Here is a 144,179-nt window from a genome sequence, read left to right on the forward strand (position 1 = left end):
TGCTTTTCAAATAATCGTGGGTTTGAGATATGGAATGAACCAACAGAACGTGGTTACTTTTTAAAATATAACTGTCAAAACAATTGTCAAAATTTGTTGAATCACTTAAATATCGGAAATCAATTCAATCTAAATATGCTGATGAAGAATTTGAATTTTGCCGGGAATTTGTAGCCGTTAAAACTCCTTCTTTATATATAATATAGATTTCCTGCAAATAGAAGTGCGGATAATTTAATTTAGATCAAAATATTTTCACCATATAAAATGGTAGTTTACAAAATAAAATTCTCTTAAATCATTTACGTTTTATTAATAAAATGTGTTACTGTGCTGGTTAGTTTAATTGCGGATCATTTAATATAGATCAGAATATTTTCACTCTGGAAGGGCTGACTCTGGGAACGCTGGACTCTGGCAGGGCTAACGGCAAGGTTGGCTTTGGCAGCCTTGGTCATCTCTGGCGAGTGATTGTCAGCTCTGGAGACATAGGCAACTCTGGAATGATTATCAGCTCTGACGAGTGATGCTTCAGTGGGAATGACATCAGTTGCGCTGTCTTTGTTCATCAGTCAGCAAGTCAGAACCTTATTCTAAACACTTTGAACTATAACACTTGAGTTCAATGAAAAAGACTAAGGCTATAGAAAGGATCTAAGGGGTTTTGGTATCATCAAAACAAGGGTAAAGATATTTCATTCATTTCCCTACAAAATGTGTATCAGCTTTTTACATCCATAAATAGCGTAATACCATAAATATGTATCACTAAATGTAAAAACTAAAATTACAAAGAATAAAGAAAGAAAATAATAGAAGAACACTGTAATTTACAGTGCAATTTTAGCACTGGATTGGAGTCAACCAACTCAGCAGAAAAGCGTTCAACGCTAATATGACATGTGATTTTAAGATAACTGTGCCTTTTTTTACATTATTGTATGTATGCCTAGAACCAAATCTGACAATATATTTGAAATGTTTGAAAACTTGAGAATAAAATTAATGTTTTTGAAATATGTTGTTGTTGAGCAAGTGATCAACGCTCACGCAATAAACCAAACAAAACCAGCGATTAATCGAATAAAACAAGAATAAAGGAAATAAACGGAGAAGAATAACGCAAGATTTTTACGTGGTTCGGCAATGTGCCTACATCCACGGAGAGGATCTCTGGATCCTTTCACTATCGGAATATTGAGATTACAGATACAATCGAGAGCTTCAAGCTCACAACAATGGTGTTGCCACTCTCTCTCTCTCTCTCTCAATATTCTATAATTCAACCCCTTTTATTGAGATAATTAAACGGAGAACTTGAGATAATTATCTCAATAAAAGGAATTACAGACCCAACTCGACTTCAAAACTAGCGCTTAACATATTTTTCATGATGGACCAAAAATATTATTGCTCATCCTAGCCCAAAATCCAACTGTTGTAAGAGCATCTCCAAGGGTTCCTCTATTGTATTTGTAGAGCAAGAATTGAACCTCCATGAATTCTTGTAGCATTTTGATATTCAACCAGTTGAGCTACAATAACATTGTTATTCAAAACACAAAATCTTGGGTACACCTGAGTGTACCGTACAACCGGATTGATCCATACCCAAAATAGTACTCCCTTCGTCCACGAAATGAGTACCCATTTGTGGACGGCACGGGTTTTAAGAAATGTATGGAGTGTAGTGTGAATAGTTTAAATATCCCACTTTTTGAGAGTACACTTGCCAAAAAGGGAAATGAGTACTCATTTCGTGGACGGACGAAAAAGGAAATATGGGTACTCATTTCGTGGACGGAGGTAGTATTATTTATATGGATTGTGTCAGGATATGGATTCAAATAAGGGTGCGGGTCAAAGTTTAAGTAAATGTAAAATTCGGTTGTACAGTACACTCAGGTGTACCCAAGACCACCTTTATTCAAAATATGTTGACCCATCAATTGATGAGCTTGAACTTGAATGAGAAGTTTGTCCGGTGAAGAACCAAGGGGTTTAGGGTATCATCGAAATAGACTACGACAAAACGACCAATGAAAGTACGTAAGACATGGTTCATGAGACGCATAAACGTACTCGGAGCATTAGTCAAGCCAAAAGGCATAACTAACCACTCGTACAAACCAAGTTTTGTTTTGAACGCAGTCTTCCATTCGTCACCTTCCTTAATTCGGATTTGATGATATCCGCTACGCAAATCAATTTTGGAAAACACACAAGCACCATGTAACTCATCAAGCATGTCATCTAAGCGCGGAATGGGATGACGATACTTTACCGTGATATTATTGATGGCACGGCAATCGCAGCACATCCTCATGGTTGAATCCTTCTTTGGTACGAGAAGAACAGGTACCGCACAAGGACTCAAGCTCTCCCTTACGTGCCCCTGAGCTAGAAGCTCGCCGATTTGTCGTTCCAACTCCTTTGTCTCATCCGGGTTGGTGCGATAGGCTGGTCGGTTCGGGAGCGTCGCGCCGGGCATGAAGTCAATCTGATGCTCAATCCCCCTGAGTGGTGGCAGACCATGCTGTGTCTCATCTGGAAAAACATCTGCATAGTCCTGCAAAACCGAGTGAATAGAAGGGGGTAGGGAGGAGAGATCGTTAGCAGTAAACAAGGTTTCTCGAAACTGCAACAACACCATCGGTCGTTCCTCCTTCACACACAGCTTGATATCACATGGTCTCGCAAGGAAAGATCTATGTGTCACAGCCATCGGCTTGGCCTCCACTTGCTGTGCTCTATTTTGGGTCGTGGTAGCTTCCTTGAGTAATTGCACTTGGTCCTCGTACACTTGTTGGGGACTGAGATGAACAAGGGACATTCTCTTGTGCTGAAACTCGAAGGAGTATTTGTTGGTGAAGCCGTCATGGGTACGCCGATCGAACTGCCAAGGGCGACCCAACAAGATGTGGCACGCTTGCATTGGAATCACATCACACAAAACTTCGTCCTCATACCTGCCAAGTCGAAGCGGCACACGGACTTGGCTTGTGACTCTCACATTACCGGCGTCACTCAACCATTGCAAGTGATATGGTTTCGGATGTTTCACCGCGGTCAACCCTAGTTTCTCCACCATATGCTTACTTGCCACGTTCGTGCAACTCCCGCCGTCAATAATCACACTGCAGAGCTTGTCACGGACCAAACACCGCGTGTGAAAAAGGTTTTCCCGCTGCTCCAGTTCATCCGTTTGCGGTTGCATGGTCAAAGCTCGCCGGGCTACTAGGAAGTGTCCCTTGAGTGCATCCAGCTCTACCTCTTCCTCGGGTTCTTCCAATTCAGGCATCTCAGGGTCTGTCTCTTCCCCATCGGTGACAACATCTCCATCGTCTCGGAGGATCATAATGCGCCGATTCGGACACTCGCTCATGATGTGGCCGAATCCCTGATAACAGAAACATTTTTTGTCACGGTATCTTCCCTCGGACGCGGTGGCGGAGCTGGAATTTGTGGTCCTCGGACCTCCGCCAATCTGATGCTGTCGGGGTTGTGTGGCAGAGCTGGAAGAGCGCTGACCGTGGCTTTGACTTCCGCCAGAGCTGAAAGTGCTCTGTCGCGGGCTCTGCTCTGCTCGTTCGCCCGCTCTGCTCTGCGCTGCCGCCAGCGCTGGAAGTGTTACGCTGGTTGTTGTCAGCGCTACCACTGCTGCTATGCCCTCCGCCAGGGCTGAAGACACCCCGCTGCTGCTTGCCAGTGCTGAAGGTACTCCGCTGACTACCTCCATAACTACTACGCCTCTGGAGTTGACTCTCAATCTTGATCGCCATATGAACCATGTCTTCCAACTCAACGTAGTGTTGGAGTTCCACTTTGTCGCGAATATCCCACTGTAATCCAGCCAAGAAGCGAGCCATGGTAGCCTCTCTGTCTTCCACAACATTAGCTCGTATCATAGCCATCTCCATCTCCTTGAAGTACTCATCAACACTCCTACTTCCTTGCTTCAATGTTTGCAACTTATTGAAGAGCTCCCGGGAATAATGGTTTGGCACAAACCGCTTCCTCATCACCGCTTTCATCTCGGTCCAAGTTTAGATAGGCGGCTCGCCATTCCATCTCCGACTAGTCACCATTTGGTCCCACCAAACGAGTGCGTACTCTGAGAATTCAATAGCTGCCAGTTTCACCTTTTTTAGCTCTGAATATGTGTGACAATCGAACAAGAGCTCCACCTTCTTCTCCCATTCAAGGTACAGCTCGGGATCATTCTTCCCTTGGAACGAGGGAATATTCATCTTAATATTGTTGAGGTTATCATCCTGGGATTTCGGACCGTTCACTCGACGCCAACGCCCCTCTCCATCTTCCTCATACTCAGACTCCTCATCCTGCTCGGCACGACGGTGCACATTGCGAACTGGCATGCGCCAACCTCCAGGACCACGGCCACCCCCTCGACCTTTACGACCCCCAAAATCATCTCGAGTCGAAGTGGTATGGTATTGTTCAAACAAATCCATTCGCTGATCCATCGATTCTTTCACCCTCTCTGTCATGCTTTCGAGTTTGGACTCGAGTGTGGACTCCAGGAGTTTCGCCATCATCGATTGGAGAGCCTCCATTGTAAAATCCAGTGTTGAAGGTATGGCAGATGTCTCCTCCCTATGCAAACCCTGTTCAACATTTTTTGACATTATTACTGAAACAAAGAAAAGGTTAGTAGCAATAAAATAAAAGAAGACCTCACCACCTCACAACACTCGTGTATGTCACTCAAGGAAGAATCACTCAACACTCGCGTATCACACACAGTATGGCTTTTTCCCTCTATTGATCTCACCACTCTTGCCTTTTTCCGCTCTATTTCTCGCCTCAAGAAAATCGAACTCCCTCGATCTACCACGTGAAGTCAACGTACCAACTGCACAACGAGATCAACAAGCGCACTCGACGAGAGCACTCGATGTCACGTCTCACGAAGAACCACAGCAAACACACAGAAAAGATAGGACTCGACAAAAGAAAAGAAAGACTCCTAAACGCAGACTGGAACCCCAAAGTCAGTGCTGCGCAGAAAACAAATGCCGCAACTGTCTATGTTACCCAAAGACTTAAAGAACACACGAAGGGTTAAGAGACAAAGTTTCGAGATTTGCAAACACAACTTGGATGCTTTCTGCGTCCAAGTTGGGGTTAAGTTATTTAGGTCAGACTCATGGGCTCCAAGTTATTTAATTGGGCCTCAAGTCATTAGGTCTATATATAGTTCTTTACGACTTAGGGTTAATTATCTTGGGATCATTATTTAGGGACAGCAATAGCTGTAGGGCAGAGATATCTTTCTCTGAGGGCCTCGCAGGAGGAGTTTATATATCGTATTTTTATTTCCTTTCTTATTTCTTCATCTTCATACGCCTTTACTCTATCAAATTGGTGCGGTGAGCGATGGTTACTACGCGAAGTACCGAATCTCGTTTGGAGGATGTAGAGAAGGCGATTGGGGAATTGTCTGGCGTCGTTCGGGAGTTGCGGACTTTCCAAGGGCAAATAGCACCAAAATCCCTATAGTTTCCCCGAATTCGCATTTTTCCCGTGACTTTTAAAATTCTTGTTAAAATCCTTGAACTTAATTCCGTTTCTCGTTTTTCCCATAAAATTGATCGGCAATATAACTAATGCTGACATGGATGTCGGAAAGCCACGTAGGATTAAGTTTCCGGCGAAGCAAACGACATAGTTTAAGCTAAACCCTAAACGACGTAGTTTTATGTCTATTTAGGGAATTAAATGCAATCCAATCGAAAAATTGAGGTAAAAATAAAAAAATTGAGGGCAAAATCAAATTAGGGTTCTTGAGAAAAATACACCCAATCCATGTCTTCGTCATCATCCCGCCGGAACTTCGCCTCCGCCACCGCCATCTGTTACCACTGCTCTCTCCGACCTCAAATCTCTTCTCCATCTCTCTGACACCGCCCTCTGATCCCTCCCAATACCAATCCACGCAGAAACCTCCACCGCCGCTGCTACCTTCGTCCCCTGCCCTTTCAACACTAACCACCGAGTGCGCCAATTTCAATGAAGAACTTTGGCCAGAAGCTGTCGCGCTGGATTTTATTCGATTTCTTTCGTCGGAGATTTGGGCAATTCGTGGTGAAATTGAATCATGGGGCGATGGTTTCCCCATTGCTTACTCTTCGAGAATTTTGGTTGCGACTCTGACGGCAATGACAGAGAAGGAGTAAGAAGGGACTGTTCAATCGTGTATGAACATCGTGTATAAAACGACTACAATTTGGTCCTAATTTAATGACTCAGCACAAGCTTTCCACATAGGTGACACGTCAGTGCAATTAGTTGTCGAAAAACGTCATTAAGGGAAAAACGAGAATCAGAATTAAGTTCTAAGCTTTTAACGAGAAATTTAAAGGTCAAGGGAAAAATGCGAATTTGGGGAAACTGTAGGGATTTTGGCGCTATTTACCCAAATTAATATGATGAAAATAAAAAATCATAATTAAATTATTTTGATAAAATGAGTGTTGCGTATAAGATAATGAGAAAATAAGTTGGGATAGATGAATTTATTTTTTGTGGAATTTATAAAGCTCTTAAAATTTATTTTGCCAAATACTTGAAAGAGCTTATAAACTGAACTAAATACCCTCTTCCTCCATCCGCAAATAAAGTGGCATATTCTAAATAAAACGTGGCCCCTAATAAGTGTCATATTTCACAATTCTATAAAAAAATAATGTGAAATTTTCCATTTTACTCTTGTCCTCGATAGGTAGAGTAGAGTTATCCAATTTCTTCGTATGCGAATTTTTACTGTAGGAAATACTTATTCGGAGATAGAAGGAGTATATGGCTAATTTGCTATGCAGTCAATGATATATTTTAACATATTAAAAATCTCATACTATATAGGTAGAACTGTAGAGGTTTCTTCTTCCGCAGTATGTAAAATCCAATCGGGCTGCACCTTAATTCATATTGTATGAGATATACGATTATCATCAAAAGACGCATTATTACAATGTGTAAATACAAAAATTTGGGTACAATCGGATTGCACCTTAATTCATATTCTGACCCACATTCTGACTCAAATTATGTAAATGATATTATTCTGTTATACAAATGACACTGCTTATAATTGAAATTATTCGGTTATATAAATAACATTGTCTATAATTGACATTATTCGGTCCTACGTATAAATAACACTATAACATTGTAAATGACATTATTCGATTACAGTGTCAATTATAGGAAGTGTCATTTGTATAACTGAATAATTAATGTCATTTGCATTGTTAGTGTCATTTGTATAACCGAGTAATGTCAATTACAGACAGTATTATCTGTATAACCAAATAGTGTCATTTATACGGTTCAGATCAGGATGCCGGTCATGGTGCAATCTGATTGTACGGTACAATCGGTTGTACCCAAGACCAGCTCATATGTGAAAGGGGTTATGGCAAAAAAATACACGAACACTGAAAAAAGTTGTAATTTTCATTTGAACTTTCAACTAAACCAAAAAAATACGTGAATTTATATTTTTGCTGCAATTTTCACCTAACTAGCATTTGCACTCGTGCAACGCACGAAAAATATTTTTATATTTTATTATTTATAAAATTAATATTAATTTGATTATTATATGAAAAAATCTAAATATAATTAAAAATACTATAATTTAAGATAAATGTATTTTAGTTTAATATAAAAATAATAAAGAATAATTCATATTAATAAAAATTGATATTGTAAAAAAGAAAACAATATAAGTTAAAAGATAATTGAAAAAAAAATAGATTTATTCAAAAAAAAGAGGAGAGATGTGAGAGAATTTTCTTAAGTTTTAATCTTTAAATAAATATAATTTTTATATTTTAAATCCAATATTTACATAGTATATATCAAATTAGAGCTCTTGTCATGATCTTTAATTTGATATGCATATCAAATATTTTTATAATTAGTCGAATTTCACAATTTAAAAAAAGAAATAAAATAGACAAACAAGAAGTTAAAGAAGAAAAAAAAGATGCATAGCTTATAAATAAACTTTCAATTTTATTCTAACTACAAAATTGTCACTCAATTTTGAAATTGATTTGAAATCAATTTGAAATTGAAAACTTCTTTTTTAATATAGTATAGATTTTGACTTTCGGCGAAATTAGAGCTTAATTGACAGTTGGAAATTTACCTGATGTTGGTCTAACTTCCAATGATGAGAAATATTTAAAAGTTCGGAGGTCTAAGAAGGCAAAAAATAATACATTTGACTTAATTTCAACTGTCATTTAGGTGAAAATTGTAACAAAAATATAAATTCATATATTTTTTTGGCTTGATTGAAAGTTCAAGTGAAAATTGTAAATTTAAAATGCATTTTTCGACAATTGGAGGTCTAATAATATGCATTTTTCGACAATTGGAGATCTAATAATGATCAATGGTCAAGATTGAGTTTTGCATAATGGAAGAGAAGGTTTCGACCTGATTTCGCCTCTCTCTCTCTCTCTCTCTCTCTCTCTCTCTCTATATATATATATATATATATATATATATATATATATATATATAGGGGCCGCTCCAGTGAGATCCCCTAATTTTAGTGAGATCTAGGGCACGATCTGGTGCGTTTATTTTATCAATCCTATGGCTGATATTGTATCTGGAGGGAGAATTTTTTTCGCAGGATTCGAATCCTGGAGGGAGCATAATATTTTAAATTTTGTTATTCATTGTATATACTGCATTGTTCATCAGTATATATTGTCTTGTTCATCAGTATATATGTCTTATTCATTAACAATTTTTAAAATTTTGTTTTTCATCAGTATATACATTTTGTTAGTTAGGAATACGTTTTGTTCATTAGTATTATGTGTCTTATTCATTGTCCTAGTGTTTCACAAAAAATAGGTATTTGAAAACCACGGCCACGGGTAGATTGAGATATATTATTGCCCAATCAATAGTTTTAATCTGTTACTCCCTTATCCTGAGACAAAGCCTGATTAAACACAAGATCCTAAATTCTTATCATGTCTCCCACCAGTATGTGCTTGGCATAGAAGGTGATGATATAAACTGACATGCACTGATAAAAGAAAACACAAGATTAAGATTACAAAAGATAAAAAGAAAGATTCAATTCACTGAGCTTAAAGGGTAAATTTATTGCTTAACTGGGAAACCTAGAGAAAATTTATGCAAGTGATGTAAAAGCAGCAGTATCCCATTGCGAGAGTGAGAGAATCTATGAGTTATCCATTGCAGATTCGAGAAATGATTGCCGAAACAGAACCAAATTGATTAGGGATTGAAGTGAAGCAATCATCCATTGATATAACTTTTCGGCTCTATTATGATCGTGGCCTGCATAGTCCCACTTGCAATCCAAGGAATGGCCAATAGTATGAGAGATAATAATAATAATAACAATAATAATAATAATGAGGTTCATCAGCATCAAAATATATATAGAGTTGGTTATTATAAAGACTATTTTTTTTTTTGTGAGATTGTGAGACTATTGCATTAAACTTATAAAATCATTTTATTGTGAAATTAATTGCATTCGAAAAAGAAAATAGAATTTCCACCTCTCATGGAATTTGTACATGGGTGGGTGCTACGTTTATCCAGCAACGCAATGTATTTAAGGTAGATCTTGGCAATCGAAGGCTGAAAATGTTTTACGCTCTTAACTTAAGGAAAAATTGCAATTTAATATTTGAACTATTGATAATTTAATGAAAATGTCTCAAACTACAAAATCGTCAAAGGACAATAGTTGTGGTACACATTACAGAATACTTGAAGCGTGGAATTTAGTATCGATATACGCATACCCAATTATAATGTGCATATTCAAGACAAATATTGAATTAACCTTATTATGTGGTGCAATTTCAGAAATAAAAAATGAGTTCCAGCAGTATTAAGAAGAATAAAAAGATGAAAATATAGTTTAATAGAAATATATGAATTGAAGAAGGGTAGGGAGAAATGGAATAAGATCAAGATTAAGATTGTGATGAAGTAATGATGAAAGGCAGCTGTGTCTGATGATCTGAGGGAAAATGGAAAAGGGAGACAATTTATTGTCTTAGTGTGGAGACATGTCATTATCATCCATAGTTAAGGGCCCATAGTCTCTAGAAGCTTGTTAAGTCATTTTCAAGCTTAGTTAAACAACATGCATTTTTATAATGTTGATATGTGGATGAGAGGTTTGAAAATGTTGTCTCAGCACAACATTCCTTTTGTCCCACAAACCGCCCCAAAAGACACCCACTTGCTTGCTTTACACTGTAACCTTTTTAACACACCACCACTTCTTAATTTGTTTTTTCTTATGTAGGACTAGGACTATATATAAGTACGTCTTAATTACTTCATTGCTATAAATTATCACTAAATTATCATATATGTTTCTCCGTGCCAAAATTAAATTTTCTGTAGAATTCGAGATTTTTAAAATAAACGAAAGTTTGAGATGACTTTTCAATAAGTAACCAAAAACTATACTTAATTAACCCTAATTTATTGGAGACTCGACTAAAACTCATTCTTGAAAAACGTGTGTTGAGGTTGGTTCAATGAGAATTCAAAAGGAATTGAGTGATGGCAGCCATGGTAGGGTTGTGAAGTATGCGAAACATTTTACACCAGAAATGATAGATTGTGTTTTGCGTTGGCGGCTGCGTTCACATTACAGCTATGAATATTGTTTTTAGTCACACTCGAATTTCGTCACGCTTTGTTCAGAAAATATCTTTACCTATTCAATTCCCAACACAAATGATTTTCTCAAGGCCCGGATTCAGAACTCGTCGAATACCAGATACTTGTGCGAGACTTCGGGGGTTATTCAAAACAATAAATCTATGCAGCCACATTGTGGTCACCCACACACTAATATAATAAGGATAATTTTGATTTATTTAATTTATTTTTTTAAATAAAAATAGGATTTAGTTATTTTATTCTATTCTCTACATTGTACTTATTTTTTTTAATTTTTTTTGCATTTTTTATTTTTTATTTATTTTTTAATAAAAATAAAAAAGTTACCAAAAAATTGCAAAAAAATAACTATAATGTAGAGAATATGATAAAATAACTAAATCTTATTTTTATTTTAAAAAATAAGTTAAATAAATTAAATTATTTTCTACTTAAGTAAATTGTGGGTAGCCACAATGTGGCTGTTTAACATTACTCTATTCAAAATATTTTGAGCATTTTCTACCATTGTTTTTGCGTCTAAATGTATTTACTTTGATGGATAAATTTGCCATTGAAAAATAAGGGATAATAAAAGTTTATGTCTTTAAATATCTTATTTTTTTCCCAACGTTTGACACAAAAGAGAAGTTTATCATTTTCCTCCTTATTCTCACTATTCTCACTTTAAGGATGAATAATATTCTTTTATTAAAGTCATAAATTTTTGTTATCCCTCTTTTTCCAATGATAAATTTATCCATCAAAGTAAACGCACGCTAAATGAAATTTTTATGAACCTAAAATTAAAATTTAGTTACTTATTATAATAAATAATTGTTCTTTTTTCACCACTTCCAATATTAATTATATTCCCTCCGTTCTCATAAAATACATTCAATTTGTCATTTTCATCCTTCCACATAAAATATATTTAATCTATTTTTTATAAGCTTTTCACTCACAATAAAGTGGGACTGGTCTTACTCCATTCACATTCAACTACTTTATTCAAATTCATGTCATTTAAATTATCAAAAAAAAAAACTCATGTCATTTAAAAGGGGATACTTTTTATAAGGACGGGAGAGTAATATTTTTCACCATTTTCAATACAGTTAACAACTTCGTCTTAAAAGACGTGCATCTCCCTTCTATGAAGTTATTTGAGGACCAGACGGAGTATTTTTTTTAATCTTACTTTAATTAGAGGATTGACTCAAACTTAACATTGAAAATTAACTAAGAAAGCGAAAAAATTAAAAACATAAATTTAACAAACTATAATATTACACAGTAAAATATTAAGTAATTAACGTGGTTTTACAATTATTAAAATAATGTATTATATTCTTTCTCTAATAGTATTTCTTATATATGTACAGTTTTAAAATTAAATTAAATAGAAAAACTCAAAAATTGGGTTCCCCCAACTGGTTGGATGGAAGAGCTTGATGCGAAGATGGACGTGAGAATAGGTCGGACGGTGGTCGACAGCTACGATTTGACGACGGAAAAAAGTCATTTCTTTTATTAAGAATGTGTTTATTTTATGGTAAAATTTTCATTGGTAAAAAGATAAATAAAAATATATTACTATCTTTTTCTTATTTTTATTATCATATGTTTGTTAAAGATGAAATTATGAGAAAATGTTGGAAATCATTTTTACACCACTACCAAAAGATAATACTATTATCTAATATTGGAGACAAAATGAGTTAAAACGAACTACCCGATAAAATATTTTATTCTGCACGAAAAAGAAATTTCTATCACATATAGTAAACATATGAAAATGGTGGAAAAAAGCTAAATATATCTATTTTCTCTTCTTTTACATCAAAATAAACGAATCTTAAAAGTTCTAGCTTCTCTATTTTGCAAAAGGAGGCATAAATAAAAAATAAAAATAGTTTTTTAATTTGTATATATACTAGTAATTTTTTTACGGGTACCCCTTTCCCCCAACACTGCATCCACCACAGCGTCAAGGGCGTAAACAGGGGTAAAATAATTGGTGAGTTGGGCAAGATGTTCTGAATTTCGAATTCGAGGTTTTAATAAGCTAACGCATCATGTCTCAATGTGTGGGTGTGACATATGTGAGCTAGTTTAGACTATAATTTTATTGAAAATCTTGAGGTTTAAGATCCATATTTTCTGTGAAAGATTGAAATTTTAATATTAGTTAAGCAAGGTTTTGCGTTGTTTGAGAGAGCCTTTGGAAATGGGAAGGGGCAAAAGATGCTAACTTGTACAATATGTAGATTGCTGAACAGAAAACAATTAGGCCCACAGAGTTGTTTTTTTTTTTATATATATTCAATTTATTTTTGTGGGTCAGATCACAATTCTAGGTAGCAGGTTTTAAGGTTATTCATGGTGGGGGTGAATTCTTTACAAAGGTTGGTGATCCTTAATTTATGTTCAAAACATGTTATATCAGGGAAAATATCATTTTATACTTCAACACATTCCTATTATGCAAAATTAATAAATTAATAGATATAGGGTGTACTCACCCGTGAAGCATGGCCTAGTACTTTTTGACACGTAAATTAAGAAATTGATATTTTGTGTGTTAAATGTGGTAGGTGAAAAAGTGAAAATGTGAATAAAGGGTAAATTTTTTGTCATTTTTTGAAATAGGTCAAGCTTCGTGGGACAACCCAAAAAGAAAATTGGGCCATGCTTCGTGGGACGGAGGGAGTATTTGATTTAAAGTATACTCCCTCCGTCCGCCAAAAGTGGGGCACTTTAGTTGGACAAGGGATTTAATAAAATTATTGATGATTTTGATGTAGTGGAGAAAAGGTCCCACCACTTTATGAGATATGTGGTTGAGATTGAATTTGGAGTGAATTTTTTTGTAAATAAAGAGTGTTTGTAAGGTTAAAAGATTAAAGTGGATGGTGGGACCATTTCCTTAAAAGGAAAGTGGTACACTCTTTGAAGACGCCCGCTATAGTAATTGTGCCCCACTTTTGACGGAGGGAGTATTAAAAAAAGATAAGTCTCATGTACCACATTATAACTCGCTTACTTTGACGTAATAAAAAATTCGGACAGATCGTATAAAATTTCGATCAACCCTTTTCCCTTGAGTAATGTATAACTTTATACATAAGGAAGAGTTTTATAATTTTATCAGTGATGAAATTATTGGCCCAAAACTCTGGCCCGTTTCCTGACGGCCCATTACCCTCCTCCAGCCCACTTGTGGCAATCCATCTCTTGGCATAAATAGCAACCCCAGCTCCTGCATTCCTCGAGATAGATTTGGGAACCCTAATCGCCTCATTCTTTCTTGTTTTTTTCTCCATTTTCTCTGCGCTTCTAAGTGAAAGACAGAAGCTATGCCTCTATTTACATCACCTTTCAACTTCTTTGTGACTTTGGTCGAAATATGAACAAGCTTTGTGTTTGTGTCTCTTCTTCGTCTAAGCTTTGCTATCTCTGTGGGTTAGTCGGAGTGAGGTAGAGGGTGAATTTGGCAGTGGAGTTGCCAGAACGTGATGTTGCTGGAGAAGGACTATCCTTGGGTTTGAGAAAGACCGAGATCTGAGCCGAGAATTTGTTGCGGCTCCATTGTCACTGAACCATCGTTTCTGCGGTCGTACTGTCACGCTATTGCTGCTGTCGCGTCATCTCCGAGCAGCAGTAGTTCGGGCAGCTGCTGCTGCTCCGTTTCCAGACAGGCACCTTGCTACCCTTTTTTTCTATCTCTCTTTTAGTTTTGCTATATTCAACATCTGCACACACTAACATATTTTTAGATGTATTGTCGTCTAACTTATTCATCTTGGTGTTTTCTTTGTGTAAGAGTTTAAAGAGCATGTCTAGCTTTGACTATCAGATAACTATCATGTGTGTGCTCTAGACAAGAGCTCTATTTGTCGTTGAACATAGAGAATGTGACTAAATATGTTTCAGGCGCGAGAGAACGGTGAAGCGATGGCAAAACGAAACTACAACAATCACATTATAAAGAGTAAGATAAATATATTATCATTCAAAACAAATAAGATATAAAAAATGTGGCCTTCATTTCAAATACTCCCTTCGTCTCATTACAAATGTCTCACTTTTTATAATGGGATCACTTTTTATAATGGGATGTCCTATTATAAATGTCACATTTTTTTTTGGCAATTAATTAAATGAATTTAATGGGTCCACTCACCATATTCTCTCTCTATACCTACTTTTAAAATAATATTTAAATAATTTTCATCAATCCACTTTACCTACTAATTATACATTCCTAAATCTCCGTGTCGAAAAGTAATACTCTCTCTCTCCCAATAAAAGTGGCAATCTTTCCATTTTAGTTTGTTCCACTAAAAGTGGTCACTTTCTCAAATTTAAAATGTTTATCATTTAATTAAGTTCAATTAGTTAATTTAATTAAAATTCTAATTAAACATAAACCCTCTTTAAACATACACAAACACACGCACAGCAGCGCCGGCTGCCCAACACAGTCCATTCCCCTTCTCTCTTCTTCTCCGGCGAATAACAGCAGCGCCGACCACCGCCCAGCCCCCTGACCTCCCTCTCCCTCGCCTCTGCTCTCTCCATCTGTCTTTCTCGTTGTGCAGACACACATACCGAAAATGTCACACACACCGGAAACCACCATGGCAGATCTGGCTCTTCGCCGTCAACCTTTGTCCGGAACCGTACCCGCACTGAGATAGACAACGGAACAGAAGTGACTTCACCATGGCTGCAAACCATGTCGTACGTGCCTCTGGATCTGACGGGAAAAGGGCCGCCAAGGACGCCGCTGCCGTCGATAGCAGGAGCGACGGTGATGATTTGTTGATGTCGCCAGAAATCATGGAGGGTGAAGGATAATTTTGGTGCTAGGGTTCAGGCGGTGGTGGTGGCGGTGGCTCCATCTACAGGACAATTTCATTAATATGGGTTTTGTTTTTTGGGTGAGAACAATTATTGGAAAATTAATAGAAATATCCTACCCTTGTTTTGATGATTCCAAAACACTTAGTTAATCTTCACTAGACTAGAGTAATTAATAGAGTCCATGTTTTTAGCTAGACTGAAGACTGAAGAACTGAAGTTTGAAGACTGAAGAGCCGAAGACTGAAGATTGAAGTTCCAGTCAAACTGAAGACCAAGAGACTCAAGACTGCTGACTCATACTAAAGGACACGTTTACTAAAGTATCAGTGTTAGGAAAACACCGATACATGCCACGTCAGATAAAGCAGAGACTGATACTGAAGTAAAGTATCAATTGTAACCTCGGACTCATTCTTTGTCCCAAACTGATTCCCAGTTTAAGGTTGTCTCATTCGCTTTAAAAGAAGCCACGTGGAAAGCACGCCAGTACAACTACAGTTAATACGAAGATCTGTAGAATCGTCCTTCGAAGTACGGAGTTTCCCCTTTCGTGCTGCTTTATTATGCGACACCCTCACCTACTGAAGAAATTACTGTACCTTCTTTCAGTTTAGAAAGGACGAAGACTGAGGACCTTAGCCCAAATTTGAATCTGAGTCACAATGGCAGAAAATTAAAGATAGACCTCCTCCAACGGATCTTTCTCAGGACGTTGCCTATGAATAGAGTTCAAGGATCAACCTCATTCTTCATCGATTCAACGCACAAGCTAAAACTTTGTCGAACTCGAGACTCAGCAAATTCACTGCAATCAATTTGAATCGAATAAGAGAATACTCAACGTTGTAACTATCAGTCAAACTGATAACTTATATTCTCTTAGTTTTCTTAGGCATATACATTCAAATCATTAGCCTAGAAACTGATTATTGAGAGCTTGTGATCACTATTTTTATAGCAACAAAAATTGCAACTAAACAGTGTAATCGTAGCACAGAAACATCAAGTCGAGTATCGTATCCACATGGACTATTATAACGAATCACTCTAAGTAATCCCTAGTAAACTCTAGTAGTATTCAAGCAAACTCCCATAAGAACGAAGAACAAAAATAAAATCCAAACAAAATAAAACAGGATAAAAACTCAAATAATAAAACAAACTCTGACCCTAGGGATGTACTATCATTACTCAAACACATGCATTCAATCTATTAATTCAATTACCAATTTAATCCAACCCTGATGAAAGATCACTATATTATTCACAAGCTTCTCTAACGAACACCTATGAACGTAGATTAATTTGCCCCTTTTCACATTCAAGACTCCAAGGAATAACTTAACTCCAAAAAGCACACAAAGAATAGCTTCCTATAGCTTCACCTGTCGCATTCAAGACTCAAGGCTAACACTATATCATGCATTCCTGAATCGGCTGAACAATTATCGCATTCAAGACTCAAACTGAACAGCTAGACATGTAAATTATTGATCAGGTAATTCACAAGAAAATAGGTACCAGGAATCATGAATCACAAGTTGGAGGGCAAATTGATATCAACAAACCAAACACACATATTAAAACAACTTTGTACAAACCCTAGGTTCAGATAAAAGAACTTAGCCGGACATCGCAAAAGAAAACATAAACATAATAAATAAGAAAGCAATTGGAAGAACTGAATTATATAAAAACTGAATAAGAACGATTGTAGCAACTTGAATCTTCAATCTTGATCTAAGCCTTGAAAACTGGAAAATAAATAGATAGGTCAAAAGAGGACCTATTTAAAGTGTCAGGATAAAATACAGTATTTGGAACCCAGAAGAACTCTAAAAATACTGATAAAATCCGAAAATCCCGAAAATTCCCGAAAATTCGGAAATTCGCGTCGGACACTATTCACTGCTGCCCGCGACTTTATTGTTTCGGCCATATCTTTCTCGTCCGAACTCGGATTTGTGAACCGTTTGTGCCTACGAACTCGTATCGAGACGATCTACAACTTTCATTTCTGACAACTTTTCCAAAATCGAACTCAATAAACCTGCAATTTCCTTCAAAGTTCGAGTAAGAATCATGTTTCACAAGATAAAGCAATTTAAACACAAAACAATCATCCAACACTCAATTTCCTATAAAATTAACATCAAAAGAACATTAAAAACTATGAAAACATGAGTGTTATCATCTTGTTCTCAGTAATTTTAGTTGGAATTCGAACCCCTTTTCAAGAGTGAGAAAAGAGCGTTTGAGAGAGTGTTCGAGACAGTTGTCTGAACACTAGGTTGTTTAGCACCCGCAAACTAAACGTGAGGCTTACTTAACACCAGTAAACTAAGGAAGAGAAGTCCAACCCAGTTGGCACGAAAAAGAGTTTTTCAGTTGTAAGGTTTGTTGTGCACCAGTAAGCACGAGCCTAATCGATTGTCAGTGTGATCTACTGACCGTGGATGTAGGAATCAGTATTCCAAACCACATAAAGATCCTTGTGTTCTTTATTGCTTTCAGTTTTTCAGTTCTTACATGTGCACTTACTCTGACTTATACTGAATATTGATAATCTAAAGGATAAACCCTACAACTAATACTCTGTGTCACTAAAGGCTATGTCAAATCACTTCCGCCTAAGTGTTATCAGTTTAACTGACAAGTTTGAAGACTGTCAGTAAGATTTCTAACACTACTCTGATTTCAAAACTGAAAAGGCTGAACCCTTGACTGAACTTCAGTTTGACGACTTGTTCCTCACATTGGAGTTAACTGACTGACTCATTATCAGTCTCAACCTTAAACCATTTCTTAAATTGATCTTTCACTCACTATTCACATCAGTTTCAGTCTGAGTTTTTGATGAAAAATAGCTCATTGGTGTATTTCTCCCTCTCCCCCACACACCAGTTCAGTACCCCACAGGGATCCAACAACAATTTCTAAATTTGGGAGATGAAGCGCAGCAAATTCTCAAAATCAATACAACTGATATTTGGGTTTTGATTTTTGGGTGCATGAGAACAACAAGAAAAAGCGCCCAGAGGTTAAAAAAGGTCTTAATTAATTCAACCACCCTTAATTAAAACATAACAATCTCCTTCTTAATCTCTGTGCCCAAAAGAAAATGGTCGTTTTTAATGGGTCGGAGGGAGTAGGACATTTGTAATGAGACGAAATGAGTAATAAATTTACACCTCATTATATTATTATTTTTATTTAAAAAGATAAAAAAGTAAACAAAAATACACCCACAATATCATTATTATTAACAATTCTATCATTTAATTTTTGGTGTGTGCTAAGTTCTTACGGCTGAGCATTTATTCAAGACACCGAAAATACAGCGTCCAAATAAAAAGAAAAAAAATGTTGTTAGAACTGTCATCATTTTTTAGTGTTGATTGGAAATGCCAATCGTCGAATGATATTGTAGAATTGTTAACAATATTAATAATATTTCCCTTCAAAAAAAAAGCAAGATTAATACCATTATATAGGTATTAATGTGTAATTTTAAATACATCAAGATACAATTACAAAAATTTCAAAAGTAATAATATACTCTGTTCGTTACAAAAAATAAGACACAATTTATTTTTTGCGTACACAACAAATAGAATACTTTCCTTTTTACTATATGGATCCATATTTTTTTTCTTATCTTTTATATTTACAAATACTTTTTATTTACAAAAAAATCATTTTTAATTCAATCTCAACGATTTATTTTGTATTATGGTGGCACACTTTTTCCACTACATCAAAATCATCATCTATTTTATTAAAACCTATGCCTAAAAATATGCCCCAATTTTAATGAACGGGCACAATAATAGATAATATTTTACCTTAATTTATATTCCCTCCGTCCCATTAAAGTTGGCCACATTTCATTTTTGGATTGTCCCACTATTGTTGGCTACTTTCTAAAAATGACAAAGTTTATTTTAATTAAGTCCAATTAATTAATTTAATTAAAATTTCTAACTAAACCTAAACATTCTTAAACAAACACACAAACACTCAGCCCCCCTCCCCCCTACTACCACCGCCTCTCCCCAGTACAACCGCATCACCGTCCTCATTTCCCTGCCTTGCCGCCTCTTCCTGATCATTCTCCGGTGACCACAGCACCGCCATGGCCGTCGCCGTCCCAGACCCTAACCACCTGTCCCAGCCCCCAAGGTTTCCCCCGATTTGCAGCCGACGCTCACAGCAGTAGCCCCGCAACTCAACCCCCAAGCCGAGTCCAAGATCAAAAGCAAAGTTCAAGATCAAGACTCTACTTTTCTTTTCCTCGAATCGGAGGGCCGCGCCGCCTCCGCGTCTCTGTAATTTCGGCAAGAGAGCAAGCTCTAGCCCTGAGAGTGGTCGTGATTTGGGGGTGGCGAGCCCTAGATCTGAGGGTGGCGTCCTGCTGCACTCATCCCTCTGCCGTCGATTCGCCTTCTCTTCTCTGAAATTCCGCTGTTGTGTGTGTTCTGGTTTGGCGGCAGCCCTAGATCTAAGGGTGGCACGATTTAGGGGTGATTCACTTGGTGAAGAGGCGAGGCTGAGGATGAACGAGAGTTTGATGGCTTAGTTGCGTGGATTTGGGCACGGCGGTGGCGGATCTGCCATCGCCGCCGCCCCACCGTTATTCCCTTTCCCCAGCCACGGGGGTTTGAATTGTTTTTTTGGTGGAAATTGGATTGAGGAAATTGAGTAAAATTGAATTGATTTTTTGATTTTTGAGGAAAATTGAAAATTAATTTTTAGGACGACCGCCGGCGACGCGCTAGAAGATGCAGTGAGAAGTAGATAGTGGACTACATTTAATTAACTCTTTAATTTTGTTGGACCATACTTAAGTACATAATTAATAATTTTCTTCTTAATCTCCGTGCCGAAAAAAATGTGACCAACTTTTATGGGACGGAGGGAGTAGTTAGAAAAATGAAACGATGGAGTTTAAATTTTAAACTTTATTATTAACATAAGAGGTTATTATTGTTTGAATGTTACCAAAGGAAATAGGAGTAATATTTTACATTTTATAAATTGTTTTTGGTGTTCTTTTTATAAATTAAATAAGTAAATAAAGAAATTTAAAGACTGTATGACGGTGGACTCGAACTCAAATTCTCATGCTTAAGACATTAATCATTTATCGCTAGATCAACACATATAATGCTTTTGGTATATTTTTTTTTATAAATTTATAATGCTAAATAAAGAAATTAAACAGTCGCACTATAAAGGACTCGAACCCAAAACCTTTAGTATTATGCTTTATCCTCTTATCACTTGACCAACACACACGTCGCTTTTGGTGTTTTTGATATTAGAGCTCGTGATTCAAAGAGCATACGTGGACGCCATGCGCAATTGACCCCATAGTGTCACTTTACGTTTTGCAACTCTTTAACCTTTTGAATCTCGAGAGCCGAGGTGAGGTGAAATTGAAATTCGAAACAAAACTTTTTTAAAGCTGATCTGAAAAAGTATAAATACTTTTGAGTCAAAGCAGATTGAAATTTGTTTCTAAACTTTTTAAGCTTGTTCTTATTTGGTAATTGTTGTGCTTAAAATCTTGGATGATTAAGCCTAAGGTGATGGAGTGAGTTCCTGTTTGCTCCTGCACGGGAGTGATGGATTTGGTTTTTGGTGTCTGTTGTTTTGATTTTTGTTTGCTGAACTTGTTGTTGGTGTTCTGGTTTTTTGGATTGTGGACTTTGGTACTACTAGTACCACCCATTTTATTTTAATGAAATTCTATTTTCTCTGATAAAAAAAAAAAATTGGTAATTGTTGTGCTTAAAATTTATAAGTTGGGGGAAACTTGGGTGTTGGACGAGATCCCGCATCAACAATATAGCTTCTTATGATAAATTCGACTGGCAAAGATGGTGAATAAAGCTAATTTGGTTCCGGTTTACCCTCATTTCACCTTCTGCCATTGTTCAATTCAAATTTTAGAGTATTCAGGAGAACTCTCGTAATTCTATAGCCATTTTCATGATTTTTAAGGAATAAACTTGAAAATTTAATATTTTCATATATTTCTTTATGGTGATCGATCAAAACATATTATTATTATTATTATTATTATTATTATTATTATTATTATTATTATTATTATTATTATTATTATTATTAAATAAATACTACAAGTATATCTAGATAATGAAAATTTCATTTGTCAATATTTGTTTTTTTATATGAATATGTGATGTTATCGATTGATAAACTCTTACGTGTGAGGTGAACAATTTATACATAGTAGGTTATTACATAAAAACAGAATATATCTAAAAGTATTTGGATAATAGTTACATATTATCCTTGTCACAAGAAACTAAAAAAAATGAAAAATAGAATTAGGTTGTCCTTAGCTTTTAAGGTTTAAGTACTAATAATTAATAAAGCTTAATTAGATTAGTTTCAAAACAAAGGGTTAATTAGATTCATTAATTGCATTGAAAAACTGTGCGGCCTTTATTGATTCAAACAATTTGGAAGAAAGTAAACTTAAGGAATATATAATTTTTTGGGGTTATTGCCATAAAATACATGAAGTTTGTAAATTTTCTGGTTTATATCATCACTTTTTTTTTTGGCCAAAAAATACATGAATTTATACTTTATTTGTAATTATCCCATTATTTATAATTTTGTCCAAATTAAATCTGAGGTGGAAGTTAAATTGCCAATGTGGCAGCCAAAATTGCCAAATCACACATACACCCCCCTCTCTCTCTCTCTCACACTCAGACACACACAAACACACGCACACTTCCCCAACCCCCCTTCCCCCACAGACCATCCCCCTCCCCCCACCCCCCAAGACCGTCCCCCTCCCCCCACTCACTAGCACACCTCCTCCCCCCCCCCCCCCCCGCTCTCCGGCCAACAAAACGATGTCGTCCAGCGCCGACTCCCCGTCCCCCGCCGCCGTAGATACAACGCCGTTACTCGCCGACCAGATCTTCCGCGCCCGCCGCCGCCCCCGCTTCCTCCGCCGACCACCCAGCCTCCGCGGCGCCGCTAACTTCCTCCGTCGCGCCAGCAGCCGGAGCCGCGCCATGCGCGAGCCCTCTGTCCGCGTCCGAGAAGCAGCCACCGATCAAATCGAGGAGCGGCAGAGTGATTGGGAACATCGCCTTCGTAATCGTCTCGATTTCGGTGCTGATTATGAGCCGGAACGAGACGCCCTCGATGCCGTTAAGGCTCTGGACTGTGGGTTTGTGTGTGTGTCTGATAGAGAGAGAGAGAGACAGGGGGTTAAGGGCGGCGGCGGCGATGATGCTGCGGTCGCCGGAGAAGGAAGAAGGGGTGGGGGTTTGTGTGTGTCTGAGTGAGAGAGAGAGAGACAGGGGGTTAAGGGCGGCGGCGGCGATGATGCTGCGGTCGCCGGAGAAGGAAGAAGGGGTGGGTGTTTGTGTGTGTCTGAGTGAGAGAGAGAGAGAGAGGGGGGGTGTATGTGTGATTTGGCAATTTTGGCTGCCACATTGGCAATTTAACTGCCACCTCAGATTTAATTTGGGCAAAATTATAAATGATTGGATAATTACAAATAAAGTATAAATTCATGTATTTTTTGGCTAAAAAAAAAAGTGATGATATAAACCAGAAAATTTACAAACTTCATGTATTTTATGGCAATAACCCCTAATTTTTTTAACATGAACTTCAAAATGTCACACCGATAAACCTCACACATTTTATAATTTTCACGCAGTTTTCATTTTTTGGTCAAATTATTGCAAACGTGATGTTAACGTGGCAATAAATAAATACAACCATGTACATTGACAGCAATTTAATTAATTTGATCAAAATAAAAATCGTATGAAAATTGCAAAATAATGTTTATTTTAATCGTACATGTTTTTAAGCTTATGAACAAAATGAAAAACAACCCATAATTTATATTAATAATATGTTTTATGAAAATTACTTCTAACTAAACGTAATTGGTATTCCAATATTTGGGTTTGAATTGGAACTCTTTCATCTTTCTTTTCTGGGTTCATGCCTTGGTAGTTTAATTACACAGGATCCGATGAATCTTCCATCGACACGCATGAATATGTGTTTGTGTCTGTGTGAGGTAATTTATTATTTTTAATTGTTTTGTCTCGCAAAAGCAATAATTGCATGTATTCAGAATGGTTTCTTTTATAGTTAAAATGTCCTTTTCCAGATGGAATGATTAATATATCTAATCCATCTTAATTAATTTAACTAATCAAATCTAGTGACATGAAAAGGAGAGGACGGTAGGTCACTCAAGATTTGTTATCATTTTCTCAGATTGGGAAAGCATTCATCTGTTGGACTCATGGGTAGGCCCACAACGAAATGTATTTCTAGTGACAATTAGTGAATTATCAAATTGTAATTAATTTTAAGTCGATTCCAAAAAAATAAAATAAAATAAGTAATTTTAAGTAAACATGTTTTCGTAATCCATTAGCTGTGCGATCATTTGTAAATATTGATTATGGATCTAAGAAAGTTAATTAATCCCTAAACTACAAAAGAATAAAAAAATAAATTGTATGTATGTATATATTAATTTAATCATAAAGTGGTTAATGACGGTCTCCTGTTCAAAAATCCACCGTAACATGAATCTTTATATCAGGTGATCTCCTGTGAAATCGATTTTATGGTGAAACCGGCTTCACGATTACACTACTTCAACATACAAATGACACTTTAAAATATTAAAATGTCATTTATATGTTGAAATAGTGTCATTGTGAAGCCGATTTAACCATAAAATCGGTTTCACATGAGTTTTTGTATCTTTATTATATTATGAGTTTATCGGAAGAAAAAAATTGAAAACAAACAATTTCCACAAATATTTTGAATAACTTTCCCTTCAAATAGAAAAAGGAGATATCCGTACAGTTTACTACTAGAATTTATTGAACTAGTTAGTATAGTAGCTAAAATTTTCCCACATAACTAGAGATATAATTAAAGAAAAAGCAACTTTCCGACCAGACCAAAACTCTCCATCAACGAACTTCAGCACAAAGAAGAAGAAGAAGAAGAAATCCACATTGTCATTTTGTCAATTAGTGTGACATAATTAACATTGAGGAATTGGCCCCAATTTGTAATAATTATATGAAAAAATATCTGGGTAATGTCATTAAAACCCATGGACCATATTACCATTATTTCCTCATCCTTTTCTTATCCCCCGCCCCCCTCTTTCTATATCAATTAATATATAGCACGAATCATTTCAATCATCTAATCTTTTCGTATTTTATTATATATATTACAACACATGATTATAAATGATTTTTCAGATATACTTGGTGAGATTTAGTAAGATACAAATCAACTTAATTATAAATGTCAATATGTTTGAAAATTAAATTTACACTATGATTTAATCTTAGCTAATACACATATATAGTTGTGCGTGATTTTATAGGGGTGGGTTTTTGTAAGGACCATGGTTATTTTGTTAATTATTTAATTTATATGACAATTAATGGTTATTTTGTGATACTGCTCGATGATTTATATATACAACAATACTAATTTAATTTATAATGCCGTTTATATATATTACTCCCTCCGTTTTAAGATGATCAAGATTTAAGAAATTAATGTTTTAAGTGTGTTTGATAATAAAGGGTCGGTTCATGCTAGTTGTCTTAGACAACAAGTGAAAAAACCGGTTCATGCTAAAGTGAGAGAATATATATTAATTTGACCGGTTTTAAGCTATTTAGTGATTTCTCTAAAATATCCTTTCCAAAATTTAGAGATCCGATTTTAAGCTATTTTTGGAAGTTATATTTCCAATTTTAAAGCTATTTATTTTATTTTATTTTATTTGTTTCCAAAATTATATTATTGATTTGTTTCCACTAATTTAGAGATTCTCCTAAAAATAATCCTAAATTTATTTCCACTAAATCAATAATAATTTTGGGGAAAAAATAGCTTAAAAATTGGATCTCTAATTTTGGAAAGGATATTTTAGAGAAATCACTAAATATCTTAAAACCGGTCAAATTAATATTTTCTCTCACTTTAGCATGAACCGGTTTTTTCACTAGTTGTCTAAGACAACTAGTGTCTAAAAATCACTACCTATAAAGGGAATAAGTGATTAGATGTTTCATTGCTTATATTTATTCTATATAAGAAAATTGATCAATTTAATTGAAACGGTAAAAAAAAATTGATCAAATTAGTTGGGAGAGAGTGAGTATAACATTTATTTTTATAATAACCATAATTTAGATTGATTTCTAGCTCAATTCCTTCATAAATAAATGGATCTCTCCTTTATTTGGGTGGTTCAAAAAAAAAATCTTAGTCTGACATGTAAAATCAACATGTAACATTGATTTTTACATGATTATATTAAAAACGAACATTATTATAATGTACAAATCATTATCATATAAAATACGCATTATCATACGTATAAAGAAGATTATTACGCATGTAAACCAATCTTGATCGTCCATTTTGTCAAGATATATGGATCCAATTGATTTCTTAATTGTTCCTATATATACTGAAATGGTTTCCACCTAAAGATGGAGTATGTTATTCTACATGTAAGTATACTTTTATCTGTCAGCCAATATATAAGTGTAAATTATTATTATTAAGAAATAGAACATACTTTGTTATGAAAATTTATGTCAAACTTCTCATTTTACCCTTATCATCAACATAGATTTTGTCTAATTTCTTGATGTGGGTATTGAATTACTAATATACCCCTAATCAATATATGAGAGCCCTCATTGGATTTTATGTCTGAAATCCGTCAACCGTGTTATAGAAGGAGCCGCAAAGTGCTTCTCCATGCGTGACCTTTTCCTTTATCTTAGGGGTCTGTTTTTTTTTTTTTTTAAGAGATCTTAGGGGTCTGTTTTGGAAACAATAAATCTATGTCGCCACATTGGCCACCCACACACTAATATAATAAGAAAAATTTTGATTTATTTAATTTATTTTTTAAAATAAAAATAGGATTTAGTTGTTTTATTATATTCTCTATATTGTACTTTTTTTTATTTTGTTTTGCATTTTTTATTTTTAATTTATTTTTTAATAAAAATAAAAATTTACCAAAAAATTGCAAAAAAATAACTACAATGTAGAGAATATGATAAAAATAACTAAATCTTATTTTTATTTTAAAAAATAAGTTAAATAAATTAAATTATTTTTTAGTTAGGTAAATTGTGGGTGACCACAATGTGGCTGTTGGCTGTTTAGCATTACTCATTTTGGAAATTTGGGGCAGGGCGGGGTTAATTATGACAATAAATAATATAATAATTATGCAATTTTAAGCATATGAAAATAATGAAATCACTTTTAATTAAAACATGACATACTCGTAATCGTATCTGACGAACATTAAGTATAACTTAAGTTCAATATTTGAGAAGGTCCAAAATTCAAGTAAGAATTTGTCTAGTTATACACCCAAGTTACTCAACTAGTATATATATCAACTTGTAAAAAAATAACCAAATTAATATGAAATAACTACTGATAAGAGTCTTTAACTAATTAATTAGTATCTTCTCAAAAAAAAAAACTAATTAATTAGTATAAACAAATAGGACACTCGATATAATTAATTTATTGGCTGATTGTAAAAAAGTTGCATTACTTTTTATGGAGGGGGTGGAATAATTAGTGTGGGTTAATCCCATGGGGGAGGTGGAATAATTAGTGTGGGTTAATCCCACAAAATAAGCTAGGGTCTTGGGATAAACCTGGAGTTGACCATATTAGTAACATATAATATCAAACACTACATAAATCCATATTAATTTAACTTATCCTGCTTTTAAACCCATATTTAACAGGCCCTCAAAGTACTCTTTACAACAATTTATTGGCTGATTGTAAAAAAGTTGCATTACTTTTTATATTTTTGTTTTAATCTAAAACTTTTATTTTAGCAAATTTGCAGAGATAGTTCTTTTTATCTTTCAAAAGAAACCAGATATTCATACAAATTGAGTTAGCGTGTATGATGACTAATTAGTAATTAATGTGGACATGTTGATCAAATTGATTCAATACTAAAAAATCACTACGAAATTGCTAAAATTATAAGTTTCTGATTAAATTATGAAACTACCTTGAATTTCCATATTTTCCGTTTATAATTTATATGCGTTGTAACTTGTAATTGATGAGATTCACCATTCACATAACAATACTCTTCGACGACTTGAATAAAAAATTTCTTCGATGTATTGGTGATTATTCTTGCATACATATACAATTCACATTATCATAGAGATAACAGTACCGTTGCATCTCACTTGAAATTTGATATCATCAATCCAATCTTTTGACGTTCCATTTCAAATTTTGTAGAATGCTTTTTACTTCAATATTAATTTCTTGTAGTTTAGTTTTAATCTTAAAATTATTAGTTGGGATTGATTATACCCAATTATGCTAAGTATGATCGAGTTTTTATATTTATGATAATTTTCTTAAAATAATAAATTTATTAATGAGACGTAAGGGCATAAAAGTATCCGATTTTAAAAACATCTACACACTCTCTATATTCGATTAATTAGGTGTTGTAAGATGTACAAGATAAGGCTGCTAAAAATATTAGTATTTCCCTAAGAAAAAAAAAGGTTTTGTGGCTGAGTTGTAGCGAAGATAATATTTTAATTGATGCTCTTTTTGTCTTCAGTCTTCCGTGTATGGTCCCAATATTTCAATTAATTTCAACTGTCATACATAGGAAGGATTTAAATATTATTCTTTTTAACTCTTCTCTTGCAAAATACTCAAAGTTCATTTAAACAATTCGGATAATTCAATTTTATAATCGAAAAGTATTCCCTTACGCAAAAAGTGCAAATTTTATATTTGCTGCGATCTGATATGAAGGTTCTTGACGTTTGGGACCAAAAGTCCTGCCTGATGAAAAAACACAGAATGTATAAATGCTGAAACGCAAAATGGTTTTTTGGCTTTATATTGTCTGGTTGGACTTAGAATGTAAGTACAACACTTTTTTTCTCTTTTGTTTTTTTCTTAAAACAAATTTAAGAATGTTTTGGGATCTTTCTTTTTCTAACCACATAGAATATATTCGATCTAGAACAGGCTGGATTACCACTATAGCAGACCAAATAGACAGTTCACATAATAAAATAGATATACTTTTTATATATTGTGGTAAAACAAATTGACTTTACATACCCATCCCCATAATATGTCTATGAAAAATACCCACCCCCTTATTAGGGGTGGGTATTTTTCATAGACATATTATGGGGGTGGGTATTTTTATATATATACACTATTTTTATATTGAAAATTTACCAATAATAAGTAGACGATTTGATTAATTGTAGCTTTTATAATCGCTTCTTTTGGTGTGCATGGGCTAAATTCACATTCATGTGCAATAGTTTACAATAATACAGAATTGTTAAATTCAATGACGGACCCAATTTATTAGTCAGTAAAGTCCAATTAATCATAGTTTTATAAATTCATAAGAATTTTTTAAATTAGAAAATAAATTACGATATAATATAGTCATTAAAATCACATCCCAATTTTATTTTTAAAAAATAGTTAAACATGACCGCCTCATAGTATTTCTTTTATTATTATTTGAGGTTAGACAATGCTACGTTCATTAATGGTGAAAAGAAACATCCACAATACGAGATACTTTTGTATAAATCGTTCTATTTATCTAAAAAATAATAACAAAATTCAAAATATATATGTACCCTGATATTTTATAATTTATCTTCTAAATTTAGAATTTATAGAGGAATGAACTGTGAATAAAGTTTTGCTGAATTTGAAATTTAATTAGTTTCCCATTGTGCAATAATATAGAACTAATTAAATATCCTTTTAATTCATAATAAACAACGATAAATAATGATATATCAAATGCAATAATAACATAATAGTACATAAAGCTCGAATGATGATCCAATCTCATTCATATTACCTTAAGATATCGAGTTTCTCATATTTAGAGAATAAAAAATTACATTTTTTTTTTGCATTTAAGTGTATTCCTATTCTCTAAAAAAAGAAGAGAAAGTTGTATCCTCATGCTTGGTATATGATATATAAAAAAATAGCTCTAAATACATTTTTTTTGTTCTCGCTCTAAATAGTACATTTTTATTGGCGTACTAGATCATTTTACAAGGAAATTAATTTTCTTTTGAAGCATTTAACTAGAAAATTTAATACCAATAATAACAATAGGAAAACCAACTTATAAACCCTCTATAAGACAAAAAAAACTACCCTATTATTAGAAGATCAATATGATATGATTTTTAACTAGACTATTAAATATGAAAGACATATATCTCTAGTTTTTTTTTTTTAATGTAAATTTCAGTGGGACCCAATCCCCCCGACCACCGGGTTCAATCCTGGGTAAACTAGCTATATTTGGAAAATCAAGTGTGACAAATTCAAACCAATAAAAATGTTAACAAGTTTCAAATATATCTGGGACCTGTTAAAACATAGTATTATCATTTTAGGATTGAACCGAGAACATAGAAGGATATAGAAGGATGGAAGAAGATTGTATCTCTTTTTTTTTCTTGTTATTTCCTGCTGATACAATCATCCCTTTTATAGTATTTAGAAGGGAGCTGATATTCAATATTACTTCTACAACATCATGAGGATCCCTATAATTAAGGGATCCTTTGTTATCTTTTGACTAACTTTATCTTTTGACTAACTTTATTTGTCTGCTGCTTTTACTGACTTTTTTTATTCTTCAACACTCCCCCTCAAGTTGAGTGACGGGATTTCCGATACTCAACTTGGAAAGAACTTCTGAAAAACTTTTGAAGTCTACAGCTTTGGTTAGGATATCAGCGAGCTGATCTTCGGACCTCACAAACGGGAGCTCCACAATCTTTTCCTCAATCTTTTCCTTGATGAAGTGCCTATCCACTTCGACATGTTTAGTTCTATCATGTTGAACTGGGTTCTCAGATATGCTGATGGCGGCCTTGTTGTCGCAGTACATTTGACACGTCTTTGTTGAGTGAAGTCCTAATTCCATCAACAATCTTCTTAGCCAAAGGACTTCGGTTAACCCACTCTTGATCCCTCTGAATTCTGATTCTGCACTTGAGAGAGCAACCACCTTTTGTTTCTTGCTTCTCCATGAGACAAGATTTCCTCCCACAGATGCAAAGTATCCAGCTGTTCACTTTCTGTCATTCGGGTTTCCTGCCCAGTCAGTATCGGTGTAAGCTTGTATCTCAAGATGTCCAGTCTTTTTGAACAGCACTCCATAGTCAAAGGTCTTCTTCAAATATCTCACAATTCTGAGCGCAGCTTCCATGTGGTCAGCCTGTGGTTGGTGCATGAATTGACTAACAACACCAACAGCATAAGCAATGTCAGGTCGAGTATGAGATAGGTAGATAAGTTTCCCTACCAGACGCTGATATTGTCCTCGATCGGCTAACTGAGCTCCTTCCACAATTTGTAGCCCATGATTTATGATAATAGGAGTTTCTGCTGGCTTGCAATCTAGCATCCCAGTTTCAGCTAGGAGATCTAGAGTATACTTTTTCTGGTTGATGAAGATCCCCTTCTTTGATCTGAGAACTTCAATTCCGAGGAAGTATTTTAGTTTTCCTAAGTCCTTCATTTCGAACTCTTTGAACAAGCTTTCTTTCAACTTCTGAATCTCCTCTGTGTCATCCCCTGTTATGATCATGTCATCAACATAAATGACCAAACAAGAGATCGAATCACCTCGTTTCTTTAAGAATAAGGTGTGATCTGAGTTGCTTTGCTGGTACCCAAACTTCTTCATGGCTGCGGTGAATCTTCCAAACCAAGCTCTGGGAGACTGCTTGAGCCCATATAAGGTTTTCTTCAACTTGCAAACTTCACCTTCTCCAAAATCTCCTGAAAAACCTTGAGGCACCTCCATGTAGACTTCCCTCTCTTCTTCAAGCTCTCCATGAAGGAAAGCATTTGTAACATCGAACTGATGAAGATCCCAGTCTTTATTAGCAGCAATTGAGAGGAGTACTCTGACATTGTTCATTTTTGCAACAGGTGAGAAGGTCTCCTCATAGTCGATCCCATACATCTGTGTGTATCCTTTTGCGACCAATCGAGCTTTGTAACGCTCAATAGATCCATCCGGTCTCCTTTTGATTGTGAAGACCCATTTGCATCCTACAGTTTTCTTCCCCTTTGGTAGTCTACACTTCTCCCATGTATGGTTTCGATTTAGTGCACCTATTTCGTTCTTCATGGCATCTCTCCAATGTGGAATCTTTAAGGCCTGTTCCGCATTCTTCGGGATCTCTTCGTCATACAAAGCTACTTCATAGGCAGCTGCAGTTTTGGAAAGGTTCCCTTTGGCGATACCCCCAATAGAATACCGAGAATTTCTCCCAGTTTTTTCGGGGGTGTATCGTTTCGGAGGAACACCTCGTGTACTCCTTGGCGGTAGCACATATCTCCCCCTATCTTCCTCTGCTGTACACATATTTTCCTGTTCCACTTCTTCATCTTGAAAGATAGGATTAGTAAGCTCGGAAGGTAAGATGGTGGGTTCAGACATTCTTACCCCAGATATCAGAGTAGGAGAAGATCTAGGCGACTCATGTAGTGGATTGGATTGTTCATATGTAGATGAAGTATGCTCGGTGGCCAGGTTAACTTCCTCTGTTGGATCTGCTTCCGGATCCGGCTTTGGCAACCAGCTTAACAGGTCAATTATACTCTCTTTCTCTCTCTCCCCCTGACTGGTAAGATGGTTGTTGTAAAAGTATTCTGTTTCTAAAAAATTGCAGTTCATGGTGGTTAGGATTTGACGGGTTTGAGGATTGTAACACCGATACCCTTTTTGATTGACCCCATAACCAACAAAGACACACTTAAGAGCACAAGGAGAGAGCTTTGTTCGTTCATGTTTAGGAATATGAACGAATACAGAACTCCCAAAGATACGCGGTTGAAGAGTAAGGGTTTCAGGTATCTCAGCAAGGGTAGATAATTTTTGCAAAGGGGTTTTAAGCTGGAGGGTTCTGGTGGGGAGACGGTTTATAAGGTAAACAGAGGTTGCAACTGCTTCTGGCCAAAATGAGGTGGGTACTTTTGACTCAATCATCATGGCTCGAGTCATTTCAAGTAAAATTCGATTTTTCCTTTCAGCAACACCATTTTGTTCAAGAGTATGGGGGCATGTAGTTTGATGGATTAAACCTTTTTGGTGACAAAAATGTTTCATGGAATGATTAATAAACTCCCCCCCATTATCTGTTCTAAGGGTTTGAATATTTTTCTGAAATTGAGTTTGCACCATGGTATAGAAATGAGTAAACTTTTCAAAAACTTCAGATTTGTGTTTTAGAAAATATATCCACGTCATCCTAGTGCAATCATCAATAAAGAGCAAAAAATATCTAAAACTTTGACCCCCCATGATAGGTGACGGACCCCAAACATCAGAATGAACAAGTGAAAAAATCGAGTTTACTTGAGTATTATTAGGCTTAAAAGATTGTCTGTGACTTTTGGCCAAAATACAAGTCTCACAAGATAAACCCTCAGTTTTCATAAGTTTAGGAAATAAAAGCTTAAGATAACCCGTGGAAGGATGCCCTAAACGTCGGTGCCAAAGCCAGGCTTCCCGGTCTGCAGTTCCGTGAGCCAGCATCACCTTGCCTTGTTGAGCTATCTCATCCACATAGTACAGTCCATCCCGCTCAGTGCCACGCCCAATAATCTCTCCCGTTCTGATATCCTGAAGAAGACAGAAATGGGGATGCATGAGCATGGTACAGTTTAGTTCCTTTGTAACATGACTGATAGACAGTAATTTGTGTGAAAGAGATGGAACATATAGGCAATTAGATAATTTTAAAGTGGGAGTAATTTCTATACTTCCGGCTCCTTCAACTTTAGTCAATTCACCACTAGCAGTTTGGACATGGATTCTAAAGGATTGTGATGACTCAACGATATCGGTTTTATCAAATGTAATTGTATCTGTGGCACCACAATCAAAAATCCATCCTCGATCCCTAACTCCTGTTTTATTTGACACTTGATAGGCACGAGAGGTATTTATGGAATTTATGTATAAATATGGGTCATTTTCAGATTTGTTGAAAACTTGGGGTTCTCTATGTAATTCATCTGAATTTAGGGGCTCAAAATAATTTGAATGGGGTGCATTTTATGATTTATTCGAACTTGTGGACCGAAAGGGAATAAAATGGGGTTTATTTTGGAATTTTCGAAAAGTTGGAGGGTTTAGTGGATATCCACCAAACCCTATACCTGAATCACCTTCTCCTTCCCCCATTTGCGCCGCCTCCCTCACAGCCGCTGCTCCCCTTTTCTCTTCCATCGGATGATGGCTGCCGCCCACCGCTACTGTCGAGCCGGCGATTTCTTGGCTGTCCACGGTCACCGCTACCTTCCCCTTAGCTGTCCCTCGGTTTTTGTCCCGCCATTCGGGATACCCCACGATCTGAAAACACATCTCTTTTGTGTGTCTCTGCATCCCACAATGGCTGCAATATAATTTCGACTTGTCCTCCTTCTTTCGCTGCGACGGGGCGCCGGAGCGATTTTGTTGGGGAGGTCGAGCGGTGTTGATTGGTGGCGGTCCTTCTGATCGTGAGAACAGGGGTCGAGCAGCAGCAAGACCCGCGCCGATTCCTCCCTGTGATGCGATCTCCAAGTCGGCGTGGTTGGTTGCCGGTTGCAAAATTAGTAGCCGGGCGGCCTCCCGTCTCACTTTTGAAAATGCCGACTCAGCTGAGGGAGAGGGAGATTCCTTGAGGATATCTCGCCGGATGTTATCGTATCTCGCATCTAATCCCGATAGGAATTGGAATAGTCGCCGGTTTTCAATCAATGTCCGGTACTTTGTGATTCCCTTTTCGCAACAATCGATGGGATTGGGTTCTCTTCTGTCGATATTGAGCCAAATCGCCTGTAAGTTGTTCCAATAATCCTCCAATGTTAGTTGCCCTTGATTTACTTTGTTTGCTCTTACTTCCAGATCATAAATCTGGAGTGGATCAGTAGTTCCACTTCCATATGTAACGGCCAAGCTATCCCATACGGCTTTAGCAGTTTGGTGTTGGGCGAAATTGAGTACTAACTTCCCCTCCATGTTCTGTAGCAGCCATGAAAACACGGACAAATCTGCTTCTTCCCATTTGTAGTAGTCGGGATCCGTTGTTTTTGGTGGTGATGGTTGGCCGGTTATGTGACTGGATTTGCCTCTGCTCCCTATGGCCACCTTCATAAGACGGGCCCATACGGCATAGTTGTTGCCGTCCAGCTTGAATCCCAGCGAGACGTTGTTTGAGTTTTGTACCAGATTTGCAATCTGTAACGTTAACTCATTTGGATTTGTTGTTGTAGTTTCACTCTCACTCTCTGACATGTTGTGGGTGTTCTGTTTTTTTTTTTTTTTTTTCTGGGAAGGGGGGGCTGTTCAGCCTTGATTCGAGACAAAGGTTTGTAGAAAGGTATAGGAACAATGATGAAAATAACTGAGTTCCATGGTTAATCCTGCTCTGATACCATGTTAAAACATAGTATTATCATTTTAGGATTGAACCGAGAACATAGAAGGATATAGAAGGATGGAAGAAGATTGTATCTCTCTTTTTTTTTCTTGTTATTTCCTGCTGATACAATCATCCCTTTTATAGTATTTAGAAGGGAGCTGATATTCAATATTACTTCTACAACATCATGAGGATCCCTATAATTAAGGGATCCTTTGTTATCTTTTGACTAACTTTATTTGTCTGCTGCTTTTACTGACTTTTTTTATTCTTCAACAGGACCTTTAATTTTTAAAATATATATGTACTCCTACATATATATTTACTTACTTTACCGCTAGATCGTTCAAGGTATTGAGCTTTGTAGTTTAATAACATCACTAGTTTTCCATTACAATAATATGTTAATGGTCCAATCGTGAACTTCTTGCATATTTAAAAAAGAAAAAGAGACAAGATAAGACAATAAATTTAAAATAGGGACATATCTCATGTCTAATTTAGAAGATGTAATACTACAACAAAATAGAGCTAGCTTTGTAGTGAATATCGTCTGTATTCATATTCCATGCGCTGTTATGGTGAATAAAGTTGAAAGAAAACGAAAAATAAAGCAAAGAAAATATATATATATATATCCGATCCGCAGATAAAAATAGAATTGTGCAGATATCTTTCCTCAGACTCATCCCCTATAAGAACACACTCTTGAACCACAAAAAATGATTAGCTTCCTAAAGTAGACAGCTCTGCCCCATCCACGTGTCGGGCATCCACTGGTGCCAAATGTCCAAGGGCGGCGCACCAAACCAGACATGACATCCTGGACCAAAAATTGCTTGTAAATAAATTTGCATAATTTAATTTTACAAGATTCATTTTTAGTGCTTAATGTAATTGTCTGTGAGTCTGTGATAGTTGACAGCTTCTGTTAATCTTGAAAATAAACCATGGGATGGTGGGGCCCGGGTGGGGTGGGGGGGTGGTGGCGTGAATGCTTGTTGTCACGCCGTCCAAACAAACCTTTGAGCCAATATCAGCCACCCCACGCGTAATCAATAACAATTTTTACACAATATATAAGCTCTGTATCTATAGGTGTGTGTGTGTGTGTGTGTTGGAAGTTAATAGTATTAATTAGTGGTAGTGCGGTTTTGCTTCTGCTCATCTCATGCTCATATAAATATTCATTAATTACATCTCTCTCTCGCCACCAAATTTAACCAACATTTGATAACTTGTTATCCGCTATTTGCTTCATTAACATTGCATATTCATCACCCTCTCTCTCTATTTCTATATCTCTCTCTCTCTATATATATATACGCACACACACATATATCGACAGACCATTCTCTCTATAAGTTTCTCTCTCTATCTCTCAAGAACCGGACGATCGCGCGAGCTTCGGTTAGTACATTATTCTATTAGATGCTTGTAATTTTTGCATGAGCTTCATGTTATGCTCCGACCTCTCGAAACGAGCAATTGCTTGTTTCGATAGGTGAAAATGAAAAAGGAAAAACACTACATGACCAATGAGACAATTTCATCTAAGTTTCCATGCATGTGTGAGCTTGCATTACACATAATATTCTGCACAGGTGAGGGGGAGGGTGGGCTTCAGCCCCCACCAAGCAATCTCTTTTTTGAATTTAATTCTTATAAATCATCAAATTATCATATTTTTGTGTGATTTTTTTATACAAAAGCCACTATCATCTCACCGAATCATAGAAAAATTATACATACAAGTATACAACCCTATCAATTTTTTTTTTTTTCTGCATCCGCCCTATATGAATATCTAAGTTTGAGAGGGAGAGAAGTATATATATTATTATAAAATTAGATAAGTTAGCTTACTAATTACATGTATAAGCTTAAGCTGATAAATTATTCAACAAGAGTATAAGGGGGTGGGTACTGAAAACCCCTTGTGCACCAGGAAGCATGGAGTAGAATGTACTCAAAGAAATGAACATGCTGATCATGTCCCTCTCTCTCTCTCTTTCTAAAGTCAATGTTTTCGGCCAATACCATCTACTACTTTTGTGTTCAATATACTTTCTCTTAATCACTATACATGCAACTATGTGATTGGCCTATGTTTCTAGATGCCCCCAATTTTTCCCTCATAAACCACTGTTTCAAAACACATGTTATCAAACCTCGCTGGGACCATCATTCCATTTTGCTCACGAATGGATATGCAATGAATCATTGCATTTCTCGGATCAAAGAGTTGTGTGAATTTCACTAAAGTGCCTTTTCACACAGTGACAAACATCTCCCCACACCATTTTAGTGCTTTTCATGATCTCTAAATCAATGGAATATGTTACCTAGCTAGTCTCTCTCTAAAGGCCTCTCCCTCTCTCTCTAGATTCGAGAAGAAGATGGACATGGAGTCGTGCGTCCCCCCCGGCTTCCGATTCCACCCCACCGAGGAAGAGCTCGTAGGCTACTACCTCAAGAGGAAGATCGATGATCTGAAAATCGACCTCGACGTCATCATCGAGGTCGATCTCTACAAAATTGAGCCATGGGACATTCAAGGTAAGTCGGAACTAAATTTCCCGGCCCAAGGCCTCAAATTTGAGTTCTCGATTACACAGTTTTTAAAAATATTTGTTTCTTCTGAAAAAAGAAATAAATTTCCTAGAACAATGATGATTGGCTTATTAGATGATGATGGTATGTGATGAACAACAGATAGGTGCAAATTGGGATATGAAGAGCAGAATGAGTGGTACTTCTTCAGCCACAAGGATAGGAAGTATCCGACGGGGACGCGGACCAATAGGGCGACGACAGCTGGATTCTGGAAGGCGACCGGAAGGGACAAGGCGGTGCTGTCCAAGGACAAGATCATAGGCATGAGGAAGACGTTGGTCTTCTACAAAGGCCGCGCCCCCAATGGCCGCAAAACGGATTGGATCATGCATGAGTATCGCCTTCAGACTTTCGAGCACGGACCTCCTCAGGTAATTATTCTAATTCTCTGCAAACCTTCAACTGTTTTTTTTTTTTTTAATAAATAAAACAAAATTTAAGGTTGTTTTCTCTATAAAGTTTGAGCCATAAAATGTACGTACTTGACCCTATCTATGATCGATTTCCAAAAATTAATACTAGTGTGTAATGCAATTTTGTGGCTTTAATTAGGTTGATCTCCATTGAAATGTTCCTTTTGAATTTAGTGGCATGCTATGTTACTTAAATTTCATGTGAAGAGCCACTTTTTTTGTGTGTGTAATGATTTCAAAACATGTCTCCCATTCTTTCTTTCATAGAGCACTTTCTAAGGTTGAAAGTTAATGACCTTAAAAGAAAATAAAAAAAAACTCGGTCTCTCTTTATTATTTCCCACATTCGAAATTTTGTTTCATTCTCGTGTTACATCTCGCGTGTCTCACAACGCTAATGGAAAAAAAATAAAACAGAAAAAAAAACCCTCCATCTCGTTATTGTTTTTTCTACATTCTCTTGCTGCTCACAACGCTGCACGCGAGAGAAATTCTCACATATTTTCGTATTACATCTCGTGTCTCGCAATGCTAATGTAAAAAATTAACTCCATCGCTACATTCTCTTGCTGCTCACAACACTACAAGAGAAAGTTTGTTACATTTTCGTATTACATATCATATATGAAAAAAAAAAAAAGACTTCATCTCTCTTTATTGTTTTTTCTATATATGATCTCTTGCCGCTTTCAATGCAGCAAGAGAATATTTGCATTACATTTTCATGTTACATCTTGTGCCTCGTCCCACAGGAAGAAGGGTGGGTTGTCTGCCGCGCGTTCAAGAAACCGAACCCGAGCCACAAGCAAGGCTACGAGGCTTGGAACTACATGAGATCTTCTAACATGAGCAGCAGCAGCAGCAGCGGCAGCTACTGCTACAGGCCTCCATCCTATCCCAACCTGCCTAGCTACGACCCGAACCAAAACCTTCACCAGCGGCCGCCATTCTCAGCCGCCGAAGCTCTCAAGCCCAGCAGCTGCGCTTTCGATGGCCAGATGGTAGAGATCCCGAAGCTCGACAGCCCCTCGAGCTTCGCCACGAACAATGACAGCAGCTTCGCCAACGAGGAGGCTCACGAAGACATCAAGAGCAGCTTCGGGAGCCATTTTAGCTTCGATTATAAGCTTTCTCATCAACTGATGGGAACGACGTCGTTCGACTACACAAACATGCCGTTGGTCCCACATGGTGATGAGTTGGATGATCAAAGCCATTTGAGCCATGTACTTGAATGCTTTCCTGACTTATAGATTGCATTTATTTTAGAATTTTATTTAGAAGAAAAAAAAAAAAAAAAAGGGAGGAAGTTGTAAAAAATAACAAGACTTTCGTTGGGAAAATTTGATCAAAGCTGCCTTTGATCTTGCGACGTAGGCTGATTATTGTTGATTTTGATTCTTGACTGCTTTTTGTTTGTAACCAATTGTGAATTTTATTATATACAATATATGTGTTGTTACAGATTGACTCATCATGAAAAAATCCATCTCTTTTATTCGTGGGTTTTGCCTTCTTTTTTTTGTACCTTTTTTTTGAAAACTAGATATTTAATATGTAAAATTATGATAAGTATGTTATATATATTCTGAATTTTTTATTTTGCAATTGAAGAATCGGTTTTATTTTTTATATGGCTGCAATAGTTTAGGTTTTGTATTGTTTATTTACGTAGAGAAAATTACAGGTTATAGAAAAAAAAATGATACATGTATATATGTACTGTTTTCTTTTTGTTCTTTGGTGATCATCAGGTTTGTCAGTAGATTCTGTATAAGACAACCACGAGCATAAAATAAATTAATAAAATGATCCTTAAAAAACAAATGGTTTTATTACTATATATTGAGCTGAAATATTTATATATACCACATTTTGTCATGATCCAAAATACATTCCTACACCTGTTGTGATTCACCTCTCTAGAATCCAAATATACTTCATTTTGTTTTCAATTTTTGTCAAATTAATGCAGGCCAGAAACTTGAATGAATCGTGAAGCATTTCAGTCCTATAAATACACAATGCTCAAAAACTCTCAATGCAAGCTCACTTGAACACTTCGCATATTCAACACTTGTAGCTTCTTCTAAAACAAGAATGGAGGCCTTCCTACCTTACCTTGTTCCTCTTTTCCTTCTTCCTCTCTCCCTCTACCTCATCTCGTCCCTCCGGAAAAAGGGGTCCGGTGATCCGAAAAACCTCCCCCCCGGCTCCAAGGGGTGGCCGATGGTGGGAGAGAACATGGAATTTGCCCTCTTAGGCCCTCAGAAATTCGTCAAAGACAGAATGGAGAAATACTCTCCCGATGTATTCCGAACCTCGTTGCTGGGAGAGAAAATGGCAATATTCTGCGGCGCACAAGGCAACAAGTTCCTCTTCACCAACGAGAGCAAACTCCTCACCTCATGGTGGCCTCAATCGATGAAGAAGGCCCTGCTCTTCCCTGAGTTCATCGAGAGCGACTTGAAGGCAGTCTCCGCCTTGAAACGGAGCTTCCACCACGACATCCTCAAGCCGGAGGCCTTGAAACACTACATTCCAGTGATGGATGAGTTGGCTCGTGACCATCTCGACACAGACTGGAAGGCTAACTCAGTGGTGAAGGTTTTGCCTATGTCCAAAAAATACACATTTGAGCTGGCGTGCAAGCTGTTTCTGAGCGTGGTTGATCCACTGCACATCAAGAAGCTCTCGGATCCCTTCACTCTAGTGACCAATGGGATGTTCTCCGTGCCCATAGACCTGCCCGGGACGGCCTATAATGGAGCCATCAAGGGGGGCAAGATGGTGCGCGAGGAGCTCATGAGGATCATCAAGGAGCGGAGGAGTGAAATGGCGGAGAGGGGCGAGGGTGAGGGCGAGGGCCGGGACCTGCTGTCAAAGATGCTGCTGGTCACCGATGAAGATGGGAATTTTTTGAGTGAGATGGAGATCTCTAACAACATTATAGGTTTGCTGGTGGCTAGCTTTGAGACGACCAGCTCTGCAGTGACGGCCGTCATGAACTATCTTGCTGAATTCCCTCACATTTATGACGAGGTTTTGAAAGGTAACAACAGTAGCAAAACACAAGTTACTGAAAGAGTTCCAATTTCTTACTAGTGAATTCCTCTGTTTTGAAACAGAACAAATGGCGATTGCGAAAACAAAAGGGCCTAATGATCTGCTGACATGGGAAGATATCGAGAAGATGAAGTACTCGTGGAACGTTGCGCGTGAATCACTGAGGCTAACTCCGCCTGCACAAGGAGCATTCAGACAAACCACGACCGAGTTCACTTATGCAGGTTTCACTATTCCTAAAGGATGGAAGGTACATACATAAATCTACACTAACTAAGTCTTCATTTTTAGTGAGCTAAAATAATGATATAAGTTGTAGACATTCTGGACGGTGCATTCGTCTCACAAGAATCCCAAGTACTTCCCGGAGCCGGAGAAGTTTGATCCATCGCGGTTTGAGGGGAGTGGGCCGGCGCCCTACACGTTCGTTCCGTTTGGAGGAGGGGCGAGGATGTGCCCGGGGAAGGAGTATGCTAGGCTTGAAGTGCTGGTTTTCATGCACAATGTGGTGAGGAGGTTCAAACTCCAGAAAGCCATCCCTAATGAGAAGATCGTTTTCTATGCGTCGCCTACGCCGGTTCATGGCCTCCCGGTTCATCTTCGCCCTCATAAAAACTAACTTTTAATTTAATACTATGTGTGAATGCATTTCTTGCTTTTCTGTTTGTGTTTCATAATAATCTACCAATGTAGAGCTTAGAATGTAAGGATATTGACATAAAGGAAATACATTACACGCTTCTTGTTCTTGTTCTTGGACAAGTTGCACAATTCAATAGTTTTATGTTTCTTCAAATTATTTCTAAATTTACCTATGGTATGGCCTGACTAAATATTTTATAGGGCTAGATTATTATTTTTTTTTAACAATTTTCATTTTTTGCCTTCATGCTTCATCTGAATAAGTAAACGTTCACCGAAAAAATGTTAGGAAAGGCGTCTACGTTATTTTATCGCTATTTTCTTCTATTATTAAAATAGATAATGTATATTACCCTCAATAGTGATTGAATGTATTCAAAATAAATTATGAACTTCACAATCTTAGCTCCAAAAACTTCTCAAAAAAAAAAAAATCTTAGTTCCATAAAAAGCAAGAAATTATATCATTTTTTCTTATTTTTTGAGGGGTATTCTTTTTTTTTTTTTTCTCATTTGGTGGAAGAAGAGCTGTGGAGTTTGAATCTTGATCTCACTGTTCATAAATAAGAGTTCGCATTGCTTAATGTTCTTTTGAGGACATCATTTTTTCTTGTTAGTTGTTCGAGATTGAATTTATTGCCCTATAATCCAAGAGCCTATATTCTTGACATGTTAAATTGTCAAAGTAATTGGATTAGGCTGAACCAAGCTGGGCTCATTTGGTCAAGAGATAAAACATTAAAACTAAGTTGGACCTAATCGCAAAATATTAAGGACTTGTTTATTTTGATGAAAAGAAAAAACATATATTTTCATAATTTTTTCATTATTTTCACATGTTTATTATAATAAAAAAAATTCTTCGGGTATGGTGGAATATTTTCTCAAGTAACTTTTTTTCATTTATTTTCTCTCTAATATTGAATACTATTATCTTTAAATAGTGATATGCAAATATTTTAATTTTTCGTTTTTACTCATGAGAGAGGCTAAAATATAGTTTCTGTAATTTATATAATGAGGGTTTATTCACTCATTTCAAACAAAGTAAATAAGTGTATATAAGATAGGATAAATGAAGTATATGATAAGTTTTTTTTTTTAATCTGTACATAATAAAAAGGAAAAAAATACTAATATTTTTCCATTTATTTTTATTCATCATATTTTAATATAATTTACAACTAAGGTACACGCACTGCACCTTGATCGTAAATTTTCCAACCCAATTTGATATGAAAAGTATTGTTTTAGACGAAAATCCGGAATGAGTCCGATTATTTTACAGCTTGAAACATCTATATCTTTTTTTTTTAGGGAAACATATATATATATATATATATATATATATATATATATATATATATATTATATATATATAGGGAGAGGATCATGTGAGAACTCCAATATTTTGTGAGAACTAAGAACTAATTATAGCCCTTGATCCTTGCAATCTAACGGTTATGATCTAAAACATTAGTCAAGCTTAATTTTCGTCTAAAATGTTTGTTTGGTCATTTCCTCATTTTGTGTACCCTGACTTTCCTAATTTCATGGAACAACATATATCTTATTTATGGAATCTTGGATTTCAACCATATCATGCACTCACCCACTAACACACATCCAAAGATTTGGAATTTATCTTTTTTCACAATTCACGCTGGAACATCTTATACAAATTTTATTATTCAAATTTTTTTATTGCTCATTAATTGTTGATGGCTGGTGGGGGGAAGGACGGCAAAGTGCGAAAGTTAGGGGAGACGCGGCGAGGAAGAGAGGTGCACTGAGCGCGGTGTAGGGATGCTGACGGTGTGAATGGCAGACGGAGACACGGTGGCTGAAGGCGGACGGCGATTGGGTAAAATGCCGGCTGTAGTGGATAATGGTCATCCTAAGGGTGGTTATGGCGGCTGTTATGATAGGGATCGTCTCTATGAGATAAGCAGCGATGCTTCCGAGGTTGACTGGAGGACTTAGTCGTTTAGCAGTTACTTAATTGCTATAGGTGATGGTTGTTTAATTTGTTCATTCGTGTGGTTTGTTGTTCATCATGGGTGTTGTATTGTTCATTCCTCATTTTTGCTAAAGCTTTTATTAATGTACGGAGTATGTTATAGACAATATGTTTTGCAAGAAAAAAATGGTTGTGAACAAGGGCCGATTTCCCGTGAATAACACCAATAACAACATGAATTATATATCTTTTCATTTTACAGATTGTTCATATTTTACTAACAAGAGTATTCATATAAATTTACCTTTCTTATTATCCAAACACATAAATCATACCAACAACATACCAAAATACCAAAAAGATTACAATTTTATTTTGTTCATGACCCACACACTATATATATCCCAAAATTATTGGTACCACACACCTAAAAATGACAAAAAGACAATTCTCATTATTCACATTTTTTCAAATATTGTTCATGAGTTATGTTAATTGTTACTGGCGTTATTATTATTTTCAGTTTTTTAGTTTGTTGTGGTATGTGGTTCATCGTGGATGTTGTTTTTCTGAACTCGTTGTTATTGTTTAAAGCATTTACTGTATGTTATAAATCATATGTTTTTAGGAAAATAAATGATAAGTTGAGATGGAATATTGTTCATTGATTTTTTTGGAATTATTCATGAATCACACCAGATTATTCATTAATCATCGACCAACTAATTTAGAAAAATCACTCGAAATTTAAGATAAACAACCTAAAAAATTACAGAGTTCATCAAACTTTTGAATTTGTTCTTGAATCCCACATGAACATTTTTTTTCTCGATTAAGAAAACTAAGACATACTGTAGTTGTCGAATACTAATAGGAATTGTCAAGTACATGCTTTTATATTAAATTATATTTACAACATTTCGTCCAAGTTTTTAGAGATTTTCCATATAATTTTAACGAATTATATGCCATGTACTTCACTCAAGTAGTATTTGTTGAATTTTAATACACTTGTCCACTTTCGCATATACAATATACACTTACATATTTATGCTTATGCACATGTTTATGGTCATATATTCACTTGTTCACGTTCACATATACACTATTCATATAGTGTGATCACCACACATTTGTTCATGTTCTTTTGTGCACTATTCATGTTTGAATATATTCTATTCACGAACTCTGATACATTGTTCATGTTCGCTAGTGGCATAAATGAACATATACTGTTCATAATGTCTCACATGTAATGAACATATACCAAATCTAATGAATAATAAGCATTAGACTACATTTTGAACAAAAACAACAATACAATGAATAAGATTCTCAAATCCAATAAACATATCACCAGTTACATGAATGAACATATACCGTGAATAATATCTCACATTTACTGAATATATCCTAAATGTAACGAACAATAAGCATTAAATTACACTTTGAACAAAAACAACAATACCGTGAATATCCCAACAACGACAACGACAATGATACCAACAATGATACCATCCTTGTACGCAACAATTTTTTTCTTCAAGTCGTCGAAAAGCAACGGGAAAAAATAACAACAAATACATTATTGAAAATTCCAAAGTAAAACAGAGATGTTCATAAATTATCGTCGCTTCAACGGAAGTCGCCGAAAAATCAATGGTTGTTCAGCCGTATCAGGTTTGGATGAGTGCATTCTCTTCGTGCCAACTGTTCACGATAATGGAAATGAATATATATGTTGAACAATTTAAGGTAACGAACAATAACATTGAAACTCATGAACAACCACAGCAATATCGTGAATATTACACTAAACTTGTGAACAAGCACAAACAATACAGTTGATGAACAATTTCAGTTAATGAATAATAACTGGTGAACAAGAGCAACAATATCGTGTATATTACTAAATTTAATGAACATTAGTACATCATTCTTACCTGCCTCACGCTTGACTTTCCTAGCGATATAATTGTGCCTTATGAAGAACTCTTTGCATCCACTTTGTGGCTGCAGATAATGTCAAGTTAGATCAAAAATAGATAATGAGCATACCTCATTTGTTCAAGTACATAATTCATACCTCTCGCCTATGCTTCTATCAACTTATTTTGCAATATTATTTCCTTATTGGATGGTCTAGTTGTCACATGAACAATGAAACCCATATTATGAACAAAGAAAAATGCAATATATGAATGGAACATAAAATATGTTCATACATTGTAGACTCTTCACCACTTTTCACTATCAAATAACCAAAGAACCACGGTCGGGAACCGCCGAAAAAAAAAATATAAAAATTGAACGAAAATTAAAATATTTTCATATATTGTTGTATCTTCAAACCAAAAATTGTTGAAAGTTCAAAGTTCATACTTTTTTGTTCAAAGTACCACCAAGAAATCACCGTTCAACACAAAGAGATAAACAAAAAACCACTCACAACCACATACATTATATAAAACCCAAGAGATAAACAAACATTTGCATATATCATCGTTCATTCGCCAATAATCCTCGAAAAAGAACAATTTTTTGACGATTTGCAAAAAAATTTAATAGAAATTTCCGCCGGCAAAAGAAAGAAGTAAATTCAACCGAAATATTACCTCTTCCGAGCCCGGCGTGAACAAGGTGAAAGGCGTCTTCTATTCGCCGCTTTTTGCGATTCCAGCGTGAACAAAGTTGAAGAACAAAGTAAAAAAAATGGTGGAGTAAGAGCTTGAATATTTATTGCTATGATAGGTAGAAAATGACGGTGGAGATGAATAGATTGATGTTGATAGGTTATTTAGTGTAGGTGAATTTTTTTATTCAAACAAATGGAGTCAACCCTATAATTAAGGGATTCATTTCTGATTTACCAAATTTAAGATGATTCATACCATAACGACATTAAACATATTTTTCAATATTACCCTTGTTCATAAAAAACGCAACTCTAAAATTAAAGATTGTAAATTAATTAATCGCCTAATTTATAATCTAGGCCGTTGGATTAAGCTTAATCTATGGTCTAAGATGGTTCTTAGTTCTTACAAGATTATAGATTCTCACAGGAATCCAACCCTATATATATATATATATATATATATATATATATATATATATATATATAGGGGGCCGCTCCAATGAGACCCCCTAATTTTAGTGAGATCTAGGGCACGTTCTGGTGCGTTTAGTTTATCAATCCTATGGCTGATATTGTATCTGGAGGGTGATTTTTTTTCGTAGGGTTCGAATCCTGGAGGGAGCAGAATATTTTAAATTTTTTTATTCATCAGTATATATTGCATTGTTCATCAGTATATACGGCCATGTTCATCAGTATATATGTCTTATTCATTACGAATTTTTTAAATTTTATTTTTCATCAGTATATACATCTTGTTCATTAGATACACGTTTTGTTCATTAGTATTATATGTCTTATTCATTGTCCTAGTGTTTCACGAAAAATATGGGGTCTCATTGGAGCGCGCCCCTATATATATATATATATATATATATATATATATATATATATATGAAACACCAATTTTTGTTCCCGTCAATTTTTCTCTTTCCTTCCACTATGCATTTTTTCACATTTCTCTCTCCTCTCTCTAGAACACGTTTTTTTTCACTATTTTTTTCATACAATTTCTCTCTCTTCTACTCTCTCTTTCATACTTTAGTGATTTTCTTAAAAAAAATAAATAAATTAAAATTGATATATGGAAAGATATTCTATATGTATCTTAAATTAAAGATAATGACAAGATCTTTAATTTGGTATAAAAATAATAAAATATGATTTTGAAACAAATAAGTTATTGTAATTAAAAAGTTTATGGTAATTATTTTTCTCTCTACTATTTCTTTTTATCTATTCTTTTATATTTTTATCTCTTCCTTTTTTTGCACTATTATTATTGTTGTTATTAATATTATATCGAAATTGTTTTATTGTAATTTAATAATTGTTGTTATTATATATATTTTTTTATCTCTCTCTTTACTACAAAATTTATCTCTTATCTTTCATCTTTTGATAAAAAAATTAATTTAGAATGAATAAGTTATGATAATTTAAAGTTTTAAAATATTAGTAGTATTTTGTTCTTTCCTCTCTACTTTAATGAGTGTTAATTTTCTCTTTAATGACATGTTTACTTTTTTCTATTATATTAATTTTTTTTTTGTATTTTTAGATAAAAATAAGTAAATATCATGTGTTTGTGTTTACATATATTTTTTAATTATAATATTTTAAATATAATAGAGGTGAAGGAATATATATTGGTTCATTTTATAACTCATTTTTTAAAATATTTTTTTTGTATTAATTTTTAATTTAACTTTGTAGATGAAATTAGTATATATATTAAAAAAATATAATTTCAAATCATTTTTTTTATATTTGTGAATTATTTATTTATTATGATCCATCATACTTTATAATTATAATAAAATATAATACTAATTTTCATTATCAAATGATTATTAATTATTTAATAACTATAATTGTCATTACATTTTATACAAAATTGAAAATTTTCGTTTTCAAATCCAAAATTTTATTGAGTAATTGATGTCGTTTAATTTCGATACTCGCCGTGCATCGCACGGGAGATTGTTCTAGTAGGTAAATTAAATTCGAGATAGACGACGCTGACGGAGATTGAATCGATTAACATAAGTCATAAAATTGCATGATAATAAATTATGATCCATTATATTGTCTACATGCATAACGTTAAGTCAATAGTCATAATTCTTTTCCTTGTACATAAGTTACTTTAAAGCACATTTATAATGTTGGTAATATATAATAAAGCAAAACATTAAATAAAATACTATTTTATGAATATTAAAATTTTATGCAGTAAAGAATAATAGAATCCACCAAGAAGAAAGATAGGATCCAAAACGCATATGCTACATGTGTTAGATTATCACACATAGCTGGACTCCGGAGATATGATCCAACAAAACCAAATCCCTAAATCTGCGTTTGTGTTCTCAAATTCAAACAATTGCTGAACAACCATTTGACTCCTATTCCACTTCTCTCTCAATTTTGATTCTAGGGTTTCTTTTATGATCAATTATCAACCCTTCATTTTTATTTCCTCCAATTCTATTGATATATAAGACATACACGCAATTCAGTTATTTGCCCCTCAATCCCAGCTCAATTTGATGAAATTCCCCCAATTCCAATTGCATTAACAAATCTCCCCCAATTTCCCTCGTACATTGAACGTGTTTTGAGTGGGGGCGGCTTCGATTTGTTAATCGCAGGAGCAGCAGGAATGATCGAATCCCAAAACAATTTCTTGCATTCGTGTTTTGATCATAATGAAGGCTACTAAAATCCTGCGCAGTACGTCGGCCCCCAACACTTTTTTCGAGTCATTTTCGACGTCGTCCGCGCCATCAATTTCCATGGCGGCGCCGCGGAGCGTGTACGTGGAGAGCGGCGGCGGCGGGAGGTCGCTGGATGAGGACAGGGAGAAGAATGCGGAGTCTCCGACGGACAAGAAATACAGGGCGGATAAATCGCCGCCCTCTAGGTGGGAATTCGTGGCGGCGTTGGGGGTATTTTTGGCATTTTCGTCAGCTTTGTTGTTCATTTACCTCACGATGCCCACGGCGGAGTATGAGATCCTCAAGCTGCCTCGCACTCTTGCAGATCTTCGCTTGCTCAAGTAAGAGCCTTTTTATTTTCCTTCTTTTTATTGATTATATTTTAAAATTTTGGTTGCTCGATATATTTTTAGGCTAAATATTGATCGATGATTGATAGTACGTTGCAGATTTGAGCTCAATTTGCTTTTGAATGCATTACCATTCGTATTTTGAGAATTGCGTTTTGCATAATTCGTATTTCGTTTATTGAAGTGATAAAGAGTTAAGCAGAAATTAGAGAAACACAAAATATGAGTCGAGAATTCGAGATTATGATCATGGCAATGCACCTTGATTGTGCTTGTTTTTAACCATTTTTCGAAGTTCTACATCAGAATTTGAAATAATGTGGCAAAGAATAATGAAAGGAGAAATGAAGATTTGAAGATTAAAAATGATTAGTGAGGTATATTGATCTCTTATAGCATTAGAATAGCATTGTTAAGTTAAAAAATTAAAGTTCAAGTTCATCTCTCGTCAAACATAAGATATTAATACTTTTGAAAAATGTAAGAAAATCCAACTGCATAAGCTTTATTATGTAGGTATCAGTAGTTCTGCTTACTTGTGTTTGGTGCCTTTGTGTAAATTTTTGCATTGTGACATTTATATTGTGTTCCAGAGATCATCTTGCAAGCTATGCTCGACACTACCCAGCAAAGTTCATTCTGGGTTACTGTTCGACATACATATTCATGCAGACATTTATGATACCAGGGACAATTTTCATGTCCTTGCTAGCTGGAGCTCTTTTTGGAGTTGGCCGAGGCCTCTTCTTGGTCGTCTTTAATGCCACTGCTGGTGCATCGTCTTGTTATTTTCTGTCTAAACTAATTGGCAGACCCATTGTTGTCTGGTTGTGGCCTGAAAAGCTAAGATACTTTCAGGCAGAGGTATGTTTGTCTCTCCCCTTTTGATTTCAACTAGCAAATATTGCGTGTAACAATCCTTGATTCTGCATCTTATGGCCTAGGAAAATTCCAATATCTCCACAGTTCATTTCTTTAATAATTTAATATGACACTCTAGTATTGTGTTGTTTGGCTGTCATGTTAAAATGGATGAATGGGAGTAAAACTAGTCAGTCTATGACCTCCAGAAAGTGCAAGCAAATACAAATTTACAGCAGAAGTCCATGATGAGTGTGATAATATCATAAGAAGGCCTATTTATAGGTTAAATGCAGACACCTTAGATTTTGATACTTTGTTTATGTATGTTAGACTTAGAGCCATCAATACTTCTATATATGTTAACTATTCTCGTTATCCAGCACTCTCGACTTTGGCATGCTGCTGATATTTGTCTGGTTGATCTCAGATAGCAAGGCATAGAGACAAGTTGCTCAACTACATGCTCTTCCTGAGAGTTACCCCCACATTGCCCAATCTTTTCATCAATTTGGCTTCGCCTATTGTAGATATCCCTTTTTATATCTTCTTTCTCGCAACTATCATCGGCCTCATTCCAGCCTCTTATATTACTGTCAGAGTAAGCCTTTTCACCTTCTTGCTCTTGAGTTCTTCAATCATACATATCTTTTTTTAAATTTATTATGGTTGTTCCTATATGTCACGTTTTTGGTGGGACAATATCCATACCTTTTGCGGTGGAAATTCAAATACCTAAATGACTTACAGAATTAACATATGTATGTGTTTAAGAATCTTGTGCAATTGGCAAGATCTTTGATGCTACATTTCCATCGTTCAGGCTGGACTTGCGCTTGGAGATCTGAAGTCGGTGAAAGATCTATACGATTATAAGACTTTGGCCGTACTTTTCCTCATTGGGTCTGTTTTATTATTTCCGACCCTCCTGAAGAGAAAAGCGAGTATATGAATAGAGCTGTTCGCACATTTCCTCCCGTCTCAGTGGAGAAGGAACCCGGAAACACATGGTCTTCGACAATTCCTTCATCCAGGGGTGAGTCTTGAAGTGCAAATGCTAAGCCTGCTATTCATTATTTCTTTCAAGATAACACAGCAGAAATTATGAGATATTACATTTATGCGACATGAAGCAACACATGATGTTGCTGTATGTATATATTCATTGAAACTCAAATTTCTAATGTCGCTTATAGAGATAGTTAATTCTGGTGTTTGCTTCATACATCATTATTGAGCACTGAGTTATATTATTCTGATAGATTATTGTATTTCATGTGCTACTTGTCTCATTATCTCATTACATCAGTGAAATAACTGGTAGCAGTCAAAATTCACACATTATCTCATTTACCTCAATGAAATAACTTGTGGCAATCATGATTCACATTTTATAAAATGCAAATTTTGAAGAATATAAAAATGAGACATAACATAAAGACACTGCTTTTGCAAGAACAGAATCTAGAAGCAACTGCCCAGCAATTACAGCTGAAAATATTGTCAAAACAAGATTTGATAATCAAAATGATGGGGGCTACATAATGCCCTAGATGGGATCTCTACACTCCAACTTCTAGTTAGCAGTTTGCCACCAAAATCAAGAGGCATTGACAGTAGACGACATCATCTTTTCAAAAAAATAAATGAAATCTAACAAGCAGACAGTTCTGCAATCTAGTGTACAATCTCCTCAAGAATCAAGGGTCGTCACGGGAGAGTTTTGGTATCCCGTGATGCTCGTTATTCGTATCCTTGTAATAGGCTGTACATACAAAGAAAGAAAGCAGTTGGCGAAAAAAAAAAATGAAACAATGCAGCTTGGTAGATTTTAAGCAAATAAATAAATGATGTGCTAACCTGTCTGTGACCAATGTTTCTTCTGTAGTTTTTCTTCTTCTTGTATTTGAACACGATCACCTTCTTATCCAGCGTCTACATGGAATACAACTCAGTGAGTGATGCAGTAAATTACGTGAGCATATATACAAGAAAGCATCTGATCACATACTTGCTCTTCAACAACGGCCTCGACTGTGGCATTAGGCACGATTGGTTTTCCAATATACGCGCTTGTTTTTGTTCCAACTAGCAACACCTTGTTTAGGGTGATCTGGACAAGGTTGAGTTCTAATGTGTCATTATGGAAAGAATACTATTAATTACACATACAAAGACAGAAAAAGGGAAAAACAATAAATTAAGGGTGAAAGTGAAGCCTACATAGGAGTTGACATCCACAAACCAAATCAACATTTGCAACAAACACACCAGTAAAAATAGCAGTTCAAAATCTCCATGTTTTAGCCTTCTGCAGCACAATATATATGCTTAACACGTATGACTAAGTGGCAAAAACATAAAAATTTAAGGATTTCGTACAATGAAAAAGGAGAGTATGGAAGAAGAAAAAAGCAACAAGATCCTTCTGGCACTGGAATTCGTACCAACATATAAAGTTATATTCAGCAGAATAATCAATAGAAAAGCAAAATACTCGTAGACCATCACAGAATTCTCATCATATCTTTACTAAGACCATCTCCAAAGCTGCTTCAGCATTTCACTCCAACCCTGGGCTATTTTAGTGCAATGAACAATGTCGCTCTATTAATAACGCGACATTGTTCATTGTGTTATTACTTTTGTTCTTTGTTTTTTTCCCTTATTATTATTATTATTATTATTATTATTATTAGTGTTCATTTTGCATTAATTACAATAAATTTCACCTATTAATAAAAAATAAACTTATTAAAAAAATATCCTTTAGAATATTCTTTTTTTGCTGTAATAATAAAGCACACCGCTGGAGATGAAACTGAAATTCTGCGCTATTTTAGTGTTAAAGCTGTTGCATTATAGGACTAAGCATTGGAGATGCCAAAGGAGGTAAGACTTACCTTGTCGTTTACACTTGCGCCTTTAAGCCTCTGTGTGTAGATAAAACGTCCAGGGAAGACGATGTATTGCCTAGATCCAACCTAAGCAAGTAAAAGACCAAAAGAAAAAGTTCTAAGTCGACTATTCAAACTCAAAACTCAAAACATGACACCTTAGGCAGATTCAACAACAAATGGCAATCAAGAACTATATAGAGCAACAAACGATCTCATGAGAACCAAGCGGGATGCTTCAGCAAAAGAATATCTTGTTTAATTACACCTGCAACAGAACACATTCTCAACCAAGAAAGGCCAAAATAATGCAGTGAACCTTGACATAGTGCCCGGTATGAAGCAACTGAAGTTTCGACAAAATAAACAGCAAGCATTAAAAGTCGAATAGATTCTCAATCATCTCTAATTCCACGAACTAGTCTCCACTTGTAAACATTTGATAAGAGGACTAGCTTATACCATAAGGGGGTGTTTACTTTGAAGGATTAGCCTTGATAGATAAAAATAGTAAGACCAACCCCTAGTTTACTTTGTTGGATTGAAACTTAAGCTAGTTTTGCTTGATTCTTATCCCATCAAAATGGTGGGATTGGAGTAATCCTACTCTTGAGGATAAAAATACTCAATCATGCAAAGTAAACTATCACCAAGTAACAAAGTGAAAAACAGAAAACTAGTTCAGCTATCATATAACTAAAAAATGGAAGATATTAGCACATTGTTTAACCCTACACAACGAAACTTTTCCAGCAAAAGAGAGAAAATTTCGGAGATCTAACATCTATTCAGACAATCAAGAAATTCCCTTTTTAACTAGGGGCACAAAAAATTACTACTACAAAAAGTCCCTCAAATCAGACAAAACAGTATAATCAAATGTCCACTTTCAATAACACGAAATCGAAAATAAACCCAGTATTTGGGCCATCATGAATCGCACTAAAATCGGCTCCCGACACTACAATTTCCACGAAACCACTATATCTCTCTACTCACCATCACAACAGCAAAAACTTCCTCGCGCTTGGGCTCCGCGGTTTCAACATCGGGCTCACTTTCTGGAACCGGGCTTTCGATTTCGGGAGCACTCACAGAAACTGCAGCCTCTGTGTCCGTTGATTTTACGGAGAACGAAAATGCGGGCTGTTTGCGGGCGGTGAGAGTGAGAGATGAGAGAGAGTGGGACAGAGAAGAAACGTTGGGTCTAGATAGAGAAAGGGCGGTTGTATTTTGGTTGTGGGAAGGTTTTGGAGTGAGAGAATAACAAAGAGAGAGAGCAGCAGCTGCCATTGTATCAGAATTGAGCTCCTGCGAAAATTTCTTGATTGCTTTGGAAGCAGAGGTACCATTATCCTATCCATCTTTTAGTGGAGTGACACTTTTGCCCCTGTAATCGGGTCGTTGATCTGTTAAATGAGCAAGATCCGGCTGCACAACTGGATATATCCAAACCCGTAAATCTCTATTCCTTAATTATTAATCCAAATAAAACCTTTCAAGGAACTTGATGTATGGATCCGCCCAGTTCCTTTGCATGAATATGTTGAAATGAAACCCATAAACAGTATAATTGACCACTTATATATTTTTCAACAATAATAATTTCGCATAAATTACTAATTATATATCTGCATAAATGGCAAAACAGGAACATTGAAAAACCTAAAATTGACAACGAATATACTAATTCTCAAATTTCTTTCTGAATCAACTTGCAAAAGACACGAGTAACTCAATGAATTTTATTAAGGTGGAAATTATGTGTGATTGAAATGCGGGCATGGATCAGTCCCCCAAGAATTGGTCCTAAAATAGGATTCTATATTTTTTTTTGGTAATTGCTTGTAAATTTCCAAATTTTACCAATTTTTTTTTATTTTTCATCCATACTTGTAATCATGCGCATAAATATCTAAACTTTATTATTTTTTTGATTTTACCCCCGATGATAGATTACTCACAAACCACATTTGATGTGACACACATGTATCTTGAAATAGTTAAACGACGTCACTCTCAAATCTCTCTCAACATGAGAATTATCTAAAAAATGCTCAATTCGTACAATCATCGCTCGTCAACGACAATAATAGTATTGCTGCCCCGGGTTCTTCTCGGTGTGAGGCGTTTTCACATCTGCAAAATTTTCATGCTTGCGCAACCTAAGGAAAGAATAATTTCCATGTCGAGAGAGATTTGAGAGCGACATCGTTTAACTATTTCAAGATATGTGTGTGTCACGCCAAAAATTATATTGCCACGTCAAATGTGATTTGGAAGTAATTCGCATGTATGTGTAAAATCAAATAATTAACACAGTTTAGGTATTTATACGCAAAATTTGAAGTATCGGTGCAAAATGAAAAAATGGATAAAATTTGGGAATTTACATGCCATCAACTCTTTTTTTTTTTTTTTTAAAATATGATTCTATATTATACTCCCTTCTTCCTATAATAATCTTAAACGTATATGTTATGGGACAAAACCTTCTTCCTCAAATAGAATTACTCCTCGTCAATAAATATATAGAAAGAGGTTATTTTTTTATGAACATACCTAAATGATAAAAATAATTTTTATAGATGAAAGAAGTATATGTTAAAATATAATTTAAGATTTTATATGATAATTTTTTTTAAGTATAACGTCATTTCTAATATAGAAATGATCACCATTCTTGAAGGAAACCTATAAATTTAGAGATAATATTGCAATTAAATAAAGGCATATATCTATCTATTTATTGTGGTTGATATTACTGGAGATCATAATGATGATCAAGCATGAAGATGATTCAACAATATGTTCATATTTTAACAAGGTTTCTATGGTATTCATAATTGTTACATTTTAAAAGTTATTAATTTATAATATTAACAAAGCCTAAAATATAATATGAAAATTGATGATGTTTGAACCGACTCAAATCGGAACCAGAGAAATTTATTAATTTATAAAATTTAGGGTTAATTACGCCAAAAGCCATGAACTATACCCTAATTTCCAAACTTTCCATGAACTTTTTTTTTTATCAAAAAATCCCTGAACTTAAAGTGGTGAACAATTTTTCCACGCTTTCTTCTCCGGTGAAGCTCCGGGCTGACTTGTCGCCTACATGGTAATATCGAGTTGACATGGCGCTTATTTGGATAGAAAAATTGACACTTGGAAAAAAAATGAACAAAAAAAAAGCAAAAAAAGAAAAGCAAAAACCATCACCAGATCTGCACCGTCCACTCTCTCTCCACCGCCGCCTCTCTCTCCACCGTCCACCGCCTTCCCCCACCACCATCACTAGATCTGCCGCCCCCTCTCTCTCCACCGCCCACCGCCTTCCCCTACCACCCCGCAAATCCGCCTTCCCCTCTCTCTCCCTCTCGCGTTTTCTACCCATCAGAATAGCGCCGCCGCCTCTGAAATTCGGGCGAGCGACCGCCCATTCCTCCGGTCGACATCGCCTTTCCCTCGACTGTCTCCCTCTTCTCTCAATTGTTCTCTCTCTCTCTCTGAGCTCGACTGCACACTCAAATCTATCCTAATTTCTTTTCCCAAACCTCTCCGCCTCAAGCCCTAGCTCACCTCTGTTCGACATAACTCAGCCGTCGCCGCCTCTGGAATCGGTGAGGAGATGGCATTCTTAGGTCGATCCTCCTCTCAATCTTACATAATCGAAGCAAAAAGGGAGAACCCCTAGTCCTCTCGACTTTAGAAAAATTGCCGCCCTGGTTCGACGTCTTCCTTGGCCGGAATCGCCGTTTGTCGTCTCAGTGCCGTCGGAGGAAGGCTCCTCAGATCCGCCGCCTCTCTAAGAGAGAGGTTTGAGCTCAAAACGACGTCGTTTTACCCCCTACTAAACGACGTCGTTATGATTTCCGTCCGGCGGTGCCACGTCATATTTCAGGCTACTTAAAAATGCCATGTCAGCACTCAATTTGGGGATTTTTGAAAATCATGAAAAAATTGTTCACCACTTTAAGTTCAGAGAATTTTTGATAAAAAAAAAAGTTCATGGAAAGTTTGGAAATTGGGGTATAGTTCATGATTTTTGGCGTAATTAACCCTAAAATTTATTAACTTATTGAGTATTATTTTACAGAGGTTTTACTATAATTATATAATTAAATAGAGCAAATTGCTAATTAAATATAATAGATATTATATTTTAAAATTTTATCAAATAAAATAACATTAATTATACGTACGGCATACACTTTTTCTGCTAGTAAAAAAAAGTGCATATATATACTTCGAATTTTGTCCCAAGTAAATGTGCTCGTACTTGAAGAAGGGAAACTTCACTTGATTTCCTGAAAGTATAGTCTATTTTGGAGAGCTATCCACTTTAATTTTTCAACTTGGAATTCCATAGCTTAATCATCACAAATTATTTAGAACTAATTACTTCATTTTGATTGTAGACATACTTGATCAATTGTTTCTCAACTGAACAAAAAGAAAATTAAAAAAATAGTGTCATAATTGAAACGATTCACAGAGCATGTTTAAAATCGCCAAACATTCCCCTGGTGACTCGTGAGCACAACAAGTCTCTCTCCACTCACATAGAATATTGGATCGATGTGGAAACTGTGCTTGGATTGCTTTCACGTTCTCTTTTAACTGTAGGTATAATGAAACAAATTATAATTCATTCATAATCATTACAGCATTGATAATCTTAACAATTTTTTAACATGAAAGTCAATTAAATTATCTCTTTAGAACCGATTCAGTTGGAGCTGCCTACTTTCCACCCACATAAAATATTGGAGTATTGGAAATTAATTGCATCGACTTGGGGTTATTTTATTTATTTTTAGGGTGCATAAGTTAACTTAATAAAAAATAATAATTACTTAATACTCTTTCCATCCCATTGATAATTAGACATTACTGTTCGGCATGATTATTAAGAAGAAGAGTGATTAAAGGATAAAAATGATATAAAATGGTGAAGTCCACAACTTTTTATGAGAGACGGTGTTTTCTTTTTCGAAACAAACCATTATCAATAGGACAGACCAAAAAGAAAAGTGAACCATATATTATCCATGAGACGGATGGAGTATTAATTATTTATCGACTAGGAAGCTTAATCTGAATAACGAACAAAAACTTGATGAAATATTGAAAAGAGTGAAGAAATACCAACACTGAGAAGAAAATGAGGTCGGAGCGGTTGAAGTCTTCTGTGATTCTGTATTGGCCATACATATTGTTAATGATGCTTACAAAAGATTAGAACTAAAACCTGGATCAATGTAGCCTATTGGTTGCAGTTGAACTGCTTCTCTCTATAGATGACAAGTTTTCTGAAATGTTTGCGAAATCTCCAGTTAATGTTAGTAGGCTTCAAATCTCCATGCAAGTACTCAACTGCAGATGCAATATCAATATTTAGCCTTTGAATAATACTGAGAGTTCTGCCTTGTTCCTCATAATTGGGATGGAGATTTGAGTAAGTTCCTGTGTCTTATGTCTCTTAATCCATTGCATTCTGATGCCAAGCTTTTACTAAGAAGATTAAGCACTGCATCTCTGTTCGATCTCCTCATCATCATTGATATATATACACACACATCCAAATCTCCCAGCACCAAGAAGATTCGACTCTGCTAGTACCCTTCAAGAGGTTGTTGGATATATAGGGATAGGTGAAGTGCAACAGAAATGAAAGAAAGCCTAAAAATTTCTGGAGGTAATGAACCGCTCAGATTTGCTTAACAGTTGCCAAGACTTTGCGGTGGCAACGGATGATATAATAGTGTCAACAGGGACGGAGCCAGGAATTTAGTTCGGGGGGGCTGAACCTGTATGGGGGTTCGGGGGCGGTAGCCCCCGAGAAATTTTTTTTGGGCATTCAGTATATTTAAGGTATTTTTTTTATTAAAATACGAGCATAATACTAATAATAACGAACAATATTTTCATAGATTATATAGTTTCAATATATCACAAAACTTTTTTTGGAAATTCCGTATATTTAAGACATTTTTTATTAAAAGGCAAGCATAATAATAATAATAACAAACAACATGTCCATAGATTATATATTTTCTATATATTACAAATTAGTTTCAATACATTATAATTTTTTTTAGCATTTCATACATATTAGGCATTTTTTATTAAAAGACATGTATAATAGTAATAATAACAAACAATATTTCATAGATCATATAGTTTTAAAAAACAAAATTATCCTTAAATTAAGTATATATGAGAGAATATAATAACCAAATACTCTTTTATAAAACAAAATTATTTTATAATAGGGTATAAACATATATCTATATATATTTTAAAATTAAAAATAAAAAAAAAACTCAAAATTTGGGAGGGGGCTCTAGCCCCCCCTAGCCCCCCTAGCTCCGTCCCTGAGTGTCAATATCTCCCTTCATAAAGGGATTGGTGAGCTGAAAGATCAAATCTATAGTATGCGTAATCAATGTTATTTTATTTGATAACAGTAAAAATATAAATATAATGTTATATTTTATTATTAATTAGTAATTTGGTCTATTTAATTCTTCAAGTATAGTAAAATCTTTTTAAAATAATACTCAATAAATTAATAAATTCTATAATCTAATAAGTTTTTCTTGTCCCAACTCGGGTCAATTCAAAAAATTATCAATTTTAATAAAATAATAATAAAATTTAAAAGATGGTGATTTAATTCGCTACACATCAAAAGTCACTTTAAAATTACAATTTTAAAATAGTTCGTGATTTTATTTCTCAAATCTCATTCTTTCAAATATACTAGCAGAAAGAACGTGCGTTGTACGTGTAATTAATGTTATTTTAATTGATAATGTATTATTTAAAAAAATCTATTAATTCATTATTTTTATTAGATAATTTATTGGATGGATATATTTATTTATAAGCCTTATCAATAGTTGTACATATAAAGTATTCTTTATAGATTTGGGTGACAAATAATATATTTTTTGGATGGATATATTTATTTATAAGCCTTATTTAGTATAGATATAATATAATTGACACAATTACCCTTAAAATTAAATATGTAATAGGAATTATGATAGAATATAATCTATATTTTGTGGCCAATACACTTTTTCTATTAGTATAGATTATTTCTTATTTCTGAAAATGAGTTCATATCATGGTTTGGTAATTACTTAGTATTGTTTCAAATAAACTTGCTGTATTAACACATCATGAACAAAATCATCACAACCGATATATGAAACTAGATACATTCTTGAGAAGAAAAATGAAAGAAATACATAACACAAAACATCTGTTTCAATGTTGATAGGGAGCAACATTTCTACCACGTCTGTCTGCAAGAAAAACATTTCTAATCTTTTTCAGCTCATTCACAACCTCTGCCATGGTCATGCGATCTCTAGGAAGTTCCTTTGAGCAACTCACTCCAATACTCAAAATCGAAACAATGCAAGTTCGATATTTCTCACCTTGGTTAAGTTGTTGATGCAAAAATGGATCCACTACTTCCATTACACGGTTTGGTAATGCATTGCTAACGAAATCATGGAGATTTAGATACCCCTCGAATGCATCAGTAGTTGTGGGCCTTCTGTTTGTGAACATCTCAAGCACAAGAATTCCGTAACTATATACATCCCCTGCTGTTGATGCCACGTAGTTCATGCCATATTCTGTGTAGACCCAAATACACTTATATATACACATAAATTAATAATTGGCAATTAAAAAAGGTTAGAAGTTAACCTGGAGTTGAAGTAGCCTATGGTGCCCTTGATTGCAGTTGAAGTACTGCTCCCTTCCGTTGACGACGACAAGTTGTGTGAAATGCTTGAAATAATTTTGGCTAATCCAAAATCGCCAACGTGGGCGACCATTTCTTGATCCAAGAGAATGTTACTCGGCTTCAAATCTCCATGAATAACAGTGGAGTCAGTACCACAGTGCAAATACTCAGCTGCAGATGCAATATCAATAGCAATATTTAGCCTTTGAATAGTACTGAGAGTTCTGCCTTGTTCCTCAGAATCATGATGCAGCCAACTCTCGAGACTTCCATTGGGCATAAATTCATACACCAATGCCTTGAAATCATTCCCTTGAAAATCAGTGCTGTCACACACGCTCACAATCTTGACAAGGTTTCTGTGTCTTATGCCTCTTAATGCATTGCATTCTGATGCCAAACTCTTACTAGCTCCTCTTGCGTTAAGATTAAGCACTTTCACCGCTAAATCTGTGTGCTCATCATCATCATTGATTATACTTCCTTTATACACACATCCAAATCTCCCTGCACCAACTAAATTGGCCTCCGAGAATCCACCCGTGGCATTCAAGAGATCTGCATAAGATAACCTCAAGAATCCAGCTATGGCGCCTTCGAGGGCTCCAACATTTTGCAGTGCTCGACGCCTGTACATGATCACACAGAAGCACACTGCAAGCGCTAGGCATACAGATCCAACAATAGTTGGGATCAAGATTTTCCCCAAATCTTTCTTCATCGAATTTGCTGACGATGATGGACAAGAAGGGAGGTTTAGGGTTGCAATACCTCCGCACAAGTCGTGGTTTCCTTCCAACGATATTGCACTTTCATTCTGAAAAACTCCAAGAGTAGGGACTTCACCTTGCAGCGCATTGAAAGAGAGGTTTAGATATAGAAGACGAAGCTCGACCAGAGACCTCGGAATCATTCCTGAAAGATTATTCTGTGAAAGATCCAAATATTCTAAACCTCTCAAAGCCCTCAGGCTATCAGGTATCTCTCCTTGAAGAGAGTTCCCCTCGAGGCGAAGGCGATTCAGCATCACACAGCTGATCAAAGAAGTTGGGATGGTTCCTGATAATCTGTTGTAGGAAAACCCCAAATCCACAACATTTCTCAAAGCCCCAACTTCCGGTGGAATAGCACCAATCAAGGCGTTATGAGATAGGTCGATGAAAATAGAAATGGAGGAAAGCCTCATGATTTCTAAGGGTATTGAACCATTGAGATTGTTGTATGAAAGATCTAAGCTCAACAAGTTGTTACAGTTTCCAAGACTTTGAGGTATACTCCCAAAGAGACTGTTAAACCCTAAGCGAAGATGGTTCAACAAAGTCAAGTTGCCAAATGATGACGGCATCTCATCTGTCAGCCTGTTTGCTCCGAGGTAGATCTCCTGCAACTTATCAAGATTGCCAATGGAGGAAGGGATTGGACCTTGGAGATCATTGAGCGAAGCTGACAGAGTAGACAGACCCACGAGGCTCCCAATGCTAGATGGAATGCTTCCACTTATCTGGTTTTGATGAAAACTTAAGAAAGACAAGTGATTGGAAAGATTGCCAATGGAATCCGGCAACGAGCCGGTGAAAAGGTTATCGGACAATGTCACAACTGTAAGGTCAGTGCAGTTTGCAAGGGATGATAAAATAGTATGAATATCTCCCTTGAAATGGTTAGACGTAGCCATGAGGTTTCTGAGAGTGGAAAGATTTGCTAAATCTATCATATTTCCGGTGAAATTGTTTGAAGACACACCTATGCTTTCGATGAGGGAGGAATTCGACAGCGAAGCAGGAAGCTCTCCGGTGAAACGATTGAAGCCCAGATCAAGAAACCTGAGCTTGGGAAGGGTAAAGACTATGTCGGAAGGTATGGTGCCATGGAGTTGGTTGGAACCGAAGGCAAATTCCTCCATGCTCGAGAGGTTATAGAGGCCCCGTGGAATCGAACCAGTCAAATTGTTGGCAAACAGATATAGATACCGCATTCTCCGGAGTCGAACCAGCGACTCCGGAATCTCCCCCACAAGGCCGCAATATGTCAAAGAGAGTTGGAAAAGGTTGGTGAGGTTTCCTATGAATGGTGGGACAGTCCCCGAGAAGAGGTTCCTCGACAGGACAAGCTGTTGTAGCCTGAGCAGGGAGCCTATCTCGGGGACTATGGGTCCGGTGAGCTGGTTTCGGATCAAATCAAGAAGATAGAGATCTCGACAATGTGATAGGTTGGTTGGAATCCCACCTGTGAAAGAATTGTTGCCCAGCTCCAGCGATTGAAGCCTTCTCAGTCGACCTATCTCCTGAGGGATTGGGCCGAATAGTCTGTTGTTTTGCAAGTCGATGTTTCTGAGGAAAGAAAGGTTACCTATGTGAGGGGAGAGAGATCCCTCGAGGCCTTGGGAGCGCAGAGAGAGAGAGATGACTCTGTCTGGATGCTTTCTGCTGCATGCGACGCCGTTCCACCTGCAGAAATGGGTTGTCTCGTTCCACGAGCTCAGTGGATCGTTGCGTATGGATTTCTTGAAGGCGAGGAGAGCTTCGAGATCGGTGTGGTTGGTGGAGTGTGAAGGAGGAATGGTGGTCATGAGTAGTAGTAAAACTAAAATCAAAGGGATGGAGATGGAAGGTTTTGCCATGGTGTTTTTGGGTTTGCATGCATGTTTCAATTGAAGAACAGATTATTTATGTACCAAAATTTCTAAATAATTTTATACGTATATAGATGTGAATGATCACAGTTGAAGAAACTTTAGGGAAACTACACTTATTCAACTTCCAGTCTACTTTGGCGTCCACTTTATTTTCAACTTGCAATATACTTAAAAAATCGTTGTTGGTTTTAGACATGCTTTATGAATAGTTTCAACTGAATAGATGATGACATGTCTTTCTCTTATCCATCTCTTTGGTGTCTTGCTTCATGTCCAACTTTTTTTTACAAGTTTTAAATCTTTTTTGTTATTTTTAATTTATTATATTTTAATAGTATGATTTTAAAATACTTAATTAATTAACTAGAAGTCAACAACTCAATTATAATTTATAACTATTTTTAATATTTAATTAATCTAAAGTTATGGTACATAGTTTTTTAAAATTTCAATTTTTATTGATAAATTTTAATCAAAATTTATTATATAATATATTTTCATTTTAAAATAAATAATTATAAATTAAATAATAGAATTAACAGTGGAACACAATAAATTATAAGACATAAAATCTCATCCTACAAACGAGTGGGCATATATGATTTTTTAAATTGCCACACAGCCTGTGTTTCTCGGAATGAGATCCAATGTTTCTCGATTAAATTTTGCACTAGTGTGTATAAAGTCATGCTCAACTTCAAGTCATTTTTCAGTTCAGTAAACATTTTGGAAGTATCTATATATGTTCCAATCTATAGTTCTATAGTATAAAAAGTATTTTGGATATAAAATATAGATTAATAGATAGCCTATTATATCTCTATTACTATTTAATTTTAAAGATAATTATGTAAATTATATATTATATTTTTTAAAAATATATTAATTCATTAGATATCTAAAATTTATTTGATATATATTTAAAATTATTTTTGGAATCCTGAAACACATAAATATACTATAGAATCTAACTATTTAACTAGATAGAAAAAATAAAAAAAATTGTACCTAAGGATTTTATCGATTTAGAGATATTAATATATCGATAAATTAATGCTTTGTAATTAATAGAGTATTTTTTAATATCAAAAATTATAATTTTAAATAAAGTTAAAATGTGTAAAAACAAATTAGATATAATATTTAATTAAATAAATACATGTATCTATCAATTCATTGTGGCTATTATTACTGGAGATCGTAATGATGATCATTAAGTTGAAGATGATTATGTTTATATTTTAGCAAGTTATCATAATTTTCATGATTGTTATATTTTAATAATTATTAATTTATAATATTAACAAGACCTATATGCTTATAAAGAAATTCTCTAAAAATTAGTACTATTATTTTATTATTTTATTAAAATTGATTATTTTTTAAATTGATCTAAGTCGGAACCAAAGAAATTTATTAGTTTATAGAGTTTATTAATTTATTTGACTATTATTTTAAAGAGGTTTTTAATATTAGAATCAAATAGATCAAATTGTTAAATTAAAATTTAAATATTATATTTGTATTTTTTATTTTTAGGAAATAATATAACAACATACGCGACTTCTATTAATAGTAAATTAAAAATAACACATTATTGAAACGATTTATGAAGTGTGTCTAAAACTGAAATTGGAGCAATGTTTTTTGGGACTTTGAAACTGCCAAACTTTTTCCCACCAGAGATGATGAATATGAAATCTGAAGGAGCCCACGAAGTCGTCTTAATTATTGTGAACACAACATGTCTCTCAACTTGCATTAAATATTGGATGTGATGCAACTTTACATTGACTTGAGCCCCTGGTTTCACTTTCTCTGTAACTTTAGGTCAAATAAAGCAACTATAATCAATTTATAATTAATATTATAATAACCTTGATAATCCTAACAACTTTAGTCATAACAACATTCACATAAAATCTTGGTTGTAAACATACAAATAATTAGCATTTTGAACCACAATCTTTCCCCATTTAGATCTGAACCAACACTGAAGCTGCACAGCTCAGGCTGCATTGCTATTCCAAGACATGGTGCCTAACTTCATTGCAATGGCTCTGCATATATCGTTGGATCATGAATTCAGACATTTTTTAAAGCATCGATATCCACTACTTTTTCAATAAATTTGAATACTATATATATCAATATGTGACGACTAATTTCTCGATACATAAATATTTTGCAGCAGCTCCCAATTGTCCAAGAAATGCCAGCTTAATTATGTAAATAAACAGATATTATCAATATTTGCCTTGAAATTTTCGTCAAGACAAATTAAAATGGAGAAGATTTCTAAGAAACTGATCAGCAACAAGATTGGCATTTTTATTAAAAAAAACTAAATCAAAAAGTGTCGGAAAAAAAAAATATCTTGCTAGCAAGCTAGAAAAGAGCATAAGATGATACAATCATGGAATCACTATTCTTAATTAGGAATCTGGAAATAATTGAAGCGCTAGCATAAATCATTTTTGGGGAATTTTTTTTATAAAATTCAACATAACTTAATTACTTTTTGGCATCACATTGAGCTTATATGGATTCTAGGCTTCTAGAACATCAGTTCTCTATCCGCACAACTCATCATAACTGTTGAAACTACTTGTAAGAATTAATTAATAAGATAAGGAGCTATCTTTTTATTTAATAAAATATTTTAACACTTCGTAGCAGGCAGATTGCATATATAAGCTCTCCAAACACCTTCTAATTAATCTTGTCATTAAGGGATTTTACGATAAATTATAAGCAAAGTTATCAGCGTGGCTAGGCAATACATTAGATGATAGTGTTTCAATTGTTTATTAGAAAATTAATCTGTTTAACATATGCATATTTAAAACAACGGCAAAGAAAAAGAAAAAAAGTTGTTGAACTTGGAAGAAATGTTCAAAATGAGTAAGTAGCTAGATCGTAGAATATAATCATAACTCAAGAATAACAAGCACTTGTAATAGATATTGGAGATAATTTCGATTTTCATGAGTAGCCAGAATCAAGCCATCGTAGCTTGCAAGAGGCTTGTCCGTTATGCAAGTGCTACCTCAAAAGATGAACATTTGGAGGCTGTGAAAAGGAAATGATGCATCTTGTTACTACAAATTATATTACTCTTCTCAAAAAGAATCAAAAAGAAAACTACTACAAATTACTAAGAGCAGGAGAAGTAAGCAGTGACTTTTCTGTTTACAGCTCAACTAGGAAATGTTTGTACCATAAAAATAAAAAGCCCAAGATTACATTTGTCAGAAACATATACAAAAAAAAAGGTGAAAAGATAGTCATAATTTTACTCGTCGTCCTCCTCGTCCTTGCTGCTATCTTGTTTGCCTTGGAGAGCATCCGCCAAGCTAAAGTTAAGATTTCCTCTCATGGTTCTTGAACTAATTCCACCACCATTGCCTTTCCTCATCATCGTTGCGAATTCGCCGTAGTCAATGCGACCATCCTTGACATTACCAAACCATTTTCAATTTCAAGATTTATCAATATTTAAGAGTAGTCTTGATGGGATATAGATATACTCACGTTGTCTATGTCGATTTCTTTAATGATCTCGTCTATCTGATCGTCTCCAAGGCCAAAATCTTTGCAAGCTTGTTGGAGCTCATCAGTGGTGATGTAGCCACTCCCATCTTTGTCGAAGAAAGAGAAAGCAGCAAGAAGATTTTCCTCTCTTTCCATTTTGTTAATGTGCAATGTTGCTGCTAGGAACTCACCGTAGTCTATAGTCCCATTGTTGTCGATATCAGCCTGCAATTAAACAAAGTTACCATTTCAGATGTAGCAGTAGCTTCCATGCCATGTTTTGGGTTTTATAGAAAATGTAGAATGTACGCACCGCGTTCATTAGTGAGAGGATCTCCGATTCCATTAGTTCGGAGCCGACTTTTTTGAGACCTTGTTTGAGTTCCTCAAACGTTATTGTCCCACTGTTATCTGCGTCCAGCATGCTGAATAACTGTCTCAACCCGCCGATCTCTTCTTCCGACAGCCTTTCCGCTATAACCTGCACCTTACCCACTTCAATCTTTTGGAGATCAAAAACTTGCATCCGCACCCCAATTAGAGTTTATTAATGTAAAGATTAAAACATCAATTAACACTAAACATATTCTGGCATATAGTGAATTGAAGGGATTAAATAACAAGAGTGGATGCTTTTTTATTTTATTTTTACTATCTTAAAATTGGCATTAGTCCGGTCTCGATCAATTTGAGCCCCCCAAATAGGATTTGGCAGCGGAATCTAATGGATACGTACACGAAGAGCCATCTTCTTGAGCTTGTTCATGGCCGAGAACTGCTTCAACCGCGACAAGACAGCGGATCCGAGAGGCTTGTCAGGAGCGACCGTGTCGTCCACGATCCATGGATGGCCTGTTACAAAACCTTAATTCTGTTATGGCGGAAATACAACGAGGAATGGCCTGTTACAAAACCTTAATTCTGTTATGGAACGAGGAATGGAGAAGATGCGGAGGGATCGATGCTACTAACATAGGACTTCGTGAGCAGATATTCTTTGTTTAGGATCTCTTTCAAGCATCTTTTTCACAAGATCTTTGGCGCTGTCTGAAATGTGGGGCCATGGTTCCGACACGAAATCTATCTTGCCTTTTAAGATTTGTCTGAAGATCCCGTTATCAGTTTCTGCAAGTCCAGAAACACAAAATTTATGAGTTCCAAGCGTCCAAATCTGAAAGCGGCGAAAAACATAGAAATTGGAGAAGAGGCAATGGCGGATATAGAAATATATATAGCTGGGAGGAGCTAGAATTAAAAGTTTCAACAAAACATAAAATAAAATTGTAAGTAAATAAAAATGGTTGGAGGGTGGTTAAGCTCCCGAGTATAAAGGTTTACCTGCCCAAAATGGAGGAACACCACATAGCAATATGTAGAGAATCACACCGGCACTCCATACGTCGATTTCCGGCCCATAGTATTTGTGCAGAACTTCGGGCGCAACGTAGTAAGGACTTCCCACAACGTCGGAAAGATATTGCCCTAGAAGAGTAAAAAGACAAGCTTAAATCAACTTCATCTAAATCATCGATTTATGTTGATCCCTACAATGATTCAGGAAATTCATCAAACACCTTATACGCATTCCATAATGTCGGGTATAAGTTATCAATATGCTCATCTTATAGATATATAGATTTCTTGAATGCTTCATTCAGGAAATACATAAAAAAACGCAGGGATCCATATATATATAGATACCTGGCTTATAGAAAACAGACAAGCCGAAATCGGTGGCCTTGAGCTTGGCATCCTCATCGGGCGTATCGAAGAGGAAATTCTCGGGCTTGAGATCACGATGCATGACACCGAGGGAGTGGCAGGCCTCGACGACACCGACGATGGTCTTCATGAGCTGGGCGGCCTTCCTCTCGCTGTAGTGGCCCTTCTGGACGATGCGGTCGAAGAGCTCGCCGCCCTTGCAGAGCTCCATGACGAGGTGCACGAACATGTTGTCCTCGTAGGTGCCCTTGATCCGGACCACGCTGGGGTACTCGGAGAGGTGGTGCATGATCTGGATCTCCCGCCACACATCATCGCAATCTTCTTTGCAGAGGAGCTTGCGCTTCGGGATGGACTTGCACGCGAATTCCAGCCCCGTCGCCTTCTCTATGCAGTGGTACGTCGTGCCGAACTGCCCCTGCCCGAGCTTGCGCCCCAGGCTGTAGTGGTCGCGCAGCCGCGGTGTTTGGTACGGGAGGATCGTTGCCGACACCTTTGATGTTGATCCCGTCGATCGTTTCTTCATCTTCCTTGATTTCAAAGGAACAAACTAATTTGGTTTTTGATGGAAAAAGGTTTTTCTTTTGTTTATTATTTTTTCTTAAGGAAACTAACTAACTTTTGGTTTTTGGCTAACGGTATTTGGCGGGGTTTGTGGTTGCGCATAGTTCACTACAGTTTTTTGCCTTTTGGAAAATGTGTTTTTTTATTTTGCCGATTGGGACTTACTTTTTTTTCGCTTTTTGGAATGAATATGAATAGTTCGTATCACCATCCAACTATAGATATATAATCTCTTTAAAAAGGGTAGGTTAATTAATGGAGTTGGAGTTTATGCAGTTACACTTTTCACTCTATAGTTTGTGGAGTGAGGATAACTGATTTTGTGCTTGTGTGAAGACGTTGCAGTTACATCGCCATCTTTTTATTTTATTATTTAAAAAAAAATCATCAAATTTTATTGAATTTGTTGCCCCAAACAATGTCATTGACTCATTATATTTTAAAATCATGTGAAAATTACGAATTCGAATAAATGTTGTATTGTTTACACCAAACAACCCAAGAATATATACATCTGTTTGATACTCGCTCCCCCAATGTAATTTCGAGTACTTGTGAGCGTATAGAAAACGAAATCATCTAACATGCATATCAACAACGGGCATCTCAACTGTTGGAGTGAAGTATTAAGATAATAAAATTAATACAATTTGAAAAAATTGTGATAGAAGTGATGAGTTTGAAAAATCAGAATACAATTAATACAATTACTAAAGATTAGGATATATTGAAAATTTGCAAAGATATGGATAGAATTGATAAGATCACTAATGATCACCATAGAGTTGATCATTAAATTAACCCTACAAATAAGGTATATACATAAGTTATGAAGAGGTTGAATATACATTTGAGACCCTCAATTTGCCAATGACCAAAGGCGACTGCCTCAATCACCTCATGGATTAGCTATGAGTCGTTAGGCCGTCCACAAGCTGTGCATCTTGTTCAGCTGACCAAAATCCGGCGATTTTAGGGAAATTTTGTAAAGCTCTGAAAGCTTTTTCACATCGGAAGATTTACTAGGGGTTTGCTGAGTGTTGACAGAATTTTTATTTGCTCTTGCCGAGCGAGCTGTGGCCAGCATACTCTTCAAGACTGTTTGAAGCTGACTCCAAAATTTAACACAAAGTTCGGGAGTTTGATCACGTAGCGATGTGCTTTCAGATGCATGGCGTCCTTCGAGTAGGCGAGTTAGGGCCGATTCAAGCATCTGTGCAGATCAACACGATTAACACATAAGCTAGAGGTGTATGCTAAACCACAACATCAGTAAAGAGGCATGATTCCAGTCCAATAGAATTGCGCAAAAGCAGTTTCGTGCCAACACTAACAGTAGCAGTGACATAACGTTCCTGTCTTCTTACACCCCACAGTATAAAAATTTATAAGAAAGAGCACATAGGTAACACGTTATTTTTGCCTAATAATGCAACAAGAAGAACAACCAGGGGGCTTAGTCCACTGGCCACCGGGTCCTCACTTAAGTGAAGTGACCCGGGTTCGATCCCTCTTGGGAGCGAATTGGAGATTGGAGATATAAGGTGGATTTTGGTGAATGGAGAGATAAGGGGTTCTTGGAGTGGATGGGGAACTAATTACTAACATCTAACATGACTTTGCCCGATAAAAAAAAAAAAAATGCAACAAGAAGAACAGATGACGGTAAGAAAGCAACACATTCAACATGATAGCTTGTATGTAGTGATCTTCTGTGAGGATAGTGTCTGGTCAAGAAAGATATGCATTATCATTCTATAAATAAAATAGTGGAGAATCATGTACACGGAGACAAGCTGAAGACATACCGTGCTTGAGTGAAGGTAACTTGAAAGGCTAAACGACAAAGCTGATCTATCAATAAGGATAGTCAAGAACATAGCGGCGTGTGTTTTTGGCCCATAGAAATCAATGGATTTTTGCCAATTCCTTTCTGCCAGGGCAGCATACTGCTTTACCTTTTGAACAACACTGCTTTCAACTTTATTTAAAGTGTTTTTCTTTTGATCAGACTCCATAAACCTCAAAATGCAATCCCTTTGATAAGAAGCAAGTTGAAAATGAGCATATGCAGCCTCTTGCCACCTCACCTCACCGAGTGACTCATAGACAGCCAAGGCCTCCCGAATTGCATCATTTGCTGATATTTCATGCTTCCTGTGTTCAATCTGAGATTGACTGGTTGAAGAACTAGAGCAATCTTCCAGAACACCATTTTCATAAACCTCAGCGACAGTATTTTCCCTTGCTAGTAGCATACCAAGTTTCAGATACGTATGTGCAAACTGCGTGTTCACTTCATTTTTCACACTGCTGGATAGAGGACCCACTTTTTCAACAAAAGCATTTAGCTCTGTTTTGGCAGCTCCGTAGTACCTGAGTGCTTCCCTGTACTGTAATTTGGCAGTCTCGAGTGCCTGCAAATATGCATTTTGGAACATGGCATGTTTCTTGAGACTTTCAACTTTTGATACCATATCTTCTGCTAATGCGCGTCGTCCGTGGCCCAAGTTACAGTTGATCAGGATGACATTGGTGTGATCCTCTACTTCTCTAAATGCATCTATTGCCTTGGCAAAAGCAGTTTCAGCTTTGCTCAAATCCTTCCTTTCGAGCCTGTTTCTCCCTAATTCATTGCACACCCATCCTTTCTTTTTAAGTACTGATTGTAATTCGGTTGAACTAGGAGGAAGCCTACCCATAGCTTTGAGAGCCTCTTCATAACAGCTTAGTGCACCAGACAGATTATAGTCTGCATCTCCACTCACAGAACCTCGCAAGAATTTAAATATACCACCACGTTTAGCTGCAGACTTTCCTTTGGAAATAGCTTCTGGATGAGTTTCTTCTACACACCTTGCATTATCTTTTTCTTTAGAAACATCATCTGTTTCAGAGCTGGCAGTTTTCAAATTCATCTCCTCCATTGCATCTGAAATCCTAAAATTTTCATTCCTGCTATCTTCACAGGTACCACTGTTCTGATGCTTTATATGTTCGGCTCCATAAGTTTTTTTCAGGCCCATTTTCTGAGAAACATGATTATTGCTGTCCCCAGTATGTGTATAGAGGCTGTTTCTGCCATACGGTTTCTTGCTCTGCTTTCTACCATAAGCAGATGGGTATGCATCCCGAGCACTGCTGCTGGCGCTGCTGCCGCTACTGGCCCTGTCACTCTGGCAGCTGCAGTTCACCAAAGAACAAGAACGGCAGTTTTCGGTAAATTGCCCAATCTTCTTCTTCAGTCTTACGACCTCCTTCAATACTTCAGATGATATTTTCAAGCTCGTCGTGCATTCTTTCACTTCTCTTTGGCTTGAGACATCTTGACCTTTCTTCAAATAAAAGTCAACGTGTACGTCCCCCACCAGAGTCCAAGCTTTAGACCAGAAGAGGTAATTAGAAGACAAAAGAACATCACTGTTCATACCAGACTTTACATTTTCACTTTTGCCATCATTCTGGGTGAATGAACTACAAACCATGGAAGAAATGAATCCTGTGTCTTGAGGCATTGATCCATAGACCAAACAAGCCAACTCTACAACCTTCAAAGCTTGATACAGTTGGCCATCATCTTTATAAACTTGACCAAGTGCCAAATAAGATTCCCCCAACAATAGAACAAGTTTCCACAATTTATCATCTATTTTTGATGTGGGGAGCCACTCCCTAATATCACAAACTTCAATACAATCAGAGTCTCCACAAGCACAGACAGAGAAATCCATTGACGAAGACAGATCATCTTCAACTTCGTTTTCAAGGTTCAGATCTTGCCTGGCAGTCTGAAGTTGCCTTGTCCATCTGAGTGACTTGATGGCTTGAGAAACATGATGTATAGCAGCAAGTTTAGAGGATAGTGGATCAGAAACAGTCTGGACAAGATCTTCGGTTTTTTTCAGCAAATTAGAGGCAGCAAAATCATAGCTATCAACATCTGAAGCATTCCTACTTCCTGCTGTCATATCTACTACTTCAGGCATTCCAGATGATATCTCTTGGCCAAATGACTTCTGAGAAGTCTTTTCTTGTTCCACATGTTGTAGAGATCCTGCATTTTCAAGCTTTTCGACTGCACTAACAGGCGGATAGACAATATCTTGAATACTTGATGTTGAAATGCCACTTATAAACTCCACTGACTCTTCTTCAGCATCAGAAATAATAACTTCTGACTTTACCGGAGGCACTGCAGATGTTAACTCAAACTCTTCATTGTAGGTCAAGAGGAGCCTTGCAAATTGTTCATGAGCAAGTGCCCGTACCACCTAGTCAAATATAATCATAATTAATATCACGCTGAATCTTGTGAATAATCAAATATATAAATTTTCACTCAGTTGAATTTAAGAAGCATACTAGATGATCTGGTTCGTCCAAGAAACTAAGACACTTTTGAAAAAAGCTTGCGCATCTTGCCCTGTTATTAGAAGACTGCAAATAAAGAATGATCAGCAATCAGTAGAACTGTAGAAGGCAGAACATAAAACTGATCATCAGGGATTGGCAGTATACCATTGAGAGTGATAGTCTATGTGCAATTCGGTAAAGTAGGGTGCCCAGGGAGAGAACAGAATCACTTCTCCTTCCATAAATCAAAGATGGCAAAGAGCCAGTACCATCATGACAATTATCAGCAGAATGGTTTTTAGGAATGACAGAAAGATCAAACAGCTGTATGACATCTTCGCCAGCACTTTTATATAGCTGCAGATGGAAATAAAACAAATCTTACAACAGAGACAAGAAATATAAACCGAACAATCAACAGAAAATAAGTACCCAGTAAGCCCCAGGGTCTTGCTTGCAGTTTTCCTCAAGGAACCTCATAACAGAAAGACCATTTTGCTGGACAACATGAGGATGAAAAGCAGGAGTTCCATCATCAGATACACCTTTCAGTAGAAAAATATCATCAGTTTTTAAAAGCTCGTATCCCTGAACGACACCATTCTCGTGATAGCAGATGGCCAATTCAGGAACACTAGCCATAAAGTTGTCCAACCATGCCTCAAGCCAGGTCAATGGAGTGACCTGCAAATGAATATTCCTTTTGAGAAAAAAGAAGGAAAACGGGTGGGGGGAGGAAAACATAGATTTTGTGGAGAAAATAATTATGATCTTTCTAATGTTAACACCCACCTTCCGTGAAACATCCCACAAATGCAAACTCACGGCTGCGAACTTTTCATTACTAAAGATTAGCAAGTCACTACCCAAAAGCATACGAAAATTATGGAACTGCCAGAATAGAATCCTTAGAAAATCATCTGCACCAACTTTTCTGTACTTTTCAGATTCTTGAACTGGGCATCTTGGCTTTTCTTTGACTTCTGAGACCTTCTTTAAAGCTTCACTACCTTTATGTCTTTTATTCTTTTTCTTCCCCCAGAAAACATCATCCTCCTTTCCACCAGAGGGGAACTCTTCTTGATGGGCATATTTGTCTTCTTGAACAATACCTTCACGCTGCCTACCCGGAGCATGCCCTTGCGTCGGATGGTTTGAGGATCCAAGCGACCCTTCACTTGATATGCATTCATCAGTGTAAATAGATGATTTAAACTGCTCATCCATTGAAGTGTTATGACTCGGAGGGCAATCACAAGCCTCCATTCTTACTGAATGCATAGCAAAGTTCAAAAACAAGGACTGATCTACACATTTTGGCTGATGGTTTTGCCTTCGGATAAGTTTTTCTCCCTCTTCAGTATCAGGCCTGTCAAACAACATTTGAGAACTAAAGCATTCAGAACAAAGAAAACTGCAATATGAATAGAATCCTACCCGCTATTCAGGACGAGTGTCTGTCCAACACGGTGAACTGCAATTGAGACTCGAGCCTTGGAGTATGGTATCTTAAAAAGTTGTTTTAGAATATCAGCTGGGGCTATCACATCTATCTCATCTCCATATTCTGTTAAGCCAGTTACAGCAAGTGCTTCCCCTTTCCTTGCAAGACTAGACGTAATAGGCGCACCTTGCCAGGATGAATCTGCCAGCATCAACATATTTTAACCACATGATAACATAGCTATAGCTCACAGGCAAGAGCTCACTAGCTCAGAAAAATGCAAAAAAATCAAGGAAATACCATACTCCTTCTGATGGTCATAGTAAGATAAGAATTTCCATAACATTTATCAGATAAAAGGTTATGCACGAGAAATGACATATCATCCACTATGAACATGCAGTATTTGCTTCATGGACCAACGTTTATGGAATTATCACTTCTATCCTGTATTTTGTACTCCCTCCGTCCCATATGCTTAGGCTTGTTTTCCTTTTTTGAATGTCCCATTTATATAGGCTTGTTTCCATAAAAAGTAATGTTTTTTTACTCATTTACTATTATATCCCTATTTAATTCTTTAATTTACTCCCACTTTAATACATCATTAAATAATAAATATGGGCATACTAGGAAATTTACTTATATATTTTCATTTCCAATTATTTTTCTTAATCTTTGTGAAAATCCCAATCAGCCTATCCATATGGGACGGAGGGAGTAGTATTTTGGTGCATGTCTATGTATTTTGCATTAGTCTTCTGTATGAGCTGGCCCCTAAATGATTAAAAATATTTCGAGAGAATGTAAGAATCGTTACCTCCATTTGTTCTTGCCTGTGTGGCTGCAACTGGTAGCACTCTTTCAGGAATACTTGATAGTAAAGGGAGCGCATTCAGATCAGTTTCTGTTGGAATCATCCGATACCTTGGAGCGCTTACCCTATGTTACCCAAAACTCAATTAAATAACAATAGATAATTTTATTACTCAAGCACGTGCATCATTGAAGTTCTAAATTAACAGAAACACTAATTTCTAAATGATACAAAAGGAGAGCCTAAGTGAAAACAAACACTATCTTGCACCACCCATGCTAATGTTTGATGTTTCCTAAACAAAAATGCATTTATCATCTACCACATCCCTGTATTCAGTAAGCTTCACTGCTTGTAACACTCAGACGCGGATACACTTTAGAGACAACGCAATTTAAACTAATCAATGCTTGTACAGTTACAAAATACACATGGATTCCCTGCCAAACAGAACCCCAAACATAAACATACTAAAATATACTAAAAACCGCATCAACACAAACACGATCACCCTATCTTCTAGTCCAAAAACTGTTCCCACAATTCGACTCCGAAATTCATCATCCAAAGCAACGACCTCCTATCACCTCAAATTATGAATCCAACAAAAAAAAGAAGCTAAAACAGATGTTATACTACCATTATTCAACAACAAGATTCACATACGTATTCGGAGACGGAACTAGCGCGGCGGAGCTAAAATCGTGAAAAGCCTCATCAGTGGTCACGGGAATTGAGCCGCAGAGAAAACCGACAGGCTTCGGCCGCGCGATTTCCAGTTTTCCGACGCATTGTAATTCCAGCGAGCCTGATCCTTGCTTCTCCATTTATCACTGAAAATACAGTATTAAGCAGCAGAGCAGAAATTACACATATAGGGTTTACAAAGAGACGTTCAATTTTGATGGTGGTCGAAGTTCGCTGCTCAATGGAAGTTGAGGTTTTTCTGAAGTGGTTTTTCCCTCTTATGCAAATCTCAGAAAAATTTTATGTAGACGACGTCTGGTTATTTCGGGTTTCATACTTATTTTATTTTAGTTTTTATTTCGGAGCATTTTTTATCTTTTAGGCCTTTTTGTTTGGCAGGATATAATGTTGTCTGAAAATATAATTTTTGGGAATATAAATTTTGTAAATATGATTCCTGACGGATTACTCAATGTTCGGAAAAAATAAGAAAATTGTTAGGATTTTAAATTTTGTATTTGACTCAAATTTATCAAATACACAAAATATTAATTGAGTTACCATTAACAAACATTAAAAATATCTTACATATGTCATAATATTAAAATCTGTATTTGAATTTACTTAGTAGAAAGTGTTAATATATCAAAGTACCCACTTTCTTGTAACAAAAATAAATTTTACCCACTCAAATTAAAACTTAAAATTTTATCCACTTTTTTATTGAATGGACTAAATTACCCTTCTATATAAATGGGCAAACCCTAATTTCCTTTCATTCTCTCATTTCTCACTCTCTCTTCTCTCTCTCTCTACCCACACGTCATCTCTCTTCTCTCTCTTTCTCTCTCTCTCTCTGCCCACACGCCTTCTCTCTTCTCTCTCTTTCTCTCGATCTTTCCCTTCACCACGCCGCCGTCGCATGCTCCCACGGCCACCGCCAACTCCGTCCTTCACCACGCCGCCGCCTCAGCACGGCCACCGCCAACTCACCAAACCCGATCTCGACAGGCTCACCGGAAAATCCTCTCTCTTCTCCACCTCCAAGAGGCCGCTACCTGTGGAGTCAGCTCCGGCCGGTTGCTGGGGAAAATCGCCGTGCCGCTGGATTTGGTGGCGGCGGAATCGGGGGCAGCGGTCTTCCAGTTCACCTGAAGGCGGCACAGTTTCACCTGAACGTGCGGGCCGAGTGTGTTCCAGTTCGACGGATCACCCGAATGTAGCTGCACTGCGGATTTCACCAGACGGATCACCCAACACGTCTGCACTTGCAGTAACACACTTTCTATCGTCACCCCAACCAAAACCACTTAATTCTCCATTAGCAAACACATCACAGATAGCATGATATTATTTTTTTAATAACTTACAACGAGATTCGATGTGTGATTTTTCTTTAAGATCGTGGCCTGGTAACTTTTCTTGTAATATTTTTTCTAGCTCCTTTTGATACCTTTTTTTCAATCCACTTCCACTTTCACCATCTCAATTTCCACTTCTTTTCAACTCAACAATTGATTCTACAAGCTTCGTGTCTTCTTCAATAGTTCATACATGATTAGCTCATTTTCCACGACGAGCCATCTAAAAATATTTTAACTATTAAAAATAACAAAATAATAAAATTAAAATGTTGTAAGAAAGTATACATATCAATCATAAAAATCAAAAAACAATTTAATAAACTATTATATAAGTGTCATGGCGTCACAAATATAACTCAAACATCTACCAAAGAAAGTGATGCAATACTACAATTAAACAACATGTCTATTTTGCATCCATTAGTTAAACATTTGATTAGATAAGTTATATCTCCAATTTGTCCACTCCTGAGTTGGTTCAACTGAAGTAATTGGCTCTCTATCTAATTCAACAGTCTCTTGATCTTCAATTTGAAGATTGTCATTGTAACAAGTTTCAATATGATCAACTATCATATGATATCTAATGTGGTTCTAAATAATACAACATGCCATTATAATTATGCCTTGTTACTTGATTGGATAAAGATTTCAATTTCTAATTATATCCAACGCATTTTTAACATTCCAAAGCATTTCTCAATGACATTTTTTGTTGATGAGTGCTTCATATTAAAATATTCTTCTGGAGTTGTTGGTTGACGTCTAGTCCTCCATTCAGTAAGATGGTATATCTTTGCCCTCTAAAAGGTGCAAGAAAGCCTTTGCCATTTGTGTATCCTGCATCCACTAAATAACAATAACCTAAAATTAAAAAATATATTAAGTACATCATTGATATATATTAAATAAGAATATTAAAAGTGTATATCTTACATACCAATGTACCATCTTGTATTGGTAATCCATTTCTTCTACTTAAAGCATCTCGAAGCACTCTTCCATCAACTGCTGAGCCTTCCCAACCCACAAGCACATAAATAAATTGCATGTCTTGCGAACATACTCCTAAAACATTTGTAGAAGTATGACCTTTTTTATTTCGATGTCTAGGCTTATCAACCTCAGATACTTTGACTTCAATGTGAGTCCCATCAAGAGCTCTTATGCAATTCTACAAATTTAGATCCAATCAATATAAAGAATATATTTAATTCTAAAAAAAAATATAAAGAATATATATCATAATTATATAAGTAGAAATTTAAAGTGTTTCTAATATACCTTAAACCATTTCCATTTGACATAGGAATCCTCAGCTGCAGGTGAATGAGCTTTTAGTAAATGACCTTGAAGCCTAAGAACTGCGCTCAATACCTTATTGAAATATCTATTAATTGTTTCTCCTGACCGCAAGAAATTAGTTTTCATTGTACGGTTATTTTGATGATGAACATGTATAAGAAAATAGCAACTTGCTCATCCACTGTCAGGTTTCTTGTAGCTCTTAGTCGTCCAATCTTTTGAAGCATGTTAACTAGCCTTCTAAACATGTATCTATCCATCACTACAAGAATTTAGACAATAGACAACACATATTAGACAACGCACCTCAGAAAATTGTCGTCTATATTTCAATAGACGACGGTTTAAAGATTACGCGTCATCTATAACCGAAAAAAATACAACATGCTCAAAATTGTGTCGTCTATTATAGGTATAGAGACGGACGACGAAAATGCGTCGTCTATTATAGGCGGTCGTAGACGACACGCCCGGTCACTGTCGTCTGTATAGGTATAGACGACGGATCCGAGCGCGTCGTCTACGACCGCCTATAATAGACGACGCGTTTCTATCATCCGTCATCTATACTTATAATAGAGGACACGTATGAACCTTGTCGTCTATTATTTGACAAAGATGACAAGAACACACGTCGTCTATTATTTCCATCTCGCCTTGTGTTTGGGGAAAAAAATTCAAGACTTTGAATCCCTTCCTGCCGTCGCTCACAGTGTTAACACCTTTGCACCAGCCACCCACCTCCGCCTTTCAGAATCTCTTCCTATCGCTGTCGGAATCATGTGCCTCGCCTCGCCGCCGATTCGATATTTCAGAGATTTCTCCTCATCCTCCTCCAATTGCCGTCGAAGGCCAAATTTCGAAGTCATGAATTGATTTTGCCCTAGCCGCTCACAGACCCCCCTTCGCACCCCACCCACCCACCTCCACCGTTGAGAATCTCTTCCCGTCGGCGTCGAATTCTCGTGCATCGCCTCGCCGCCGATTCCCTACGATTGGAGGTCAATTTCAGAGGTTTCTCCTCATCTCCTCCAACTGTCGTCGAAGGCCAAGCCCTCTGCCGTTGCCGTCGGATCCAGGTAGCATATATCTTAGAAAGTCAGGCCAAGCCCTCTGCCATTGCTACTAATATGCCATTGCTACTGATTTCTAATTACTGATTCTTCAAAATTGATTGGTCATGTGAAAGATTGGGCTGTGCCATTGCTACTGATTTGGTCATGTGAAAGATTAAGGTATATTCAATTATTCCTTGTTGATGTTGTTGCTCTATGATCATGTTATATAATATTAGGCATCAACAACAATCAAAGAACTATTATATAATTATTTAAGTTTCTAGGTAAGGGAGTCTATTGTATTAAGAGTTTCTATTAAGGGACTCTGATGTATTCCATTTAAATCATTCACATCTCAGAAACTCTTTGTTTCTTTTTTACATGTGTCAAATTATCTTCTACAAAAATAAATTTTGGTAGAAGAATAAAAATTTGATAATTCAATCAATTAATTTATCGTAGAAGGGTGAAATTATGATAATTTAATCTATTAATGAATAGTATAATGAGGATTTATATTACATATCTCATGAAATTGTGGATACTTTTCTAAATGATTTATGTTTTGAAGCAAACGTGATGAGGAGTAATATATGTAGAGCAGAGGAATCTATTTACCAGTGGAATCACGGGGAACAGCGAGGTAGATTTCATCAAAAGAATCGTACTCGTTGGAAGAATCATCCTCACCAGAGGAAGCGCACTCGCCAGAGGAACCATCCTCGCCAGAAGAATCATCCTCACCAGAGGAATCATACTCGCCAGAGGAACCATCCTCACCAGAGGAGTCATACTCGCCAGAGGAACCATTCTCACCAGAGGAATCTTGCTTGCCAGAGAAGTCACTTTCGCCAGAGGAGTCTCGCCCACCAGAGAAGTCGCTTTCGCCAGAGGAGTTTCGCCTACCAGAGAAGTCACTTTCGCCAGAAGAGTTTCGCCTACCAGAGAAGTCATTCTCACCAGAAGAGTCTCGCCTACCAGAGAAGTCACTTTCGCCAGAAGGAAGCAACAAAAGCGCGGTGAAATCTCCCGCGTAAGGACGAATTTCCTATAATACCCTCGACCACGCAAGGCGCATGCGTGTATGCCGATTTTACTGTTTTACCCTCCCATGTAATCTATAAATAAGCCTTGAGCTCGTGCATTGTAGACTACGTTATCTCAAATTCTCAATACAACAGTAGTTTTCTCTTGAGTTCTTGCATTCCGATTGTGTTCTTTGTCTCTTCCGTTCAATCACACTAGGTATAGTATACATTTATCGCTTTTAGTTTAGGTGTTGGTTTGTTTCACCAAAACGTGATAGTAGAATGTTATAAATATATTGCCAGTCATAATATTCCAGATAATTTGAGTTCAAGCAGGGAAGACGCACATCAAAATTCTCCTTTTAAACAACTCGTTATCGGGCTGGTTGTAGTGCGAAATCAGGATTTTGGAGAGGGTGGTTTAATTTTAGAGGCAAAATGATTGAGTACTGGTAAGAATCATCAAACTTTTTCCACTTCACTATTTTGGTTCAATTTTACTTAAGTTTTATATGTTCCTCTTTGCAGCTTGAGTCCTGCCATGACTGTTATTAGTGGTGTGTGCAGTGAATGCATTAAGAGCTATCAAGAGAAGTTTGAATGATCATTTCAATAATCTTGTCCGGTGGGATATGGAAGATCCGTGCATTTCGAATTGGACGGGGATTATCCGCTATAACACAACGCTTGGTAATGGTCAATTTCATGTTAGAATATTTTATTGAGTTTGATGGAGGATGTTTGTATGATGGATAATATTTCAATGTAGGATGATAAAGAATATTTGAAATTAATGAATGACTTTTTTTATTATTCATGTATATGTTTTAAATTATTTATTATGAATTTTCTGATTTAATAAAATATTTATTTGAAAAAATAGGAAATTTAAATATAATTGCAAAACTAAAATAAAAAATTGAAAAATCGCGCTAATAGACGACACGCATGCGTTTGTCATCTATTAGCGCCCCCTAACATACTACACCTACATTTATGACAGACGATTTTCTAATAGATGACACGTTTTGCCTGTCATCTATTAGCGTTTTTCTTGTAGTGCATACGTAATTGTTCATGACATGTGATGTCACTCTCATAGATCAATCTATGAATGTAACGAGATTAATCTATCTCACTGACTGAACGTGCGACCTTTAAATAATATTTTTGACAGTGACATTTTATGAGAGTTGTAATCACAAGAATAATTCGCCCCAACACATCAATTCTCTCCATATGCCTACGAATGATAGGATATAAAAGCTTTCTTGAATTTATGTCTAATCTTGCCATTCTCTTAAAAAGATCCCGAAAGTCAAGATTATACATTCATATATTGAACTAATCATAACAATCAGCGCAAGAGAACAGCCTACAATTGCATGTTAAAGCTAAGGACATATGCATGCAGCATCTTACTTGAAGTCCAAAAGACAAGAATTAAAGCGATAAAGATCGAGTGAGAGCTGTACAATAGGACTAAAGCCAATAGATAGGTCTTAAAGAAGCTTGCACCAGATATAGATATAGTTAGATCCCAAAAGTCATTCACATGAATCAGTCTACACTATACAAAAGTAATCATTCCATACATACTCTAAGTTTGCTAAGTTGTTGCTCTTCTCTCTTGTAATAACCAACTACTTGAACAGAACTGAAACGAACATGTCATTTCTACAATCTTATGGAAACATAAGTGCAAAGTTTTGAACTCGTTTTAGCATTACACACATACTCACCACTAGTTAGATTGCAATATACATTAATATGACATTTCACAAATTATTTTTCCTAATCAACAAAGGAAGAAAACTGCCTCTATTTTAGAACAATAAAAACTATCAATCTAAACCACAAGTGCTTATCCAACAATCTCACACTAAACCAATGGTGAATCTAAAACAGTTAATCATATCTATATTTTTCGAAAAAAGTTATAATCCCCTTGCTTGCATATCTTCACTTAATATTTTTTTATAACACACAAAAAATAGTTATTTTATATATTGTTACATAGCAATCTCTCTATGGACAACAAAATAATGACATTTAAGAAAGGCCCTTTACTTGCGTATTCGAAGTATATTCATAAAATCTAGAAATTGGCAAATGTCATAGCTAATTAATTACTCTTTCTTTCTCACTGGAAAAAAAAAAAAGCGAAAGGAACCTGCTGAGTTGGGTTTAAATCTCAACAGCAGAAAATAAATAAAACGATAAAAGTCACCAAGATTTACGTGGTTCGATCATGAAGATCTACATCCACAGAAGGTTATCGAGGTTTTTCATTATATTTGGAGAGTTACATTTTACATGGTGATGGAAAGAAAATGAAAGAGGCTCCTTTAATTCATAACAAAATGTCTTATTTGTAAGTGTGAGAGTAAACCTAAAACACTTGGGCCTATTTAACCCTAAAGCCCATTATTATAAGTTCCTTGGCCCAAGCCCATTAACATGATCCGTATCTTCAGTACTCCTTCAACTTTGACTTGCATCCTCAGATCCAGCTTATCTCTTTAGACTCAATGCAGCTCTGGTGGACTTAGCTTTAAAATTGCTTCAAATCTGCTTAACATGACTTTTAAAACCTATGACAATGTCAAAGTAATACAAATACAATAATTTAATTTTAGTTGTGTATTGCTTATATTCGGGCTTTGGGTGGGCTTTAAGCATCTTATTTGGGCCTTTCTTTATAAGAGCGGGAATTCCTAATTCCATCATCATCAGAACCATTACGACATTACAGACAAGCATGTGCAGACTATATTCAATTATTCGGTTTAGTAATTAGCCTCTCCACTAAATTTCCCATTTTCTGACCTAGCAAAGCTTTATCGCTTGCAAATCAACAAATAATTTTGATCGATGTCTGCATTATCTCGGAATTGCTCGCGATTAAATTCTATCATTTCGAATGCCGAATGCTCTTTTCAGATCAGACGCAGAGAATATCAAGGACTAACACTCAATAAATTTAAAAATTCAATCTCATTAATATGAAAAAGTGGCATCAAGCACAATCAGACGCAATATATCAAATCTAAACTTTAATTTCAAGTTTTTCAATTAAAAAAATATAGCAGACACAAATTAATCAAATAAATCGAACAAAATAGCACATCTCAACAAGCTCAATCATTCATTCAGAAATAATCACGCAATTACTCCATATAAAATTTAAAATTCAAAATTTAAAATTTAAAAGCAGTATAACGGCTATTTTTTCCCGCCAAAATTTAAAATTATAGTTATTTTTCAAATTTAAGTTATTAAAGTGCATTCAACCCACTTCTACCATCATTTAGGTGTAGGAGCCGTTTTTATTTGCCAAATTAAACTTTTATTTATTTGTTCCTTTCTTTTTTCTTTTTTTTTTAAAAAAAAATTGTATAATTTGAGTAATGATAAAATGCTCAAAATGTATATCAAATTAACGATAATGAGATTTAACTTTAATTTTGATATATAAAAGATATACAATAGATTTAAAATAATAAAGATATAGAAATTTAAAGCTTCAAACTAAATTGTTTTCTCTCTCCTCACTCTTATTTTACTTAATTTTTTGTACTCTATAATTTTTTTTCTATGTATGTATTTATTTTTATTTTTGTGTTTTTAAAAGAAAAATAAGTAAATATCATGTTTTGTGTTTTATATGTTTTTCTAATTATAATAGTTTAGAATTTAACAAAGGCGAGGGAAAATTCATTGGTTCATTATATAACTCTTTTTTTTAAAATATATTTTTATTTATTAATTTTAATATAACTTTAGATGAATTATTAGTTATATATATTAAAAATATAATTTTAAATAGTATGACTTTTTATTTATGTTTGTGTATGGATAGATGTATTTATTTATTATGATGTGTAATAATAATAATAATAATAATAATAATAATAATAATAATAATAATAATAATAATAATAATAATAAGTAATGCTAATTTTATAAAATAATTTTTAATTGTTTAATAATTATAATTATCATTACACTTTATATAGTATTGAAAATTTATGTTTTCAAATTTGAGTTTTTATTGAATAATTGATGTTAATATATTATTTTATTTTTAAAATATAGTTAGCATTTGCTTATATTTTCATTCTCTTTAATATTTTTATTTATTTATTTATTTAAACATGTCGTTTAGTTTTGATGCTCGCCGTGCATCGCACGGACGGACATACTAGTAAAGATATAAAGAGAGTTTAAAGAGTAACCTCGACCAGATTAAATTCAGAGGAGGAATAGTCGTTGATGATCAAACAAGCAGATTATGAAGAACAATTTGCAAACGAGAGAGAAGACTTATGTCGGCAGATAAAGAGAGACCTAGCGATAGAAATATAAAAGAAAGAGGTTCCGTATCTTTTAAATTCTAGAATCAAGGAAAAAGAATACTTGGGTTGGATTGGGAATTAGAATCTCGTGATTTCACGTAAGTTTCCCCATCTTTAGGAACCAAATTACTTTCCTTATTTCATTATAATTAAACCAAACAAAGAAATTTAATAATTAGGAATCAGATTACTTTTCCAGAGCACATTCCTTGCCAAACAAACAGGGTCTTAGAGCCAAGTAATAATTTCAAACTACATACTCCATTTAATTGTTTGATTGATAAACTTTTTTTAAGTATATATGTACTTATATATATATATATATATATATAATATATTTTTAGTTTTATTTAATGTCATAACATAAATAAGTGATTACTTATATTCTTATTAAGGCACTCCTAAATCCTAAGAGCATCTCCAGTCCTTGGCGCTTAGGGGTGGGCCGAGTGGCGCTAATTGGTGGTCCCCACTTTAGCGCCACTTATAGTGTCAATGCACTGAAGAGGGGAGACGCTAAAGTGGGGACCACCAATTAGCGTCTCCCCTCTTCAGTGCATTGACACTATAAGTGGCGCTAAAATCTTCATTTCTAATTAATTCCATTTTTACTCTTCTATTTTAAAATTCAACATTTCATTAGAATTAAAAATTCAACATTACATTAATTAAAATAAAATACTTAATTAAAATAGAATAATAAAAATAAAACTACATTAATTTTCTAGGGTTCAATATATTGAACCAAAAAGGAGACCAAATGTGCTCCTTCAAATCTGAAGTGAGACGAACGTGTATGTCGTGGTCTCGCATAGAGGCTTGTCGAGCCACATACGCTTGAAATTCTGGCGAAGCTCCGATGCAAGAATGAGCTGCGGCTGAGCTACTTAAAGCTTCGTCAGTGACGTCTTCTTCCCATTTCGATGCGTGCTCGCCTTCGTCTTGGATGATCACATTGTGCAAAATGATGCACATGAACATGATGTTGCTCAACTCCTCCTTCTTCCAAAGACGAGTCGGTCCTTTGATGATTGTCCAACGAGCTTGGAGCATACCAAAAGCTCGTTCGATATCCTTGTGCGCCGCTTCCTGCATCATCTTGAATCTCCTATTATTCTCGTCCGACGAAAATGGAGGACTCTTCACGAATGTGGGCCGATCGAGGTAGAAGTCGTCTATCAAGTAGAACCCACTCATGTAGTAGGAGTTGTTGACTTGATATGTGATTGGTGGAGCCCTTCCTTCTAGTCGATCGTTAAACAACGTCGATGAGTTGAGCACGTTGATGTAGTTGTTTGAACCAGAGTTCCAAAAAACGCATTGCAGATCCACAGATCTTGAGATGCGACAGCTTCGAGGATGGTAGTTGGCTCTCCCTGATCACCTCTAGTGTAGGCTCATTCCACGCCCAATGCATGCAATCGAGGCTCTCTAGCATCCTCGGGAACCCGTGCTTCTCCTCGTGCAGTGCAAGAAGTCTTTGGCAGTCGGCGGACGTCGGCCTCCTCAAGTATTCCGCGTCGAAGAGTTGGACAATGACTCAACAGAATCTGCTCAGGCGCTCCAACGAGGTAGACTCTGCAATCTGTAGATACTCATCATATTGATCAGCTGCACCTCCATTTGCTAGTTGACGAATGACTACTGTGCATTTCTGCAACGGTGAAAAGTTGAGTCTACCTAGTGCATGGTACGTTATTGGAAGTAAGGATCGGACTGCACAACGTTGACGATTCGCAAAAACAAGGGTCGACGCATACGAAAACGACACCGGAAAATGGCATTGGTGTAGCCTGGATTTTCTACAAAATAATCGTCGTGGAGACGTTTTGCTCCGACTTCACGATCACGATGAATGTAAGCTTTTTTATTCACTCTCCTTCGCCTTGGCGGGCTCTCCGGCGGACCAATTGTCAACAATTTGGTAAAATTGTTGCACAAGTTGGGCGAACTCTTGAGCACGTTGCTCGTCGCCGCTTGAGATGATGAGGACGAAGGTGGTGAAGATGATGACGAGGATGACGGCATTTTGCTAGAGAGAAGAAGAAAAAATGGAAGAAAATGGAAGAAATGTGAATAAAAATGTGAAGAATATGGGTATTTATAGATGTTAAAATAAATAAATAAAGTTAAAGGAGCCGTCGCATTTGCAACGGTCATTTCTCAATTTGCACAAAATCAACCGACGGTCCTATTCCAAAAATTTAAATGATTTTTTTTTCAGCACGTGGAAGTCACGCATATGCCCATCTATCACTCGTGCCTCGGCACCAGCATTTGTGCCACCCTCGAGCCCAGCCGGTGCGCCAGCCCGCCACCCTCCGGCACCAAGGAAACGGGCTGGAGATGCTAGAAACTAGAAACTCTTACTCCGTCACATCAAAAGTTAATTAATCTCACATTTTTTTGAATTTGTTTCTACAATGGTGTATACACAAAAGCAACTATTTCAATTAAAAGGCGGTATTATATAAAGAGAGAAAAAAGAAGCCCATGAAGGCACAGAAAAGCCAACTATGGGCCGAGCCTCGTTAAAACCTTTTTACGAGAAAGAAACTGCAAAAAGGAAAAAGAGTACTCGACAAAAGCAAGACAAGCGAGCGGAAGGAATTGCTTCAGGAACTCCGGCCTGACCATCGTCCCTAAGTAATTCCGGCTCAAAGAAGAACAAAAAACGAAAGAAGACTCTGAAAAGACCCAAGGCAGTCACGGACTTGAAACCGGCCGGCCACAACAGCCCCCACTGCCGTGACTAGATGCGTCGAGTGTGACTATGGCTAGCCATGTCACGGATGACCGCTTCCTCAATGACCTCAATACCATTATTCCACCACCCCTCTTGTCTAGCAGGATTGGCCATAATGTCCGCCACAGCGTTCCCTTCTCGATAAATATGAGAGACACGAAACGTGATCTCCTGCAGACGAGCTAACGTTTCCTTCCAATAGTTGATAAAACGCCAAGGAACCTCCATCGTGCGCTGTTGAAGAAGACCAACTACGTACGAAGAATCTGCCTCGAGCCAAAGCTTGCGCCATCCCCGGTTGTAAGCTATCGCAATGGCTGTAATAACCGCAAGTAGCTCGGCTTCGAAAGCAAATCCCGAGCCTCCCTTAGTATGAAAACAACCTCGGACCATGGCAGCATGATCCCTAAACACTCCACCGCCAGCAATTAAACCCGGAGATCCGGACGCAGAGCCGTCCGTGTTCACTTTGATCCAGCCAACGTCCGGTGGCCACCAATGAACCGAGACGTAATCCGGGGGAGGCGCTGGCCGAGAAGAGACCCCAATGGATCGTAAAGTGAGATATTCGCTCCACTCGTTCGCCATATACCCAAGGTTCGAATGTGAACCCTCCGCTTCCTTGAAAGCCGTCTTGATGAAGCTAAGGACCTTCATGGAATTAAAAATCTGGTCCTCAAAGATACAGGCATTCCTGCTAGTCCAAATCATCCAGATAATACTGAGAATCTCAATCTTCCATAACCTCTGCAGTAAAGAGCTAAAGGAAATGTTCCACGCCAAAACCAAGAAGCTATGAATATCAGGGCAATCTAACAAATGGGACTGTCGGAACCAACCCAGGAACGTTGCCCAAATCGGCATTATCCTAGTGCAAGCCCAAAAAATATGATTGATAGACTCCGCATCGATGAGGCAAAAATGGCAAGCATTAGGAGCAATCAGTCCCTGTCGGATCAATCAATCAATCGTGGGAAGCCTGCCATGAATGAGACGCCAGCAAACAAGAGAGCGACGTACAGGTACCGCCGAATCCCAAATCCACTTACCCCAAACTACTTTGGGGTATCTATTCGAAATATTAGCAAAAGCCAGTGAAGAGGTGACATCCCCGCGCAGCGAAGGTTTCCAGAAACGTTCATCAAGCACATTACCCAACGGGATGAGAAGAATATCACACACAATCTCCGGAAAATTTTCAACAAAATTTGCCGAGAAATGCCAACAACCATCAAAAAAATAATCTGAAATATTTTGCTGCAAAAAATTCCATAAAAAAGGTGGTATACCAACTTTGTCGCGAATCCTGTACCCCAGCCAATCATCATGCCAGAAGAGAGTGGACGTACCATTCCCCACCACTGCATAAGAATCATCCACAAGAACATTAATCTCATGTTTCAAACCAATCCAGACCGAAGAGTTAGCCACATTCTCTTTAGCATAACCATGAGAAGTGAGATAGCGAGAACGAAGAACTTTGTGGACAAAAGAATTTCCTTTGATCAAACTCCAAGCAATCTTCATGAGGTAACTCTTGTTCATTAAAGTAAACGAGCGTAACCCCAAACCACCCTCTTCTTTACTAGCGCAACATCTGCTCCATTTAACCGAGCAAGAAGGTTTTTGCTCAGTATTCCCCGTCCAAATAAAATTCCTGCATTTGCGATCAATCTCATGAAGGAGTGATTTTGGCCAGCTGTAAACCATCATGGTGTGAGTTAAAGAGCTCCGAATGACCGAATTCACAAGGCAGATGCGCCCGGCCATTGAGAGATGCAGACCAGCCCATCTGGCAAATTTTTGAACAATCCTGTCTTTGATGCTCATGAGATGAGACGCCCTCGGTTTCCCCACAAACAGCGGCGCTCCCAGATAAGTAACGCGATCACTCCCTTGAGTGAAACTCAAAACACGATTAATGCCGCGTTTCAAGGAAGAAGAGACCCCTTTTGCAAAATAAATGCGTGATTTCTCCAAGCTACAAACTTGCCCAGACAGCTCTCCATAGTATTCCAGAATATGTCTTATCGTTTTGGCGTTACGAATGGATGCCCTGCAAAAGATAAGGACATCATCCGCATAAAGTAAATGCGTAGGAAACAACGTAGCTCTACTGAAACTCATCGGAGTAAGACGCCGCGCAGCAACACAATTCAAGATCAGATGACTAAGCATATCCTCGGCGATGCCAAAGATAATGGGAGAAAGTGGGTCCCCTTGTCTGACCCCTCTGGTGCAAGCAAAATAGCCACTGAGATGCCCATTATATAAGATTGATATTCTTGCAGAACTAAAGATTATGGAAAGCCAATGAATATATTTCTCATGAAAACCCAAAACGCGAAAGACTTTGAGAATGAAGTCCCATCGCATGGTGTCAAACGCTTTCCTAATATCAATCTTGCAAGCCATGTTTACGCTGTGATTGGTGCGGTTCATGCAATTAAAACCTTCAGAACCGAGCATGATGCAATCGTGGATAGACCGACCACTGATAAAACCAAATTGATTCTGAGAAACAATATCAGAAGCAACTCTGTTGAGCCTGACCGCCAGAACTTTGGAGATGATCTTGAAGAAGAAGTTCGAAAGAATGATCGGTCTGAGATCCGAAACTGAGGCCACCGCCTCCGCTTTAGGAATCAGAACCAGAGTATTAGCATTGCAACCATTAGGTAGATAGGAATTCAGAAAGAAGCAACGCACAGCCCGGACGATATCCTCCTTAATGATATCCCAGCAACGGTGAAAGAACACCCCCGAAAATCCATCTGGTCCCGGAGCACTGCTAGCCTCCATGGTATGAACAGCCGCCGATATTTCCTCGTCAGAAGGTATCTCAATCAAACCCCTATTATGTGCCTCACTGACCTGCAAATCCATATTTGCTTCAATATCAACCACATCCACAATATTAGCCTCCCCCTGCGAAAAAAGGTTAGTAAAATGTTCCACAATGTGGCGCTCAATAGCCGACTGTTCATACACAACGACACCCGCTATGTTGAGATGACTAATAACCAATCCAGAATTCCGATGCCGAAGCGCCTTATGGAAATAAGCTGTGTTTCTATCCCCGTCTTGGAGCCACTTTATACGACTTCGCTGCTGAAGCTGAACGCTTTTTCTGGTAAGCATCATATTAATAACAGCCTGCCTATTAACTTCCTCATCAAAGCTAGCATCAGTGTAACAATTTTCAATGTCATTAGCAATTTTCATAAAATATTTGTATTTAGATTATTTGCAATTAATTTAAATTTAATACTAATATATTTAAATAAAATTATACAAATGTATATTCTATCTGTCCCCAAAAAGTTTGCTATAATCTACTTATTTTTTATTTTTATACATGACCTCATCATTAACTTTACAATTACACTCGTTTAAACGCTCTTTTTGTATATGATGCGCCATAAGGGGTGAGCATTATTATTCGGTCACCGAACCGAATAGCAAAAATTAAATTAAAATCGAATTATATAATTAATATCCAAATTCGAACCGAACATGCTTAAAATCGAACAAAACACAACAAAAATATTTCGGTTCGGTTTCGGTTAAAATCAAATAACTGAAATAAATACACAATATATTTTCTAAAGTTTAAATAACTAATTAATTAACATTCAATATACAAGATTCGAAATCCGTAAAACTTAATAATCCAAAATTTCAAAACATCTTAACCAAAAATTAAGAGTAATTATTGAAAAATTACTTTAATTTTTTAAAGTTGACCGAGATTAAGAGTAATTATTGACTATTTTGTTGAATAATAATAATAATTATTTTAATTTTTAAATAATATATATAAATTATTAAATTAATTATTATTTTGGTTAACCAAATATTTCTTTACTTAAAAATCATAATCGATCAAAAAATCGAAAATTTCAAAATTCAAAATCAAAATCGAACCGAAAACCAAATTAACCGAACCGAATTAGTATTCCGGTTAGGTTCGATTCGGCTTTTTGGATTTAACCATATTTTGCTCACTCCAACCCACCATCAAATACTCCCTCCATCCCACGAATCCTGACACGTTTTCCTTTTTGGGTCGTCCCACGAATCTTGACACATTTCCAAATAAGGTAGTAATAATTATTACCTTCTCTCTCCTACTTTATCACTTATATTACCTTCTCTCTCCTACTTTATCACTTTTATACTTTATTAACTACACACTTAGGGCTCGTTTGGTTTTCAGTAAATGATTATGTAGGATAATTTGTAACCTGAATATTTAGCGTGGATAATGACAGATTATTAATACTGAGTTGGTGTTTGCTATCATGACTAAATACAGAATATCCTGGTTTAAGTTAATCCTAGGGGGGGGGAGGTGGTATTATTAATCCTAAGAAATCTGGATTAATAATACTGGGTGGGTCGTGGGATTAAACCGGGTCATCCGCATTATTACTAAATAATATCAAACACTAGACTGATCTGTACTAAATTAGCTAATACAGTGTATTAGCCAATATCAAACACGCCCTTAAAGCACTAATCTACAATTCCTTAATTCCCATGCCGAAATCAAACGTGTCAAGATTCGTGGAATGGAGGGAGTAACTTTTTACCAGCTTTTATTACCCGTGTCATTCCTGTTAAGTCAAAGTTTTAAGGGACAAATGGAATACTTAATAATTGAATATCAATTATATATAGAAATAAAAATAAAAAATGAATTGAAAATCAACTTATTCAAAAAAAAGGGGAGAGAGGAGAGAGATTTTTTTTAAAAAGTTTTAGTATTTAAATAATAGTATAATTTTTACATTTTAAATCTTATATATTATTAAAATATATCAAATTAAAGTTTTTGTCATGATCTTTAATTTGTTATGCATATCAAATATTTTATAAGTAGTCAAATTTGAAAATTTTAGAGGAAAAAAAAGAATATAAAGAAAAGTGAAATAAAAAGAAAAATATTTGTTGCACTCCTTAATGCCCACATGCTATGTAATTCATGAATGAATAAGAAAAAAAAAAGATAAAATATAGTATATAAATAAATTTGTAATTTTATTATAATAATAAAATTACTATTTACTTTTGAGATTAACTTCAAATAAAAAATTATCTTTTTAATATTTTAGATATTGACTATTTCAGCTGGAATTTGAGTTTAACTTTAGAACATGCGAATGGAATTTAGATTATTCTTAAATAAATTGAAAAAAAAAAAAAACTCAATGACTAAATTTGAGTTTAATTTTGGGGGAGGCGAATGAATTTTTCACAAGTCTAAGGACTTGTTTGGTAACTCAACGAAACTTCGAGGAGCGTGGTTGTAATTTCACGGCTTATAAACATTGGGCCTAATAAAACTTTTTGGGCTCAGATGTGATATTGGGCTAATAAGACCCGTTTACAGTAATTGGGCCGCTTAATAAAAATCTAGTATATTATTTTTGTAATTAAAAAGCCAATGTGAAACGAAAAATCTCTCCTCTCTCTCTCTGCGTATCGCCAGCAACCCCTGCAGTTTTTTTCACCTGACTTTTCCGTTCTTAGTATTTGTTGAATATCATCTGAAGGTAAAAATTCCAATTGCTGCGGAAATCCTGTTGATTTTTTCTCTATTGCTGGATTCTGTGCTTTGTTGAGCTCTGTTTATCTCCAGCACTTGGGGAAATTTTTTCCTCTAATTTTGGTCAAATATATCTGCTGATTCTCCAGCTGCTGCCCGTTATTTTCTCTAATTTCGTGGCGTACGGAATGCATGCAATTGCATTTGGAGCTATCATCTTGTTCTAAACAGTATTGTTGTTTGTTAATTTATTTTGTTACTCGTAAATATTTTTGGTAATTGTTGGTTCTAAAATTGACAGTTCAACTGCTCTGTTCCTTTTGTTTCCTCAGTTTAGGATATCGGGAGACTGGATTTTTTTTGACTGGATGCTTGTGTGCGTGTCGATTAAGGAGAGAGAAGCCCTTGGTGTGGTGGAAGATTGGGGCTGAATACTAGTTTTTTTGGTAAGTGAGAAATTGAAAGCTATTGGTAGGCGGAAATGATGTTGATCTTTACTTTAGTGCCAAGATGGTTCTGATTTCTGGACAATGTTGTTATTTTATGAAAAAAGAAGTCGTCTATTTATTTATGTATTAGCAATTTAGCAGCAGTAGTAGTAGTATTATATGATTCATTTGTACGCTGGCGGAATTTGAAACCCAAGCTGATATCATATTGTGCTGGCATTGTTCCACTATGTTTATCAGTAGAAACATCTGAAAATTTACTGGGTTAGTACCAGAAAATGTTGATTATGCATCTTGCAGTGAAGTCTAATCTAGAATGTTGCTGTTTTTAGGGGCTTTCTAAACTGTGGGTTTCTTCATAGAGTGTGCACGATGTTATAACCTTTCCGTATTGCCTGTGATTTTTCCCCATATCAAATTTGGACAAATTATTACTCTGGCACGGGTAAATCCCTAGCTTGCCTCCCGCCCCAACCCAAGCAGTGATGTAAATACATGAAATCAATTACAAATTAAGTTATTATTGGTCGACAGTAATTGCAATCTATTTAATCATCTCAAAAATGTCATCTCTTAAGTTTTGGAGCATGTCGTGATGGTTGTGCATTTATGTGAACTTGAATGAATGTCTAAGCTGGTCCTTGGGGGTGATAGCACTGCTCATGTGGCCAAATTGCAGATCCTGTTTGGCTATTGGTTCATTGACACCTGTTTGTCACCAGCTTGTGTGTGTGTGTGTTTTTCTGTTCATTTAGTTTCAGTTAAAACTGTCTATGCATTTGTTACTTACTATGTGTTTCTGGTGTGTTATTTTTAGATGGGAAGACTCTAGTCGTTCCGATGTTCTCAAAAGGATCAGTTGTGGTGGATGGGCCTGATTCAAGGCCAGTTCGTACAAGTGATAGGCTCAAGAGTAGGACAAGGCATCATAATCGCCGCATGTATTATACTCCAAATATTGTTATGCGGAGTCAGAAAAAGAAGCCTAAAAAACGGGCTTCATCTTCACATTTGGCGAAGATTTTTCAAAAGGAAAGAACGTCATCTAAAGCAAATGTATGAAGTATAATGTGATTTTTATATATTTGTTTATTTTGTAGAGCTGAAAAATATAGAAACATACATGGGTAAACCGGAAAAGAATGGAGTAGATTTCACAGGGAGAGAATTTCCCATATATAAAGGGAGTAGAAAGCTAGGGTTACAACTAGGTTAAATCTTAGCCTAAAATAACAATAGGTATAGAAGGAAACCTGGATACGAATATATTCTACAGCATATTTGTTTCCTTTTATGTTTGATTTGTTGAGTTAGGTCCAAGTCTAGATTCTCTTGCTGTAAATTATTGTCTCTACTTCTACTATAATTGGAACGATGCCCTATTTGAATAGAAGTTATTTTTTCCTGGTTGCAGTTGCTTAATATCGGAAAAAGATGCATGATATTGTCACTTTTGACTTCTTGCAGTCAGTGGATGCCAATCTTAGGCGGTCTACCAGGAAGAGGAGGATGCCCATGAATCTTGAGGAATACACTGATAGTTCTGGAACAGAGGGAGAGGATAATGACTTAATGGTGAGTCTTATGTGCACCAGGCTTATGTACGCCATATAATTGATGGTTATATGTGTCCATCTGGTTTAGTTTGATCCTCCTTTTGGAGCTCTTCCTCCAGCTAATAACTATTTTATTTTTGTCTCAGATGCCAAGGTATCAGAGATCTAGGAACAGAATAAACAATAACATTGCAAGCCAAGATGAGTTGACACCTCGTCGTGAAGGGCTAAGACCCCGTCGCGAAGGACTTCGGCCTCGACGTTCCAGAGTAGGTTCTAGAAAAGCATTGCGAATAGAATCCGAGGAGGAACAAAGCACATCTGATGAAAAGGGGACAAATGTCGAACCAGAAAATGCTAAAGACATGGAGGATAATGATGCTGATGATGGAGAGGGGGAAGAGGAGGGTGCTGGTGAAGAGGATGGTGAAGATGAAGAGGAAGATGGTGATGATGAAGAGGGGGAAGAGCAAGAGGGTAGAAGGCGGTATGATCTCCGTAATCGAGCAGATGTCCGCAGGCTCTCAATAGAGCAGAGTAAACAAATGCCAAGATCCCCACGTAGAGTACTTCATCAAGGGATGGGTTCCAAAGTAGGCAGGGATGCAAGGAGGGGCAGCTCACGAGTTCATAAACGTCATCGAATGACACGAGCTGAAGACTCTGATGATTCTCTTCTAGTAGATGAGCTTGATCAAGGTCCTCCAATACCATGGGGGAGAGGTGGCAGCAGGTCTGCTCCTCCTTGGTTGCTTGGAGGGCTAGACATCCAAGGGACTACATCATGGGGTTTAAATGTTGCTGCATCTGGTTGGGGTCATCAAAATGATACACTTTCTAATTTGTCTTCTGGTATTCAAACTGCTGGTCCAAGCTCCAAAGGAGGGGCTGACATTCAGCCTGTTCAAATTGATGAGACTGTAAGTTTTGATGATATAGGTGGTTTGTCTGAGTATATTGATGCCTTGAAGGAAATGGTGTTCTTTCCACTGTTATATCCAGACTTTTTTGCAAGCTACAACATTACTCCACCCAGGGGGGTCTTATTATGTGGTCCTCCTGGCACAGGGAAAACATTGATTGCGAGAGCATTGGCTTGTGCTGCGTCAAAGGCTGGACAGAAAGTCAGTTTTTATATGCGAAAGGGGGCTGATGTCCTGAGCAAATGGGTTGGGGAAGCTGAAAGACAATTGAAATTGTTATTTGAAGAAGCTCAAAAGAATCAGCCCTCAATAATCTTCTTCGATGAGATTGATGGGCTTGCACCTGTTAGGTCTAGCAAACAAGAGCAGATTCATAATTCAATTGTGTCGACTTTGCTTGCCTTAATGGATGGTCTTGATTCTCGCGGACAAGTAGTTTTGATTGGTGCAACTAACAGAGTTGATGCTATTGATGGAGCCTTGAGGCGCCCTGGGAGATTTGATCGTGAGTTTAACTTTCCTTTGCCTGGCTGTGAAGCACGTGCTGAAATTCTAGATATACATACTCGTAAGTGGAAGGAGGCCCCTTCCAAGGAGCTAAAACTGGAACTTGCATCTAGTTGTGTAGGATACTGTGGTGCTGATTTAAAAGCTCTATGCACTGAAGCTGCAATACGTGCTTTTCGGGAAAGATATCCACAAGTTTATACAAGTGATGACAAATTTTTGATAGATGTTGATTCTGTGAAGGTGGAAAAGTATCACTTTGTAGAGGCCATGACAACAATCACCCCTGCTGCACACAGAGGCTCCATTGTGAACTCGAGGCCGTTATCACCTGTTGTTTTTCCATGTCTGCAACGACTTCTGAAAAAGGCTATGAGTATCATTTGTGACATATTCCCTGTTGTTTCATCAGATACATCAAAGCTTTCAATGCTTTCCTATGGATCGGCAATTTCTCTTGTCTATAGGCCTAGGCTTCTATTGTGTGGTGATGATGGTGTCGGGCTGGTAAGTGTCTTATTTTTTCTTCTCTCTTGTTTAATCCTTTTTTGTACCAATCTTTATAAAGGTTAGATGTGACATAATGTACTGATTTCTTTGATTTTGTAGGATCATCTTGGGCCTGCAGTTTTGCATGAACTAGAGAAGTTTCCTGTTCACTCTCTTGCTCTACCATCTTTACTATCTGATCCTGGAGCTAAAACACCAGAGGAAGCTTTGGTGCATGTTTTTGGTGAAGCCAGGAGAACTACGCCATCTATACTATATTTGCCTCAGTTCCACCTTTGGTGGGAGAGTGTGAGTGCATTATCACTTAGTTTCTGGGCGATTATCTGGATCTGGTTTCTGGTGTTGATTTATTTATGTGTATTTATTACTCTTTTTATTCCAGGTCACTGTAGCATCAATATTTTGCTATTAATTGGATAAAATTTTTTGCTTTTTAGGCTCATGACCAACTTAAGGCTGTATTGCGGACGCTGTTGGAAGAATTACCTTCTGGTTTGCCCATATTACTATTGGGAACATCCTCTATCCCACTTGCTGAGATATGTGATAGTCCCTCAATATTCTCCGACCGCCATATGTATGTCTATCAATACTTCATATATTATGACCTGGATTTACTTTCATGATTCCGGTCTAAGTTTAACTTGTAGCTGCATCTGTTGATTTTCTACATCTTATCGGTATTTATGTTCTTTCCAATATGAGTAGTGTATAATGTTCATTTTTTTTGGTTACTCTTCTAGGAAATTTTTCTTTCAATTTAGGATGCCAGAAAACTTCTATTTGCTTTCTTTATTGTCATCATCCAGTGCTCAAAGTTCAAGGCAATCATGCATGATCCTCATATGATGAATAAATATAATTGAGAAGCCTGCAATTTCATCCAGAAGCTTTCGATATTTCTTTCTGATATTGATTCAAGTTTATTTGCTTACGGCAAATTTTGAGCTTAGATCAATTTTCTCGCCCTTCCCAGTCTTCACCTTTTACTAGGTGTATATAGTTTTTCCTTTTCACCTTAATAGCATATCCTCTATGGAACTAAGGAAAATAAATCCCTTTATTGTCTGTAACATGCTTGCTAAACCTAACATGTCTTGTTGGGAACTTGATTCACCTGTCCTTCACCTCAACTCAGAGATTTGGGAGCACATAGGAGTTTGATGACCTTCCTTTATATGTTTGACTGCTCATAGGACATGTATTTAGCAATTATCAATATCCTTGAGAAAAAGTTTGGTTGATGAAGCCGAGAAAGAAACTGTGGTTTGATGGAAATTGATCAATGTTTGATTGGAGTTTCCTCATCCATTGCTGTTGCCATTTGTCTTTTTTCTCCATAACTGGAATAATAAGAAGTCGTGTGGCATAACTGTCGAATTCTCTGTAATAATTTATGCAGATCTAACCCAAACTTTGTGATATTTAATCATTCATCTATTTTATGCCTTGGTCCTTTGTACTGTATTTTTAAGTCAGTTGCATTCCTTGTCTCTATTTCAAACCTTAACTGAAGGTTTTCTCTTTCAGTGAAAGTTAGGTCGATGTTTCTAAAATAATTGGAACGGCAAGAGGTCTTGGCTGTATAATTGCTAGATTCCCTTTATCAATTTTTGCTTTTGCCTCTATTGTTTGATCTATTGTACATTGTTGTTCAAACTATGCTAAAATTTGTTCCTTTTCTTTGTTCTTCTTTTTGGGTGTATTGACAGTTTGCATTTAAGCTCACCATTAAAAGAAGACAGATCATTGTTTTTTGATCGTCTGATAGAAGCAGCATTGTCAGTTCAATCTGAGAATTTGACGATATCAGCTTCATCTAAGGGCCTTCCTGAACTTCCAAAAGCACCAAAAGTGGCTACAGGACCTAAGGTCTCTGAGCTAAGGGCTAAAGCCGAAGCACAGGGCCATGCTCTTCGTCGGCTACGCATGTGCCTTCGAGATGTTTGCAATCGGTGAGAAATACATCTTTCTGTTTCAGGTATAATTTCATGATTGTCTCACAAATTTTGGATTCTTTACTCCTTCATTTCTTTACAGGATTCTTTACGATAAGCGGTTCAGTGCCTTCCATTATCCAGTCTCGGACGAAGATGCACCAAACTACCATGCAATAATCCAGAATCCTATGGACGTCGCAACTTTGCTGCAGCGTGTTGACAGTGGAAAATATATCACATGTAAATCATTCGTGGAAGATTTTGACCTCATTTTGGCTAATGCTAAGGTTCGTGCTCATGTAAAACCTGTTTATGTATAGCTGCAAATATGCCTCTGCATGTTGAATGAATAAAATATGCTCATCTTATGCAAAAATGCTGTATATCAATTGATGAAGTAGAAGTAACTAAAGAAGCATGTAAGACATGCCACTCATGATTTGTACATGGTTATAATTAAATATGGATTCATTTATTGGCAAGACTAGTTATCTTCCGCGAATTATTGGATGCTGCTGGTCATTTCATTGTATCCCTTCAAGCGGCTTGACCTTTCTTTATCTTTACTTTTGCATGTTCATCCTCTCCGAGAAGTTCTTTACAGTTTCTGCTATAGCAGTTGTAGATGCTCGTCTATAAATAATATGACTTGTTCTTCTGACATTTCTGTTTCCCGTTCCACAGAAATACAATGGGGATGATTACAATGGATCTAGGATCGTGAGCAGAGCATACGAACTCCGTGATTCTGTATGTCCCTAAACCAGTTAAATGGTTTATCTTTTCTAGCTGAAGCCTTGAATCCATCTGATGCAAGTAATGTTCCACTTTTTTCAGGTCCACGGTATGCTATCCCAGATGGACCCTTCCTTGGTCACATTTTGTGACAAGATTGCCGAGGAAGGCGGCCCAATCTCCTTGCCCGTTGATGATGGGACTACTCTGCCTCAGTCTCCCGTCATCCAAATGATGTTGACGACTAGGGCAAGCGCCCGTCTTCGTAATGTGCAGCCCGAAGTTAATCTCGATCAGAGCTATGAACCAACTAAAAAGCCCAAGAAACAAACCGATGCCTCTCAAGCAGGTATCATCTTCTCTTTTCATTTCAAAGTAAGTCGTCTAGCTGAACATCGCGTTTCTTGAAAACTAATTGCTTTGGAACTTGTTTTTCACCTCACTGTTGGTGGCAGAAGAGGGATCTGACCTTGATTTGGACCCACCAAAGGCAGCCGAAGAAGCTGAGGCAAATTGTACAGAGCAGCCAACAGTAGAGACGCCGGTTTCTGACAGCGATGAGCAGCCGGGAAATTCCAATTGCGACAACGCCGAGTGCACGACGCAGGACGTTACCATGTCGTGTGCAGAAACTTCAGATCAGGTGGATTCCATAAAGAAGCTGTTCCTGGATCGGTCGAAAGAGTACAACATCCCGCAGCTTGAGAGATTGTACACGAGCATAATGAAGGGCGTTTTTGAAACAAAAGATAGGTCTGAGGTTAAAGATCTTAAAGCCTCAATTTTGCGTTTCTTGTTTGAGTTTGCAGAAGATCAATCTAGGTTCTAGCTCTTCTAACTTTGATATAGAGTATTTTTCCAGCTTGGACGGAATTCAGTAAATTTATTCTTTCATCTCTCTCTCCCCCCCTCTCGCTTCAATTTACGTTTTTTGAGTTTGCAGTTAACATAAAACCATATTCTATTGGGATAATAAGTTAATAACATGTAATTATTGAACTTTGATCAAATTTTAATTGCTATTCTAAAAATATGAACTTTTAATTCAACCTTAATTTGGTTGGAATTCGTCGTGATTTATTTATAAAAAACAGAGCTTAGATGCGGATGACGTTACAAACGTCTTTTATTTGGTCGCTTTTTTACAAAATTAGAATTTAATCAAATTTCAATAACTTATAAGCTGTTATACCTATTGTAAGCTCACTACCAATTCGTCAACTCGGTGATATTTGAGTAAAATAACTCTCTCTCTCTCTGGCGAGGTAAAAGTACCAACATCCAATATATGTAATCTTGATTGGAATTAAAATGGCAGCTAGCTAGTTAATTGCTAGCTCGTGACATTGAAAAAGCAACTGTCTTACAACTTTAATTACACTTGATCATGATTCAAACTAATTCTTTTCCTACTTCCACCATTAGAGTTAACTCGAATCCAACACAAAACATCTCAGCAACAAACCACTTTGTGCATCCCATTCCCCTATTCCATCAAGCTTTGATTCGCCTTAGGGCAAGGTAGGCCAACACTCTGTACCCTACAAACATGATCACCAGAATCCCCACGCTCAACGCCGGGTGGATCTGCCCGCTGATGTCCTCGTGCACAAACCTACATGTCGCTATGTCGTGGTGTCTTCCCGTCGAGGAGCAACCGAGCAATGAGGAGATGCTCTCCCCGTCCCCGTATTGGACGTTGATGAGCAGCCGGTAGGTGTAGAACGTCGTGGATGCGTACTTTATCCACGCCACAAAGGGGGGCACTTTGTGCACGTAGTAACCCCCGGTCAGCACAAAGGCGAGCATCGTGACTGTGACCATCGTCGAGGCCTGCTTGGCATCCATGATGAAGGCACCAAGCGCGAGGCCAAGGCCGATGGACACAAGCACGTAGGCTAACAAGACGAGTAATGTCAAGACGAAAGCTGAGAGCTCGGGCTTGAGCCCCGTCATCCAGTAGAGTATGGACAGGAAGAGGGTCGGGAGGATGAGCTCCATCGGTAGGTCCCCGGTGATCCGGGCCATGAAGTAGGACGATAACGTGTACATCCCGGCTGCCTTCTCCTTCATGAAGATGGCTCGCTCCTGGGGGAAGGCGAAGACCGCATTGAAGGAGGGGAAGACGCCCCAGAAGATGGAGACGAAGAAGAGGAGACCTAGGCGGTCCTGGACATCTCTGTAGTCGGAATGCCACCACATGAAACCACCTAGCAACGAGGCCGTGATCACTTGGAACACCCTCAAAGAGTTGAAGGTCTCGTGCTTCCGCTCTTTGAGGTTCCGCTGCAGCAGAATGCTCAACTGGTTAAACCAAGTCGCTAAATGGCTCGTGCAGCTGTACTCCTTAGTCGGAGGATTCCCATTCCCATTCCCCACCACCGGAGCTTCCATGCAAGCCGTTTTAACCTTTGGAGCAAGCACATTGTTATAGGAGGATACAAGAGTTTGCCTCACATTAGGCCTCTCCCTCTCACTAAACCCATCAACTTGGCATACCCCTACATCCAATAAAACAAGATTTACATCAACAACAAAACTACCAAATTTCAACATATGACCCACTAATCCATATCATAGAGGTAAATGCAAAAGGTAAAAGTAAATTAAGATGTTTTGACCTAATAATCAAGATGTTCCAATAGACTACGTTACTCTAAGGGACGGCAAATTAAAATTAGTAAAAAATGGCAAGATATTTAAGATATATGTTATAGTAAACAGAGAAATGAACTAATTAGAGCTGTCCAATGTTGGTGGTGAGTTGGGAGTCCACTCATTATAATGGCTGCTAATGGATATTTGGGCCATCACCACCACTTATACCTTCATTCAAATCTTAATTTATTAATGTCACACCATAAAAGAAATAATTCTTCTTGGTGGAGGGACACTTTCATCTTCTCACCACCTCCATCCACGTGGACTTGTTACTACCAATTTTTTTGTTTTAATTAAGGTACATAGGCAAAGAAAAGGCAACAACACTTTTCCAGATCACAGATGTGCCATGACGCATCTGCAAACTATTGTCTTTTTTGCTAGGTTTTATTCAAGAAACTCGTGCTAGAAATGATACTAAACGACATATATACACTTGTATTCTTTTTAACTATGTTGATCTATCACAAAAAAGAAATATTATACTCACCTTGTTGAATGAAACATTCCATATGCCTAGTGTGTGCAGTGTGTGTGATGATGGACTAAATGCATTCAAATGTTCTTAGTAAAAGAAAGTATTCAAAATTGCCAACTCTTTAGTTGGATGCTATCCGACGCAAGCAATGTTGTCACGTTTATCACAATCCACATTATCATAATTGTGTCTCCAACGAGAGATTAACAGAGCTAATCCATTTCTTAATCTTTTTTTAATCTTGTTGAATGCTCGAAACAACCTTAAACAACTAATTAAAAGAATATCTAGCAAGTGGGAGATGCTTTAATTTATACCCTTTCCACAAATATAAACTTGTGTTAGTGTCATTAATGTCCCACCAATCTATTTTCGACAGCCAAATTAGGGCAAAAAAGAATCAACGAATTAGGAAAATCGACAAATTAAAACAAAACTTGTTATGTCACGGCCTCAATATCAATATTGTGACCTAGACTATCACTAGCAATAGTTGGCAAACATTTTCAGGTGCTTGACAATTGACCTTAGCACTTATATGCACAGAACTAGCTATTCTTGAAGGAATTATTACCTTACTGTAACATGTTATCTTTTGGGATCCTAAACAGGCATATTTCATTATTAAAAGTGGCTACAAAGGTACTTCACTATTATGCATAAACACTACCCATATATTCTTGAAAGGAATTATTACTTACCTTAGTGTAGCGTATCTGTTTTGGGATCCTACCATAGTTCATCAAAATCGATAGTTTTTTTACGGAATATCTTATGTCATCTAAATAATGGGACATGGGGTTTTGTTGAAAAGTCAGTAGCTAGCTCCATCTTCCATCCATTTCAAAGTGATTCTGTGTGTGTGTCAATCCAAAAATTTAAAGATTTTGGTTTGTGGGTGGGGGGGGGGGGGTGGCCATACCCTACCCTAGTGCAACTACCACTTCACTACAAGAAAACACACTAATCATACATACATATGTATGGAGAGATATATTATATACACAACACGAATTCTAAGATGCTCAAATCAAGAGCCTACCATAACATGTCGTTTTCTCAATGCTTTCTCTATAATGATCGGTCAAAACAATCTAGCTATGCATTTTTTTTTCAACTTTATGTCACCGTGGATCATCTAATCAAATAATGCATAATTATCATACCATTTTCAATAATGCACAGCTACTTTTTCGAAACGCATAAATCCTAATTTCTCAAGAAAATGAAATGGTGACTTTTATCTCGCACATTATGGTAAAAGAAAAGGAGCATATAAAGGGTACAAAATATCATACTATATATTTCTGATGATAGAGAATTTTTTTAGCCTTAAAGAAGCCAAAACAAAATGAGAAGATATAGAGGCCGGGCCCACATTCCCAATAAGGGATCCTTGTTAGCATCAAATGACACATTGCCGATTTAAAAAGAAAAATCGATTCCATCTTCTGTATAATGTTTTAAGATCCTATTAATTTTTTTGGTTACTTTTGGAGTTTTTGTCTTTAAAAAATGGGAGCGAATCTGACGACGACACCAACTCCCACCTCAACGAATTAAAATAAGATGTAATTCCAACTTTTCCGTGAAAAGAAAAAAGTTTAGAATGTGATCTTATTCGACTATAATTAAAATGAATATTCTTAGCTATGATAGTATAGTCTTGATTAATGTAAAGAGATAATTTAAAATTTGAATAAATGTAACTAAAAAATTCCGTTCAACTATAGAAATTATGATAGACATGAGACATCATTACTTTTCCCAAAACAAAAAAAAAAGGTTATGGAAACACTACATCAAAATCACTAAAAGAAAGTGGGCATCATGAGAAAATGGCTAAGAAAAAAAAAGTGTAAAGGCAAAAGCTCAAAAGATAGGAGACACGTGGTATGAAGCTAGAAATTCATAAAAATTTGCCCTTTCACTGTGTGTTCAAGAATTCATATTACTCATTATTATGCTTCTAAAACAATTCTCCCACCACCATTACATCTCATCAAAAGTTTCAAATGTAACTGCGTGCAAAGGCATATCATAGAGTATTATTTCTACTATATTATGGATTAAGTCTTGCAACTACTGACTAGTTCGACTCCAACTTAAACTTATAATTTCGTGTATAATATCGTTGTCGCAGCCACCTCTCAATGCGCAACTTGTGCAGACAGATTTGAACTTAACCTCAAAATTAAACTCATCCAATCCAGACAGATTTGAACTTAACCTCAAAATTAAACTCATCCAATCCAGACAGATTTGAACTTAACCTCAAAAGTCATCCAATCCATGTCTTTTTCCCGGTAGACTCAATTAATACTCACTAGAGTCAGAGTGTCAATTTTTGAAGAAAAGTTGTGAATTATGAAGATGGCCCAGCTTTAATGGCGGAAACGACACTGTATATAGTCCAGTTTATTATAGTACAAATTGGATTAAAAAAAATCTAGATGTGGATGAAGTATTAGTTTTTAAGAATTAAATGCCTTAAATTAAATTTTCAGGTGTGACCACTCTTATTGTTGGACCATATTTGGTTTTGCTACTATAAGTTACACTACAAAGAACAACAAATATCTCTCTTTAGTTGAAAATGATGTAAAATATATATTTTCATCAATTTTTTCATATGTTCTTGTATGTTTTGTAGGATGAATAATTTCTGTAAGATAATTTTTTTTTTTTTTTTCCAAACAGCCCCTTATCCCTTATCCAACAAAAAAGGACAAGCTATGTTTATATGGGCACATTGAATATGCACCAATACTTCCCCAAAAGTTAAAATTAACTTCATATACTCAATAATTATGAAAATTAAGCATCATGAGTTATTCTTTTTAATGCCAAATGTGACAACATTAACTTAGTGAAATTTAAGATTATAATTGAAAATAAGCAAGTGGGAAATACGGTTTCATAAACACTAGTGCAATAATGGTCTATGTCCAATTAAAGACAGCAAATATGCTTGTTTTTAGCCAACAGACACGAAAATCACTATCAAAAACTAGTCAAGCATTTAATGAGAAGCTTGACTATATACATACGACTAAAATCAGCCTTATATCTCGTATTTCAATACCATTAATATGTAAACGCTTGTATATAAAATCCTAATAAAATGATGTTCCATGAGTATATAGTGTGATACTAAATCACGTAATTTCGACGAATACGAGAAAAAAACACTAGGAAATACTTAAATTAAGCAAAAAAAAACGAAGCGCAGCTCAATTAGAGAAACGTACCGTTGGCTAGATCGAGCATGAAGTCGGCCGGATTCATGGGGAAGAGCGGAGAGAAGCCGATGCTGTCGAAGTAAGGCGTGGCTTGGCCCCGGGTGCCGAAGTATATGCAGCGGCCCTCCGACAGCACGAGCAAATCGTCGAACATCTGGTAGGCGCGGCTGGACGGCTGGTGCACCGACATCACCACCGTCTTCCCCCTCGCCGCGAGCCCCCCCAGCGCCGCCACGAGGCGGTAGGCAGCCGTGGCGTCGAGCCCCGACGTCGGCTCGTCGAGGACCAGCAGGCTGGGGTCCACCAGCATCTCGTGCGCGATGCTCACCCGCTTCCGCTCCCCGCCGGAGACGCCGCGCACGAAGCTGTTCCCAATGATCGTGTCCGCGCACCGCCCCAGCCCCAGCTCCGCGATCGCCGCCTCCGCCGCCGCGATCTTCTCATCCCGGCCCACCGAGCCGGGAAGGCGGAGAAGCGAGCAGAAGATCAAGGTCTCTCTCACAGTCAGGTGAGGATACAACACGTCGTCTTGCGCTACGAAGCCGGTTTTCTTCGCGATTTGCTTGCTGAATTTCCGGCCGTTGAAGAGGATGGCGCCGGCGAGGCCTTGGCCGCCCTGGAAGCGGCCGGCGAGCGCGTTCAGGAGCGTCGATTTGCCGCTGCCGGAGGGGCCCATGATCGCCAGCACCCGCCCCGGCACCGCCGTGCCCGTTATCCCGTTCAAAATCGTCCGCTCCTGGTGGCGCGGCGCCGGATTCTCCACATCGCCGCCTCCGCCGCCGAGCATGCTCATTATTCCGCCGGTTCTTGATTTCCCGCCGCCGCCATGCAGCTTCACTCTATATGAAACATCCACAAACTGAAAAAAAGAAAAGAAAAAAAAAAGGTTAATTTTGAAAACTATCATCCAACAGTACACTACTTGCAACTACTTTCATTAAAATAATTTAATGAAATTAACACTAAATAAATGATAGTATATGTATACCTTAAGCATGATGGGAAAAGAACACTGCAAATTCCGATCCAAATTATTTTGATTTTGTGTGGAATTTGCTCCTCCATTATTACTAGGGGGGGCTTCTGCTGCTTCACCAGACACCAACATTGTATTTTCTCTGTCTAAATTTCTCAGAATTGCGTCGAAATTAAGGATGGTACAGTTGCAAAATTTAAGATACAAAAAAATTTATGTGAAAAAAGTAGTGGCGATGTTGAGGGAGAGAGAGAGAAATAGGAAGCAAGAAACGAAAATTGATGAGAGAGAAGCAAAGCTGTTGCTCCCCACCCCTATTTATTTGGTTTGGTGTCTGCCACATGCTACGTGGCACTTCACGAGCTAAGCCATGTGTAACCATTTTTTTCACCCATTATATATATATATATAGAGGAGACCTATAATAAAAACACATTTTAGGGTATATTTGATATATAGAGATAAAGGGTGATAAATAAAACTTAGATAAATAATACCAGGGGGAGAAGATATTAAATTTCCCAGTGAAACAGTGATATAAGAGCGGGCCTCTCGCTTAATGCGGACCTTCTTGTTAATCAATATTGCTATCAAACGCTTAGATAAGACATGATTATTTATCTATCTTGTTTTATTTGGGGCTATCAAACATACATAGGAACCATTTTCAGCCCTTACATCATCAAGATCTACGGTTGATTCATCACCTTATTGGATGAATTCATGGTCTTGAGTTCAAATCCCATAAATAACAAAAAAAATTATTTTTCGCAACTCATACCTTTATACAGTGAATTCATACGTGTTCTACATAAAATACATATATATAGGGGAGAGTTAATCTGGGTATAATCATTTTTAACATATAAAATACGAACTAGTTAAAAAGTATGATTCTATATAGAACATGTATAAATTTGTCAATATATGAATTGCGAAAAATAATTTTTTAACCATCTATGAGATTCGAACTCGGGACCATGAATTCATCCAATAAGGTGATGAATCAATCGTAGATTTTAATGATCTAAAGGCTGAAAATAGTTCGTGTGTATATATATATATATATATATATATATGAATGCAGAGAAGGGCTACCGTGAGAGCACATCTTAAAATAAGAAATAAAAACTAGGAAAATGTATGAATTTTATGTAGAACACGTATGAATTGCGAAAAATAATTTTTTGCTACCTTTGAGATTCGAACTCAGGACCTGAATTCATCCAACACGAATTTAATCAACCGTAGATCTTGATGATCTAAAGGCTGTAAATGATTCTTATTTTATATCTTAAGCCCTCCTTTATGAGTGCAAATGTATAAATACACGAATGTTCAATATTTTTAATTTAAATATATTTCATTCGTTCACAAAATTTTTGTTACAGTTTCTTTTTTAGTTAATTCATCAACAAAAGTTTGTCATTTCATTCATATTTAATGTGAGACCTTTACTATATTAACTCTATTTATATTTTAATAAAATTCTTGTCGTCTATAATCAATGTGATAATTTTTTTACAAACGAAGGGAGTAATATAATCCGCGCTTGTGTGATTGTTTCCATAATGAGTAATTTAGATCAAATTGATGGAAATGACTGATAACACTCATGTTTTCATAGTTTTTAATGTTCTTATGATGTTAATTTTATATGAAGTTGAGTGTTGGATGATTGTTTTGTGCTTAAATTGCTTTATCTTGTGAAATATGTTACTTGGTTGTACTTTGATGATTTTTATAGAAATATGGAGTTCGAATTTGGATCGATGGTGTTAATTAAAGTTGTAGATCATCTCGATACGAGTTCGTAGGCACAAACGGTTCGCAAATCCGAGTTCGGACGAGGAAGATATGGCCGAAACAAGAAAGTCGCGCGCAGCAGTGGCCAGTGAATAGTGCCCGACGGGAATTTCCGAATTTTCGGGATTTTGCAGGATTTTCGGATTTTATCAGTATTTTCGAGCTTTATACTGTATTTATCCCATGTGCCTATATATAGGTCCTCTTTTGACCTATTCAGGGTTCCCAATTTTATTTTTCAGTTCTCAGACTTAATTTTTCAGTTTTATAGCTTTAGAATTTTATTGCTTTCCAGTTTTCAAGGCTTGGATTGGATTTCTACAAGATTGAAAATTCAAGCTGCTACAATCGTTCTTATTCAGTTTTTATATAATTCAGTTCTTCCAATCGTGTTCTTTTTAATTATGTTCATGTTTTATTTCATTATGTCTGGCTAGTTTCGTTTAGCTGATTCTAGGGTTTGTAAATAGTTGATTGAATTTATGTGATTTATTTGTTAATACCTTTGTGCCTTCCAGTTTATGATTCATAATTCCTGGTGCTTGATTTCTTGTGGATTATCTGGCCAATAATTTGCATGTGTAGCTATTCGATTTGAGACCTAGCGGAGATAACTGTTTAGCATATTCAGGAATGTATGATATAATTTTAACCTTGAGACCTAGCGGAGATAGGTGCATCATAGGGAGCTATTCTTATGAGCTATTGGGAGTTAATTAGTAGATTTTCTTGAGATCTAGCTGGAGATAGGGAATTTACTAATCTACGATCGTTGCTGCTCTAGCGAGAGTGATTGATTAATAAAGTGATCTCTCATCATAACTGGATTAAACTGGTACATAGGATTAATAGATTAATTGCATAGATTTAGTTAATGAATTTACTACCCTAGGATCAGTTGTCTTTAATATTTGATTCTTCTACGTGCTTCTATTTATTGCTATTTGCGTTTTAGTTTAAGTCAATCAATCTCTACTTTCTGTTGTCTGTCTACTGTTATAGTCTGTTTAGGAGATAGCTAGAGTTGTTTCGTTGTGTCAGTCACTGTGGATACGATACTCGATTACTTGTTGCTTGCTACAATTGCCTGTGTTAGTTGCAGTTTTTGTTGCTAAGAAATTAGTGATCAATGACTTAGCTTCCGGGTGGCATATTATTGTTTATGTGGAAAACCAACATCATGTCTTTGAATGAAAGGGATGTTAATATTATTTATGAAATTAAAATAATTACACTTATATTTTCAATTAAAATGACGACGTTTAGAAGTAATAAGAGTCATGTCGTTTGTATACGCGTGTTGGCCTAATGATAAAGTGATTAATGCTTAAAATTGAAAGACTTGGGTTCAGCAATCATTAAATTTACTTATATTTAATTGTTAATTTATTAAAAAAAATTGTATCATTTTGACCATATACTATTTTAGTCATATTAGCAGCTCTGAACCTCTGACAGACACATAAGGAGCCCAAAATTTTATTAGGCCCATAACTTTGAATGTTATGCAAATGTAGGGCAAAATTTTTCAGGCTTACAATTATATGACAAATTTTCAAAAATTGAACATAAGTAGGAAAATTGAGTCCGAAAAATCAATTTGTCCTGCAATTGCAAGCCCAAAAATTTTTGTCCTACATTTGCAAAATGACCAAAATTACGGGCCTAAAAAAACGAGAGAGAAGATAGAATTTTTAATCTTTAAATAAATATAACTTTTACAATTCAAATAAAATATTTACATAAAATATGTCAAATTAAAACTCTTATTGTGATCTTTAATTTGATATGCATATTACATATTTTATAATTAGTCGAATTTTACAATTTTAGAAAGAAATAAAATAAAATAAAATAAAATAAAATAATTAAAAGATAAAAAAATATAGTTTATAAATAAACCTTGAATTTTATTATAACTCCAAATTTCCCACTCAAATTGAAATCTTGCCTTTTTAAGGGTTATTTTATTTTCTTTTTTCTTCCACAATATTTTCTTTTCTTGCGTGTCAAAAAATTTAATATCTTGCCACTCCAAAATTGTCACTCAAAATATTTAATATGCATATCAAATTAAAGATCACAATAACAACTTTAATTTGATATATTTTATGTAAATATTTGATTTGAAATGTAAAAGTTATATTTATTTAAAGATTAAATTTTTTTAAAAATTCTTTCTTCTCTCTCTTTTTTTTAGGACCGTAACTTTGGTAATTTTGCAAATGTAGGACAAAAAAATTTGGGCTTTCAAATGAAGGATAAATTATTTTTTCGGGCTCAATTTGTCCTACTTATACTCAATTTTTAAAAAATTATCCTCTAATTGCAAGTCCGGAAAAATTTGTCCTACATTTACAAAACAACTAAAGTTATGGACCTAAAAAAACTTTGGGCTCGACACATAAGTATCAATCTGAGGAAAATGAATTTTATGTGATAAAAAATACACAAACACTGAATTTGTTTATTTAAAACAAAACAAAATTGTGGAAATTAAAAATAAGAAAACGCTGATTTTTTGTAGTTAACGTAAATAAGCCTTTAAAAGATTAGTACGTAAGTCAAGCATGAAATACTCCAAGATTAGTTAACAATTTTCTCCAAAATACTCCTCCTTACTCCGTGGTTGTAGGAGAGCACTCCGAGACCGCTTCTCTGGATCGAAGTTCGGGTGTTGCTGCTCCGCCTGCTGGTGCGTTGCCTGCGGAGCGGATCTTCAACAAACAATCTAAGCAGCCTCAATCTTTTACTACTCTACCAAACCCTGCGATGGCCGCCCCGTCTGCTCCGAAGGTGTCTACTCTTCGGCTTGGGGGGCCGACCTCGGCTATGCTGCCACTGGAACAGTTCGTCGGGAATGGTCAATCTAAAGCACATCAATCCAGTCGATCTTTTGCGGATACTCTCAAACAGACGAAGGCAAGTCGGCAAGCTGATGTTCCTGCCTATGACTTCACGGTTCTTCAGCCTTCTTTGGTGAACGATAAACCCTGTCTTATCATTTCGGAAGGGTTCCATCAACGACAAGTGCGATCATTCTCTCATGCCCTGCATGGCCGGATTATCCTTCGCAAGGGGGATCGTCCTCGTTTTGCTGCTGATTTGCATGTCGAGTTACAGCAGTTATGGAAGCCGGATTTATCTTGGGAAATTATTCCTCTGGGTAAAGGTTACTTCACCCTGAAATTCTCCTCTGCGCAAGATATGGCACTGGCTTTCGCTAAAAATACATGGAAATTATGTCCGGGCATCTTGCATTTGCGGACATGGGTCCCAAATTTTGATCCATATAAGGATTCATCCACTAAAGCACAAGTTTGGATTCGTGTTTTTAATTTACCACACGAGTATTGGCATTCGGAGGTGCTTTCTGGTATTGCTAGACACGTAGGGGCACCAATTGTTATTGATGGTTTATCTGCTCAGGCTTCTGTGGGTCATTTTGCGCGTATTTTGGTTGAGATGGATGTCTCCAAGGCTGTGCCTGATTTTTTTGATGTCAAATGTGGGGATCGGGTTTTTGTTCTCGAATTCAGATATGAAGACCTCCCATATTATTGTCACTCTTGCTGTGTTGTTGGCCATGCTACTACCTCTTGCAGGAGATCTAAAGAGGGGAGGAATGATACTGAGGGTCAGTCAGCTGGCAAAGGTACCGACCCAGCCCCTGTTCAGCAACATCGCTCCAACTGGAAACAAGTGGATCGTAAACAGGCCTGCTCTGAGGCTTCTCTTGAGATGGTTGTTTATGAGAAGGGTGGAATCCTGACCCCCTCGATTCGTGACTCTGCTCTTGGGGATGACGAGATGGACACCTTCCCGGATTCAACAAGGAAGGAAGTCGTTGGTTCCCTAAATCTTGGATCGGATGCTGCGCAGGTGGAGGTGGACCTTCACAACCCCTTTGCTGCTCTGGAGTCGTTGGATGCTGAGGTTCAGTTGGATAATGAGGTTGTCTCTGAACACTCGGTTGGTGATAACAGGTCGGACAAGTCTGTTGGTATGGAGATTGTTCCGGTGATGAATGACACTACCCGACATCCGGTGGAAAATACTATAGTGTCAGATACACGGGTTGATATTGTCACTCTGCATTGTAGCAATACAGACATGGCTTTGACTGTGACGCCAAGAAAGGAGACAATCCCTCAGGTCCAACTTGGGTCGTCTTCCTCTGCGGAGACTATGCTTCAGGTCCCGCAATCGGATCTAGCTTTGGTGGTGATGCCAGGAAAGGCGATGATGGAGGATTATCCCATACCTCGCGGCCGTGGGCGTCCAAAGGGTTCTACCAAGAAGGGGAGGGTTTCCGATTCCTCTATAAAGCACCGGCTCCGGCGTATAATTAAGAATGGTATGGATATGAGTAAGAGTCGTGCGGATGGTGCCGTTTTGCAGGGCGCAGGAGCACATATTGTGCCAGTGGAGTTCTTGAATAAAGTCCAACATGCTCATGATGGAGGTGCGATTCTACAAAATTTTGTGATTCATTCTTCTTCAGACGCTGCTCGAGCTATGTCGGCGGTGGTTTCTAAAAGATGGGGAGATATGTTGGATGACGACGACTCTTTGGATGAGGATGAATCTCTAAATATTTTCTCATAGTTTGGGTGTTTGTTTTCGTTTACCCGTGGTTTCTCGCGGGTGTTTAAGACTGCTTTTGTTTTGCCTCTTGTCTTTCTTTTTTTATTTCTAATAAAATTTCTATTTCAGCAAGTCAAGCATGAAATACGTGCAAATTTTCAAACGTGTGTGTACTTTTTATACGTTTGTACCTTTTATCTAAATAGGACTGTTCGATTTGAAGGATTAAATAGAATTAGATTAAATTAATTTTATAATATTTTGTTTGATTGAATAAATATGGTCTGATATTTAATTTTAAAATAATTATTAATATTATATAAAAATAATCTTAAATTATGAGTCTTGTCTTATCCCCTATAATAAAATTAATGTCGGATCAATTCAATTTTGAATCATTTCAGATTAATTTAATTTCTTCGGCGACTGAATGCGCCGGCAGTAAACTCAATATTATGGCTCAATATTAAATGAACATTATTCTTTGTATCTGAAAACCAATTCTACGAGGCTTTGAATTCTTTTATGTAGTGTGTGTGTGTGTGTTTGTGTTTGTGTGGTATATGTGTCTATTTTTAGGTCGGGTTGAGTTCTCTCTCTTAGGGTTTGTTAGTACCTAGAGGCTGGAGATCTTTTGTCCGAGACGAGAAGTGGAAGAGAGAAAGGTGACGTAACCATATACTTCATTCAAAGTAACTAACAATAGTAGTGGCTAGCTGTGGATACAAATATTGAAATACATATATATATAGAGAGAGAGAGAGGGGTGAGGTATAAAGATGCATAGTTTTCTGTACATGCATATGAGCATATCCATAGTTGATGAAATATATATAGTTATTGATTGGGGTTAGGTTTTTAATTAAGTGGGGAGAAACTCAAAAAAGGGTCAACAAGAAATTAATACCTTTTAGGGTTTGTTAGTACCTAGAGGCTAGAGATCTTTTGTCTGATTTCTATACTATTAATAATTAATTTTGTATATTTATCTTTTAATTAATGATTTAAAAAGATTGTGTTTACCTTCACTTTTAGAGAGTGTTTGGCTAAGCTTATTTTAAAGAGTTTATAAGTTCTTGGAGCTTATAAGATATTTCAAAAGTTTATAAAATGTAGTTTTTTAAAGGGGTTATTGCCAGAAAATACATATATACTTTGTCAATTTTCTGGTTTATAACATGACCTTATAATTTGGCCAGAAAATACATCAATTTTCAATTTAATTGCAATTATAACATGACTTTATGGTCTGACAAAAAAATACACCAAGTTTCAATTTATTCTCAATTATAACATGACCTTGTAATTAATTTAGTATAATAATATCAAGTTTAATACATTAAATATTTTTAATTTTCTTTTCATCTCACAATATACTATATATAAATACATATATATTTACTTTTTAACATAGTTTCTATTATATATGTACCTATTTTTTTATTGGTCCTAATATTTTATAATTTCATAATTTAAATAAATAAATACTTATTATATATATATAATATATTAATAGAATATTAAAATCAAATTTATATATATATGTATATATGCAATGTAGATATATATATATATATATATATATATATATATAACAAGATATTATATTGATGGCTTAAAAATACACACATATATATATATATATATTATGAAATAATTATTATGAAATAATTAATCATCTAACTTAATTTTTATAAAAAATAATCAATCAATTAACACTATATTATACATAACAATTTAATATAAATACACTAAATATTAATACATCTATGATGAAAAATAATCTAAATAAGGTCACGTTATAATTGAGAATAAATTGAAACTTGGTGTATTTTCTTGTCAGACTATAAAGTCATGTTATAATTGCGATTAAATTGAAAATTGATGTATTTTCTGGTCAAATTATAAAGTCATGTTATAAACCAGAAAATTGACAAACTACATGTATTTTTTGGCAATAACCCCTTTTTTAAAAGCTTATAAGTTGTCAAAGTGTTTGAATAAGTGAGCTTATAAGCTAGAGAGATAATTTTTAGTTAGTGAGATAAAGTATTTATTAGAGAGAGAAAATTGAAAAAAACGTAATTAGAATGATATATGATAAATAAAAAAAATCATAGTTGAATTATTTTTATAAAATAAGTGTTGCTTATAAGATAATAAGAAAATAAGTTGGGGTAGAAGGACTTATTTTTTAGGGAACTTATTTTGCCAAACACTTTAAAGGAGTTTATAAACTGTTTTAAAGAGCTTATCAGTTCAGTCAAACACCCTCTAAAATGTTGTGAAAATGTGTATAGAGAATTTAGTTTAATATGGTACGTATGTATTACAACGATAATATGGTGTGATAGGCCTAGGAAAGTATTTAATTGATCACATCCAACGTGATAAATTAATTCAAACTACTTAAAATTCGAATTTAGCTAAGGCGTGCTAAGATAAGTCATGTTTCAACTAGAGACGATAAGCTCATTAACGGGAGTATAAAAATTTGAACTACTGCAACATGTCTCGTTGCAATGTGTCAAGAAAACCTGAAAGAATCACGCATATTTTGCTAATTAATTATTAATTATTTTCTATACATGAATCTGTCAAATTAATTTTGCTAAATTACAATTATTGTCGATACATGTTCAACGTCGTAATTAGGACCGTAAATAAATCAAATCGCTCGTAAATTATTTAAAGTTCGACTTGAAAAAAGTTCGTTCAAATTTATTTGGAGAAGTTCGATAAATAAACAAACCAAACTTTCGCTTGGAAGTATTCGGCTCGTTAGCTCGTGAACAAGTTCGTTAAGTGATTCAACTTGAAAATATAATTAATTATTAATAGGTACAACTTATATTTTTCTACTAAAATTAGTAATAATTGTATATTAAATCTCTAATTAACTTTGTTTGTTATAAGAAAATAATTAACATATATTTATTATTTTGAATGAAATAATTTATTTTCAAAAGAAAATAAATAATATTTTAAATATAAAAATAAATTTAGAAAATTTGTATAAGCTCGATTAAGCTCATAAGCCTCGAAATATTCAATAAATAAAATTCGAGATTTGACTCGGTACTAAATAAATTAAATTTGAGCACATCATTATTCAATTCGACTTAATTCGATTGCACTTCTAGTTATAATAAATTATTCGATAAATTCTAAAACTCAACTTGACCCAATTCATTTACACAATTACACTCCTGCCTACGGCCATCTCATTATAATTAAGTCACGAAAGTAGGGCGACGCTACTATTCTTACACTTCCACTTAAAATTTATTTTATATTAATTCAAGATATGCAATGGTTTATATTATTTTAACTATTTTCATAAGTTGTGTAGAATATATAATTTTTCACGGTCATGATGAAAAAAAATTCGGATAATTTTTTATTCTTATTTTTACTTCAATTCATGATGAAAAAAATTCAAGCATTTTTAATTCTTATTTTTACTTCAATTCATGATAATATTATTTTGAATATTAATGTGATAATATTTTCTTGGGTTTTCCTGACCTTAAAAATATGAGATTAAAAAAAGGTGCAGATTAAAAAATGTGATAAAAATTTTCCATTTTCTTTTATTTCTCATTTTCTTACGATAAATTTGCAACAACAAAAAAAAGTTAATGCACCCCTAAATATATATATGTAGTCACTTTCTTTTTTTTAAGAGGGAATATATGTAGTCACTTTTATCTGAGTATAATTTCCACAATAATTTTTGTTCCTAACACGTACGGTTCTTTGAAGTTAAACATTGTGTGCTTTACATTCTGTTTTTACATGAGTGTTATTGAACTATCATAATCAACACACTAACATGATATCATCAACATACTTTTATCAATTGACCCAATTAGATGACTTAAATAACTTGATAAATTACTTTAGATTTTCTATACAACACAGGTAGCTTAACCATCACTTTTTGTACATGTATTAGTTACAAGTCCAAACTGATAAACAATTTGCTATCGGCAAGTTATTAGCTAACTGAGTATCACTTAAACAAAGCATCCATTTGGACAAACATCACCTCATTTACTGTGTGTTGATCAAGTCACTTAAAAACCAATTATTCATAGTTAGCCGAATAGTCTTGTCTTTAAAAGCCAATTATTCATATATGCAACAACAACAAAAATTAATAGGTGTATTTTTTCCTCCTCATACATCAATAACTACTCGCTTCGAGACCAATAAAATGATCAAATATATCATTATCATACATATGAAATATTTCTAAAAGAACACGTACATTTTGGACTAAATAATGATATCTTTCCTATATCTCTTTACTATAAATATCGAGTGAGAGAGAGACAATTACGGTTACGGCCCATTAATGTTGACCGTGACACATATATATATTCATTCACTTTTAACTAGGTTTTAATTGAGGATTTTGAGTAATCGCCGAAAATAAATTTATGTCGTAAGCGATGAGACCGGCGGAATGCACTCGTTTTTTGGCCACTTGTCTAACAAATTCAATGTATATCTAAATTTCTAATATATTAAATAATGAGAGCATTTTTGAAATAATCATTTTGAAATAATATTTGGCTGTTTTAATTGAGGATTTTGAGTAATCGCCGAAAGTAAATTTATGTCGTAGGCGATGAGACCGGCGGAATGCACTCGTTTTTTGGCCACTTGTCTAACAACTTCAATGTATATCTAAATTTCTAATATATTAAATACTGAGAGCACTTTTGAAATAATCATTTTGAAAAAGAAAACATAATATTTGGCTACTAATTGAAAAAACACAAAATCTAGCCATTTATTACGTGTAAAGACTATTTTGCCCTTAATTAGGGCGGACTGCATTTGGGTCAAATTCGAATTTGTGCGCGGGTTAGACACATATGGCACTATTAGTGCCATATATATGTGCCAACAAAAACAAAAACAAAAAATCTAAGTATATGGCAATAATGACACTAATATGACCATAAGTACCATTCGTGCAACACATTAAATGGAGAATCTAAACCCTAAATAAATAATTTAAACCCTAAATGAGGAATCTAAACCCTAAATGATAATACAAATCCTTAATGAATAATCTAAACCCTACAGGAAGTATTCAAAATTTTCATACAATTGTACCCATCTAAATAATATCAGCACACATGTATATGGCACTAATATGACCATAAGTACCATTCGTGCAGCACTGAATATATGGCACTAATGGCACTAATAGTGCCATGTGTGTCTAACCCGTGCCCAAACCCGAATTTGGTCTGCCCAAATTAAGGGCAAAACAGTCCTAAAACGTAAAAGATGGTCAGATTTTGTGTTCTATCAATTAGTGGCCAAATATTATGTTTCCTTCTTCAAAATGGTCATGTGAGTATATATTGTTCCAGATGGCGCTTTTGAAATAGCCATTTTGAAGAAGGAAACACAATATTTGGCCACTAATTGAAAAAACACAAAATCTGACCATTTAATACGTGTTAAGACTGTTTTGTCCTTAATTAGGGCAGACCGGATTCGGGTTTGCGCGTGGGTGTGCCACCGAAAAAAAAAATCTAAGTATATGGTACTAATGACACTAATATGGCCATAAGTACCATTCGTGCAACACTACATAATAGAGAGTATATGGCACCAATGGCACTAATATGGCCATAAGTATAATTCGTGCAACACGCTAAATGGAGAATCTAAACCTTAAATGAATTATCTAAACTCTGAATGGGGAATCTAAACCCTAAATGATAATCTAAACCTTAAATGGAAAATCTAAATTCTGATGGGGAATCTAAATCCTAAATGATAATCTAAACCATAAATGGATAATCTAAATCCTACGGGGAAGTGTTCAAAGTGGTCACATAATTGCACCTCAACTAAATAATATCAGCACACAGGTATATGACACTAATAGCACTAATATGTCGATAATTACCATTCGTGCAACACTAAGTATATGGCACTAATGACACTAATAGTGCCATATTTGCCTAACCACGCGCAAACTCGAATTCAACTCGAATCTAGTCCGTACTAATTAAGGGCAAAATAGTCTTAAAACGTAAAAAATGACCAGAGTCTGTATTTTTTCAATTACTGGTCAAATATTATATTTTTTTTCTTCAAAATGATCATGCGAGTATATTATTTTTTCAATAATTGTGACAGATATTATGAAGAAACAAATTACACATATGAGAATAGATATAATCAGTTCATCATTTGCGAGCGTTTTTGTGAGTATCGATGACATTTAATTCATATATATATGAATTAAAATTATCTTACTCTAATTACAATTGCCACATCAGTGGTATGTTTGCCTACGGTGGGTAGATGATTGGTTCTGTGTGTGTGTGTGTATATATATATATATCAATATTATTTATTTTTACTTTGTATTGTTTTATTTTTTATTCTATAGCTAACACCTCATAAATTGCTATTGGATCACCGGATTTACAAATTACAAATTGAAGGCCTCGAGATTTATTCATATATTTGAAGGTAAAGGGAAAAAAAAGGAATAGAGCCTTGATGTTTACATATAGTTTATAAATTTAATGTTACTAATAATAATTTATGATGACTTAAAGCAAAAAATAATATTAAGAAAATATTAACGTGAACTAAGTCACATTAGGAAAAACGTTATAAAACGATCGATAATTTCGATTGAAATATTCGGTTTCTAAATTAGTGGCCTTTATGACGATTTTACGATCGATTTTTTTTTTATCTTTTTTATTATTATTATTTTAACAACCGGTTTTCGGTTGTTAATATTTTTTTATTCTTTTTATTTTTTATATTTTTTAATTGATCCAAAATTCGGTCATTAATATTTTTTTTATGTTTTCTTATTTTTTTAATGATCGAATTTCGGTCGTTAATATCATTTATTTTCATTATTTTTTATTAAAAAATATTTTTTAACGACCAAAAATTTGGTCGTTAATTTTTTTTCTTTTATTTTTTATTTAATTTATTTGTATATAATTTTTTATTTTTTTAACGACCAAAAATTCGATCGTTAATATTTTTACAATTGGTCGTTATTTCGATCGTTAAATTTTTTAATAGTTTTACAATCGGTCGTTAACATTAATATTTTTATTTTTAAATTATTTTTATATTTAGTCTTATTTTAAACTCGTTGAGGATTTCTTAAAATCAATCTTTATTTTTTAACAATAATATTTTTTTAAATATTAAAGATAATATTATTTTTTATTATTATTTTAAAATCAATCGTTATTTTTATCATCACTCTTTCGACGACACCATATGAGGACAAAAATATGCATTCCTTGAAGACTAGAAGATTAAGGTCAATCCAACGATAACAACGTTATTAGCAACCCCGCAGCCAAGATGTCCTGGGATTGACCTATCTTGAAGACTATCAAAATCCCGCTAAAGAAGGAGATTATTATGAAGAAAGAGATAAATATAAAGAATTTTAGTCCTATTTTAAGTCTAAGTAGAGTCCTATTCCTACTAGAATTCCTAATAGTTTGCCTATAAATAGAGGCATATATTCATTATTCAAGAGACAACTCTGTAATTGTAAATTTTCACCACAAATAGTGAATTATTTCGACCGTACGTCAATTCTTGCGTTCTTTTAGCTTTCCGTTGTAGGCGATATTTATGGGCACACCACCACAAGTCTTAGATATCCTTTCAACATACTTTAAGGTTATGCATGAATGGTATTGTATATGGAAATAGAGTTTAAATGAATTAATATGTGCTAGTTATATCAATAATACATATGTTCTACATTGGTGATTACACTAAACAAACGTCAAGGTTAATCGTGCTTGACTTATACTAGAGCACTACTAAGATGGGTGACCCACTGGGAATTAACTTCGTCAAAACGTATGCGATTGAGTCCAAAATATATTAGAAATATTGAAATAATCGTGGGGCAAAAAACTAGATTGTTATATATATATATATATATATATATATATTAAAACTTTTTAAATTTCTTTTAATAATAAAAAATTCGATCGTTAAAAAAAAATACAACCACGACTAATATTTATAGCGACTGGATTTTTGGTCGTTAAATTTAATAGTCGAATTTTCAATCGTTAATTTTTTATTTGAAACGACCATGCAAATAACGATCGATTAAAATAGTTGTTAATTGTGTTAACGACCATTTTTCGGTTTTAACGATCAATTTTTTGGTCGTTAAAGCTGTATTTTTTGGTAACTAATATTAAATATTTAAAATAAATGTCCGGTGATGTTAGGCACCGTAATTCTTCAGCGCCAAGATCTGTGGCTTGGTCAAAGGTTACCGAACAGGCGGTAACAAAACAGATTGCTGTTCCGGTTCTTGAGAAAGAGGCTGTTGAGACGCGGAACGCATTTCAGGCTCTTGACTTGGAGAATAATGCCCAGACTGTTTTGGATATGGGTGTTGATCCTATTTCTGGAACGTCTTTCGGGGTTCATTTATTTGGGCCGAATTTGTTGGAAAAAGACTTGGTTCCGATTCAGGGGGATAAAGATGTGATTATTAAAGATAGTGACTTGGTCATTAACGAGGAGGACTCGGATGTGGAGGAAACTTTGGAGATGGAGGCTCCAGATGGCGCGGGTTTGAACAGCCCGATTATTGACGACACAGTTGTTGCTCGCGAACGTGACCCAACTTTGGACAAAAGAGGGGGTGTTTCGCATGAAGGTAACAAGGATTTGTCCGCTCTTGGCCCGGACAATATTGCTAGTCGCATTAGTCAGTTAGAAGAGCAGGCTAGTCAGGGAATGAAAATGCTCTCGGACAAAACGACCAAGCGGGGACGTGGCCGCCCAAAGGGCACGGGAAAGGGCATGGGAAGGGAGCCGATGCAAGCGGTTCCGGAAGGTAGCATAAAAGGTCGTCTCAGGAATGCAGGGGAAATGGACTACAAGCCGAGGGACTTTGTAGTTGATTGTAGCAATAGTGATAGCATGAGGGCAATGAATAATATAGTACATAGACGTTGGTCAGATGAGATGGACGACTATCCTGATTTATGGGATTGCTAGTGTCTTCAGGTTTCGTAGCTTAACGATCTCTTTTCGAGTTTAAAAAAAAAATATATTTAAAATAAATGAGCAGCATATCATCTGCCTCTTACACAATAGATTTAAATTTATGTTATCAGCATAATCTTGCATTTTCTGGTAATGAATATTAAATATTTAAAATAAATGAGCAGCATATCAATCGGCCTCTTGCACAATAGATTTAAATTTATGTTATCAACATAATCTTGAATATCCAAAATATGACACACAGCGTGACATAATCTGATTGATAATTTCAAATTTCGAGCCATAATTGAGAGTTGTCGAATCACTCTAGTTACGACATCAAATTTATGAATATGGCATATTAGGCGAGATGCAAATAACGTAGCTCACAAGGGCTGGCAAATCGTGCGGGTCGGGTCGTTATCGGGTCGATATCAGATCGACCCGACCTGATAAGGCCAAACCTGAACCCGACCTGATAAGAGAATGCTCGAATCCAACCCGAACCCGACCTGATACACCTAAACTCGAACCCGACACGAACTCGATATCAACACGATTTGAACCGGATTAACACGTCACGATAGCGACACGATCTGATAACGACACGATCTGATTACGACCTGTTAGGTCCCGGGGGTCTCGAATAGGTGTATGGGGGGGGAAATACACCTATGGGCTATTTTTAAATCTCTTCGAAGTGAGGGATCTCCAGAAAGAGATCTAAACGAAACTTTACACGCAAACAGTGACGCCTGTTAACTGAAAACAGTTTTGACCAAACAGGGTTGACGACTGATACTGAAAGCTCTTCAGTAAGGAGTTATCAGTTAAGTTGCTGCAACTTAACTGATGCACTTATGGGCTTCAGTCGAGTTTGCTAAAACAGAGATGATAACACTCTTCCTGACTATCAAAAGATAGATCAGTCAGACTGATATCATACGCAGCGGAAATTAAACTTAGTTTCGCAATAGCCTCGGTTGAGCACGTTGTTGGTTTTAGGTTTCTCTTTGCAGTTATTCAGTATTCAGTTTATCAATTGAAACAACACAAGTAGGAAAGTAAAACTGAAAGCTGTAAACAACACAGAGACTTTTACGTGGTTCGGAAAAACCCTTTTCCTACATCCACGGTCGGTTGATCAGACCAACAATCCACTCCGCAAGTGCTTAACAGGTGCATTGCAAACCAAACCGTGTGCTTGCCGGGTGCACACAACCGTACCACTGAAGAAAACCCTTCTTCAGTACCCACACTTCACTCGTGTCGGATTTCTCTTGCTTAGCACAACCCGCGCTAAGACTCTCAGAGTCAGAGTACCTTCCTGAACTCCGAATCACTCAAACACTCAAATCTTTCTATCTAAAAGGAGGTTTGAACGAGTGCCAACTATACTGCAAAGAACAAGTTCTTTGGAGCAAGTTTGACCTTGGCTTCTGGGTAAACAGAGGTTTGCCTAAGGTCTAAGAGAATGTATGTAATCAGCAGTGACTGGTTTTGGTTTTGGAATTCTCTTCTTCGATTCAAGCTTTGGGGAGGTTAAGCTTTAGGCGGAGTAACGATTTTGGCATAGCTTCAGCTTATGTCGTTGAATCGGTGAAGATTGAAGTGATCTTTGAGCGCTATTTGTAGGAGAACTCTTGAATAGATCCGTTGGCGTAGAACATCCTCAAGATTTCTTCCGTTGGAGAGCAATTCGAATTTGGGCTGAGGCTTCAATCTTCGAGGTTCCTTGTCTGGTGGAAATGGCTCTCTTGAGGGACAGGAGATGTGACGTCTCTGATAAAGTAACCACCAAATAGGAATGACCTCTGCAGATATAAGATCCCGAGATCTCTGCATTTAATGCGGCTGTACTTTTGTGAGTACGTGACTTCCTTTGAACGTTGGAATATCAGTCCAATGAAGAATGTTCAACTGATACTTGACTTTAGTATCAGTCCGCGACACGCATTAAGTAATCAGTTCCAAACTGATTCTTCAACTGATACTTCAGTTGGTATCTTCAGTCTTCAGTCTTCAGTCCTTCGTCCTTCAGTCTTCAGTCTTCAGTCTTCAGAACTGCAAGCTAAACTAGAAACGAACTCTAACACTTGAGTTCAAAACTGTTCTAGTCTATTACAATGAAGACCTATGAATTTTGGTATCATCAAAACAAGGATTAGGATATTCCACAAGGTTCCCAACACGACTTGATAACAACACGAATTTGATTTGATTCATTCACAACAACAACAACAACAACAACAACAACAACAACAACAACAACAACAACAACAACAACAACAACAACAACAACAACAACAATAATAATAATAATAATAATAATAATAATAATAATAATAATAATAATAATACAAGATTCGTCACATATGCTCAACATATCCAATCGACATAGGAAGAATTTAGAATGAGGCATAAAAGTATAATAAAAGAAACAATAGTTAAAAAATGGAAGATATTGAAACCCTAAACTAAACTAAAGTGAAGATAAACTTGGGTGTGCGGCGGAAGTTGGAAAAATGGAAGATATTGAAACCCTAAACTGAAGTGAAGATAAAAAATTAGAAATCAAAAATTAAAAAATTAAAATAAATATTTAATAAAAATAATAATATCACTATCGGGTCACCTGAATTCGACCCGAACCCAACCCGAAATTATCAGGTTCTTATCAGGTCGACCCGATAAGGACCAAAACCTTATCGTGCGTGTTACTAACCCATTAATTTCGTGCGGTTTCATATCGTGTTTTCGTGTCGTGTCGAAAATTATCAGCCCTAGCTCATATATTAGCTAGAAAGAACTAGGGATGCTACTCTTATTCGAAACATGTGGGTTGGCGTAAATAGACCAATAATTTGAGAGTTAAGAGCCCAATAATCCTATATGATTGGATCGAAAATAGGGATTATCCCCGAAAAACTAGTGAGTTGTCTAATTTAATTGAGATTTTTCTCATTATTTGGTTTCATAACTTCATTACTTTATTTTAAAAACTAGTTTTTATAAGATTTATTTTTCAGATGTTTCTAATATGTATTTTAATTTAATATTTGAAGATTATAATACATCTGTCTGTCATAAGTATATATATAGCACTTTGGCGGGACACAGATTTTAATGAAACAAGTTAGTGGATATATTTTTACTAGTTAAAAGGTTCCACCATATATAAAATGAATGGTTGAAGTTAAATTAAGTATGACTCATGGTTGAATTTTTTGTGAATAAGGATATTTGTAAGAGTAAGGTATAATGGTAGATGGTGGGATCATATCCTAAAAAAAAAGTGTTATACTTTTAACGAACGCCAAAAATAGCAAAAGTGTTATACTTATGGTGGACGGATGGAATACTAATCATTTCACTTCTATGTGATTTTACTATAATGTTTAACATAAAGCATTTAGATGTAAGAGTTAAAAAATAATAATTATTTAGAAAAAAATGTGTGTTTCCCTATCTTTACAATAGATACACACATATAGGTTTTGGGAACTTAATGAAATATCCTAACCCTAGTTTTGATGATACCAAAATCCTTATATTTTCTTTGTAATAAACTAGAACTTTCCGAACTCAACTGTTGGAGTTCACTTTCTAGTTTGTCTAGTGTTCTGAAGACTGAAGACTGAAGACCAGAGGACTGAAAACTGAAGACTGAAGAACTCAACTGAAGTTGCAATGAAGAAAGGCCAAGTCAAATACTGATGTTTTGACTGAACGGGTTTCTCACTGAAGAATTAGTTATGACCGATTCATCAAATGCTGGCTACGTGGACTTAGCGGACTGATACTAAAGTCAAGTATCAATTGACATTCTTCCTCGGACTGAAACTCTAGAGTTAAAAGGAAGCCACACACTTTCAAGTACAGCCGCATTAAATGCAGAGATACTGAGGATCGTCCTTTCTCTGTAGAGCATTCCGTTTTGGTGATTACTTTTCAGATGAGCCTTACCTCTTGTACCTGAGACGACATTTCTCACCAAACAAGGAACCTCGAAGATTGAAGCCTCAACCAAATTCGAATTACTCTCACAACGGATGAATTCTTGAAGACCATCTCCGTCAACGGATCTATTCAAGACCTCTCCTATAAATAGAGCTCGAGGATCACTTCAACCATCACCGATTCAAAAGCACAAGTTGAAACGCTGCCAAAATTGCAACTCAGCCATTCAAAGCTTTCAAAGATTTGAATCGAAGAAGAAAATACTCAAAACCCAAAATCAGACTATTGATTTCATACATTCTTTTAGATCCTTAGGCAAATACATTGTATATCCAAAGCCTAAGTTCCGATTACAGAGAGCATGTTCTCTGTGATCTAGTTGGTACTTCGAACCTCATTTCAATTGAGCGAAAAGAGTGTTTGAGTAGAGTGGAGTTCAGACCAGTTTTCTGACTCCAAGAGATCTTAGCCATCCGCTGAAAACGCATTGTTGTGTCTTAGCGTGCTAAGAGTGAGCGAGAAATCCAACCCAGTGTGTTGGTACTGCAAATCTGATTTTCAGTTGTAAGGTTTGCTGTGCACCCGTAAGAACTAGCCCAGAGTGTTTTTCACTGTGATCAACTGACCGTGGACGTAGGAACTTGTTCCAAACCACGTAAAAATCCTTTGTCGTTTATCGCTTTCAGTTTTACTTTCCTATCTGTGCACAAACGTCTCTTTAACTAAAACTGATTAACTGCAAAGTGAAACTATAATCTGACAACTTGTTAATCAAAGGCTTTTTCAAAAGATAAGTTTTTCGCTGCCAGTGTTATTAGTCTAACTGATAAATCTTCGGATAATCAGTAAGATTCATAACACTCATCTGTTTTAAAATCAAGACTGAAGCTCTACGCGAATATCAGTTAAAGCCTTGAGCCTATGATAAACACTCATTTTGCATAGTTTATATGGTTTATTTTCTGTGGATTAAGTTGAAATTATGCTCGTTTTATGGTTGTTTGGAGTTCATTGCATATAAATTCATGATTTCACGGTTGGGTATAGTTTTGGTTGTTTTAACACAGGAATGAGTATTTCTTGGAGCATGTTTCGTAAGGAATACGTCTAAGGAAAGAAATGTGAGAGAATCGAGCCAGGAAATCAAGATAAGATGAAGATTTTGAGCTAGAGTCGAGAAAAAGACGGAACGACGGTCAAACGCCGTTGACTGCCGTTTAGGGGCAAAAATAGGAGAGATTTCGGCGCCCATTTCGGCGACCGCCGACCAGGTCGCCGAAGTCCTTGGAGGAATTTTATACTTGGTTTTTAGAACTCGGTGGTCGCCGAGTTTGAAGGCAAAAGAGAGCAACTCGGCGGGCGCTGTGTTGACCGCCAATCCGGGAGTTTTTACGGGTTTTTTCGGATTTTTGTGTTTTATTCGTTTTTAAACTCTGTTTTTACTCTAAGACTATAAATAGGTCATCTTTTGACCTATCTAGGGTTCCTAGCTTTTATTTTTCAGTTTCATAGCTTTAGAATTTTATTGCTTTCTAGTTCTTAGAGCTTGGATTTGATTTCTGCAAGACTGAAGATTGAAGATTCAAGCTGTTACATTCGTTTACTACGGTTTTATATAATTTAGTTTTACAATTGCTTTCTTATTAATTATGTTCATGTTTTATTTTTTAATGTCTGGGTAATCTTTTAATCTGAGCCTAGGGTTTGTACATAGTTAGTTAAATATGTGTGTTTGATTTATTGATATCAATTTGCCCTCCAACTTGTGATTCATGATTCCTGGTGCTTGTTTTTTTTTTTTGAATTATCTAGCCAATAGTTTACATGTCTAGCTGTTCAGTTTGAGTCTTGAATGCGATAATTGTTCAGCCGTTTCAGGAATGCATAATATAGTGTTAGCCTCGAGTCTTGAATGCGATAGGTGAAGCTATAGAAAGCTATTCTTTATGTTCTATTTGGAGTTAATTTATTCATTGGAGTCTTGAATGCGAAAAGAGGTTAATTAATCTACGTTCATAGGTATTTGTTAGAGAAGCTTATGAATAATTCTGTGATCTTTCATCAGGGTTGGATTAAAATTGGTAATTGAAACAATAGATTGAATGCATGTGTTTGATTAACGATAGTACATCCCTAGGGTCAGAATCTTTCATATTTGTTTTATTCACTACTGTTTATTTGTCTTATTTTATTTTTAGCAAGTTAATTCTTAATTGTTCATCATAGTTGTGATTTGCCTGAATATTACTAAAGTTTGGTTAGGATTATTTAGAGTGATTCGGTATAATAGTCTCTGTGGATACGATACTCAGCTTACTATTTTTCGTGCTACAATTAATTTCACTGTTTAGTTGCAGTTATTTTCGCTATAGAAATAGTGATTAACATTTTGGCGCCGTTGCTGGGGACTATTTAGAATTTACTTTAATATTTCTAACTAGACTTAGGCAGTATTTCAGGCGTTTTAAGTTTTAGTTTTATTTTAAGTTTTTGCTTTCTGTTTCTGCTTTTCGTTTGTTGTCTCATTAGTGTATGATCACGAGATCCAAAGGAAAGGAACAGCTTGTACCTTTGAATTTGGAAATCGAAAAGCAGCTTAGAAGAGACAACTGCGAGAAGAAGAAGCAAACTAAGGCAAAGCAACGTAACAACTTTGATCCTGCAGTTCTTATGCAAGCAGTGGCAGACCTTCAGAGGCAGCTGAATGAAGAGAGAGAGGAGAGCAGGCGCAACCGGGCTCCTCCACCGGAGCCACCACTGAATCACATGTATCAACCTCAGGTTGATCAATTTCAAGGAGGCGGATGGGGACCGACTGTGTAGGCCAACACGTTCGAGCTGAAGCTGGGATTGATAAACATGGTGCAAGCTGCTACTGAAAACCCACATGCTCACATCACTCAGTTTCTAGATATCTTCGACTTTATTAAGCATAATGGGGTGCCGCCGCATGCAATCAGAATGAAGATGTTCGAATTTTCTCTCAGGGACAGAGCGAATGAGTGGTTCAAGAGTTTGGACAGATAAGCTATTACTGGATGGGGGGATTTGTGCAGAGCTTTCTGGCAAAGTATTTTCCTCCTTCAAAAGCTCAGAAAATCATTGCAGAGATTTCTCACTTTTTCCAGCTTGGAAATGAGACCATTCATGATGCCTGGGAAAGATTTCGTGAGCTGCTCAGGAACTGTCCACAACATGGTTTCAAGGATGATCAGCAGATCATTCACTTTTATAATGGTCTGACTAGTCTAACAAAAAGTATGGTGGATGCTACTGCCGGTGGATGTCTTCTCCATAGGAATACAAAGTAGGCTTATCGTGTAATAAAAGAGATGGCCTCTAACAGTTATCAATGGTCAAATGACAGAAGTTCTACAAGGAGGATTGCAGCTGCCCAGGAACAGAATTATGATGATTTACAGGAAAAGTATGCAACTCTCCAAAAGCAGTATGAGTTGGAGAGAAAATCACTACTTGCCCAAATTTCTCAGCAGCTGACTTTATCTGATGTGCCACAGTTTGAGGATGCTAATTATGTACAGAGACAGTACCAATTCGATAGACCAAACTAGGGCTGTAAATTCGGGTATCGGGTATACCATCACCCGTCCCGATACCCGCAAATTTGAAGTTGAGGGTCAGGTGCGGGTATCATATCCTTGAAAATTAATATTCATGCATAAGTAGGGAAAAATTCATGAGTATACAGTATAAAAATTTGTGCAATAGAAATTTATTGGAGCCGTAGAACGTCTGAAACATACGTTCCTTGGTAGCTGCAGAAGTTGTAGAATTAGTAGAGTTCGTGTCAGCCCATCTCTTAATGTATTTGGGTATGAACACTTCACCATTTTACATGAATTATTTCGTATACACTCGTGCACTTAAAAACAACCAATAAAACTAATAAAACATAACAGAAAATTGATATAAATAATTGTGCAGTAAATGTTACTAATTCAAAAAGAATATAATCAAGATTTATACGAAGTTAAAAAATAACAAATAATCAAGAACTGATTACTGGTGAAGCATGAGTTCAAACTATACAACATTAACAAACAAAAATAATAAAAAAAAATTGAATGATGAAAATATAAAATTGGTATTAACAACCCTATATTTGGGTATGAACACTTCACCATTTTGAATGCATTATTTCGTATACACTCGTGCACTTATAATCAACCAATAAAAATAATAAAAAATAGCATAAAATTGAACTAAAGAATTGTGCAGAATATGTTACTAATTCAGGAAAAAAAAAAACATGAATGAAATCTTGATTACCGATAAAGCATAAAGATATGGAAAACTTGATCCCATGATTCGTGGGATCCATATTAATTAAAGGAAGTCAATTACATTATTAGCCTCAAAACAATTCGGCTAACCCATTTAAAATAAGATCTGGCCGTTAATTTAATTAAGATCAAGAATTGAGATTGAGTCTTATTTTATAGTATAATATTCAGTCTTATTTTAGCGCAACCTTATATATATATATATCATGTAATTCAAAAAAAAAAGTAGTTTTACAATTGCCATGATTTGTAAAACTTGTCTAAAATCAAAATTGGCTAAAATTTTATGAAGCTTTTAGCAATTAACCGTTAAAATAACAAACTTTTTGTACTGCCACCACTCTTATATTCACCAAGTTATGTTGCGATTGAAGTTATTTTTGTATAATCTTTATATATATAAAAAGCAAAGTAAATGTAAATAAGTTCAATTAGAAGGATATAATTGGAATTGGAAAAAATAGTAGTTAAAAAATTAAAATAAAATTTAATATATTGTATCTATTTAAAAATAAAAAAAATTGCCAACAACTAAGCATAATTAGAAACCGTCAAATTCCGTCAAATTTGATTTCAAAAAAAAAGTAGCTGTCAAATTAAATTAATCTTTTATTTTTTATCTTTTTTTTATTTATAGATAGAATACATATTTTTAAAAATTTCAAGCAATTATGTATTAGATAAAATATATAATGTGCATCTTGAATGAAAGCTCACGAAATGACCTTTAATTTGATATATAATATGTGAAAAATAGATTTAAAATAAGCAAGTTATAATAATTTAATTAAAATGATAATACATAATATATATACATATATATATATATATATATATCACAATAATATTTCTTCAAAATGTAATGTTATTTAACTTGAAATTAGAATACCGCATTTGAGTTTTACAAAATTATAAAATTATGCATTTTTTACGTTATAATTATGATCTCTACGCCCACAAAAATAGCCTATTTTTGTCATTTAAGGACGTTCACAAAAATTAGTCTCATTATAAATTTGGAAAGTTTGCATCAGGTGATGGATTTGATGAATCTTTTTTCTTTACTCACAATATAATTAATTATAATTATTTACACTTCTTTTTAAATATGATCATTTATTCATTCACAATACACTAACAATTTTTATTAAAATTTGTATCATCTCTTTCTATGACTATTTTTTTGTGGAAGAAGAAAATATAAATATATAAATAATTTATGCAAATCTAAGATGACAATCACCGCGCGCATAGCGCGGGAGATACACTAGTGTAAATAATGGGAAACAAGTGATTTTATTCCTATTAATTTTGCTTTGAAATTTTATAATATAATATACTTCACAATCTAAATATTCAAACTCAAACTAATTGGGCCTTTACAAGTCAGAAAAGGCCCAAAAATCCTCAACTAGACCAACGAATTATATCGAATACAGATCTAGGACTCACTCGGGCCCACGAGTCAAAGAAATTTCCACATTTAGATAATTTTGCCGTCGTCACTCGTCAATTATTTACACAATAAACCATTAAATTTATACAACACATTCACATTGTGGCTGTGGTTGCCCACAAACTAATCAAGTAAATAGATTGCTTTATTTAATTTATAATTTTAAATAAAAAAGATTTAATTATTTATTACTCTCTATTATAACTGTCTCACTTTCCATAGTGTGATGTCTCATTACAAACGTCTCATTTTTTTTGACAATATATTCTCTCTCTATACCTAATATTTAAATAATTTCCACCAACCCACTTCATCTACTTTCTACACATTTCTTAATTTCCGTAACTAAAATTAATGGGACGTTTGTAATGGGACGAAGGAAGTATATTATTTATATTGTGGTTATTTTTTATGTTTTGGTAATTTATTTTTTTAAATAAAAAATTATAAAAAATAACTATAATGTAAAAAATACAATAATTACTTTTTTTATTTAATAAAATAAATTAAATTAATGAAAATTTTCTCTATTTACCTAGTTTGTGGATAACCAGAGCGTGACTATTTAGCATCTCTTATACTTACGAAGCACTCTACTTGTTTTTATTAGTATTAGTTTTTGCTATATTTTTTAGTTTCATATTTAATAAGTTAATTGTTGATTACTAAACGTATTTGATCTATTTTGTAATTTTAGATTCAACTATTCAGATATTGCAATATCAATGTTATCATTTTTCGAATGGTTGTCAAATTAATATCCATAAACTTTTCTTCCTCGTCATAAAATTGACATTGTATGCCTCACGGCAGACTCGCACAAATCCGGCAACACAATCTTTGTATTTTCGATTAGATTAGTTCTCCCTCCGTCCCACTCTAATAATTTTGTTTTTCTTTTTGGAACGTTCCATTAAAATAGTCTCATTCCTATTTTAAGAGTGTAGTTAAATGACTAAAATAAAATGAATCACACCACTTTTATATTAAAAAGCAAGTTTCTTAATCTTCGTGTCGAAATGAAACAAGACTATTGAACTGGGACGGATAGAATATTACGCTAGACATATAATCTCTTCATTGATTAAAAAAATAGAGATATTTATTTTACAGTAAATTGAAAATCAGTGACGCTATTACAACATTCAAATCTCACGTTAAAATTGTAAAATTAATGAAAATTCATGCATTAATTAAGAATTAATCGTTTATGACTTATAATTTAAAGTTTAAGTTCAATATTTTGATTTCATGAAATCTATTTTAATTAGAATTATATATATATATATATATATTACACGTAAATAATTTGATATCCATTGATGGACGAATTAAATTCGGTTCATGTAATTAATGATGTCTTCTTATTCAGCTTTATTACTTTTTAAAATTTGAATAATGGAAACACAGCAACTTACGCAACGCTAACACTATCATCTTAATTATTCATCTGAAAAAACACTATCATGTTATTTATTGGTTACCATGTATTTGTCTAATAGTGGTTATGCATTATTCTTAATCTATTTGCATTCTTAATAATATACTCCCTACGTCCCACCCTTTTGGATTTAGTAGTAACTTTATTTATTCTCATTGGAGAAAGACTCTCTCGTTTTACTACTAAAAGTTGATACAAAAAGCTGGGACGGAGGGAGTAGTATATTTAAAAATTCATATTCGGATTTTTGTGCTTTCGTTCCTTTCAGTTGGCTGCATGTATATTCACGTGTCAGAATCGATTCCGTGTATGTTCATTTTCTTTTACAAATTTTGTCTATAGTATTAATTTGTTACTATTTTTTTTTGTAGTTGAGATCTTGTACGTTTGTTTCCATAAAATAAGGTCATATATGTGATTAAGTTTTTCTAATAAGAGGCAAATATTAAAGAGTCGCACTATGCGCTTTGTCAGACAATATTTATTCAAGGAATGGAGCTTATGCCAATTGAGCAGCTTTCAGCGTTTAAACCACATGCGCCTGTGTTGTGCTGTTTCGCCTGGTCCGGCCGGTTTGCCCGATTTAACATTTTATTTTATAATTGCCAATTTTTATTAAAAAAAATTCCACATGCCCTTATATGCAATATTCAAAACTATCATTTGCATATATTAGAGTGTTATTTGCATACATTAAAAGTGTTATTTGTAATATATCATTTGATTTTATAAAAAAATATATCATTTACGATCATTTTATGTTATTAAAAGTATCATTTGAAATGCATCATTGCGATATACTCCCTCCGTCCACCAAAAATATGCCACTTTACTTTCGGCACGGATTTTAATAAAATGTGAGTGAAATTGGTAGTGGAGTAAGAGTCCCACTTTAAATGAGAGTGGAATGGTGTGGACCCTACTACTAAAAATGGATGTGGCATATTTTTTGTGGACGGACGAAAAAGGAAATTGTGACATATTTTTGGTGGATGGAGGGAGTATCATTTATCGTCCATTCGAAAGTATCATTTACATACATTAATTAAAATGTCATTTTCTATTATTAAAAGCGTTGTTTGTGATATTCATTTATTTTTATACAAAATATCATTTGCATGGATTAAAAGTATTATTTTCTTATATTAACGGCGTCATTTGTAATATACTACTACGTACCATTTATTTAAATAAAAAATATCATTTGATTTTATAAAAACTGTCATTGCATAGCTGAAGTCTTGAAGACTGGAGTATGAAGGACTGAAGCTACACTGTACACCATACTGAATACTGAAGTCCACCTAATTTAAAGGCTTAATTTAATGCGGAATCTGCATTGAAGTATAAGTGTTAGAGAAACACTTCAGTACACTTGATCAGTCAAGAGCATCCAATGCAACTGAAAGGAATGTTTCGAGTAGAAACCTCAGACTGATAATGTAGATACAGACTAAAGTTGGAGTAACGTATAACACACTCAATGTTAACAAATGACAACTTTATTGCTTCCAGTACACGCCGCATTTAATGCAAGGATATGGTTAATCGTCATTCACCCTGCAGAGTTTCCCTTTCCGTGTTACCTTATACTGTAACACCATCTCCTACCTCAGAAAGGCCATACCTCTTTTGGCGTAAATGAGATAGAGGACGAAGACTTGAGCCAAATTTGAATTGATAAGTTAAACGGCAGATAGGATTGAAGGATCCCCTCCAACGAATCTTTTCCTCCTCATTCGCCTATAAATAGAGCTCAAGATTCAACCTTCGACCTCACCGATTCAAGAACATATGCTGAAGCTCTGCCAAACTAAAGACTCAGCTTAAACTTAGCCAATACCCTTGAATCGAATAAGAGAATTTCAATTGCAAAATATCAGTTCACCTGATATACAAACATTCTCTTAGAAGCTTCTAGGCACATATTTCCCATCCTTAGCCTAGATTTCGATTACTTGAGAGCTTGTTCTCAGTAATCTATAGTTGGAGATCTGAACTTTTTTCTACCAGAGTGAGAAGAGTGTTTGAGATAGAGAGTGAGTTCAAAACGGTTGTCTGAACTCAGAGAATCTTAACCACCGCAAGCTAGACGTGTGTTGTCTTAGCAACAGCGAGTTAAGAAAGAGAAAAGTCCAACCTAGTGTGTTGGCTCTGAAACTTGAGTTTCAGAAGCAAGATTTGTTGTGCACCCGCAAGCACAACACCAGTGAATTGTTAGTGTGATCAACTGACCGTGGACGTAGGAAATTATTTTTCGAACCACGTAAAAATCTTTGTGTTCTTATTGCTTTCAGTAATTACATTTCTCTTATCTGTGCACAAATTTTTATTCATACTGAAGTTGTTAAAGTGAAAAGAAAAACCCTAAGAACTGACAAAGTGATTCACATAAAGGCTATTTCATAAAATCGTTTCCACTCCAAGTGTTATCAGTCTAACTAACAAAATCTTTGGATAGTTAGTAAGATTTCTAACACTTCTCTGATTGTTTAAAACTGATTAGGCTGAAACCTTACTTGAACTATCAGTGTGTCGACAAGTTCCTCGCACTGAAGTTAATCTACTGAACCAATATCACTATCAGTCTACACCCTTTCTTAACTGATCTTACTTTACACTGTTCACTTCAGTATCAATTTTGATACTTACATCAGTTTACAAAAGAAGTTTAAAGTTTCAAAAATAGCCTACTGGTGTATTCCTCCATCCCCCCATACACTAGTTCAGTAATTCTACGGGACCCAACAGATATTCTGTTATCAATATTTCTACTAACATTACTCTTACGAATTCAAAGTGTTACTTGTGGTAATTTGAGGCACTAAACTCTTTCATTTAATTTTAATTTCTTTTGTTTATGTTAAAAACCTGATATCAATCTATCTTTATATCTATATAATAAATAAAAGTACAGTTTTAACAGATACTTTCTAGTATCATTTTTAAAAAGAATTATGCCTATTTTTCTTCTACAATTCACATTTATCCTACATTTTTATTTTTATTTTCTCTTTCCTTTTCTTATATTATTTTCTTTTAAAAGATAATGTAATTTGATTAATGGTAGAATATTTAATATATATCCATATATACATATCAAATTAAATATAATGACAATAAATTTAATTTGATATATATTATACAAAAAATAATTTCAAAATTTAAAAGTTATAGAAATTAGAAATTTTTAACAAAATTATTTTAACTCATCTCCCTCTTATTCTTTTCGCAATTTATCTTTTCTTATTATATTTTCTTTATTTTTTTTTACAATGCATCAAATATATTATCTTATTTGATTGATTATAAGTGAATTATTAATTTTTATTGTATTTAACTATAACGATTCTCATACATCCCATGAGATCAGATAGTGATACTATTTTTTTTATGACACAACTCAACAAAAATTCTGAGACTTAGACATTAACCCTTTTAATTTTTTATTATTATTTTCAAGTTACACACTTATATCTATTTGCGTATATTAACTCCTCAATCTGTTAATTTGAAGAGAACTGAATTGCGTTAAATCAAATTGCATTCACATTTTCTCACATCACAAAATTCTTCTGTCAGACCGAGTGTATAGATCAGGCAGGTTAAGTCAGGGCTGGAGCGCGGGTGTAGGGAAATGAATGAAATATCTTTGCCCTTGTTTTGATGATACCAAAATCCATTAGATCCTTTCTATAGCCTTAGTCTTTTTCGTTGAACTCAAGTGTTAGAGTTCAAAGTGCTTAGAATAGGTTTCTGGCTTGCTGACTAATAGACAAAGACTGCCCAACTGAAGTCATTCCGACTGAAGCATCATGAGACATTCCCTGACTGAAGATTAAATGCAAGTACTAGTCAGAAGCTACTCAAAGGATTCATGTCATCGAAGAATTGAAGCAAAGTGAGAGTGCCAACAACCTCTCTACTCTCGATTGAACCGAGGAGTATCAGACACGCAACATTAAATGCCATGTACGGAGCATTAAATGCAGAGGATTTGACGACCGTCCTTGCAAGAACCAAACTTCATCTTTTCGTGTAAAGCTGCAGAAGTAACAAGCTCCAAGACTACTCCGATTCAAATTCAAGTTGAATGAACTTGAGAAGATAGCCTACATGTGTATTCCCCTCCCCCCTCATACACCTGTCCTTTCAACCCTCAGGGGACCCAACAGCGGGTCTAGGCGAGTTTGAGCACGGCCGGGGTAGATCTGGTCACGGGTCTGGGTCGGATAATTCAATGGAATTATTGTTGTGATGAAAAGTAATAATCGACATGAAGAAAAGTAGAAACATTATCTTTCTTTATATCAATAATTACTTTTTGTTGTGTGCGTGTGTTGGCCAAGCGGTAAGGGGTTAATGCCTAAGACCAAAGGTCTTGAGTTCGAGTTTCCTGTGGGCCAGCCTTTAAATTTCTTTATACTGTTAATTTATCAAAAAAATAAAAAATATTTTTTGTTACAATAATACTAATTTGACCAAAATAAGTACACTATCGCTCGAATTTATTATTATTGTGATGAAAAGTAATAATCGACGTAAATGAAAAAAAGTAATGTTTTTGAAGCATTTATTATTACTTTTTCTTATAACAATAATTACTCGATTGCTCGCGTCCCCGCTGCTCTGCCAGGCCCGTTCTGCGTCCCCGCCCTCCCCAGCCGCCGCGCCCATGTCCTCTCCTCACAGCTTCTGTCGCACCACCCGCGCTCCTGCTCTTGCTTCTCTGATTGGGCTCATCTGATTGGGTTGGGTCAAATCAATCTCACCTATATATTCGGTCTTACGGGAGGTCAACTCTTTTCATATATATTTATTATACAAAGTGTGAGTATTAAATTATGGGTTAATGGCATGTAAATTACCAAACAATTTCCAAATTCTGGTTTAGATACCGTAATTTAATGTGTAACATGGAAATTACTATACTATTAATTTGGTCTGATTTAGTTACTCCGGCCAATTTCCGGCAAGGGTATTTTGGGTATTCTATACACGTGTCTATTTAAAGTTGCGCTGGAACCATGTTGGCGTCTATGTGTCATCCAACTGGATCAAAGTTACACATGACATCCACGTGTCTATTTCAGCCCAACACCCAACTTTTTGTCTCTCTAATTCCACCCCACTCCCCACCATAGGCAGCTGCCTCGGCACAAACTCTGCCGCGTCGCCACCCAAAACTCCCAACTCCACGCTTATCAACGACAGCAGCAAATCCCCGCCGCCCGTCTACAAAGAAACAGTCAAAGCATGATTGTTTAAAAAGAAGAAGGAAAGAAAACTAGAGTCTTGATCCTGTTTTTGTTTTTTGTTTTACTTCGAGTCTGAGAAGTGAGTCAGGAAGTGGGTGTTGGGATGTTGAATGTGTTGGCTCTGAAAAGTTGAGGGCGACGGACGGCGATTGTTGCTATCGGCGGAGACCTCGTCGTCTTTCGCTGGAGTACAAAGAGAACTTGGGGAAGAGATGGGGAGAAAGACCAGTGGCGGCGGTGAGCCATTGTCGTTGGAGATCAGAGAGAAATAGGGGCATCAGGGGTGTCGTGAGTAGAGGGAGGCGGCGGCGTCTTCGCCGTCGCCGAGAAAAGAGGCGGCACTTCGTGGGGCAGCGCTTTCGCCCAGATCGGAGAGTTGCAAGACAGAGGGTGTTCAGGCGGCGCCGCTGCTTCGTGAGGGCGACTTTTTCTAAGGATCTTAGTTCATGGAACTCAGAATGCAAAAGCAAAGACGAACACAAAACATCCCAAACCTTCTGCCAATATACAGCCCTCCTCCAAACTAATACAGCCCTCCAAAACCAAAGACGAACACAAAACCTCCCAAACCTTCAAAACATCCCAAACCTCCAAACTAATACAGCCCTCGAAAATCAAGCCCTTAACATCCCTACCTATCAAAACCCACCCTCAATTTTTCCACCAATTTACATACTTACACACCTTTTGTTTTTTCGACAGCAATATATCCGGGCGGTGGTGACTGGCAGGTGTTGGGTGCGACTCTGTAGAGAGGAAGAGATTGGAGCGGACTCTGTTCATATGAGGGTCCCACGCTTGGGGTTGAGTCGGGAAGTGAGTTGGTGTCGGCGGTTCGCCGCTGCTGCAGTCCCCGGAGAAGGGACCTGAGAAGGAAGAGAGGAACAAGTGTGGGCGGCGTGAACGTGAACTGAGAGAGAGAGAGAGAGATAGTTGAGAGGCAACATGGAGGGGAGCCGACGCCGTCCGGCCTCGTCGGAGATTGAGGGGCGGCGGCGATTGGTTGAGGAAGGAGGCATCTGAGAGGTGTGCGTGAGTGTTGAAGGAAGAGAGAGAGAGAGAGAGAGAGTAATGGAGGTAAAGAGGAGAGAGAGTGTGGTCAAACAAGAGTGATGGATGAATTTATTGAAGGTAACAAAACGACTGTGTTTAGGATTAGGTCCGGCGAATCCACATAGGATTTTCCGTTGTCCAAGTCATCAATTTTTTGCCGGAAAATTTGAGAAGTAGCTAAATCAGATGAAATTAATAGTGTAGGAATTTCCATGATACACATTGAATTACGGTATTTAAACCAGAATTTGAAAATTGTTTGGTAATTTACATGCCATTAACCCTTAAATTATTGAGAAGAAATTAGTGGGGAAGTGTGTGTGTGTTGGTCAAACGGTAAAAGGTTAATGTTCAAGGCCAATGGTCTTGGGTTCGAGTTCTTTATGGCGCAACCTTTAAATTGTGCTATTTAATATTGTTAAATTATTTATAAAAAAAAGGAAAAAAAAAAGAAGAAGAAGAAGAAGAAGCAATTAGTGGATAAGTGAACGAAGAAAAAATTCAAAATTGCAACAAATAATTGGGGCACGAATCATGAAATCGTGTCATTACCACAGTGGTGAGGGAAAAAAGACACAGACGCGTGTCGGTTAAGCGAGGGCGACAGCGTGTGGTGATCACGTGCTTCCTACTCACCAAAATCACATCCCACTAACATTTGTTCTGCTTTCGGTCTCTAATTAGTTGCACGGCGCCTACGCGCACATTCCAGCGCGTTCATTGCACGGCCTTTCTTCGCGTTTCGTTACCCCATTGGATAATTTCCTTGATTTAGGGGCTTTACCGTTATAATATGGTGCAATTATAGATTAAGGGATTTTTAAGTTTTGTTTAATATGAGTTCCTGCTGCTTTAAGTGTCCACCTTTGAAAATGTAATCTTTTTTTCTCCTTTGTATTTAAGTGTTGAATATATAGAATGATTGAAAGAAAACATGTAATGGATATTTTATATGGTTGACTTGACATCTTTACAAATATATCATACTATTATTAATAGATAATGATTACATACATCAATCTAATAGTGTGTTGAATAAATAATCATTCTTGACATTTTTCGTGTCTATTGATAGATAAATGCTAAATATGACACTATTGTCCTTGTCATGAAATAGATAAGTATAATTATTTATTTTAACTTTTTTATGACAATTATTTGTTAAATTATTGTATTCTTTTGAGATGTGAAAATTGGCATCCTACTTTTTCAATAATTTCGAAACATGCTAATGTACATTAGCATGTTTAAAGAATTTACTATAATTATTAAACTAAATTTGTATTTTTAACGTTATAATTCTGAAATATAAAGATTTAATAATAAATCAATAAGCAGACTTTAATTACATTCAAGTATTAAGTGCCTTTTATGTATCAAAAATTATATTTTTCATATTACATAATTAAAGTTAAAAGAGAATAACAAACTTTAAATTTCTTTAAAAAAAGAAGAAGAAGAAAATGTTGGAGGTTCTCAAAAAAAGAGAGAGAAGGAAAAGAAAGGAAAAACAATGCACTAAGAGCACCTACATCAGGGGGTTTATCACTTCGATTCGAGTCGGTTGTGACGATGAGCCAACTGATGCAAGTCTCCCCCAGCTCGAGTTGTGGCTCATGTGGATGTATTGCACGCGCAACTAAAAAAAATAAATCGACCTTTTTGAATTGTAACAGTTATGCGCGAATTTGAATTTTTTTTTTATTTTTTTCCAATATCAGTAGCAACTTTAATTTTTTTTAATTTTTTTTTCTTTGCCCAATGGCTATTTGCCTATTTTACCTTTAAAAAAAATCTTCTCCTACAAATACCTCCTCCCCCTACCTTCAAATTCATTCTTCAATCTCTCATCTATCTCCAATCTCTCACCTATTTCATCTCTTAATTTCTCTCTCAAATTCAGATGGATCCCAACAACCCAAATACTCCCGATTATTTTTTTCCTTATTGGACCGATAATCTTTCCGGTGAATACTATCATCCTGACTTATTGACGGTTAATTTAGGCGACGAGACTGAAGGCACGGGCGAAGGCCAAGGGCAAGGCAGAGGCGAAGCCACAACCATGAGGCCGCCAGAAGGCTCGGGCTTTCAAGGAGGCGACGCCGACATCGCCACAAGGCGAGAAGAAGGGTTGTCACTCTTACACCCCCGAGGACACCAACCTCATCGCTCGGGTGTGGGTGGAGGAAACCAACGACGCCATTCGTGGTGTCGATCAAAAAGGCGGGCACTATTAGGGCCAAGTCGTCGATAAAGTAAACGCCATCTTGAATACGTCGTTAAACCTCCGGCAAATCATATTTCACTCGGCTTGTGTGAGTTCAGAGGTCAAGCTTTGGGAGGTGACGTGGGTCGAGACCAACGGAAAGTGATCATTCGAGCACTTAGACATGATCCGAAACAAGGCCCAAATGCTCTACACCTCGCATAGCAAGGATGTTTCATGCAAGTGGATAAATGTGTGGTGGACAAAGACGAGTGAGAGCGGCGACTTCACTACCTTGGCCTCGGGCGAGAAAATTTCATCTTTCCGGCCAATGGGAAACAAAGCGGCAAAGGCGGCGAAGGGCACGACGTCGCAAAGCTCGAAGGCTCCGCCCCAATGTATCGAATTCATGGGCTCGACGAGCACCACTCTCGACAAAATTGTCGAAGAATACCAGACGAAGAATTGTCTCAAGAGGGAGATCCACGATGACTGTATCATGTTCATGGATACATCGAACATGACACCCGAGCAACTCGAATTCCTTCGAGAACAGGTTGTGGCAATTCTCGTGAGGCATAAGGGTGCAAATTAATCAAGTTTTAAATTTATGTAATTTATAATTATGTCTTTTAACTTCCACACCAACATGGGTTTTCCTTACTATTAGGTGTTTGTGCGAATGGGTTTTTAGCGAAGTTTTTAGGCTATCCCGCGTTTTTTGCTTATTCGCTTTTTTTGTTGATTGACGAGCTCATTTTCGAGTCTCGGACCCCTAGTCTGCGATCTTGTGCTTTTAAGAGCTTTTATTTCTTTTTTTCTTT

General features: G+C 35.9%; 13 protein-coding genes and 1 non-coding gene across 18 annotated transcripts; 5 read left to right on the top strand and 9 right to left on the bottom strand.

Annotated features, from left to right (window-relative positions):
• Nucleotides 1-1,945: 1,945 nt before the first annotated feature.
• Nucleotides 1,946-3,385, bottom strand: LOC131009724 (uncharacterized). The gene has a single exon (XM_057937132.1). The coding sequence runs from the start codon at nt 3,383-3,385 to the stop codon at nt 1,946-1,948; it is 1,440 nt and encodes a 479-aa protein (XP_057793115.1).
• Nucleotides 3,386-21,461: 18,076 nt separating this feature from the next.
• Nucleotides 21,462-22,985, top strand: LOC131009725 (uncharacterized). The gene is made up of 2 exons (XM_057937133.1): nt 21,462-21,488; nt 22,377-22,985. The coding sequence occupies exons 1-2, from the start codon at nt 21,462-21,464 to the stop codon at nt 22,914-22,916; spliced, it is 567 nt and encodes a 188-aa protein (XP_057793116.1). The 3' UTR covers nt 22,917-22,985.
• Nucleotides 22,986-36,352: 13,367 nt separating this feature from the next.
• On the top strand, nt 36,353-39,583 carry LOC131010153 (NAC domain-containing protein 30-like). Its single transcript, XM_057937568.1, has 4 exons — nt 36,353-36,569; nt 37,546-37,718; nt 37,875-38,146; nt 38,941-39,583. Exons 2-4 carry the CDS (start codon nt 37,559-37,561, stop codon nt 39,439-39,441), a joined length of 933 nt encoding a protein of 310 aa, XP_057793551.1. The 5' UTR covers nt 36,353-36,569; nt 37,546-37,558; the 3' UTR covers nt 39,442-39,583.
• Nucleotides 39,584-40,248: 665 nt separating this feature from the next.
• LOC131010152 (beta-amyrin 6-beta-monooxygenase-like) lies at nt 40,249-41,982 on the top strand. The gene is made up of 3 exons (XM_057937567.1): nt 40,249-41,240; nt 41,317-41,504; nt 41,574-41,982. Exons 1-3 carry the CDS (start codon nt 40,289-40,291, stop codon nt 41,871-41,873), a joined length of 1,440 nt encoding a protein of 479 aa, XP_057793550.1. The 5' UTR covers nt 40,249-40,288; the 3' UTR covers nt 41,874-41,982.
• A 6,754-nt stretch (nt 41,983-48,736) lies between these two features.
• Nucleotides 48,737-51,701, top strand: LOC131010154 (uncharacterized membrane protein At4g09580-like). The gene is made up of 4 exons (XM_057937569.1): nt 48,737-49,555; nt 50,158-50,428; nt 50,856-51,026; nt 51,249-51,701. Exons 1-4 carry the CDS (start codon nt 49,206-49,208, stop codon nt 51,375-51,377), a joined length of 921 nt encoding a protein of 306 aa, XP_057793552.1. The 5' UTR covers nt 48,737-49,205; the 3' UTR covers nt 51,378-51,701.
• A 171-nt stretch (nt 51,702-51,872) lies between these two features.
• On the bottom strand, nt 51,873-54,679 carry LOC131010155 (50S ribosomal protein L21, chloroplastic-like). Its single transcript, XM_057937570.1, has 5 exons — nt 54,322-54,679; nt 53,329-53,409; nt 52,437-52,538; nt 52,286-52,360; nt 51,873-52,190 (listed from the first exon to the last, which is right to left on the bottom strand). Exons 1-5 carry the CDS (start codon nt 54,613-54,615, stop codon nt 52,119-52,121), a joined length of 624 nt encoding a protein of 207 aa, XP_057793553.1. The 5' UTR covers nt 54,616-54,679; the 3' UTR covers nt 51,873-52,118.
• Nucleotides 54,680-60,606: 5,927 nt separating this feature from the next.
• Nucleotides 60,607-63,752, bottom strand: LOC131009727 (probable LRR receptor-like serine/threonine-protein kinase At3g47570). The gene is made up of 2 exons (XM_057937134.1): nt 61,057-63,752; nt 60,607-60,901 (listed from the first exon to the last, which is right to left on the bottom strand). The coding sequence occupies exons 1-2, from the start codon at nt 63,714-63,716 to the stop codon at nt 60,607-60,609; spliced, it is 2,955 nt and encodes a 984-aa protein (XP_057793117.1). The 5' UTR covers nt 63,717-63,752.
• A 3,034-nt stretch (nt 63,753-66,786) lies between these two features.
• Nucleotides 66,787-69,747, bottom strand: LOC131010156 (calcium-dependent protein kinase 11-like). The gene is made up of 7 exons (XM_057937571.1): nt 68,967-69,747; nt 68,604-68,747; nt 68,238-68,390; nt 68,002-68,117; nt 67,579-67,746; nt 67,266-67,490; nt 66,787-67,185 (listed from the first exon to the last, which is right to left on the bottom strand). The coding sequence occupies exons 1-7, from the start codon at nt 69,511-69,513 to the stop codon at nt 67,027-67,029; spliced, it is 1,512 nt and encodes a 503-aa protein (XP_057793554.1). The 5' UTR covers nt 69,514-69,747; the 3' UTR covers nt 66,787-67,026.
• Nucleotides 69,748-70,258: 511 nt separating this feature from the next.
• On the bottom strand, nt 70,259-77,180 carry LOC131010157 (uncharacterized). Its single transcript, XM_057937572.1, has 9 exons — nt 76,832-77,180; nt 76,169-76,290; nt 75,342-75,549; nt 74,697-75,273; nt 74,337-74,588; nt 74,070-74,261; nt 73,914-73,988; nt 71,360-73,822; nt 70,259-70,764 (listed from the first exon to the last, which is right to left on the bottom strand). Exons 1-9 carry the CDS (start codon nt 76,990-76,992, stop codon nt 70,471-70,473), a joined length of 4,344 nt encoding a protein of 1,447 aa, XP_057793555.1. The 5' UTR covers nt 76,993-77,180; the 3' UTR covers nt 70,259-70,470.
• A 9,496-nt stretch (nt 77,181-86,676) lies between these two features.
• On the bottom strand, nt 86,677-87,993 carry LOC131009728 (uncharacterized). The gene is made up of 2 exons (XM_057937135.1): nt 87,726-87,993; nt 86,677-87,341 (listed from the first exon to the last, which is right to left on the bottom strand). Exons 1-2 carry the CDS (start codon nt 87,991-87,993, stop codon nt 86,677-86,679), a joined length of 933 nt encoding a protein of 310 aa, XP_057793118.1.
• Nucleotides 87,994-88,717: 724 nt separating this feature from the next.
• Nucleotides 88,718-91,936, bottom strand: LOC131009729 (uncharacterized). Its single transcript, XM_057937136.1, has 2 exons — nt 89,771-91,936; nt 88,718-89,659 (listed from the first exon to the last, which is right to left on the bottom strand). Exons 1-2 carry the CDS (start codon nt 91,934-91,936, stop codon nt 88,718-88,720), a joined length of 3,108 nt encoding a protein of 1,035 aa, XP_057793119.1.
• A 2,216-nt stretch (nt 91,937-94,152) lies between these two features.
• Nucleotides 94,153-101,782, top strand: LOC131010158 (ATPase family AAA domain-containing protein At1g05910-like). 5 transcript variants are annotated; one of them, XM_057937575.1, is made up of 14 exons: nt 94,163-94,269; nt 94,412-94,492; nt 94,595-94,708; nt 95,044-95,156; nt 95,529-95,767; nt 96,179-96,286; nt 96,414-98,204; nt 98,307-98,495; nt 98,645-98,784; nt 99,920-100,162; nt 100,248-100,434; nt 100,832-100,897; nt 100,985-101,231; nt 101,338-101,782. In XM_057937575.1, the coding sequence occupies exons 5-14, from the start codon at nt 95,552-95,554 to the stop codon at nt 101,709-101,711; spliced, it is 3,561 nt and encodes a 1,186-aa protein (XP_057793558.1). In that variant the 5' UTR covers nt 94,163-94,269; nt 94,412-94,492; nt 94,595-94,708; nt 95,044-95,156; nt 95,529-95,551; the 3' UTR covers nt 101,712-101,782. The 5 variants fall into 5 exon arrangements, with proteins under 5 accessions (XP_057793559.1, XP_057793556.1, XP_057793558.1 ...); XM_057937576.1 differs by lacking the exon at nt 94,412-94,492 and having other exon boundaries at nt 94,153-94,269; XM_057937574.1 differs by lacking the exon at nt 95,044-95,156.
• A 400-nt stretch (nt 101,783-102,182) lies between these two features.
• On the bottom strand, nt 102,183-108,548 carry LOC131010160 (ABC transporter G family member 25-like). Its single transcript, XM_057937578.1, has 3 exons — nt 108,252-108,548; nt 107,273-108,122; nt 102,183-103,383 (listed from the first exon to the last, which is right to left on the bottom strand). The coding sequence occupies exons 1-3, from the start codon at nt 108,369-108,371 to the stop codon at nt 102,377-102,379; spliced, it is 1,977 nt and encodes a 658-aa protein (XP_057793561.1). The 5' UTR covers nt 108,372-108,548; the 3' UTR covers nt 102,183-102,376.
• A 22,181-nt stretch (nt 108,549-130,729) lies between these two features.
• Nucleotides 130,730-130,836, bottom strand: LOC131013809 (small nucleolar RNA R71). Its single transcript, XR_009097888.1, has one exon. It is a non-coding gene; the product is annotated as a small nucleolar RNA R71 (small nucleolar RNA).
• Nucleotides 130,837-144,179: the final 13,343 nt, after the last annotated feature.

Source organism: Salvia miltiorrhiza, chromosome 2 (genome assembly GCF_028751815.1).
Source record: "Salvia miltiorrhiza cultivar Shanhuang (shh) chromosome 2, IMPLAD_Smil_shh, whole genome shotgun sequence".
NCBI classification, from domain to species: domain Eukaryota; kingdom Viridiplantae; phylum Streptophyta; class Magnoliopsida; order Lamiales; family Lamiaceae; genus Salvia; species Salvia miltiorrhiza.

Coding starts and splice junctions, on each gene's coding strand:
- LOC131009724 (XM_057937132.1), bottom strand. CDS start 3,385: ATGAGCGAGTGTCCGAATCGGCGCATTATGATCCTCCGAGACGATGGA.
- LOC131009725 (XM_057937133.1), top strand. CDS start 21,462: ATGGTGAATAAAGCTAATTTGGTTCCG. Junction 21,489..22,376: donor ATAAAGCTAATTTGGTTCCG/GTTTACCCTCAT, acceptor CTTCCCCCACAG/ACCATCCCCCTCCCCCCACC.
- LOC131010153 (XM_057937568.1), top strand. CDS start 37,559: ATGGACATGGAGTCGTGCGTCCCCCCCGGCTTCCGATTCCACCCCACC. Junction 37,719..37,874: donor TGAGCCATGGGACATTCAAG/GTAAGTCGGAAC, acceptor GATGAACAACAG/ATAGGTGCAAATTGGGATAT. Junction 38,147..38,940: donor TCGAGCACGGACCTCCTCAG/GTAATTATTCTA, acceptor CTCGTCCCACAG/GAAGAAGGGTGGGTTGTCTG.
- LOC131010152 (XM_057937567.1), top strand. CDS start 40,289: ATGGAGGCCTTCCTACCTTACCTTGTTCCTCTTTTCCTTCTTCCTCTC. Junction 41,241..41,316: donor TTATGACGAGGTTTTGAAAG/GTAACAACAGTA, acceptor GTTTTGAAACAG/AACAAATGGCGATTGCGAAA. Junction 41,505..41,573: donor CTATTCCTAAAGGATGGAAG/GTACATACATAA, acceptor TATAAGTTGTAG/ACATTCTGGACGGTGCATTC.
- LOC131010154 (XM_057937569.1), top strand. CDS start 49,206: ATGAAGGCTACTAAAATCCTGCGCAGTACGTCGGCCCCCAACACTTTT. Junction 50,429..50,855: donor TAAGATACTTTCAGGCAGAG/GTATGTTTGTCT, acceptor GGTTGATCTCAG/ATAGCAAGGCATAGAGACAA. Junction 51,027..51,248: donor CCTCTTATATTACTGTCAGA/GTAAGCCTTTTC, acceptor TCCATCGTTCAG/GCTGGACTTGCGCTTGGAGA.
- LOC131010155 (XM_057937570.1), bottom strand. CDS start 54,615: ATGGCAGCTGCTGCTCTCTCTCTTTGTTATTCTCTCACTCCAAAACCT. Junction 53,410..54,321: donor AAGTTTTTGCTGTTGTGATG/GTGAGTAGAGAG, acceptor TTACTTGCTTAG/GTTGGATCTAGGCAATACAT. Junction 52,191..52,285: donor GAAACATTGGTCACAGACAG/GTTAGCACATCA, acceptor TTGTATGTACAG/CCTATTACAAGGATACGAAT.
- LOC131009727 (XM_057937134.1), bottom strand. CDS start 63,716: ATGGCAAAACCTTCCATCTCCATCCCTTTGATTTTAGTTTTACTACTA. Junction 60,902..61,056: donor ATAGGCTACTTCAACTCCAG/GTTAACTTCTAA, acceptor GTTCACAAACAG/AAGGCCCACAACTACTGATG.
- LOC131010156 (XM_057937571.1), bottom strand. CDS start 69,513: ATGAAGAAACGATCGACGGGATCAACATCAAAGGTGTCGGCAACGATC. Junction 67,491..67,578: donor TCCTCTCACTAATGAACGCG/GTGCGTACATTC, acceptor GTTTAATTGCAG/GCTGATATCGACAACAATGG. Junction 67,186..67,265: donor AAGAAATCGACATAGACAAC/GTGAGTATATCT, acceptor GGTAATGTCAAG/GATGGTCGCATTGACTACGG.
- LOC131010157 (XM_057937572.1), bottom strand. CDS start 76,992: ATGGAGAAGCAAGGATCAGGCTCGCTGGAATTACAATGCGTCGGAAAA. Junction 75,274..75,341: donor ACACTCGTCCTGAATAGCGG/GTAGGATTCTAT, acceptor GTTGTTTGACAG/GCCTGATACTGAAGAGGGAG. Junction 70,765..71,359: donor GTTACCTTCACTCAAGCACG/GTATGTCTTCAG, acceptor TGATCTGCACAG/ATGCTTGAATCGGCCCTAAC.
- LOC131009728 (XM_057937135.1), bottom strand. CDS start 87,993: ATGCCGTCATCCTCGTCATCATCTTCACCACCTTCGTCCTCATCATCT. Junction 87,342..87,725: donor CATTTTCCGGTGTCGTTTTC/GTATGCGTCGAC, acceptor AGAGGTGATCAG/GGAGAGCCAACTACCATCCT.
- LOC131009729 (XM_057937136.1), bottom strand. CDS start 91,936: ATGAAAATTGCTAATGACATTGAAAATTGTTACACTGATGCTAGCTTT. Junction 89,660..89,770: donor TTTCGAATAGATACCCCAAA/GTAGTTTGGGGT, acceptor TTGATCCGACAG/GGACTGATTGCTCCTAATGC.
- LOC131010158 (XM_057937576.1), top strand. CDS start 95,552: ATGTTCTCAAAAGGATCAGTTGTGGTGGATGGGCCTGATTCAAGGCCA. Junction 98,496..98,644: donor TCCACCTTTGGTGGGAGAGT/GTGAGTGCATTA, acceptor TTTGCTTTTTAG/GCTCATGACCAACTTAAGGC. Junction 100,898..100,984: donor CATACGAACTCCGTGATTCT/GTATGTCCCTAA, acceptor CACTTTTTTCAG/GTCCACGGTATGCTATCCCA.
- LOC131010160 (XM_057937578.1), bottom strand. CDS start 108,371: ATGTTGGTGTCTGGTGAAGCAGCAGAAGCCCCCCCTAGTAATAATGGA. Junction 108,123..108,251: donor CTTTTCCCATCATGCTTAAG/GTATACATATAC, acceptor TCTTTTTTTCAG/TTTGTGGATGTTTCATATAG. Junction 103,384..107,272: donor CATGCTCGATCTAGCCAACG/GTACGTTTCTCT, acceptor TATTGGATGTAG/GGGTATGCCAAGTTGATGGG.